Here is a 144179-nt window from a genome sequence, read left to right as displayed (position 1 = left end):
ATAAATTATCAGCAACTGTGTCGTTATAGTTTCGACTCACGCGCACACTTTTGTTTAATTTTGACATATGATAATTATAATATACATACTAATGTATAATGTATATATTGTAAATAAATATATACTATTATTTATATTTGTAGATTACGAAACAACACATCTCTTGATTTATCAATATTAATGAATTCAATTCGCTACGCCGGCCTTTCTTCACGTATACTAGTTAAGTTAAACACTGAGAGTCTTCAGGCGCAGGATCGACGGCTTCACATGCACTAGAACAGGAATCGTGAAGCTGTTAACATAGAATTTGAACCCCAAAGTCTCGAATAATAAATAATGCCTTGTGGCCCAGCCATTAGACAATTTTGTTTGGTTCAAAATTATTTATTGATTATAGATAATTTCTTCTAACCATGTAAGAAAAGTTATTTTTACATGTGACACCAATTAACAAAACTAGTTAACTAATAAATCAGTGGAGACTGAACGCTGACCAATGTTCAGTGACACAGGTTTAGGTGGAAGCAATTTGTCTTACATCGATAGATAGTGATCGCTAACATTCCTTCACAGATCTATTGACCCCCAATCGAAAACCACAAACACGGACACAGTTTTGAACATCGTAAAATTAACGAGTGCAATATTTAAATCGACTAAAATAACAGTCTGGTTAAACTTTTAGAAACACCATGTATCGTAATTAATATTAATGACAGACAATTAAGCAAAGATAACGAAAAAATATACATAAAACATCTATAAGTGTTCATCAAAGCAAAAGTTCGAATTTCAAATCACGTGTTTCCATATATTTTTGTGTGTTCATATATTTTTTTAATTTTATTAAATTGGCGTCAATTTGATTTTGCAAAAATTTGACTATCCCTAACAAAATTAGGAATGCATATGTCTGTATGTTGATACATTTTTTGTTTTTTTATGTCATTTGTATCGTGTTGTTCAACATCCAAAGACTGACGCGACTGGTAAAAGTATTATTAAAGATTGGGAACTGTAAAATGTAATTAATTTTTAACCTCGTTATCTTACTATACACGGATACAACTACTACTTTACTTTACTATAAACAAAACTATGAAATTATGAATTTCAATATATCATGTAAAGTATATAATATAATTTTTTATTTATTAAATAAAATATAAAACATAGAACTACCATGTTTTGTTGTATTTATTTACCTGCCGTTGTATTTTATTTGTATAAGCGTAACACAAATTGTCAACTCCAGTGTATCGGTATAAACTCGTTAGGAGGAACTCTAAAAGTGTTTCTCATGCCGATAAAAGTAGATAACAAGCGAACAAACATCGTGAGTACAATGAATGCGACATACTTCTTCGTGTTCATTCAGCTTTTGTAATCGAGGTGTTAAATTTTTCTCAAGATAAAATCTCAGCCACAGTAAGAAGCTCTTACTGTACTTTTTGTTAGTTATTTTTTACTTTGACGGTACTGACGAGAACAAACATTGTTTTTGAAATACAAATATATTGCTGTATAATTATTTAGGTAAAATTACCTACTGTAAATGATGTATTATTTTCTGTTAAGTAGGCAGATAAATGTGCCACCTAACAGTAAATGGTCAACACCGCGCATAGACATTTGCTCTGTAAAAAATATTTACCATTCCTTACACCAGCAATGCGCCACCTTCCCTGGGAAATAAGATTTTAAAACGTCACATTTTAAAGTATCTACAGCTGCACTGGTTCACTTATTCTTCAAACCAAAACACAACAAAAACAACATTGTTGTCGATTCATAAATTCAAATGGTTTGTAAAGAATACATTAATAAAAAAACATATTTTTCAATACAAGATTATATATCTGTATTTAACTAACATACTTTTATTTAAATGTTGAAAAAGAGTAACTACTTGTCTGTAGAATCCACATTCCGAAGTGGTGGTAGCTTCACTTAATATAGTTTGTGCAATGACGATTTAAAAGCGTTCTTGAATAAAGTGTATTTTGCTTGATTGATAAAATATCTGATGGTACCTACCTAGACGCCCTTACACGAAGCCCATCCATCAAGTGGTAAATGATTTGACCGAAGCAACCTGACAAATAAACTTAGCAAGGTAAATAAAAACTTGTAATAATGATATCATAATGCTTTTTTTTTCAGATTTACATAAAAATACTATCAACATAAAACTTTACTGATGGGCCTGGGCCATAGCTGATGATTCTTTTGAGAAGGAAGGTTGGTGCTTAATTCACTACGCTGCTTTGATCCTGATTGAATACACACGTGGCTAATTTTCGTCATAAGTTTCATCGCGATGTTCTCCTTCACTGTCCATCAAGTGACGATTGAAGATTATACATACAAATTGAGCATATGAAAATTCAAATTCAATGATGACTTCTCTTCAACCATTCACTAAAAAAGTTATAAATCTTTATCAATAATAACACAAAGTTTGCACCCAAATTCAAACGAATGACGCGCTTTTTAATTTTTAGGAGAAGACATAAACTTGACCACATTATAATTTACTCAGTAACATAAATGAAAAAATAACACAATTATAAGGTTTATATATTAGACATATCGAAATACATTTGGAAGAAAATGAATCGAATACGGTATTTTATATTACGTACAATAATAACATAACCATAAATGGAGGAACAGCTGGAACGGAACGCTAATAAAATATTTCTTCAAAACTATATTATTTATTTCTGTAAAGCCATTTCATCCGTACAAATAAATAAATACATCAAAAATTATAATTTATTTTAAACGTTTCGACAAATATGTTATAAATATTGATAACGTACACACATATAATTATTCCATACATTATATAATGTAGGCCGACGCACGAAACAGAGTTATAATTGTATCCAAAAAACTTGTTACACGAGTGATAAAAACAATTTGAATCTTTTTGGAATAAATACGTCAAATAAAGGTCCGTCGGTTAAGTCGGTCTCTCCCGTGCACTGGCGATGGCGCCCGCGGACACGAAGTAATGAGCACTTAAACACACATGAAATGGCTTCCAATATTTCTACATAATGGTTAACGAAATTGTTACATTGACGTTAATGATTGAGCCGAGGAACGTCGCCGGGGATGCAATAATCATTTTCAAATGTAATAAACGTCATTTACGACAAAGTTGAAATATTCGAAGATGTTTATAAACGAAACATTCCATTATATCACGCGGCCGCCTCGCGTGGCAGGCTATGTTTATACTCGTATATTGTAGTAGCATTAGGAAGTGCAGAAATAATATTTTCATTTCCTGTTTGGCAAGCAAGTAAATTTTTGGAGAGCAGTTTTTGCATTGTTCGCACACATCCGTGGGAGCGGCTACCTGGCCCCCGCGGCGCAGTAATTCCTTATAAATCGACATCGAGTGAGATATCCAGAGACGCGGCTCTTTTCCCGCTGCGAGGGGTGCGGGGCGCGGGCGCCGGCGAGCCGGCAACAATGACGCACAATAGTGCACTGATCTAGATTAGTGACGCGTATTGTGTCGCCAAAGGGTTGCGTCCTTTGTGCGCGACACAAACGCTGCGGCCGGGCATAATGCGAATAACCCGCAAACATCTCGATACTGAATTCGCACGGATTCTATGAATTTCTAAAGAAAATAAATATAACTTTTGACAGCGGACCACGCATCGATGCTATCTTTATTTGTCATTTGTAAATTCAACATACAGATATGAAATAACAATAACCCTTCGATTGCAATGTATTTTATATTTTCAATAGAATTGCGGGCCTTTGAATACTGTTTCGAGAACCCTCCGAGACCCGGCGACGTTAGTAATTAATTATCATTTGGTGAACAACCAGTAATCATACTTTTAACTTAATTAGAGGCTAAGACGCGACGTGTAAAGCGTAAAACAGAAATGTACGGGTTGAAATATTCTAATAGTTTCTAATGACTTGATTCTTATTAACACAAGACAACCGACAATTAACAAAGTTTCGTGAAGTCAAAAGATGTTATAATTATCATTTACTTAGAGATCTCTTAGGGGTTTATATTTTTTATGCGAACCCATCGTTTAAAATATTTTAAGGGTAGAGATCTAATAAGTATGATTAAAATAATTCCTTTATGAGTCCACGTGAGCTCTATCATGAAATCCACAGGATACGTTTGAGCTTAAGGAAAACTGAATATTAGAATATAAGCCAATGGTAATGATCATATCATATAGTCCAAGCGGCTTACGACACTCTGGCGGTTGAATTCAAATGCTCCTAAGAATATTAAAAAACGACCTGTCTTCTTAAATTCACTAAAAGAGAAGTCAAAATATTTTATGGATGTGAATGTTAACACTTTTGTCAAACGAGATCACCCACACGGTACACAAAGGGCACCGATGTAAATCTTTACTTTTATACGCCGCTAAAACCGCTCGATTCGTCCCCATAAAATGTAGATATGAACAAAACGCTAAATGCAATAAATTTCTTAAACTTCATCCCAACCATTCATGGTTACAGGGTATCAAAAAAATTCTGTCCTACGTTTGGTAAAAATCCAAGTCTATCGAAAGTTTTTATATGCAACCTGACCGCTGCCATCGTTAATTGTAAGACGTAAACCAAAAAACGGATGAATGGTCCCAGTCGCTGTCTTTTGAGCACCCGAGGGTTGACAAAAATTGAAGCGATTTGTCTTACAAGTTTAGATTTCATCTCAATTTTGAGAAACATTTTTTCGCACCCCCTAATTGTGACACCTTTTTTCGTTTTACTTTTGTAATATTTTTTGTTACACATTTCGAATCATGGTCATCAGATTCTGTAGTTTTATTGCAATCGAGTTGAGAAGATATATGTTTGTATAGATACACACAAATTGACCCCTCCTAAATCAAGGCGATGCCGTTCATCACCGCCGTGACGACTGTTTACTAATGCGCTAAGGGTGTTACTCAGAAATAAGAGCGATCGCTTATACATAAAACCCGAATGGCTTGAAACATCAAAAGCTTTTGTTTTATTTTCGGAAATGTAAATAGCTCTGCGAGCTTTATGGTGTAGTCTGTATCTAATTAGATAATACAATTAAATTAAAAACCCATTCTCACCTTTGGTGGTATAACATCGAGATACGCTTATCACGAATACTTGAAAAGCCTTCGGGATATCCTCGTTCCTTAAGAATACATTAAGGAATTGATAAAATGGTACAAAAAGTAAAAACAGTTTAAATAAAGTGACTTTATCGAATGTACGGAGTGCAATGACGAGCAAAAAACTAGCGGAAGAGGATGGGACCATCCAATATTAGTTTTATATCTGTCAGAAAAAAGCTGACACATGAGAGCGATTGTCGATCGAAATAAGAATAATGGGAACCCTTTAGAATGGAGAATTATTTACGAACCCTTTCGGTAAGTAGAGCACCTGATACGGAAGCCTTTCGCGCATTCCGTGGGAAATTATATTTTCCGTAATTTAGTCACGTTTCGTTTCATTACTATTGAAATAATCTGATTTTTTGCTACAATATTTATAACTCGTCTTTTTTTAAAGTATAAAAGCAATTCTATACCGCGGAATTACTAATATAGCTTGTGTGTGTGTAATGTTATTTGGCAAAGAGTCTGAATCGAACCTACTTACTCATCATTTTGCGATGATGAGTAAGATACCGATTGATGGTAATAAGATACAAATTATTTCTATTTAACTTTAAAATAATCAATCTTTGTTAAGAAAAAAAAGTATTTTTTTTTATTATTTTACATTGACCAAACAAAAATTAAAAATATTTATTTATTATGAATGTTAAAGACTTGCCGTCAGGTGGTCACGACCTGAATAATTCTAGTAACGTATAAAACATGGCTACATATATTTAAATAGAGACTCTATTATTCAAGAAATAAAGATTATTTTCCAATGTATTTCCATATATGGTATCAGATACGCCCGCATAGTAGCGTACAGTGCAGACACGCGTCAACGCATTCTGATAGTACTATCATTACACTTGACTCCTGATGTAACTAACTTACATAGTTTTCTTATTTTAAGTTTTAAATTATTTTAAAACTCAGAGTAACATCATAACGAAATAACAACGACGTATTAATAATAAATAGTGTTTTACTGTTATGATTACAATTATGGCATATTTGTTTCATTGCGTCCAAGCTATTTTTAATAGAAATCCAATTACACATACATGCAAACTTAGCATTATACAGACAAACAAACTACAAAAGATGCGATTTACTGAATTTTCATACTCCTCTACCATGATGGTCAATTTCATAATTTGTAAGCACTATGTACCTATTTATTTAAATACTGGAAAGTGACACGTGGGTCTTAAAAAACAAAGCCGATATACAGTTTACAGAGAATATAATATCCGATACATAATTATGTTACAGGAGAAAGTCTGTAATTTATTTTCTAGAAACAAATGAGTTACTTTCGGGAAGCCAGTATACTTACAGAATCAGGGGCGTAACACCTCAGTTCTCATGTTGGCACATTTGTTGTCAAAACTTCTTTTATTCAATTCGTGTGAGTATAAATCATCACTTAATATCCGCCTGTTTGCTCGGCTGTTTTCCTAAATTAACGATATAAAATCGCCTTTACGACTTAATAAATCAAACCCATCGCAATTGATTTTTTTTATAAATGCATGTCATACAACAAATAACAAATTAAATCACAAATGTTCAAAATATATATTTTTTAAATTTAAAAAAACAAAAGCAGTATTTTAAACTGGAATATCAGATTAACGAGTTATTTGATATTCAAATACATATAAAAGTATGTGTTAAGAGTGTCATAATGGTGGCGTTAGTGTGTTGTATCTTATCGTAACAAACCAGATATGAGAACAAAGTCGGCAATAGTAAATAAACAGTTATACATAATACTTAAATTCCATTAAGCAAGTGCTCATCAAACTTCCATATCATTAAGGCACGAATCTAAATAATAGTTTTGTCACCTCCGTAAGTGCCTAATACGACGGAAGCTATATAGAGCTTAATAATTTGATCGCTGTCATAACAACGGATACAGCCCATTTAAGCTTATTTCGCCTAATTGAATCCTAGAGCATTAAGCCCTCCCTACCTATAATCTCTTTTATGGGAGTCACGCCGACGACTTAAGGATCACGGTCAACTGTCTCTTTAAGCATTATATTTTTTACTTATCAAATGATCCAGGATCGCGTTGTAAGGGTGTGAATTTTAAGTAGTTTTTTATTTACCTGCTAAAGCATGACATTTTTCGTCATATCAGTAATCATAATTGGTAATCATAAATTGTTTTTGAAATATAATTATATTTTTAAATTAAAATTAATTTAATGTGTCTACAATACGTAACACGTTAACCGCAACCAACTGAACCCCCAAGCATTTCTATTAACCCTAATGCTCTGTTTAATAATCTATCACCGACCCCAAATAATGCAGTGTGGAGAATCAATCTCAGGATTCTTCGTATTTCGCGTTACTAAAAAATATATAGTCTATGAATTGTGTATAACAAATTTTACAATTAACTTTCATTTTAGATTTTTAACTCAAACTTATACAGCCCCACTTATAAACGTTTAGCGGGTGTCTTCATTGATTTCGCATTCGAAAAAAAATTACACAACATTGTTTAAGCTCTAAACATAAACAAACCCGTCATAAACATAACAAACATAATATAATTATTTATTCTATATCCTATTGAAATGTTTTTAAATGCTAATCACATATTCTACCGCCAAACAGCAGTACCCAGTATTGTTGTGTTCTGACTTAAAGGTTAACTAAGGCAGTGTAACTACAGGCAAGGTACAAGGTACATCCAATAAAAAAATGTTCACTTTTTCATCACCCCTAAAGTAATTTAACACGATAAGAATTGTATAGGTAACTGGTTATCTGTACAGTGCTCCATGACAGATCGCCGCACCGCTTGATACTGCAAAATACATACTGTAAATAATATTAGCACCAACATGTCATATGAAATATTGCCAGGCGAGTTTTTTTTTATACATGTTCTGTTTTAATGTTTCTCGTGAAATATATGAAAAAGACAATAATTTGAAATATGTCCAGAGACATACAACATTCGCACTGTATAATATATCAATTTTATCGAGCTCCGAAAAAACATTGCAAGATATAAAAAAAAAATCATTATATTTATTCGTTTATTCGCTTGTAGAGAATATTATAATACCGAAAAACGTCGGTACATCAAAGCGTCTTAGTCGTTTTATAAAAATTTAATAACCCACAGAATGGGAAGCCCTCATGTGGTTGAAATTACTTTTACTTTAATAATTTCTAATTTAAAATCTGCTCAAGAACCTCAACGCATTATACTCTTTAGAAATATGACTCAAAACCTCAAGTATCTAAAAAGTGGACGAGGAAGTTGAAAAAAAATGTTGCAAATAGCAATAAGTGTTAGTTATTTGACGTCGTTCGTGCGGAAACGATTCTCAAATTGCACATCACCGGGTATATTCCGATTACCCAACTTGAGAATCTTTCGAGGGTGTGGTTTTTGCTTTTTACGAAATAGTATTTTTTTTTTTTTAATTTTATGTTAATATTTTATATTGTTTTTAAATATCGAATTTCACAAACCATTCATAGTGATGGTCGGTGTAATATAAAACTATGAATTTGCGGTCAAGTAGCCACGCTTACGGTCATACTTGTAATTATAACTTGTTATTGGATTTTGCATCGGCTTCCAGTTTTCGACAGATGTGTAACACCTTTTCTCGTATATTTCCACTTTCTTTGTAATGCATTGTTATATGGGTGCATACTTCTTTTAATAATCGTTCATCTTATCATGTTTCTTGTAATGATAACATTTAAGGGCAATATTTAACATTATAATAAATAATTAAAAATACATTAAATTAATAATTTATACATTCATAATTTTATAAATACAATACGATCATGCAAATGGTTTTACATTTTATCAAAAGTTATATTGGGAACAAGAAAATGTTAATCTTTAAAATCGTGGTAACTTTTTGTAGTTTGACCTCACGCACTATCACACGGGTCCCGCTGGCGGAGGAAGCCGGTATCCGACAATTATTTATACTCGGCTCGGTGCGGCTCTACTTCGACTGTTTTACACTAGCCCTCGGCTGTAGGTAACGATTTCGCACAATGTATTACGATTAATAAAACCGAACAATTGAAAGTAACAAATACGATAATAAAATCGTATGATATATCAATTTTAAAGTATATGTACTTGTCTTCAAATATTTGATCATTTTAACGTAGACATTCTATGAGATCTATGTTGTTTTAATAGATTATATAGTATAATTATACCAAATTATATTATATTATTTATTTTTTTTTAAATAAAAAAGTACCTAACTTGACCACGATACTAATCGGTATGATAAACCATGTCTATATAATTTAATCACTCTATATAATAATTTATAGTTCAACAAACCAGAAAAACACTTTTACAAATATTCAATCGCTAAGACGACATAATATGCAACAAACGTTACTAACCGAAGATAATGCTATAAATCTCTCTGGAGACGAGACGGAGGCCATAAAACATTTGCATAAACGGCGGTGCTTGTCTCGGATTGTCGTTTAATTATATTTATGCGGAACTACCGCGGACATATCAATTTGAAATTGGAACATCGTTCTTTGTATAAATAATAAAGGCAATTCTTTAATTTGTCTATGGCCGCTTATTAAAATAAGACCATAGATAATTAATCATGCATAATATTAGTTTCACTAATCCTTATATTTAAATTTCGATTTATTAGGAGCGAAGAGAAATAATAATTAAAATTTCATAGAAGAAAGAACTCGTTGAAAAGTCGAGGACAAGTCAAGTGTGATCGTCGAACAATAGCGAACAAAGAACTGCAAATACCGTCTCAACTAAGTAGACGATGTTCTAACTATTGCCTTTTATTAATTCTTTAACTGAAATACTCTTAAAATGTTTCGTATCAATACTACAGTAATAATTATTTTTTTATAGATGTTTATAAAAAGACACTTCGATAACAAGCGACTTTATAACTAATGCCTATAACTATAAAAAAATGTTTACTTAAAAATGACAAAAGCGAATTATCAAATACAACAAACAGTGGTTTAAGCGCAGAATTAATCCGTCCGTAGTCAAAGTTTATCGTCTACATTTCGCAAAACTCACGAACGCAACAAAGCTCACGTGCGCCGTGTAATAAGATTACTGACATAAAGCGAAGCGAATTTGATTCAGTTTAACAATTTCCGGAAATCACCCCAAACGATCCGAGCTGCCTTCATAAGTTTTTGTTCGATAACCGACAAACGGGAAGTCGAAGTCGGAGTCGAAGTCGAATGGCAAATAAATCTAAACTCCATTTCACTCGCGGAAACTAATCTTTAGAACTTTATTGAGAATCACGATTTATTGGTTCGATCTGCTCTCGAACGTTAACTTATATTAAATACAAAAACTCGTACTCGATTTCGTTTTTAATAACGATCATTAGTTTGGTTTTCTATCACAATATTAACCATTATCGTAAACTTCAATCTGCGATACCGAACAATCTACATCTATACACACGGTTTTTAAAAATGACAAACATCGCTCCAGTACTGGTCTGTTATTATTATATACATACATACCTACTGATATTTTAATTAACATATTGAATTGTCTGTGAGTAACTGAAGTATGCCGATGGGTATTTTATTATATGGTTTCTTAAACAAGAAATAGATTTATTTATTGAGTTAGTATTTTTATTTAAGTACTGTATCTGTTCAATGTTTTTACTGATTTGTGATTAAGATTTTTTATTTTTAGATTATATCTCCCAGATCTCTCTCTCGATTTCAATCTCGTTATAATCTTATAGTATTAGTTGATGTAATTTTATTTGTTTGTTAGTTTAGCCAAGATGCTCTAACAGATAGAATATGTAATTCTTAAACGAAGACCGCAGTTTTTTAAATTAAAGCAAGTACCACTTTTCATATGTTTTATTACAAAAGAAAAATATCCTTAGGAAATCTGATTATGTATTGTAGACCTTTACCATAATTACAGGGTGCCTTTGTCAAAAACTTTAATATAGTTTTAAAATAAATGAAATACAAGATGATGAATCGCGCGGCGCTGCACGGGAGAGCAATGTGTCGCGAACTCGAGAAGAAAGGATGGTTGTAGATATAATTCGACGCGAACTTCTTTGTCGCTTTATCTGGTTCGTTTTATTCGCACATGTAAATGCATTTAGCTCCCACCTCCTTATCTCGTCGAACACCATTAATCTTGTATAACAATGTCCCGCGGTGTAACCTCGACGACTTAATCAACGATTCTTTGGTGTAATTTCAGCACAATTTCGGCGTCTGCGCTGATAACGCTCGGTATCGGTGCGAAACTATAAAGACAAAAAGATTGTTATCTCGTTTTAATCGAGCCGCTACTGTGGTTCATTTAAAATATCAACGGCTTACTATTTCTTTATTTGGAAACTTATCTTTTTCACGCGAAAGAGATAAACGCATTGTTGTATTTTTTCGATATTCTCAGAAATCAGCTGTTTCGATTAATTATTTATGTTACCGAAACGAATACGCATTTCTCGTTAAGTTCTTACCTTTTAATCAAACACAAGTTCTAAATATTTTAAATAGATTTTTGTATTAAATGGAAAATAATTCGTTTCATAATATTAAATGAATGTTACATTTCTAACACATGGTTGGAAAGCAATTACGCAATCGGAATAAATGATTTATTGTGAGTAGAAAATTTTCATTAAAAAACTTCCGGCGAATTAATATTATATCAATAAACCTTGAGCTTACATTTCATCTGTTTTAATTACCAAATGTTGCCTCGAATCAAACGCGAGGTACACGAAACTAATTAGAACATGTCCGCAACAAACATAACGTGTTACAGTTGCGGTTAGATGTAAACATAAGTTTTAACCGCAGTTTATCTTTAAATTTTATCTCTTCAACGTATATACTTTCACTTTTATATCCATAACTCGTTTCCTCCCCCGACTCCACTCCTGTCTATTTTACCCGGATATAATGCATATATTCATAAATTATACTATATATAAAAAATGTTTTATTTAACTAAAAAAATATATATACTAGTTTTTATTTCCAAGACTCGCTTGTTGGATTGAAGAACCAAGATTTGACCCACAAATTCCGCAATAGGTAGCATAAAATAATAGCTTATAAAATCAAGTCTATCCGTTGTAATGTTACTGTTTGATAATAGAGAAACATATTTGTGAATATTCACCACACTGCAAACGCATTTATTTCAAAATGCAACTACGTTAATTTCTTACCTTTTTTTTTCTTCAAAACGAAGGTGGAGTTCATATTGACGAATCAAAAACCATTCATTGTAAAGTTTACTTGAACAAAATACTTTTACTTTTTACTATATATATTGTAAAAGAATGACAAATGTCATTTCAAACTTTGAAATGCATAATTTATTAAGTAGAGATATATCTCTATTTTTATTTAATTAAAATAAACTAAAGCCAAACTCTACAACAATTGAATTTTTATTTGAACCTTATTGCGTCCAAAATTTATTAAGATGCCATTTACCTGCAGATTTCTGGATTTAATAAAAAATATCATATCAATTAAAAAAATATTTTTATTTGTCACTTAAATAGTTAAAATATTACAATTGTCTATAATATATTATTATTTTCACAGCCTTATTTACATTCTATTTACAAAAACGGAGAGCTCTCTTATAACTCGACGCTCAATGACTAGAAGTACACAGTTATACTACAAGATATCCCCTACTTCTGCTGCCACCACGTAATTGCATCTAGTAACTCATTATCGTCCACAGTAGCTACTTCGGTATAGGGAGCGCCTTGATAGTAATCGTCGGTCGTAGAACAACTCGTAGACACACCAGATGAACACTCTGAGTTAGTAGGGGACGGCACTGAGTCGGAGTATGGCGAGTTCCTTCCGCCAAAAATTCCTTCATCGATTTCACTATGGGGAGACGTTTCCATCACAACTTGACTTTTCTGACTGATATCCAAAGTCGCGTCGCTATCTTCTATCATATTTTCCAGGTACCTTATGTATTCGACGACCATCCGTAATGTGTCTACTTTACTCAGCTTCTTACCGGAGCCCCGGCGAGCTCCACCGGACAGCGCATTAACGATCGCTGCAGGTAATCTTTTTCTTAAAGCGTTGAATCCGTCATTTACTTGCTTCACGCGATTCCTCTCGCGAGCGTTCCTCCTCGCGATGGAGGCTGCCTGCGCTCCAGAGTAATTATTTTTATAGGTGTATTTCTTTGTCATTGTACAATCCATATCTGAACTCTCCTCGGGGTTTGGAGCAATTGGTACAAATTTTGGTAAGTCGTTGTTGTACTGCGACAAGTAGGAGACGCTGTAGTTATTACTTTGAAGCATGGCGTAAGTATGATCACAACAATGGTAAGAGCTTTAACGTTCTCGACTACGAGGTAATGAATGAGGGCGATGGGCTCCTGCGGCTCTTTATATGGCCCACCTGGACAAAAAAATGAATAGGGAACACTCCCACCCCTATCCTTTTTTTGGGTCGGTACCTGGATTATAATATTTTCGAAAAGTGAGCGAGTATCCCGAACTTCGTACACGTGCCGATACGAGCCCGCTGTCCGATATATACACGTACATATTATTTTATCCGTTCGATTACTCACACGCGTTTTAATTAATTAATTATTACCACAGCAAGTAATTTATCTAGTGTGAACTGTGGTCTCATTATAAATTATTCAATTTGATTGTACTAATCTAACATAAAATAGAACAAACAAGTAACCGCTGTCGAATTATGAGTAACGACTCAAAAGATTATTATTTTTAGAGAATTCGAATGACGACTTGTCAAATTAATTACATTTCTAATCTTTTCAGTCAATTATTACTATTTCGATATTTTTAGTTGATTAATTAACTTTTTAACGATATAAAAAATATTTTAACATCAACTTCGTCGTGATTAAAATGAGTTTTGTAGATATCACTTTGAACTTAGTCGTATATTTGAATTTTTGTATTTCAATATTATGATGTAGAAATAAATGTTGATATATATGTTTAATATTAATATAATTTAACTTAATTATTGAATTTAACCGGTCACCATTAAAGTAAGGACACGTGTTTATTAATTGAAATTATTTTTATATCAGCACAACATCTAATTAATTAATTAATTAAATTAAACAGTTCACTATGAATTGTTATATATACACAATCATAACGTCTGACGGGCTTTCCTAGTTAATACAAGATTAAAGAGAAGTTAAAAAAACGCTTGAAGCTAATACTTGTTGACTTCCAGGCAGCATATGTATCATGCATATATATTTAACTGATATAACTCTGAATTTTAAATGCTAGAAAAGAGTAAGTCCTGAGTTTCTTGCTGATTCTTCTCGGTAGAATCTACATTCCGAACCGGTAGCTTCACTTAATATACGTTTGTAAAATGACCATTCAAAGTCCTTGCAAATATCTACTCGAATAAAGTATATTTCGATTTTGATTTTTGCTTTTACGAATAAAACGGATTATTATACTTAATAATTCTACTGAATATGTGCATTTCTTTCTAATAATGTAATGTAAGATTTTCATCGTAAGATTAGACAATTTGAAACTTTAAATAAATTAAAAAAGTAATTTGCCTCTCATTCAAACCTCTTTAAGTCAAGTGCAATGGCTACAATGGTGTACATACAAGAATGGTAAATTTATTACGGTCGCTCAATTCGAAAACGAAACAACATACGTTTTATGGTATTTGTGCGAACGACAAAAACCAAGACCAATGGTAATACCTATTTTACCTTAATATATGTTACGGAACAATTTCGACTCTGAGCGAATACAATTAAGGTGTAAATTTATATTTATCATGAATCACATTAGTTTCTGCGAGCGCCTTGGGCGGCATGCCTTCAGTGAATTTTCTAAAATGGTTACGTTAATTTAGAACTAAGGGCGTCAGTATTTTATATTCTCTTCAATGGCCAAGAGACTGCTATTGTCGCTTTCATTGTGCTGTGAAGAGGAATGTGGGCCAGCCATTGAGACAAGGGAGAATGAATTGTTTAGAAGCCTTCAATCATCCCCATTGACGGAGGCGCTAAACTTGAGTTTAATAGACTTCGTGTCGCCTCAACAAGTAATTCATATTTAATTTTGTTCCATTGATTCTCTTTGGTCTACCTGCTCTCTCTGTGAATTTGAAAAACCTTGTTTTTTATTCATGTATGTGGCTCATTGAATATTTATTCTAATTTATTTTATAAATTGAATATTGTAGTTAAGTTATGTTCCAACCACTAATGTTGATAAATAATTATCATTTATATAAAACAGAAATAATATCACAAAAGCTACAATTGCATAGAATTTATGTTTGTTTCTTAAATGCCAATACACGTGTAAGAAAAATATAAGCATATTATAATAATATGTGTTAGTAGAAATATATACATTGAATATCCTTTGACTGCTTCCTTGATGTAGTGGCTAATTTAAGACTGGGTGAGGCCATGAGGAACCCAGTTTGTATCCCAAAATAATCGAACGAGATAATATAGAAATGATGTCTCCCTAGAGTCTTGTAACTTAACGCATCGAGCTCGTATGAACGCTGGTCGCTACGCCCATCCATCATTTACCTAGTCTCCTTCCTGCAAGTGATTTCGCAAAATATAATAAAATTGTGGGAGTGATACAGTCAAGTACAGAACGCGAACAAAAGCACGACGGGCGTGCGCACAATGCCTTCGTCAAATAACATTTAGCCAGCCCACACCTTAGAAAATCGCAAAATAGAGACATCTCTGCACAAAGACGTATAAAGGAGCAAACGGGACCATCGCCGATAATTACAACCTTTGTAACTTATATACTTAAATGCGATCGTATGACATTCATAACAAAGACCTTTTCAAGCTGGATTGGCAACGCCATGATCGAGCACCATAAATAGATTAAGTAAAAATCGAATCTCTTTTAGAAAATACTGCCAGCTATAAAATCCGCCTCGTCGATCCCTCCTTCAATCGTATTTCAGAACTCCCGCGTCTATAAACACGCTAGAGACATCTGCGATGCTATTCTTACCAATCAATATTGTCTCTTTTAAAGGGAAAAAAATTCTCGAAGTCTATCTTGGGCGTACTTACAATTGCCTCGTTAATAAATGCAAGAGAAACGTGGACACATTCCGCTTTAGCATTGAAATTTAGTGCAGTTGACCGAATACATATCGATTATCGTTTCGAATCTACATATAAGTGGGCTGCGCTCTCGTAATAAACTCATTCGGCGGATTATAGACAAGTACGATCCCCTGACAGTTCCATTACGCGGGCAACGCGTAGCTAATATTTATACACACACGGTCCTTGCAAATACGCCGCTCGGTGGTCTCCGCGTATTGGATACGGCTTTGATCGATAAAGTTGTCGTTTAATTACCGAGCTGGAACTCAAACAGCTTTCAAAGATACCGCACTGTATTCTCGCGAGTGTCCTTAGCAAAGGATTATTGATCTAGGAACTAACAACGTTATTAACGTATGATAATCTGTATTGATCGTAAATCTTGTTTATATTCATTGGAAAAAACCTGCGGATCTGATAAAGCTGTAACGAAGTATTTAATTGTGAGTTTTATAAGTAACTTCTTTTCTTTATAAAGTTCATGCAACATTATGACTAATATATTTCAGTAAAACTATTAAAAATATAATTAGAAAACGAAAAGTGAAAGGGACGAAGGGCGATGGTCTCGTATAAACGTTAATTGCTTTCTTATCTCGTATTTTATTTAATATAATTAGGTTCACTCGGTTGAATATCAAATTATTTCTTACGAACGCATTACTTTTTTCTTCTCGTGTTTATTCAACTTACTGTGTATAAAAAGTGATCGATATAAGATCGGTAACGGACAGACAGATGAAATATCTAATATTATTTAGGGCTGTTTGCATAGTTTGGCACAAGCCACATGAGTAGATCGAAGATGAACACCTTGCCGGCATGTGTGCAATCCTTTCGCATCTGCGGGCGTTGCACTGATTTTTATTTATGAATAATATGACGAATTATGGCCGGCCTTTTATTTGCGCTGCCACCTTTCCGGATGTACTTCGGCGGCGGATGTTTCTATCCAACAATGTTGCCAAGTTTTGCTGAGTAATATTCGAAAATTGAAATGTGAAATGTGAAAGTCAGTGAAAATAAATTTGATAAAGATATAAATACATAGTTAAAATTTTATAATGACATAAACCTTATATAATAACATATCTGTCTAAGAAAGGTACAAAAATCCACTAAGTAAACAAATTCGAACTCGACTTCATCAGCTTACAGTTCTCGCCTACTTTGCAAAAAACTGGCCACTATTAAATTACGAGTACCATTGAATTACCTATCAATCCTCTACGCTTCTATTTAATAATGTATTTAATAGAATTATCCGCATGACAGTGCCCTAAGAATCGCATTGTTGCGCAACATCGGCCCCCTATTGACATTTAAGCTTTTTAGTGGAATCATCCCATTGTGGTCGGCTCCTTGAATTAATGCTTTTTCAACAATGTCGTATAAACGCACGCGACATGATTTTGATGCATGGCTTCTAATGTTTGTAATGAAAACAGATTTTGAATGGGGAACGAAGTGATTGTTACTTTCTTTAGCCAATATCTTAAGAATATTGGGGATAATATTATAATTAATAACGTAAAAAATATATTTATTTACATAAGAATTATTAACATTAATAATAATTCATAAGTAAGACAACTCGCCTTATTGCCTCCATTGGTAACAGGAGGGCTGGTTGGTTTTTGCCTAGAAAATCGGAATTGCGATTCAAGGGAGAAATGCTGCTGGCAGTCTTACCGCCATTCCACACGGTCAAGATTTATACGGTAACTATTTTTCATTCATATTTGCATTTGTTTAAGGACTTAACTTAAAAAAAAACTCTTGCGCAGGAGATATTATAGTACACAAAAGTGTGCGCAAAAGACGACTGGCAAGAGTCAGTCAAAAACAACTTCACATGCTTTCCATATAGGAGTATAAGTATTATCAACTTCCAGGCTGAGTCTACTGAGAAATATTCGTCGGAAAAACCCAAACACTTTTAACTGCCCCGACGCGTGGTTTGAAGTCTCTAACTATCTAACCTCCAACTTATAAGTTACTTGCTGGACAGACAGTCAGTGCCAACATACGTACGTCACAAGTAACGATAATATTGTAAACATAATGTATTGATATTATAAAACAATAAATACAGACGCTGTCAACAATTAACTTATATTACGTACATGAGAAATCATTTGCATAAGAGTCGTTAAAACCTAAAAATGTATTTATTATGCACAGCCTCACAGATTAAATAACACATATTGATTAGCTAATATTATTAAAATGCTGTAACTTAAACAGTATGCCACAGTTGACGCTTATCAAGTCACCACGATCCGCGGCGCGCCCTGCAGCGAAACTCAAACCCATACGCTATTAGAGAAGCCTATAAAATTAAAAGTAAGAACAGGAAATAGACACGACTTCGATAACATGACTTCTGTGAGCGTAACATTACATTATATATGCCGTGAGAACTATTCTGGTTTATGGTACTGAATTAAGACACACACTCACCATGATTCATAGCGCAGGGTTCGTTAAATAGGTATTCAATTTACGAGCGTCGGTACTGAGTAATAAAAAGGGAAAAGAGCAATGTAATAATCTGTAAGAGTCTCACTGTTTTGCAAACAAATCCTTCCATCATGAAAACTCGAAAAACGTTTGGAGATTAATCCACCACGCTTAGTAGAATTTCATCACCACTAAGAACAAGTTTTATTTAAATATACATAATACAATACTAATTAAACACACGAGTGAAGTGAACTGAGTGCTTGTCTTGATTAAAATCCACGAACGCTTAAGATTTACACCTTTTATTCACTGGACTTTCTCGGTGTCTAAGGAGTAAGTGCTTAATAACTTAGCGACTATCCCTTTCGAGTTATTTTGTTCATACAAAACATGAACATAAGTGAAACATAATTTCACAAGAACTATCGTTTTAATGTTTAATTCTGTACTGACTGCACTCGCTGTTTTATGACATTGTAGGCTGTATAAGCCGTTACGTGCTGAGCTTACACCAGCTAACAGTATCCACGGCTCAATTAATATTTTAATGAAATAAGATACGTCGTTTAAGTAACTAATTGGTGAAGGATTCTTATTTAAGAAGCAGCGATCATATTACATCGTTCCCGACTATTATAGCCCCTAAAATGGTTCATTACTTCATTTTTATTGAATTAAATTAATATAAAATGCTTCTATTAGCGTAAAGTTCAACAATTTATATGCATTACGCTAATAACTTTTATGTGATAAGTAATATTAAACTATTAAAATGTTAATCACATTTTATATTTACATAATCCTCATTTTTACGTCGGACACTCGTGTTTACTCAGTAAAAACGTCACAACTTAACGTACTTGAAAAAAACGGATGTATTACAAATATTTAGAAGAGCTCCCAGCCCGTTGAAATCTTTTCGAAACTCCGTTTGATGAAACAATAATATATCAACTCTAGTGACAATATAAGTTGTGTTAACTATTGACTTCACATATTTGTAGCAAATATTTTTTTGTTATTATGTATAGAACATCATAAATGATACCTGATGGGACTAGGAGGTGGGGTTTTGTGCAGGGCTGTCTGAGTGAATACAGCTCACCAATTGACCTTCTATTTCCTCTTTGATTCTACCATCAAACTTTATACTTCAAGCTACTGAGACTACTATCTTATCCAAATAAGAGTACCTGATACAATACATAATTATGTAAATATATTATTACAAGTACGTAGAATATCTTAAATTCAATGATCGGCGGCGCACTGGTGTAAGGTTTGGATTGTGCTTCGAGCAATGGGCGAAGGTCACTACCACTTTTCACGGGTCTTCTATACCTACCACGATATACCAATAGTGAATCATGTACTGGTATAATCTTCAAAAAATTAAATAATTTACAAATTAAATGTACACATTGGTAAGTTTTCAGTTGCATTTAAATGATCACAGATGATGACGTATGATGCGACACGCAAACTGACGAACAAACACACACAGATGCACAAATAACCTTGGAGTAAATGACTTGAAAGCATTCAAGCTTTAACTAAACTATACGATATATAAATCGTTTAGTGTCTCGGGCTTTTAAAGCAAAGATAATAATTTTATGACTTTATTACAATCTACACCCGATTCAGTTTCTAACAAGTTTAGTTTTACAAAACAGCTACTTGCCCGGTGGCCTTAGAATGTATAAATAACATTAATACGAATTAGATACACTAATGATAATTAAAGAAATCTTTATAAGAGTCAACAATAAAAAAGGTAAATTAAATGGAGCCAGTGATTTACCGTGACAATTTATTGCCTATCAGAAGACTCTAAGTCCTATTATAAGACTCTTTAGGGCAACTACACACTAACATGTAGACTCGGCTCTAGATGAGTATAATTATTTTTTGAAGAAATTTCTCCTTTAGAATTGTTATGATTTGAGACTCTGAGTGATAACTGAGTGATGACTGAGTGATGACTGAGTGATGACATGAGAAATTAAGCTAAGTAAAATATAATTATTGAGTTTAACTTTCATCGTGTGTTAATGTAAAGTCAAGCTGTAGTCAAGCCAATAACCTCTCACTCAACCTTAAATTCACAAAACAATATAACAACGTTTAGCAGTACAATAAATAATTAAGTAAGTTTTAATTTTTAATATATTATAAAAAAAAAATTAAATCAACTGCAACCCAGTAGGACAGCTCGAGAAATCACATTGATAATTTAAAGTGAACAATTGTATCATTTTATAATTTAAAATAAATTTTATTTCCTCTCATGTCGTCGGCCTATAGGCTTCAACGGCATGGTACCGCAGGCGGCTCTTTCTCTTGTGATGGTTAAATAACTGATACAAGTAAAATACTGACGCGTTTAAGATATCGCTGACTCTTATATATTTAATCCGCTCACTTTAGAAATAAAATGTATGTATACATAGCTTTAGTGTAATGTTCGTTTTTTGTAACAAATGCATTCAATGTATTAAATGTATCATTGTATAATTATGTCTTTTTAATAAATAAAAGAACGACTCAATAAGAAGGGTGTAAGATCGCGTGACCGAAACGAAAATTACATACATATATATATATATATATATATATATATATATATATATATATATATTTAATAACAATGCAACTATACAACCTCTTTCTCTTTGATACAGTTTAATTTAGCGGTGTGAAAAACAACACATAAATTTACCTTTTGCATCCGAATTCGTCTGCTCTTAAGATCAAGATGCAATTAACACGTCATAAGTTATGGAAGATCTTGTTAACCGTTTAATCTGCGAAACGCATGATCAATGCACTTGAAATCGATAACCATTTATTATTTAGGATTCAATTTTAAATTATGATATTGTACGCTGGTGTGTAGTGGGGTCAAGAATCAAACTTCTTGCTTAAATTATATTTTCTGGTATGAAAAATAATTAAATAAGTTACCAACCGACGTCGACTTAATTAGTCTAGTCGCTTATGAGGCTGCTGATCTCGAGTGTCTAGTTTTAAATCCTTGGTGGGGTCACAATATAAAAATGATGCAAGTTGGTTTTGTGTACATTTGTGCGTTATAACGTCGTAGTACTAGTGTGTAGTTGTGTCAATTTATTATAATGTCAAAAATGTCATGACATTTTGTTCCGTCCAACAAAAAGACAGAGTCATGTGCTTATTCTCAAAGTCAAAGCAGTCTGTCATGGGGCCTCTAATCCATGCGGGGCCAAAGGCCCTGATCATACTTAATTAACATTTTAAATGTATATCCGGACTATTCGTTATAACCATATTGATATTTCAATTAATAATAAATAATAAAATTTTTGCCATAAGTATATTCATGCAATTATTTTCTGTACGAGTCACTTACGTTAGTTATCGAAGATCGATATCTTTTCGACGATCGATTCGAAGTGTTTTGAGAAAACGGTTCCCAGAAATCAGTCAGCAATTTGGTTTCGAGATCGTGCCGGTAAAACCGTAAAAGTAATAATAATAATGACATTTACTTTTTCTAATAATATATTCGATAACTTTACAGCTCCCATGAAAATAGTCATAAATCCAAAGCTAGCATCCTAATTAGAGCGGCCTATTGTGTTACTAACAGCTATGAGAACTAATAACCCGAAGGCACTTGACGAACGCTTTGCAATAAATAAAGAACCATTTGAAGTTCTGTTTATCACTGGAAGTCTTCATCTGGTGTATTTATGTACTGATTTGAAAGACGGCTAACTTGAACAGTTATATGGGCGTTACAAATGTTTACATTACATATCTTTTTAACATGAATTGTAAACTGAATTCATTTATATTTGGTTAACAATCTCGCTTCAGAGCTGATGTGGTCCAGAAGATAAAATCGTCAATTTAATGAAACAACCTGTTGGAATAAAAAAGTTAAACAAGTGCACAGACACTTACTCTGTGGAGATTAACTAATAAAGAAATAATACTAAAAAGTAGGAATACACTAAGAGATTATGAGTGAGCGGTACAAACACATTCAATTTGTTGTTGTGTCTTTTTACAGGCCCGTCTGGATAAGTATCACCTACTTATCAAAAACACTTCCGCCATACATCAGTAATTAGTATTGTTGTGTTTCGTTTTGAAGAATGAGTGAGCCAGTGTCACTAAAAGGGACATAATATCTTAGCTCCTAAGAATCAATGCGCATTGGTGATGTAAGGAATGTTTAATATTTCTTTTAGAGCCGATATTTTTGAGTGGTAGGTACTTACCATCCGGTGGCTCATTTGCCTGCCTAGCTATATCATAAAAAAACATATACGATGTATAAAGGCATAAACCTACTAACCACCATCCGTAGAGCCATAATATATACCAGTGAATGTTTTTAATTCGCTCGAGGCTGTTTGGATAGCAAATGATGCATCCATTTCAACTCAGATTATCTCTGAGATAATTTCCGAAACGAAATTAATACTCTCACTTTGATAAACAAACATATATTTGCATATCTGGATCAAGCTTAGTAGATTTTACTGATAACAATTTTGATAGTTTAAAAAAAATAATTCACAAATTTAGAAAATTTATTAGATATTGACACAGCTTGCGATAAATCATTTAAAATTAGGTTATAAAAAGTTTTATTAATTTTAATTTCAAAGAAATATTGTCAAGTTATGTGTACAATTTAAGTGTAACCTCATAAATATCGTATGTAATCTTTATAAACTTTTTTAACGTATATTTTTTTTTAAAAAAGGATCAAAATGTCTGCAGCGCTCTACATCAAAAATGATTCGCTAAAACAAGCAACCTGTTGGGATAAGTAATAGCTTAATTCTATGTTGCATTCGCTAAGGTGCTTGGTTTCTCGGCTTCTCATTGTGTCGAAACGAGATTCCCTTAACAAATATATGGTATTAACTTCAGACGTTTACAAATAACATATTACAATAGCGTTCTTCAACTTTGTTTGATATTCAAATTTTGTGATTATGCATAGTCATGCTATGTTTTGACGTTTAAATCGTATTCATACAAAAATATTTATAAGTTATATATGTCTAGGTCGCTGAACCGATAAAGGAGATGAAGGAAAAACGATAAACGCCCTTTCGTTTCCGAAACGATCTCAATATTATAAGCTTACCACCAAAGTACACGTGGAAATTGAGTATTTAAACGACATGCTAAAACAGCTCGATACATTTTTGATAAAAAAAAAAAGTTGTTCAATTCAATAAGGTTTATGGTTTTAAGTTTTTTTTTAATTATGTGTCGATATAAAACTAATTAAGTTTACGATATATATTTAATTTACATGTTCTAACTGTACGAGCAATTAGTAGCGTTTATTTATTGTTATGATAGCACGTTAAATATTTCAAATAGTCTAAGCTGAGCTGACACTTCGATTTGAAAGAGTAAGTATTGTGCGTCACAAGTTTCAAGTCTAAGTACTTGCAGCGTATTATATCGTATGACATATATTGAGCCATCTCATCGTTCGGTCACCGACGAACCCATTTATTTCGAAGTTTTGTCCGCGTATTAAAAGCAGTCAAGCGATTAGGAATGCCTGCGTTTGCTTTTTTACAGCGACGTTCTGAACTATTTTCTAATATTACCTCATATATTATGACGAGTTCTTTATCCATATATGATGCTTCTTAAGTAAGATCGTTTAAGGTTAATATGCGTGTGGCCACCCATCTAGCGCCCCACGCCGCGTCCTTGGCCACTGTGACGGATCCCGGGCACGCCCCTCATTTGTTATACAAATTTTATACTACCCTCCGAGCTAAAGCTCAGCAGCGAAAACCTGACGAAGAAACAATGGACCGAAAACGTTCGATTATGCGAGAACTCTGCAATTTTGTTAGTGCACGAAAAAAGTGAATATAAACTTAAATATTATATTTTTAGCGCAACCGCAATGTAGGAAGATCAGATATTGCATTTCAGTACTCGTGATTAACCTCGCGTTGCAAAAAATACATTTCGTACTTAAATATTTAAATGACGCTTCACGTATAATAACTTTAAGGTTTCTTAATTTTTTATATGCCGCCTATATTCCATTTTTTCTATAACAATGATTTATTCTCTTTACAATTATCTGTCGTATCTATTTTATCTGATTCTAGTAGTGTGCGTTCACTATACAAACACGACTTAACCGCGCGCAAGTGTTGATCGTTACTCTGAATCTGAAACAGATTTCGCGATTACGTTCAATAAAACAACTGCTGACGTTTTCCAAATGCAATCTGATGTGAGAGTGAAGAAATTCCATTTAATTCACTGTAACCCGAGGATGCAATTGTACGGAGGCAGTCGAGATTGAGACGGCAGGAATGGATTACTCGGCGGCCGCGGGGTTTTGGGCACTACCTTGATTAAATAAACCTTCAAGTCAACGTCACGCCGCCGGCAGCCGACGTCAGTCTTCGGCATATACCACACCGTCCACACTGATTTTTTTAATTTGAATTCCAAATAACATTACGCTTTCATTCGTAACTGAATACCGCAACACATTTTAATTTATTGTTTTATAAACAACTAGCATTCGCGATTCGAACGTGTGCTTAAGAGGTTTATCGTAAATAATATATATGATAATGGTCCACGCGAAAGCGACTCACTGGCTACGGGTATTAACCGCGATCAGAAATATTGTCTCATTATCTTTGCGCGGGGTAGACGTTAGTTTCCGTGCTTGGCTATTCATATTCATTTCACGAAGAAAGTTATTGGAATAGTTCAGCCGTCGTCCTCGGGGAATACGGGCGTTTCCTCACAATATGTCCGAGCGCCGAACGATTTGTCTTCGCGCAGCAACATCTATTATAAAAGTCCATTCGCGTCTTTCGACATTAACTATTTTTATCAACAAATTGATTTCAAATTTAAAAATATTTAGTAATTATTACTAGCAGTTCATATTACACTATTAACAAATCATAGGAAGTCATGAGATATTATCGCGGGATATAAAAATTAAAGTTATAGGACGTCAGTGGTAATAAAGGAGAATGCACACCAAATATCACGAAACGCGGAGTCGTATATTAAATTATGAGTATTTCGTTTCGTTACGCCCTACATTATGACTTTATAAAAACGATCGACTCTCATTTTTCACGGCGTGATAAAGGGAGATAGTGTGCATGCGGCTTCCCATTAGAATTTAAATCAGTGAATCTATTAACTGCGCAGAGGTCGGCGTGTGATATCGAAACAGAATTAAATCAATTACCACACCATTTCCCTAATCAACATTTAATTTCTATTAGTCGAGATAAACTCCATTGGGTATGCGCTGGGAGCGGTACGCGGAGTGTTGTTGGTAGCCACCTGTGAATCGCGTCTACGCTTTCGAACGCCAATTAGAGTGACATAATACTTTGACGTGATCGAGATGCGTAAAGAAGCGATTAATGTTCTGTATTAAAATCACATCCAAACTATTCTATAAGGCGTATCGTGACGTGAATCTAACGAAACGCTATATCAATATGGTAACCGGAGTTGATACCATATCATTGATGTATAAAGCTATTAATTACTCAAACGTCTAATAATATAAAAAAAAAACGATTTCATTTCACAGTTAAAATATAAAATCAATCATATTTTCTTTACACTTCTGCTCATAATTTTTGCGCAAGAGCTCTAAATCATAAATCACTCATCCAACAAATCTGGTACAATGGCCAGCGAGCCGAGTCTCCCCTGCGTAATAAATTCAAAGGATTGACTTGCGGAGTAGTGAGAACTTGTATATTTGCAGAAGCCGCCATATTACAAGAGTATAAATCTAACCGGAGTGTCGTTGGACAACGCCGAACATGAATGGAACCGCAATATGAGCGATGACCAGGCTTGAAGCGAACCAACCTATACGCATGTCAAGCGCCGACCCGTACAGGACATTTTGACAATCGACAATATGAGAATTGAAATATGGAACTCCCTGACCGGCACGACTTTGAGCAAGATGAATAAGACAATTAACTAATAAAATCCAGAAGCGATCTGAGTTATCGGAACTCAACTGTATTTTGTTAAGATTATGTATAGCGAGTTTCGTTCGTTATCTAATGAATATTTATTGTTATTAGTGGTTTGGAAAACTAATACGTTACTTATGTAAGATGTTGGGTAAAATACTTTTCATAACACAAATAAAGTAAAATGTGTGTTCATAAAAAAACTATAATAATTCATACAAAATCATTTCTTTACATATATTTTTATAAACAAATAAGAAAATCAAGTATCAATATTAATTGTCATTTCTGCGACAAATTACGTGATTAATACTCTTAAGCAATAAAACAAGTAACTATATAAAACTAGGTATAATGTTTATTCTAATAATTATCTGACAAAAGCTTTACATGGTGGTAGGACTTTGTCCCAGTTCTGGAAAGGTACCACCAACTCAACAGATATTCTACCCCCAAACAGTAGTATTGTTGTGTTCAGATTTGAAGGGTGAGTGTAATTACAGGCACGAGCGATATAACATCTTAGTTCCCAAGGTTGGTGACGCATTAGCAATGCAAGGAATGGTTGCAGCGTCTTTGTCTGGCAGTGGTGACCACTTATATCATTCAAAATACTGCTTTTTCTGGGTGCAAAGTAGACTTCACTCAAAACGATAAACAAAAACACATTTTTTTTTATATTTTCGACGCGACACGTTTGTCTAATCCATAAACACATATTTATATGTCTCGGTGTTTCTTGAAATATATGATACATTGAACAGACTGATCACGTTGTGTGAGGATTGTTGAGCATAACGCCCTCTTCTATGTCAACATTTAGTTTAATTCTACCGTGTAACATGTATCCGACATAACTACGACTCTACATTACATAAAATAAATTGATAATATTTATATCTTGACGTTAGGATGACTACATTCAATGTGTTGCCAGTCAGTCGTCCTGGGTGCTTTTTATACACACATACGTTATGTACGGTAGCACAGACGATGTTTTGATTTCTGCTAAGGGCGTCCATCAACTTAAAGAGTCTCAAGAAGCAACTGTATATTTTCTTACGTTGATAAAGATTAATTTCAAATGCCCCTGAATTTATTAAAAGTGAATTTATCATTTTTTGTCGTTTCTTACGGCGAGCTGACGTCAATTTAGCGGCTATAGCGACGGAGTCAAAGCTAAAGAAAAAACACAATAGGATTATGCGGCCTTAATGGTCCTCCGAACATGGGCATTAATCTCGTCATACAATATTGATGTTTTCAAATTTATAGCCGATGCGTAGAGAACTCTCAGACTCGGTATGACTTATTAATGTGTGAAGAGTCACCTTCTCGGCAATTCTCGGATGACATATTTTTATAAATCCACCGGAGATCATTAGAGAAATATTTCGGTTTTCGTTCGCGGAATACAATTGAATGTGTCCGTCAAAAACGTGCCTCATAATTCTGTTATTAAACGAACCGGACGGATCCGTTCCTGATACCGCATAGAGATAATTGATAAAAACTTTTTAGTTCTACATTTATAAAAACACGTTTATTTACTGATAATATTTGCTATAGACGATGCATAAATAACGTTTCAAATTAATGAGGAGAGGTATTTTTTCGTACACTGAAAACTACAAAACCAATATTCATAAAACTTATGCCAGAAAAAGCAGGGCGTATCGGAGAAAGTTTTAGGGTATTTCATTATTAGTAGTGTATTATTTAAGTATCTCGCAACCATAACAAAGTTAGGTTAAGCCGTTAACGTTCCTCTATAACGATGTAAACGAACTCTCTAACACAACAATACAAGTCTGGTTGTTCCTGACACTAGCGAGTTTTATAACATATTCGTCATATCAAAATATATGTTATTCCGGTAGGTTTTATAATATTTGAATTGTATTAAATGCTAAAACTAGGTCGGAATGAAGATTCTACCGAGAAGAACCGACAAAAAACTCAGAAGCTTGGAACATTTGTTATACAAAATTATGTCAATCAAATACAATTAAATTTTTATCATACATCCCGCCTGAAAGTACTAGCTCTACGCTCTACGCTTTTTAGTATCGATATAATCTAATGTTGAGCTTTATATTTTAATGTTTTTTAACGAAGTATCTGAACTTAAGAATTGGCAAAGTTATTTATATTAAAAGGATATTTAAACACTGACGGTGTATGAAATTGTTTATGCTTCTCACAGTGCCTGCGTCTATGACCGAAGGTGACCACTTACCATCGGGAGGTCCATTTGTTCGTCTGTTTTCTTTGTAATAAATATGAAGTCACTGTCTTATTCTTTACTTCATGTTCGTTTATTCGTTTAATCTTTTTTTTTGGATTTCGAACTTTGTTTTAATCCATTATTCGGCGATATGTTTGAAAAAAATAGTACAAAATTGTATGGATTAGCTTGAAATATTTATCACGTCGTTTAACTGATTTTCCAAATAACCCATTAGCACAAACAATTAATTTTGATATAAATCAATTATATTATCATATTTTTATTCCTTTCAACTTATAAATATCTAACTGTATGTATAAATATAATGTATTTCGACGTGACCGAAAAATAAACAAAATAATTAACATTCGTTTTTTAGTTTTCTATTGAAGTCATCATTCGACTCTAATCTTAGTTTCTGCGGACATTTGTTTCCGAGGCACGTACTCCGACCGAGGGAGGTTTAATCTGATCCTCTTACGAATAGAAACCTCCTTCAAAGGGTCTTTAATCGTTCAATAATACAGTCTTGCATGTTTATTGTTATTACATTAGCATGTTGCGCATGCGCACGGGGCCCCCCGCCGGGATTTGTAAATTGTAATTTGTCTAAATAAAATAAGCTAATAAAATTCAACCGATTTGTGATTCGAAATAGATGTTACATTATGAATAGCTTTCAGCCGTGCTCTACATATAAAAGCAATTTGCAATTTAAACCAATTCACTTGTTTCAATGTTAGAGATATACTCGAACGAGTACTTTGCATATTAATCAATTTTACTAAATCAATAAAACTAATCATTTGATATTATTGTTTTTTAAATAAACCGTATAGGTACAAACGTATCACACGCTGGAAGGTATAACTTCACTTTTTTACAAAACATGACCTATGGCGGTATCAGATCGGGGCGTTTCATTATCATCCTCTTTGTTACAATTTAAATCAGTGTTTTGCCTTTAATAAGCGTATTTAGATGATAAGACGTGATGACAGGCCTCGCGGGCGCAGCTCGAGACGCAAATTATGGCAATCTTGACACCTACGAGGTGCTAACTGGGTGCACCCTGCAATTTGCCGAACGTGAAGTGTTACAAGTAACATGCGCTGCCGGCTAACAATCGCCCCCTGATTCCATGCACACTGTATTCACACAAATAAATATATTATTTTACAATTTAGCGCTTTGATTCAATGTCCGAAGATATATGCCAAAGATTTAACCGGAGCTAAATTTTAGAATACGAAATTAAATATCGCTCGAAGCTATCCAAAGTTTTTAGTGGCAAATAAAGATGTTATCGGAGTGATAAGCCGTAAAGCCACCTGATCCGGAGGCTCGACGAGCGCAACCGTGTGTAATACAGTCCGGACGTAGCGATCGTCTACCGCTCGCAAGACAATGGCGGCAACAAAAGGATACGTGCTATCGATTTTGAATTCAGCCCCGCAATCTCGGTGCGGTGTAATCTTGCAAATATTTATTATATGTCAAAACAATATGCCGAAATGGAACGCTTATTGTGGTTTTTACAAATGTGTCTGGTTCGCTTGGAGCGCTCGTTAGCGTGAAGTACGATGCATTGTGGGGGTACAATGGGGGGCGGAGCGGCCCGGGGCAACTGCAGCGCGGGAAAACATGAGCATCACTGCTTCACGGCTAACCAATGACAAGCCGGAAACTTTCCGTGCGAAACAATTGCAACTCTTGCCAGTAGACCGACATTCGAGTTGAGATAATGAATTTATTCAGATAAAATTACACTCGTCACAACGACAACATCGTACGAGTCGTCTTCCAAATTACGTTTGGTATTCCACGAAAAACATGTTAACAATGTTTATAGCGTTCATCGTAAACTCAGCTTTATCCATGCGACGTAAACTGCCAGGAGTTAAACGTTTAATTCGCTTAATAAATATCGCAATTGTTATTAAAGATGCGTCGGAGCCGGATAAAGAAATAATCGTAATCGAAATGTCCCGTTAGGTGAAATGCGAGAAGGGCTCGCTGTACGATACGCCCGCGATATTGCCACATTTTACGACAAAATAACATACTTTAATTATAAAGGAGCGTCGCGAGTAAAAAGGCGGCGGCGACGCACGCGACATCTGTATTAAAATTTTATGGTGTATCAGTTGCACCTGCGGCGAGCAGGAGTCGATCACACGGCATTCGGCTTTTCGGTGTCCGCAAAGAATCTAATTAAATATTAACTGCGCCATCTCTAATCACAGCCTCGGATCTCGTTTAAGTGATCACTACATGGCTAAACGACACAAAGAGTACGGTCAACAATTGTAAATTTGATATATTTAATTTATTGTACGTATGTACGTTTATGTCTTACGGGATGTAGGAATGGTTACTTTAAAAGAAGTAGCTTGCACACATCAGAACGCAAAACAAAAGGACTACATTTTTGAAATCTTTTATGGCATTGGATGGCGGATAAGCAAACGGTGACAGGACACCTGATGGTAAGTGGCCATCACTGCCTGTAGACATTGGTACCACAAAAAATTATAACCATCCTTATATCGCCAATGTGCCGATCTTGGGAACTGAGAGGTTAGGTCTTTAGTACCTGTGGTTGGGTGTGGCATACGGGCTGTTAATACACATCAAAGCACATCCTAATTTGTAATCAATTTAGGATGTTCTTTGATACCAAAATCAAAATATTTTATTCACGTAGGATTTTACAAGCACTTTGGAATCGTCATTTTACAAACTATATTAAATGAAGCCACCATCAGTTCGGAATGCAGATTTTACCGAGCAAACCGGCAAGAATCTCAGTAGTTATTCTTTTTAAACATTTAAAATACAAATGTATGTTAGCCAAATACAATTATATATGTATATAATATATCCTGCCTGGAAGTCAACAAGTATCACCGTCACGCCTTTCTATCATCTATATTCCTGTATTGAACAATATGATTTTTTTATTGGTGTATTTTTTACAAGTGATTTGAATTTATGAATCGGTCAAGTTAAAAATATCTGCGAAATTTTATCATAGAAATATATATATTTAAACAAGCGACTCACCCTGGCTCGGGTGTATGTTATTAATAAAGAATATTATATGATATAAATATAATACATACACTATATCACTCAGGAATAATTCAGTTATCTACCAATAAAACATTTTTAGAATTGGATCGTTAGTTCTGGAGATAACCCTCTACATACAAACAAATTTTACCTCTTTTGAATATTAGTATGGAAGCAAGAATTAATGATTCTTTGTCTGTGTTTACTTGCCTTATATATTGATACCATTCATCAGATTAAATTGACTTTCTACTGTTACAGTTGACGCTTGTATGAAGGTTTCTGGTATTGTACCATCAACATATATCAGTCACCAAGAGCCTAGCATATTACCTACTCATTCTACTATAAAACAACGGCCTCGTTGATCTATAAGCTTATAATACTGCAAATCCTGTATGCCTAATTTCAGTAGTATTGTTAACACTCCCAAGCAACAGAAAGCATCCATAGCGCATTGATTTCATTAAAACAAAACATAAAATTCCAGCAGACTGGCTGCCTACGTAGTATTTTCATGTTATTACTGATTAACGTTGTTTACGCATAGCGTGACGTTTATGTACAACTTCTTTTGTAATTAGGATTGTTGAAACTAAATATTTTACAGGAAAATATAAAAGAAACTAAAGAGCCAATAAAGAATATAATACATTTCATATCCTTTGAAATATATAGATGATACATATCTTGTTTTTGCAATTTAGTTAATGACCCAATATTTTCGTATTATTTTGAACATAATGATTTAACATGGTCGTTATATCCGCAAGTATTTGGAGTGCCGAGTTGTATTCACGATCGCGTTCGTTACGCAGTTACAGGTAGCTTGGACTTGCGCAATTAATACTGTTTAGCTTTGGCCATTATGACCGCTACAAGGTCCATGCTAGTTACCGTCGCTTGTATAAATTATATAAAAATAAGCACATCTAGACAGAGACAAATATATATCACTGATATATAATAGAAAGTGATGGCTATAGTGGCAAAAGCAGGTGTCACGAGACATCTGCTGGCGAGGCACGTGGCTCAACCCTCTAAACCGACCTACGTGAACTTAACTACGTGAAAAAGAGAAATCTTTCGAGATCCTTCAATAACCTTCAGTTAAACGTTGAAATTTAATTTAATTGTATTCGTCTCGCTAATATCATTAGGAAATTAACATTGACGTTGTAATATTTTGTTTGAAACACGAGTTGATGATACCTGGTGATTAATCGCGCACACATACAAACGTATATGTTGTGTACTTAGTAGCATTTAAAAGATATATTTATAATACAAATAGCATTGTAGCCTGTATGAAATCCATAAAAGGAAATCGTTTAATCTAAATAGTAATGTGGACATATGTTTTGTTATTTGCTCTTGCTTATTATTCTTATTCACGCAAAACTAGTCATTCAAATGATTTGAAATTGTATTATAGTACGTAATAGGTTCCGTAACGATGAACTTTGTAGTGTATTTGCACGATGTATTAATATGTTTTGATTCTTTGTGATATAGTTTATTAGTTCAACGACGTTTGAATGAATTGTTAACTCTCGGTTCAGATGCCATCCAAGCGAAAGTTGATACAACGATTTGTATCTAAGATTTGTATATCTTTGAAATATATACAGAAAAATCCATGACAATATATATATTCTTTATATCCATAAAGAATATATACATATACTCTCATGCCCATAACTTGTAACATACTTATCCAAGTATGTTCAGATTATGGGTATGATACTAAATAATAATCTTAGTTCAATTAACTAATCAATGTTTTATATATGTTAATCGTATTCATCGATATAAAATAAATAGCATGTTTATTTAAAGAGATTTTTATTATTAAACGTTGTCGTCAACCCTTTGCATTTGGAGCGGAGGAGCAGTCGTCTGAGAGATAATCAGCGCTTGTAATAAAGACGCGGAGGTGCGGTAGTTGTGGTAACAGAACGGGCGGGTAGATCACTTGCCGCGATACCGATTGTATTATAATACCTGTTTATATATCTTAATATTTAAAACATATCAAGAATCGAAACCCTATTTTCCTCATGTAAGTCGAGATGATATCTGATATGATAAAAACAGCATTCACTCACACACATACGTTTTATCTAGAATTTTTTAAATTAATACATAAGCAGAAGACCTCATGATATATAAGATCACCAACGCACATAGACAAAGAATTATTGACTATTATGACAACCTCCGTGGTCGAGTAGTGTGTACACCGGTTTTCATTTGTACGCCACTCCGAGGTCCCGGGTTCGATTCCCAGACGAGTCGATGTAGAAAAAGTTCATTAGTTTTCTATATTGTCTTGGGTCTGGGTGTTTGTGGTACCGTCGTTACTTCTGATTTTCTATAACACAAGTGCAAGCTACTTACATTGGGATCAGAGTAATGTATGTGATGTCCAATATTTATTTATCAATTTATTTATTGACTATTCCGTTTACCACGTAATACCAATATAGAGACTAAGATTGGGCCTCCTTTGTGTTGGTAATTATACTGGCTCACTCATCCTATAACCCAAAGTATAGCAGAGAGTATTACTACTGTACGGAAGAATTATGGGTTGAGCGGTATCTACAATCTTATACAGATTTAGTTTTTACGAAGAACGACGAGACATTTATATTCTCTTATTAAGTAGTTTGTGGCGCACGATGCTCAATATTTATTTCTTATGAGACTGTAATTGACGGTGTAATTCAACATAATTTCACAATCAATCCTGTGAAGTACAGCTCGTTTGAAGGGAACCTGAAGCCGTGATGTTGAGTCCGTCTTGTTTTATTCATTTCAAAAACCTAAAGCAAATTACCTATTGACTAATGTTATTCAGTACTCATGTAGGTATCTCGTACAAATCAACTTAATGCGAACATTAAGAGTACTTTCTGACAACTCTTAATATATTTTAAAGTATATACTGTCATTGATCTAGTGCTCTCTGCTTTGTAAGAATCCCGCACAATACACACACAGAAGGTGTGCCGCACGAAAAAACAATAGAAGTGATTATTGCCTCGGTAATAATTTTGCCTTTAATTAATATCAAAAGCAACTCAATTGAAGTAGAATCATATAAGTAATACGAATACATGACCCACACAAACAACTTGGGTGGACATATCCACACAAGTCAATCAAAATAACATTTAAACGTGTATCATACTTCAGGGAGATGATTGCTTAAACAAAAATCTAATTATATTACATGCTTAAATAATAATAAAATTATCTTGACTAAACTAAACACTTATTATTTATGAAAAGTAGAATTAATACAATCTGGGAAATAAATATGTTTTGCAATACAACACAACCACACATATACGGGATAAGAGCAATTATAGTTCATTCGAAAATAATAAAAAAAAAAACATAAAGTTTGCAATTAATTTTTTTAACGCCACCCTTTCCCTGTCTGTAATCAGAGACACAAATTTATAAAAGAAAAATGATTAATCATTACGTTTTACTGTACCTAAATATAATACGATACCTTTATGACTTCTATATGTGTTTGTAATGATTGTATGTCGTCGTTTACAGTAAAAAGTAATACGAAAAGTAAAGTTATCATTGCCGTTTATTTTTATAAGGAGTATCTTTAAAGCATCTTAAAAAACTTCAACAACTCGATAACATTACTTAAATATAAATATTCTTCAAATAAGGTATACAAATACTGAAAATTTAAGAAAATTTAATGGTATCGTATTCATAACGACGACTCTCTAGATAAGTAATTTAAATAAATTAACGATGTGCTTAATTACTTAAACTCTAATGAAGATGGCTCAGGCGGAGATAGTTATATTAAAAGTTTAAATTAGTACAGATAGCATTTGATTATCTCGATTGAATTTTATCAAAACGCATCGCGTGTGAAAATCCTCTCAGTAACCCGTCCGAGACGACTACTATTTAATTGAATAAATAAATTCCATGTTCAACAGCTTAGCATTCACGAGGATTGAAGATTTTATATAACGTACTATGCGGCGACAAATAGATCGACTGGTAATAGAATGAATGAACAGTTCTTATAATGCAAGCCTGAGGATTGTTATCATTTGATTTTCAATAAAACACCCGAACCTGTGGCCCCCATAGCGCTATGTTGTCACGACAAAGATCAACTATTTTTGGGCTTGTTTGCTGAACACTTTTAGCTTGTTGTTACAATTGAACTAGAATCGATTTGATCGTTTTTCATTTTCAGGCGCAAAAGATGGCCAAAGTCAAATATGTATTATGAATGCATTTTTAATTAACTTTAAATCTACAACAATGTTGTTAGTAAAAACTGATTTTAAGATGTTTAGTGCTTCCAAATTGAATAAAGAAATTGAGATATTTTTTTCAAAAATATTAGGTGAATCTAGAATTCACCTAATGTATCCACTCGCTTATGTATCCACTGACCCTCAAAGGAGAAAACCTCATGGGGAAAAAGTTTTAACGCTCTTCTTTAGAAAAATATGAAGCCCTTGCTCTTTACGGACTTAATCCTTTAATTTTACTCACTTAAATAAAAATACTCTGAACGCCTGACTATATTATTATAGCAAATGTATTTTAAGATAGGAGTGCATAATAAATTATAAAGGCGTAAAATATGAATAAAATAAACAGAATAATCAGTATACATTTAAACAGAGATGAAGATAAAAGTGAAAAGATAAAAATAAGATAGTCACCCACCGATACGATCAGTCAGGAGTAATCAAAACCAGTTTTCACTTTTGTTCCTATTCCCCACATCATGTTTAAAGTGAGCAGGCAATATATCTATCAAGTTTTGTTACCACAACTCTTCTGTCTATTTTGAGAAGGTGTTTATAACGAATTCCTCTATAGGGAATACCATAAATCCAAGAATAGCCAGGAAATAAATTCCAAACTATTGTTTAAAAAAATATTGAATATTGAAACATATGATGTAGGTACAGTTAACCTAATTTAGGATTTAGTTGATATGTAGAGAACATCATTATATTATGTAAATTGTTAAAAACAAAATTAATGTATATTATAATATTTATTTTTTATCTGTAGAGTAATGTTTTTAAAATGACGTAATAACGGACGAATAGAAAGTTACAAAGACGTCGTACGCGAATGCCTTTTTTAAATTTCGAATATAAAATGCGCGCTGAATATAGAGCGCAAAGAAAAAGTGGCAACATTAAAAATAGTCAAATGTCTTCTCTAAACTCCTAAATCTAAACGTGTAATCGCTCGCTATGTTGTAATAACACGGTGAAATTTTCATATTGAGAATTGAGGTCTTTCCGGTAGGCCTTTACGCATTGAGAAATACCTACGTTCACTTTAATCAAATGGAAAATTCAACACATATTATAATAATTAAATAATTTATGTGCACTGTCAAGGTCAATATTTATATTTTATTATAATAATTATTATAATTATAAATATTTGGTTGATAAACATACAACATTTATTTAAATGATAATTACATATATATTATTGATTTAATAAAAAATCATATACATTTTTTAATTTCAGGAACTAAGAATGTCTATATTCACATAAAATATCATTTTGTTTAAAAATTCACGTAGGCCAAAGTACGAATAACCAGAAACGATTATAAAAGCCCTGCGGCTCAAATTTCGTAGGCAGTAGTTCTAACCTTCGGGTTTTTTTTTACTATTGAATATTATCGGTATATTAAATCAAATAGTCACAAGTATCAAATTAGCATTCCGCTATACACACACCGCGTGGTTCCTCTACAGCTGGGCACGCGACAGATAGGTTCAAGACTGGATGCATCGACAGGTTTCCTATAGCGGACTGGGTTTGAAGTAAGAATGCGTTGAAAACTAAAAATAAGAATCCTTTAGGTCGACATTCATCACCATATTACTCGTTCATGTTTTGTCTCATAGGAATTGCTAATGGTGTAATGGTTTTTTCTAATTTTGCATCCTTTTTTGCATTGCAATGCATTAGTCTTTGCTTATTTGCTTACGAGTAAAATGACCATTAACATATCATCGTCTCAAACCAGAATGAATAACGATAAAATATCTACTTTGTTAATAAACTTTAACGTAACTTGGTTCGTAAAACGTTCAACGGTTCATTTAGATCAAATAATGTAACATAAATGTATTTATCAGGAAACAACGACCCCAATAAAAACATCGCCATGATGTTTGCTATACAATTGATGCAGGCGGAGTCCTACAGTTTACAAGTTCTACAATATTTAATATTGTCCCTCCCGTTAAGTCAAGTTAGTATTTAAGTCAGACCAGAGAAATGACTCAATGCCACCTAGAATGCATGAATCCTAACCGAAGATTGAAGATTCAAACGCGGGCAAGCACCGGTAAATTATCATCTGAGCTATTTGTGCTTATACATGTTTCGGATAAATATCTGCTACATTATATAGGCCACACAGAATCTCCACGAACCCGCATTGAAGTATCGTGATGCAATAAGCTGAAAACTTTCTACTCATGAGGAGAGATCTTTGCCCAGTAGTGGGACATAGATTGTTTAACTACACATTATTATTCTCTAAGTTAATTAATAATTTGAACAGAAGCCGATTCTCTAACTAGAATCACTTAATATTATTTTTTATTCCTTTGGAACGAAAATACCATGCAGCATAACAGGCCACCTCGATATCATATAGGTAAGAAATAAATTTATCAGTATTTAAAATACTCGCTATGAAATCACGATAACGTTGTTGATCTGTAACCAAATAAATTATACGAATCAATCAGCCGCTAATCCGTTTTCTATTTGCCTCGTACATACCGATACTTGGTCGAAAGAATATTGAAGCCAAAAATTATGTAATACGTTTCAAAATAACGTTCATAAGAGTTTATAATTCCAAGACAGAGACAAAGCTACGAGTATAAGTGAGACAGTGACAATTCGAGATCTTTTGTTTATATTATACAAATAATCTAATCAATGAGCATCGAACCCAAACGATCTATCCGCGTACTATTAATACGTTACTGCTCACCATACGGCCTTTTCACTGTAGTGTTTGTCTGTATTATTCTATATTCGTTTGCTACTAAATTTTACAATCGATAAAATTGTATAAGTATCAACCGACCTTTTTTTTCTTCATGTCAATCGTATTGTGATTAATCTATTTGAATGTTTGTATCAGAAATTGTCCCTGGTTAGGTCATGGTAATGAACAATTAGGATCTCAAACGTATACATAAATACTGCAGCAAAGTTCATCGAAATTGGATGCACGGCGTGCTCCGTGGGTCTCTTCGCATGATCACCATAACACGAGAAAGGAGAACTTATTTATATTTTTTACTGTTTTATAAATATATGTTACAGTATAGTTTATGTTTATTAGTATTGTAAATATATTCACAGACAATTTTAACTTTGATTGCAACGCATCCTCCAGCATTCGTGGTTAATGTAATAAAAAAAAACCAGTAAGAAATATTGTTATTTCGTGTATAAATTATGAAGAAAAAAATATCTCAAACAGCACACAATTACACTTGTAATGGAACTTTATTAGCCTAGACTGTTTTACAAAAACTACAGCAATTTCAGATCGTGGAATTCGATTTACCATTTTAAAGGATAACACATTCAATTTGTAGTTTTATTATCACATTTTATTGAGCGAGTCATTCAGTACGATCGAAGAATTTGCTCGTATTTGTACTTCCATGCGTATTTACACTGTTTTATTAACTCCGTTAACAATGGTTAAGACGGTGACGCGCCGTAAATGGCGAAAGTGAATACAGAAATCGATTTTTATTGGACATTCTCGCTATATCACACGGTTCGGACGGCCTTGGCATAGGAACTGTTATCCAGACTCGTAGCGAAGTTACGACCGAGACTGGTGCTTGCCTTTGACATTGATTGATGTCATTTTTAGAGTTTCAATCTGCAGTGTTTATTTAATACCGAAATTAAGTTTAAAATAAAATATTTATTTACAGTATATTGAATTGTGTAACCACTCTCTAACGCTCTACCGCCAATGGGAATTATACCATTATTTGGAGTCATGTATCTTTTACCTGAAATTACACCGACTCATTCATACTTCAAACCAAATAACAACAATACTAGCATTGTTTGGTATTAGAGGAAATAACAAGTGGGTGATACTTACTCCGGCGATCTAGTACAAAGTCCTCCCACCAACCACCAAGTATATTATAAAGCTATATTTCAAAATTAGGAGTTTATCTCTTAATTGAACCTTATTAAATTGTATATTACAGCACAGACAAGCGATCTATCTACGCTTACTGTTAATCCTTCCTCCCACACGAACACATTAATATTAATTAACGAGATGATTCACAATTAGTTATTGTTAATCATCTGTATGAGATGCTATTGCTAACTCATAAACCTTTTGGATATCTTCCTTGATTCGTTTGAGAGGCGTCCGGACCGTCTATTTTCGTTCCGACAAAGTTAACATATTATGTTATAGCTTTATCTTGTAAATATTCAGCATATTAGCAAATTTTCTGAAAGTATAAACTGTATATAGACGAAATAAAAGTTCCATCAGTCGATGTTTTTTTTTCATGAAAAAATTAAACCACATAATGTCCCGCTGATTTTCATTGTTTTAGGCAGTTAAAGTAATTTTTTTGTCACAATCGCAGTTGATATTTCAGTGTTACGGAAATTACTTTTACAATTTAAATATAAATTCCAAATTACGTATTTTAAATATTTAAAATTATTCGCATATCTAGAAGTAAATAATTATTATTACATTATTTATGTTAAGTAATCGTTACATAAAAGTTAAGTTAATAATGAATAAATAGTTAAAAAAAAATAACAGTTTTATTAGTACGTCAATACAAATGAAATGAATTCAAACTCAAACAATTTGAAACACACGGGCTAAGTACTGCTAGACTAGACTAGTTTATTTTAGTAATTTTCACAGTCTTATGTCATATGGAATGTCGTTATGGAGTAATGCAGCAGATACTGTAATTATATTTATTCTGTAGAAGAGCTATCCGAACTATTTACAATATTAGCCCTAGGACATTATTACGCGAAAAATTTAAAGAAATAGGTGTATTGACAGCCGCTTCACAATATATTTAAGACAGTATAGTATTTATACAGAAGAATATACAAAAATACGGTGCGGTGTAGAGAATACTTTTGCAATTGCAATTGCATACGCATATATAATAAATTACCGGAAAATATAATCAATTTACCATTTAAAAATTTTATTAAGACTAAATTAATTTATAAATCTTATTATTTAAAAAATATCCTGGCTATTTAGGCTCGGATCTATCACAGGACTTATTGAACACTAATTGTGAATAACAGCATTGTAAATCTGTTTATTTGAAAAGAGTAACTATCCGAGTTCTTGACGTTTCTTCTCGCTGGAGGCTACTTTCCGAAACGGTGGTAATATTTAAATATTGAGAATTTAAAAACGTTTAATTGACAAATTTATTTGAATAAAATACATTTGATTTGATTTGAAGGGCGTACTCTGGATTTTTCATTAGGTCAGGTAATTTTTTTTTTTGACTAATTAAAATAGGTAGTCTGGCCGTCTAACTGGTCACCAGCGACCAGAGGGATTTGCCTCGTAAGAAATATTAACCATCCTTACATCACCAATGCGCCACTAAACTTGGAAACGACGATGTTATGACATTGGTTCTCTCACACTTATTGTTGCTTGGCGCTAGAATATGTGATGAATGAATAATTCCTAGCCTATAATCCATGAAGACGGGCTTGTACACAGCCCTAATACCAAGTAAAACCAAGTAGAATTCGTGGACATTGATTATTGGATGCATAACAAACTCAGGAAGAACTAGTGACAAATATATGCTTAACTTAAATTAAAATTATTATATTATGTTCCTAATTTATTTCGCGTTCAGTTATGATTAAACATCCTGAGAAAACACGCATCTTCGGATAAAATTCACAGGTGATATAAATAGCAGAACAGCGTGGGTGTATCAGCTCCAAATCTGTAGATTGGGAGAGGAGAAAAGGAGATATTGAAGATATCACTATTGATATAATTTTGCAATTATTTAATGTAACATCAACCGCTACGAACGGTAGCTATTGTTATAATTCCCTATATTAATAATTATCCCAAACAAAGAACGTTATAAAATTTATTACACGGCCGTAATTACAAGGTGCATGAAAACAATTAGTAGTACGGCTGAAACCAATTACAGAAACAACTTTAAGGTGGAGCGAGCGTCTGATTGCTTGCGAATTAAGAATAAATTCGACGTATTGGTTTAATTATTCAAAATAATAACGGTATGTGTGCCGCAAACGGCGCAGTTAATGGTCCTTGACTTCTGAATTAAAAATATTTTAACAGTTCCCAAAACAAGATGCACTCGTTTCCAAGTTTTTTTCGGAATAAGCCACAATCGCATGATCGCTATTTTTAAACCTTACTTTTACTTTTTTAAGATAAGATATGCAGCACGTGTACCGAACCAGTTAATAACGTTAATAAATAAAAAAATTATCAATGAACGTTCGAAAATCCATTCTGGAAATGTCATTGAATTTTAAACGGAGATCTCACAAGATACAGTTTTTACACGAACGCATGGCCTTTGAACATGATATTCGATTTCCCTAATTAGATCTTTGGTTCTTATATTAAAACATTTAACAATGCGATACATCGGGATTGGCACCATATCTTCGTCATTCACCCATTGTCACTCAGGGGAATATTTTTTACCCGTCATAGCGGTTATTTCAATTTCAAATAAGCGTCAACATTGTTCTTGAGCGATGGTATGTTTATGTGATCAAGTGAGGACGAAAACCGTAGAGGTTGCAGTCGAAAGCCAGCTAATTGGACCGCGGTCATTTCAAGACTTCGTCGAACTTTAGTTTTTAGGGTTCCTCGAAATAGTAGTACGGAACTTGAGTAAAATATTTTTGTACATTGGGAAATTGTTCTTTCGAAAAAAAAATATATTTGTGTTAACGTCGAAGCTAATTACTAATTTAAAATATCAGCTAAATTAAATGAAACAAATAGTTTTTAAGTCATTTTTTTATTTTATTTATTAAAAACATATACACGACACTATTGATTCGCAAAGAGAGTGATAATTTTTTTTATCATGATAAGATAAAAAATGCTCGGAAAGGGTGTTGATTGACAATTGTTTTCTTGTAGAGAACACAGTATTGTTTGTGCTGCGGTCCGTAATCGAGTATTAAATCAGCGAGCACAAAACACGAATTGTCGATATTTAGAAAGCAGATGTCGTTCCTAATGAGCGGCCAATGTTAGAAATGTCTGAATAACAGGTGGTATCGGCGTCATATTACATTACACGAACCCCGAGCACGTGCTTTAAAAACCATATACGCGTTATATATATAATCTTCTTGTGTATAAGAAGTACAACATTGTATCTGTCTAAGCATTTAAGCAAGAAATTATTAAATTACGCAATGAGAAATTTGAATAATTAAATACAGTGACGTAAACAATGTAAGTACCCAAGCCGAAGGTGAAAATCGAAATGAAATATATAGTAGAACATGGAAAAAACTTGACGATGAAATGGTGTATTTGTATATTCATGTTTTGAATTATATAATAACTAGTACCTACAGTAAGATTTCTTTCTTAAACACACGCTTGACAACTACTCGAAATGAAAATTAGAACTATCAGTAATTCCTTGAAAACAAGCAAAGTTAAGAACCAATAAAAAATGTTTGTATGACCACTATTTTGAGATATTAAAGTGATTGAGAGACGAGATAATTTTAAGCGAAATTAAAAGTAACAGCCTAGAAATGTCCCACTGCTGAGCAAAAGCCTTGACTCCTTAAGCAGAAGGCTTGGAACGTATTCCATCACACCGCTCCAATGAAGATTGATGGATATACATATCTCATCCAACTCATCCACACGATGTTTTCTCCTAATTAGAGACGAATTATTAGCACAAATGCAGCACATGAAATTGACCTTGACGGATTTGATTGCTCGTGGTTGTGACCACTGGTCCAATTTGGTCCAATTTTATTTATATTCTAAACTAATAAATACATATATGTTTATTTGCAGGAGTGTAAAGCACCCTATTCTATAAACAGAAAATGTATTGAGCGAGTGTCATCCAAGCCCCAACGAACGGCGCCGTTCAGTAATATGGTTATTAATTAAACTAGTTGAACTTAGACGACATTTACATAAGTAATTGTTATTTAAGATAAATTGCCGTATCATAATCATAATCTCTGCATTATTTAATGAACATGTAAACAGTATAATCACGCAAATTGAGTTATCAACCGCAATCCTTCATGTTACTTCTGTTATCAACGTTTCGCAGTAAATACCGCGGTGTGAATTAGTTAAATCAGTGTCTGTAACACGTGAGATTATCTCGGAGCAATTCCGTTTCTCAAACCACTAAAATTACTTCCTCGCTCTCATGTATCAAAGAGAAACATGTGAGCAGGATAATTTTGCTTTCTCTAGAGTACGTTTTGTATAGAAATCGCTCGTAGATTAGCATGAGGTAAATTATTGACTTAAATATTCTCGTCTGTTTCCAGTTGATGAAATAAACCGGTATTTAAAACCTACGCGGGCTTATGTATTAAACTGTATCACACATTGCACAATTATTGACATTCTAAGATTTATAAGGATTAAACGAAACTGACGTTTTTTTAATGTTATATGTTGGCAGACGTGCAAATTGGCCAAGTCGTCTACACCGCCCATATACATTGGCTCTGTAAGAAATATTGACCATTTCTTACATCGCCAATGCGCCACCAACCTTGGTAACTAAGACGTTATGCCTCTTGTATTTGTAGTTAGACTGGCTAATTCACCCTTCAAACCAGGACACAAAAATACTAAATATTGCTGTTTGTTGCGGAAGAATATATATTGAGTGGGTTGTATCTACACCGGCTTGCACTCAGCCCTAACACCAAGTAGTCAACTGTCTGTTTAAAAATATCTAAAATTTTTAATTAATCTTAAATATAAATTATGATATACATCCTCTTCTTCTATAAATAAAAGTTAACAAAATTATACCGTCAGATAGATATTATTTGCCGCAGATCCAAAGGTCCCGGATTCAATCTAGGTTCAGCCGAAAAAAATTAGCTGCCATTTCTAGCCTATGCTAATACCCTGGAGCGGATCTCGCTCTGGTCGTGTCGGGTTGCTGCGTTTGCTCACATACTTTTGCAACATATTATCTGCGATGATGCAGTAGACCGAAATCCGGTCAGGACTTCCATTCAATAAACACGAACACGGCAAAAAGTTATATATGTTGCAAGTTATTTACGTTCATCATCAAAGTTTCCCGCAAAAAATACCTCAAAGTGCCTTCTCTCTAATAATGTTCTCGCAATATCCGATATATCAGCTGTCCGACGCACGCGCGGTCGAAACTGCGATAATTTCCATGTACTTTTAACGCGAATAATGTTTGCGACTACAAAATAACAACGATTAGTGCAAACATCGCGTTGTGACAGCTGCTTTATCAGAACCAACTTTACGAAATCGTGAAACAGGTTGCTGAGCGCGGCTTTCATCGACTTTCGGCATCGGCAAACAAAACTCAGTTGTTTCACGGTTATCTTAATGCATTCTTAATAAACTCTTATGAAGCTTTTATAAGCTTCAATTAAATACTGCATTATACACACTGCAGATTCTACGATTATGATTTAACCAACGAGAAATTTCTTAACTGCTAACGTTTATTAATAAGCTTACGGAATATTTGTATTTAACTAAATAAATATATCTTTTATTTTTGTATAAGTTGGCGGACGAGCATATGGGCCACCTGATGGTAAGTAGTCACCACCACCTAAAGACAATAACCGTGTAAGAAATATGAACCATTCCTTACATCGCCAATTCGCCACCAACCTTGGGAACTAAGTTGTTATATCCCTGCCTGTAGTTACACTGACTCACTCACCCTTCAAACCACACAACAATGATGAGTACTGTAGTTTGGTGGTAGAATATCTGATGAGTGGGTGGTACCTACCCACACGGGTTTGCACAAAGCCCTACCGCCAAGTAAATTAAAAAAACAAGTTTATGAACATCAACAAACAATACTCTAAGTTTTTTATCTAGTGTATATCTTTTGTTGTACAATAATCCTTAGTTTAATGTATCAGTAAGTATAATAACATAATTATCATTGAAATTATGTTTAATTTTATGAAATATCGTCAACAAAACCTGTAATCGTATCGGAGATTATAAAACGCCCTCACCCGCAATGCATCAACTTTAACAAATTATTGGAATCAATATGGATTGTAAATTATGAGTGGATACGTGAATTATGATCGACAGCTCAGCGACGACCTGTTGTACACTTGTCGTCTCTTTCTAACTTTAATATCAGTTAGATAAGCTTGAAAGTGACGGAACATCATTTAAATCGAAATTCACTCTCATAAACAAAGGTTACGTTGACAGTTTTAATGACCACTATTATATATACATACAATATACTGTAACCGGTATGTCCCTACATAATTCATAAAGGGAGCCCATGGAGAAAATACAGTCAGTCATATGCGTAACGTGAAAAAGTATAATTATATTTTTGTACGATATAATAGTCCCAGCTTACAGTTTTTGTAATTATTTACGCAAAGATATAAATAAATAATTATATATAGTATTCAAACCACGTAAGGAGTAAAATAAACATTGACAGTGAGTCGAAGCGACATCATTTGTCGAAATCTCGAATAATCTATGATATTCATCATGGATTTGCGTAAAAATACCGTTGTGAATGAAACGGCGAAATTGCCATCGGAGCTTAGTAAGTAAAATTAATGTGGATACGAGTAGTGATATGAAATATTGCTGTATTGTACCTCAAGATATATTAATCAAGAACTGTCTGTAGTGCATAATATAGCAGAGCTATAAGCAGATCGTATGGCAAATGTAAATCTAGGTTTAATTATTTATTTACATATACAGTTTATAACAACTACACTTCTCTTTGTAATATATGAAGAGCTGAACTAACAAAATATTGGGACAGTATTTTTATTTATTCAAAATTAAAGAAATCGTTATTTCCATATCAAATTATGTATAATTTTAATAGGTAATATATAAAGCCTCCTTTGAAGCACAAAGTGCCTGTAGTAGGAGACTTTGCTCTTAATACTAACATGTTAGAACACAGAAGAAAAACAAATATAAATAATTGTAAATTATTAATAAAACGCCAAAATAAATATTAACTACAGAATTGTAATAACTACACGTGACATGCTTAATTTATAGATAAACCAATTAATCCTGCATGAAATCATATTGGTGTGTTTTAAGACATTTGTGTTTGTGTGCGCGTATGTTATGTGTATGTGATTTAGCATGTGCTTTCGAACGCGTGTGTGTTTATATGAATCAATCATTGAGTGTGTTATTGATCAATAGCTGTGTGTGTACATTTCAAGAGTGTTCAGAATCTTCACAAAATTTTAAAGTTCTAATACACGTTATTACAGATTTTTATACAGACGTGATTTTGTTTATTATATACTTGTACTTGTTTATATACTTTATAATACATTTGTGTGTACAAAGTACAATCCCCTTTTACTAGTGGGAAAAGGGGATTGTACGGTGAAACCTTTATTGAATGGTATAGGTGACAAACGGGCAGGAGGCTCACCTGATGGAAAGTGACTACCACTGCCCATGGACAGATACAACGAGGGATTTGTAGGTGCGTTGCCGGCCTTTAAGAAGTATGTACGCTTTTTTCTTGTAGGTTCCCGTAATCACTTCGGAGAAAATAGCCGAAAGGTGCCCAGAACAATTTGCACAGATCACTAAGCGTTACGAGATTTCATCCTAATGGGAATTGCTAGATTTTTAAAATAAAAATTTAAAATAAAAGTTTTTTAATTTATTTTACTTTTTAATTAATTTTAATTTTTTATACATAATTTTTTTTAAACATGTTATTATAATAAAAAAATACCTGTGTACTTCATTTTCCCACAGTTACACATATTTAAACATTTCATTAGCGAGTGAGTGACAGTGTATATTAATGATATGTAACCGAGTGTGAAGAACGTTATGATTTCAGTTATATATATTAAAAACTCATTCCTTACTAGTACAACATGATACTTTTCCACTTTTGACGTTAAAACTGGTAACACGGCTTTTAATTCGATTAATTGCATTTGCCGACGCCTATAAGGCTATGTTCACAAGTGTCTATATAAATAATTTATTTATATAGACATACTTTTATCACACTCTCTGTTTCTGTATGTTGATATTTGTTTATCGTTATTATATTCTTGTTATTAGCTAATTATTAAAAAAAAATCTTGTGCTCTTTGCTTACACAAGTAAAGAAATTAAGTTTTTAGTAGACGATGTAGTTGATTTATTCGGCGCGTGCGAATGATCGTCTGAGTTAGGTTTTGCATTGACCTCAGTCATAATAAAACAGTTCTTATCTTACAGAGCAATAATAAATAATTCCGAAGTGATGTAATTTATTATTAATGTATTAAAACTGTCGAACAATTTATGTTAATAAAATAGAACTATTTCAATGACAAACGTAATCAAATATACAATTTGTAATTTTTGGTAATGTTGTATTTAACGTCTAGCATTTGATTAAATTATACGAATGCCCGGGATAGCTTTTATCAAAACTCATGTTGGTTGTATGTACAAAATATCGGCGATCAATTAAAATGACAAACTAATCTTTTTTCATAGCAAAAAGTTATAAACTTTCAGTAATAGTTATTAACGAATACATGAAGTCTATTTTCAAATAATTAAACGTAGATAGAGAGATGCCTCTGACATTGCGCGCTGGTGAGATTCCGATTGCTTCTTAAAATAGTAGTAATGCTCGACAATACGATATCCTGGGTTCTAATACGAGGCCGGATCACTGAAAACTGTTAAGAGATTAGTTATAGTTAAACAGAGCTCGGAAATTAAAGTGGAAAAACAGTTATTAGAAGATTACTAACTCCTCAATTACTTTCAATTACCTTAGTGATTAATTTGGTACACCCAGGTGGTATATTCTAAATACAAATCATATATTCTCCCTCCAAACAGGAAAATTTAGTATTTCTGTGTTCTGAATTGACATAAAAATCTCAATTCCCAGAGTTGATGTTGCTCTGGGGATATTATTAATGATTAATAACTTCCAATACCACACACGTAAATGTGTTGTGGTGATTTGCTACGCCGCCTAATATTTTTCGTTCCTGCTGTTCGATTGCCAAGCACAAGGTCATGCGAGTTACAAAATGGATAATCTTTACGTGCTTATGTACTATTATATCTCTGATGCAGATGGTTGGTCCTTGAGGTTATCCACCGTGAACAAAATTCGGTTAGTAGGACATTAATATCAACGTTATGTCCACATGACCCACACAATTAGGTAATGATTAAAAAATACAGTACCCGACTATTGCGTTGTCAATACACAATTTAATTAATTTTCTTAATGAAATTGATCATTAAATATTAACCAATGAGTTTGGATTGTCTTTTTACAAATGTATCTTGCAAACACGAGACGCGTCACATTGTTAGATATTTTAACACGAAATAACATATATCACCTCCTTTGTAATAAACTAATCGGTGTTATATATTATGTTAACAGTATAATGTACTGTCTTCGTATTTCAAGTCATGCGATAAATCCTGGCCATTAAAAACTTATCGCAAGGTTTGTTGAAACGTACAACCTTGCATAAAATACTGATTAATATGAATTGTATAAAATTCACACCTGCATTGAGCAATCAACAAATCTATACGCGATTTCTCATCGGCTTTGCATTATTCTAGTTTTAAATTGTCTTTGTTTACAAGTTAATATTTTATTTCCTATACCAAAATAATGTTAAGTGGACAGTAGTGGGCCGCTGTGAAATTTTCCACCGGTGGAATCGCAAGCCTTACTCATAACAGGAAAAGATGCCTTGACTAGATAGATATAAATGTTACATAATGATTGATCTGTCCTATTTACCCGTCCAAAATGGAAAAACGTTCTTTCCAAGTTTATAATGTTGTCATACCGCCTGCTTGGTTAGGTCTAGTGTCTAGGTTATAAAGCTGAAGATCACGAGCTACTGGGGTCAATCCTTGAGACGAGCTGATGATATTGTATGTATTTTTTTGTTACTAAATTTTACTAACCTAATGACCCTAAAATATCCGTTCAGTACCCTTCATACCTTATTCAATTATATTAATTCATAAAGTATAATCAACTTTATGTATCTAAAATCTATATACAAAAAAATTCAGACATCTAGTCTAAATATTTATTAAATATATCAACAGCAAAATACTCCGCCGTCTTAATATTATAATTATTTAAAGTATGTCGAAAACGTTAAAATGTAACCACAGAAAGCATACACGGCGGTCACAAAATCAAAACAAAATTCTTTATTTCAACTTTCGAAAACATACCAGTTTTAAGACATAACATAAGTTATAAATCATAACAGCGCTTTAACTTGACCTTGAACTCAAAAGCCATTCATACCTCCAACTTGAGACACAATTGTAACATTTATAACTAAGTTACGGGCGATAAACACATAATCTAAGTTATGAAACTATAAATGGTTGTGTTTATTTTATTAAATAACCATTTTATCCCTCAAACTGCCGTCATTACGAATTATTATAAAATATTTGTTAGGCTACTTGATGGAATTTTAAACTAATATATATTATTAAGGAATAGTTGTCTATATTTGGTTTGAAACGAAGTTGTTATCGTAATATTAACAGCACGTATTGTGAAATAGTAACACTGAATCATTATATTTTATTTAATCATAATAGGAATGTGGATCGGGTTCAGTTGATGGTAAGTGGTCACCACAACTCATAGACATTGACGCCGTTATTAATATTAACCATTCCTATGGTGGTTAAGATTGCCTGATCGTGGTCTCATATTCGTACAGACTTCTGTGTACTTTTAAAATAATGTCTTGGCTAGCTTTCTTTGATATTAATCTTTTTAGTCAATATCGATCAAGTCGTCAACATATTTGTTTCATTTCAAAATGACCTTTTCATATTATTTAAATAACCTAATTTTATTTAAAATAAAAGGTACTGTTACGTGATCATCGCCAATTTTACACCTCTGTAATATCTGATTGGTTTGTTTAGAAATATTCTTAATTTCCTCGGATAATCGTCAGAACACTTATAGATATATCAATATACAATAGTATTGCTTTACAATTTTATTTACAAAAGACCACATTGCAATATTATTTTAAAGTTTTAAATGAATCTCGAATATAACGAGAGATATTTTGAAACAATTTCTTACATAATATTATTCATATGTAAACTAAAACGAGTTGTATTTTTTTTACAAAATTTTAAAAACATTTTCTATTTTTTTTTTTTTTAATACAAAGTAACCTACTTATTGCAATAAAATGTTCGGCCGCAACACCATCCATAAATTAATTCAAATTTGATTTCCTGCTTTCTTAATACATTATTACTTTCAAATCAAAATCAAAAAATATATTATGCCGATATCGAAATATTTTACGACACGCGGAAGTAAATTGGATGTGACAAAATTTATTAGAGCCAAGACATAATGTTGCGCAATGATTAGATTAACTTGGATAATTATTGATTTTTTTTTTATAATTCAATGAGAATTAATTACAGGTAATACATTTATCTATATCAATATATACATTTGTATTATTGATAGTTTAAAATCAGTAGATAGCATCTAGACGGCCCACGTATGTTCTATGACAAGTTCAAACCTAGACAAGCGTTCATGAGTGTTGGCTTAATTTGTATTTATAATATATCTTCATCTTAATAAGTTAAGCGATGAAAACCTGGATAGTTCGGCTTTAATTCTACCACATGTAATCAACAATATTTTGAAATAAGCTCCAAGTCGAGTTATATATTAATTTATTAGAACCACATACTAACATGTTTCTTGTATGTTGTAACATTTAACAGAAACATTCGTAGGTAAAAAAGATGCACATTATTTTACTTACAATTATGACACAACTTATATTATGCAAAATATAAGTTGTGTCATAATTTCACATGGATGAATATGTATATTATATATATGTAATTTGATATTACTTTTGCTTTATGTTGTTTTATAATTATTCGCAAATATTTATTTAGATGGATATTAAACAAGTGCTGGCCCAACATTAACCCCTGCGGTACTCCTGGTGAAATACTATGATATGTTTGAGACACATAGCTCTTATTACATTTAAAAAAAAGTCAATCAAACATGAATAAATCTATAACAAGAGTAGAGAGAGAGAGAGAGAGAGAGAGAAGAAGAAAGAAAGAGAAGAAATTTATTCCTAGTCAATCATATAGTACTAAATATATTACTAGCAAACTCACCAACTTATTTCGTAGCGCGACATAATCATGTCAACGCTTAATATATTTTTTAAGTGAGTGTTTGAAACATACATCACATACATAATACTGTCTTAAAACAAGTTACTTTCAATCAAATGTAAGAACATTGATAAATTCTATTTAATAGACCGTATGTTAAAACAACAACACATTCGAAATTTAAAAATGAATAAAATATATAACAGGAAGTGAATGCATGACCATAAATAATTACCAATCACGAGATAAGAAACAAAACCATAATTCATCAAATAAAACACTTAACAGATTGCACGTGGAAGTAACCTTGGCACCACTTTAACATAAACTCTAACATATAATACCTTCTGGCACATATCCTTATGTTTAAGACATTAATTTCACAGTGTGCCAGATTATGTGTCTCCCTTTGTCACGTGGAAGCAATCACTCTTATGTGATAGACCCTTTATAGCATATTTTATATTTAAAATGTTATTTATATTAGCATTCTACGAGAACAGAATTTTTTTTACCCATGTTTAAGAATAAAGCGTATAAAATGTGGAAACCTGCTGTCATAGTATGGGCATGTTATGCGGAGGAATGAGGACCATCTTGCGAGGAAGGTCTTGAGCATGGACGTGGATGAAAGTAACGATGGGTGGTTTGAGTTTAAGACGATATGGCTGGAAAGAATGTTACTTGTGAGATGACATCAGAAAGAGAAGAAGACATGTTGCGCCGACCCCAAATAAAATTAGGTTAAGGGCAGAAGAACGATGATGTTTAAGAATATAGCCCACACGGAGATGTATATGTGTGATATAAATACATTATATTAAATAATATTACAACATTCATAGTTTACGTTCATACAGCCAAAGTCAAAGCATGTCAATCTTAAATCAATTCAGTTCTTAGATTAATGGCTTCTAGTTCTGTCAACCAGGCACATATTATTTCGCCAATGTTACGTAGGAATGTCAATCTTAAAAACCAAAAATGCGTTTTGGCGTTTCCTTGTGTTTTTATAGTAATAACGACAAGGTTTCGACCAGCTAAGCTCCATTTTTCTTTCCTTCATATTTTTTAAATAGTTCGAAAATAATAACATAATATAAGTAGTTATAAATTCATTTAAGCAATTTAGTAGATTATTTCCTCTCTTACCTGTCTTACCAAAAATAAAATGTATGTCAAGTACTGCATTTCTAAACAATGAAACAAATAATGACATACACTTCTATGATGTTGAATATAATGTTAAACTCTCATCCTCGCATCGATTTCCTCGTGCCTGAGACTCGAGCTGTCCTTCTCAATCTTGACGATGGTATAACTTCTGATCTACTTTTTTCTACGTACAGCATCGTAGAAGGATCTTTTGTATGTTGCTAAGATTCGCTGAAGGCAAAGTTAACAACATATATATCAGTGTTCGAAAATGTTATAATAGTTTTAATGAATTTATCACGATTAATCGATATTTTGGTAAATAATGGATTGTTATTATACATAAAGACAAGGCAAACGAGGTTTCATGGGTAAATCGGTATTGTTTATGGAGATATCATTAAATGGTATTATTCCAATTTAAAATATTAAGAATATATGAATTTTTATTTAACAGCGACAAACGGTGGCTATCACTGGTAAATTTTGTATTGAAAAAAATTATATCATATTTAAATTATGATAATTTTACACAAAATTATAATATTTTATGAGATTCGATATACATCGCATTAGAATAATATTCCTGCTTAAAACAAAAAATTACCATAAATTAAAAATATTTTTATTTATCACTTTTCGAATGTTTTCGGTTATATTTATGAGATATACAATTTAGACAAAAGCTTTTCTTGTTGGTAGTACTTTGTACAATCGCGCCTCCAACCAAACAGCAATTAAATACTTAGTTTGTCGTGTTCCGACTTCCGGTTTCAAGGGTAAGTGAAACAGTCTAACTAACAAACACAATAGACACATAACACATTCGTGGCTCATTGATGATGTAAGGGATGATTAATATTTTATAAAGAACTATTATCTTTTGCGGCGGTGGTAACCACTTACCATCAGATGCAATTACCAATATACCTGTGACATTGATTGATATTTGAAAAAATGTTTCTAAGAAAAAAAAATTTACCATTACACCGGCAAAATACTTTGCCAATACATTACAAAAAAAAAATTATACATCCAGAACGTAAAAGGCAAAATAAACTAATGAAATGCGGTTGTATGTTTACCTTTGGAGGTAATTATGGCCAGAATACTTACTACTTTATCTGTATCGTAAAATCTAGTACAGTAACTGCCTCGCGGGTCTAGTGGCGAGCTTGCAAGGTTGCAGATCATAAGGTCTCAGTATCGCATCGCGTCGTAAACATTAAAACTATTTGATATTTTTTTACAAAACCAAACTCATTCCGCACACTCACGCTTCAAACTTGAACCCAAAAATACTAAGTACCTACTTCTGTTTGGTGGTAGAATACCTGATACCACCCACTCGTATCTATCCAGGCAGGCTTACACAAATCCCTACCACCGAGAAACTTTAATGAACTTTCTATAATCTCTATGGTACGTGGTCCATGAATCTCATGTAATTTATATAATTGTATAATATAGCTGATCATACAGTTTAAGCTCGTATGCTTCATCGATATACTTTCGCTCTAATTTTTTAACTTAAGGTCGGAAGAATTGTACAACTTTGACGTTTGGAGGTTAAATACCACGCAAAAAATTCTGAGTCCATTCGCCTAATAGAGAAAGCAATTATAACATTTAATTTGACTATTTCAACACTGACTGTCACGATTTGTAAATTATATTACTATTTTTTATAATCATTAATCCTGCCATTTAATTCGCTAAATATTTAAATTACAGTCTACGACCAGTTCACTCAAATTCCTTATGTATGTTTTATATCAAAATATACACCAGCTAACCGTATGAAAACAATAAAAAGGGTCAAAAACAGGTACAATATTAATAGCTAAACAAATACAAGCACTTACATCACACGCACATCATAATATTTGTGTCAATCCGCGACTATCGACTTATGTCTTAAGTAAAAGAGTACTTTATTTTTTCTTTGATTTTTTAATAACATGATGCGTCTTGAATTCAATAAATATATATTTGATAAAGTAATAAAGTAGACAATTAAATTAAGCGAGCAATTAGCATTCATTGATTTTCATGCAGGATGTATCGATTTAATTGAATATGATTAATGAAAAAGATTAACTACTGAGTTGATTATTTTTAAAACAACATACAGTCATAACTCATTAGGGTAACATTGTGTTTAATATATCTTGTAATTCAAATATTTAAGAGTACTTTTTTTTAAACAATGGTATTTAATAAAAACTACAATAACTAATATGAATAAAATGTCATAAGTATTTTAGTTCAAAAATTTCATTCATCAATGTTAATAAAAAAAGCACAAAGAAAACTGTGTGTGGGTCAAAACGTACGATAAACTCGTGTACGTAGCGCCCGCACGTGATACATTACCACAGACCTACAAACGATAACATTTTATAATTCAACGCAATATTATTATATAATGAAGCAAAATAATATAACCCACTCGAGTAACTTCATTATTTCACTATTCAAATCAAAATCATTTTAATTTATTTTTTTATTATTTGTTACGTCATATCAAATTTTAAAACTTAATTTACAGAAAACTTAAACATTGATCGCTTAATTCGATTATATTAAATGTTTTCAATGTGTGTATATTCTATAAAATGTCAAATTCGATATTTTAATTGAGATGAAATTGCTCATTAAAATAAGACTTGAATAATAAAAAATATTTTTTTGAAATAGTCAAAATATATCCGCTGTCGCAGCTAGTTTTTGAATGCTAATAGTCGCCGTCTGTTGCGTAAGTTTTCAACTCTGCGCTCATTCCCTCGACAGTTTAATCGTTGGAAGGAGAAGATGGAGGCACGTTTTAAATAGTAGGGGTGAGTTGATATATTTCAGTGTATACCCAACAGCCAAGACAACTGGCTTGTCCGGCACCAGCGCGAATTGTACGTACAGCCGTAAACATTGCCTTACCGAATGTTTGCTTCATAAGTATACATCATAAGACGGAAACACTTGATTTCACATCATATTTATAGCTTCGGCCAAATAATTGCCGGAATTTGATATCACCGATTTGATTTATTTACTAAAAAAGCGGGAAAAAATCAAGTACCTTGCTAACATAATAGTAATCGCAGTTATCGTTTAGTCAAAGTGTTCAGTGCTATTTATGTCAATACAATTTGGGATACTGATTTTCAATTCGAAAATATTTAACGCAGTGATTTCATTTATATTTAGTTTTATTATATAAAAACTAATAATCCTTTTCTATTTCAGACTATTCAAGATGGTGATAAGGATCCTATTAATCTCTGGCCTCATAGCCGTCGCTTCAGCGGCGGTGAAGCTCCAAGAGATGTACTCGTGGAACGTGTTGGATTGGAACTACCCTGACCAATACTCGAAGCAGCAAGCTCTTCAAACTGGGGGCCTCATCCCGCAGAACGCTCTCCCCGTCGGTATTGAGCGGTGGAGAAATAAGCTGTTCGTCAGCGTTCCCAGGTGGCAACCCGGTAAGTTTAGATGAGCTCATTACTTGGTACAGAAAAGGGAATTAACAACAAAAAATACATAAACAACTTAATTTGTATTTTATATGTATTGTACATAATAAGGAAAATTCAAATTTTTACGTCAATTCATTTTTAATAATAAAGTCGAAATAACCCATTATTTTAATGAGCTTCCCTATACCTACGAGTTATGTAAATTACATAATTAATGATCGACGTCGATTAATATCAATATAAAAACATAGTAATTTATTTCAAACAGATTTAGTGTTGGTATAATTACAAATTTGATCGATCGAATGTGGTTGTTTATTTAAAAATACTGCCATATAATAATTATGCCACAAACTCATCATCGATCAACGTATAATTAATGTTAGGAATTAAAAAATATAATTCGAAATATCTAAAATCAAAACAAACCAAATCTAGATAAAGTTTCGCCATCATAAAATCAAAATAAAAACTAACTACTGTTTTATCTAGTAATTAAACTCAAGGTCAGAAAGGTAATTTTGGTTTGACATGAGATATATAGGGCGCATGAAATACTAAATTAGTATAAACGTTTCGCAGAAAAACTAATAGGTAACCTACGATCAGAAAAGTAGTGTAGTGTCGAGTATCAGATTGCTTTTTTTTTACTATACTGTGTGTGTATATTTGTAATCTATTTTTTATAGAAAGTGTATGAGTTATCGTTACCTTTTATAAAGTCGTCGCACATAGTTTTTAATTTTCGTCACGGAATGTTCTCTTCAGGTAAAATTCCAAAAAATGTAATTATTTCTTTGATATGGTGAAATAGGCTTTACTTTTTCGAGGTCAATAGAACATTCATTGTGTAAATAATTCAGCTAAAACAACGCCTGTTCGGATCAATATTAAAATTATTGAATAACATTATAATAATTATCGAACAATATAACGTGGTTGTTACGATAAGCAAACATTTATATTAACGTATTTATGAAACTATTTCAAAAACAAGTGAAACATGACCGACGGGGACCAGTCGTTACTTGTCAAATTTGAAACTACTACCATTGCCTCAGTGAGTGTGATAGATAAATGATTTTATGCTTAATCATAAATAGTACAGTCGTTACAACATAGACTGCAAAACAACCACATTATATACATATAACTCCAACGCGTTCCAGATAATTTGAATATTTAAATGATTATGTTACGCGGGTTAAATAGACAGTTATGTTAATAAAAAAATTAAATCGTCGAATTGTTAAGGTCATATTTATTAGCTTATGTAACTAAATTCAACGCTATAATATTTTTTTGGATTTCGAAACTATGAAATTGCGTTTTTGGTTATGTATTTTATGAGGTTAAAATTATGTTTAAAAAATAACATTCGTTTACAATAGAACGTATTTACGGCACGCCTGTATAGCTTTTCTTAACAACTATTTAAATTATCAAATTAATTTACATAGTATGAATATATTTTAATATTCAGTTAATGTAAATACTCCTTATCGTTTAATTTATATACTTAACTATTGATCGAGTGCCTTAATGAAATTTCTAGATAGACTTTAAGATAGGGTTGTAATAGGCATTATATTGAATAGGTGTTGCATTATTCGTTGATTTTCATTATTAATTTAACACATATATTGTACACTTGAACAGTTTTTAATACAATTTAAATAGTGAAAATGAGTATGAACCGATTTCCTTTCAGGATCCTCTCGGTAGTCTACCTTCCGAACTCGTAGCAACTTTGTGTCGATTCAAAATTACTCATAAGAACCCACTTGATTAGAGTTTACTTTGATTTCATTTATTATTGTATTTTGAGTGTAAAACATTTGACTACATGAGATAAACGTAAAAGCTTACAAATAATTTTAAATATCACAAATTTAAATGGCGTCAAGAAAGAGGAATCTCAGGTTAAAAACAAATGTTAATGTCGAAAAATTATAGAAACGTCGGTTTATGTGCTGAGTCCAAGAGAACGAATCCGTGTCATAATATCGTAATAAATCTCGGGGAGTTTTATCAGCATTTGTAGGTATCACTAACCGCATATTAGCTTTCACGGTAATTGTACAAATTAACTCGGTATGCTGCAAGTTGTCAACTTAATTATTAAAATTGTAATCTAAGTGATCTTTGTTACATGATAATAATATAAGTTTTTATTTTTATTATGAATAGTATAGTTAATAATAGTATAGTTATTAATAATAATATAATAAAGGTTTACCCGCAGACACTAAAGCTTATGGAACATCAGACAAATGTTTTAATTGTATTATTATAGGCATCTTAATTACGAAATTGCGTGATGTTTGGTTACGCCCTGTTGATTTCATAATCACTGTTGCAATAGATCCGCGTTTTATTATACATACACGCCGCTTAACAATAACTATTGAAAAAAAAGTATAATGATAAAATATTATAATTTATTTTCATAATATTAGTGTCAATAGCGCTACGTTTAACGGACGGTCCGTTTTATTACGATTGTCATAGATTCGAGGCTCATTCTAATGTCCACTCCTAGTTGATATTCCATATAAACTCCGATTCTGCTTTTATTTGACAAAAAAAAAACGGAGTAAAAGAGAATTAAGATTAATCGGAAGTGATAAAAAATATGGAACCTTCTTTAATTAAAAAAATAGCGTTCAGTAACTTGGAATAGCAACGATCCGACATAGCTTGAGTTCATAGTCATGCGTGCAAGGTTAAAGGGTAGGCATGTGTAAAATCAGTTTTGAACACCGTTGCTAACTTAACCTTGCTACAAATTAAGGTAACGATTTTATATACTTAAACTAGTTGAACCTGCGCCTTTACCCGCGCGAAATTTATAAAACACAAACTTCCAACCTTGTTTACCTCCTTAAGGGTGGAGATTCGTAAAGTCCGTTCTTAGCGGATGCCTACACCCTATAAGGAAGGTTCCTGCTAAATTTGTATTGAGATTTCGTGATGAATCAGCAAATGGTATTTCGCTTTTTTACGTATAGACCTTATTACATCCTAAAAACATTACTAACTGAACTTACAAAATATTAAAGAATTTATATTATGCTCATAATTCTTATCGTTAATTGCTTTTTTGATCTAGTTAATAAAACTTCTGGTCCCAAGAACCTTGCTTCACGGCCTTGGCACAACCAATTAAAAGGATTTTTGTCAGGAAACTCTTAACACCTATAGCTTTAAAATTTGAGTCTAGTATAGTATCTCATTCCCGTGTATCAAAATGCATGTAAAACGGATCATTCGGCACCTGGTCTGGTTGTGTAGGACTGTCGGACTATGAATTTGGCCAAGTCTTCCACGTGACCGGTATTGATGATTGGCAGCCGTACGCAAATGTTTTCTAGGCACACGGCTTTGACATTGATTTTTATATATGCGATATGTATTCGCCCCCGTGAACAATATTACTTAGGATATCAAACTTATCATGATAGTTATAGCATTCCAGTAAACATGAATACATTTCTTTCTTATTTCAAGCGCACTTATCTTCGTAAGTACGGACAATAAAAGCGAAGGTTGACTCTAATCCGGCGTTACTTTATATGTTTACTGTGTTTATTGCTACGAGTCGGTCGTGTAGAACATTACAATCCGCTTTAACTACTAAACAGTGAGGTTACTTATGTGTTGGTTTTAGGTAATACTAACGGTAAACGAAAGTTGGAATTGAACCGGAGACTTACAAATTCAAAACACAACGTCATCAAAAATCTTGTCACGTTTTGTCTATTTTTACAAATTTGGTTTAACTGTGACCAGGTTGTGAAAAGTTAATATTACAATCACTTTGATAAATACACTTTTAATCAGATTCTTGACTTAGTGACTTGACTTAGTTCTTAAGTGTATAAATATTAATTGTTGGATAAAACATTTTAATTATTTTTATAATTGGCAACACCAACGAACGAAAAAGGTTTCTTGTCAAGACATCCTTTGAAGTCAGGACGTCGATAGTATTGTGATATATGGATATAAGCAATTGAAGTAATTATGAAACTAACACTTCAAGTGAAACATGTAACCACGCCCGCAAAAAAGTTGATTTACAACATTTTCAACTGCGTTACTCAAATACAATTACAATGGCGATATAACCTGAATACTTCATTGATTATCGACTTGCACTAATATAAATATACTTTAATTTATTCTAATCACGAATTGTTAATTTTGAAATAGATATCGGTAATTATATCGCAATGCAAACTCGAAATAAATATTCAATTCAATTCTTAGTTTAAGGGCTTTTAGTTGTGCCGACAGGGCACAGGTTATTTCGCCAATGTCACGTACGATGGAGACGACACGAAAGAGATTGATTGGTAAATTATGAAGACTAGCATAGTAGAAGCAATTTCCTTGTTAATCCTTAACCTAGAACAACATAAACATTAAGGGTTAATAACTCGAAATATAATTTTCAATTCGTCCTTTGACTTTGACATTCGATTAAATATTTTTGAGTGAGGTCAGGCAAGCCTTTAATGTCGCATACAATACAAAATACAAAAATAAAACGTTTCGAAAACTCGTCCGGTAATGTGTTGCAAGTACAAAAATATATTATCAAAAATGTTGATTTCGTTTAAACGGTGTACGAATCAATTGTAACTTCTCTATAAAGACTTGTATCGCATTCCGGGTTTTCGTATTTTTAATTCCAAGTAAGATTCCAATTTAACAAGAATTTAAAATATGTAAATATAATCATTCGAAAATTCCTTTTCAAATTTTATGAATCATTTTTTTTTAATTATATAAATTTATTGAGAGGGTAATTCAGACTTCAGTGATATTGTGATTGGTGAGGACTTACTTGAGACACATTTCAAACAGAATCACTTCTAGTCAATATAATTATAAACCAATATGGTAATAATGGGCCCTAGAACGTATTTCTAGGTCGTCCCTCTCGCAATCTACAATAACTAGACAGCTCAGACTCAAAACAAATATTATATTTTGTTGGAACTGACTACCAATTTTCTATTTCCGAGCTGCTACTGAGACCTGCTTGGCGGAAAATCCTGATAACTTTTACTATTTTTGCGACCTTGATTCCGAAGTCGAAACAAGACGTCCTTCAATAGTAAACCCGAAATTATAAACCGCCGCTACTACTTACTATAGGCTAATACCTACTACGGCTATGCAAAGCTATGTCAATGCCTTTCTTTAAATCATTTCAATGATCGTCCCACGCTCTGACGTTACCTGACAGACAGTCGCTCGGCCGTGTTACAAACATTACTTAAGCCTCGCCATAAGGCCTTATAAGTAAACCTGGGCAATTAACTGCGCCAAAATAAGATGCAAGTAACGTATAACATAATAATGAAAATTAAGACTAGCGATAGATGATTTTAGACATTGGCATTGCGTCCTTATATTACCTACATTCTGCCAGCAAGTTACCAACTATTGGGATGGGTGGATCGTTCATTCTTACGGTACCATGCTGAATTCAGAAATCGTGTAAACCATTGTTGTAAATATAATTTTAAAAAAAAGTTCGTTTGTTTGCAAAAACCTACGATACGATTTGGAAGGACACCTTGGGAATGACATGATTGCTTCCAGGCTATATTTTATATAAAACGCTAGGTTATTTTCTTCGGTTCTTAATTTAACCAAGATTTCAAGTTTCAACTTGAAATCTGTACAACTTGTATAGCTTATCGTGTAATATTTGCGATTAAGAAATTGTATGTATATTAAAGTGGTTTCAAACATTAACATATTATAGAGCTCATTACACGGTCAATTCAAAATTGCTTTGGTAATTTTAAATGCAATAGTTACTTCATCCATGCAAGCCACATAAAAAAATTATCTAAAGTGTACTAATATTAAAAAATAACTACAATAGATCCTGGTCATTCATCACAATGAAAAAGGTTTAAAATTTTTAATGAAAGAGTTTTTTTCGCAAATAAATAATCTGAATTTAATTATCATTTAAATTTAAATGTTATTTCCACTCTAAAATAGTTACTTTTCAAGTATCATAAATATCCCACTACTGGGTAAGGCTGGGTAATTTAATTCGCAGCTTTTCCCACCACGCGGCACCACTGCAACGTATACGCAGACATATTTGAATTTTATCCAAAAACAACACAAGTGTCAGTATATGAACCAGAGGCCTTCGGTTAAGATCCAGATATTCTAGCCACTGAGCTACCTATGCTCATTTACTTACAAAGTATTGTATTTAAATTTAACATGAAACCTGTACGCATTCGTAGTTGCGTAGTACTTCAACGAATCAAAGATTGGCCTTAAGCCGAATGTTACATATCTACTGCTAGTAGAGCAATAAATTAAAATCATTGATAGGTTTCATAACTTTAATATTATGTTATAAAAAATGATTATCTTATCTGTACTGCTTACAGCATCATCTTCTAATAGTGAAAGTCTAAACCGAAGACGTAACTGTTAATTGGCTTGAAAATTTTCTTTTCTTGTTTACTTAGTAATATAACAAATTACATACACAAACAAATAAAAAGACTAAGTATAAGAGTCGTACCAATCCCTTGAAAGAATTTAAATCAGAACACAAACACACAATCGTACAGACTACATAAAAATCTAAATTATAATAAACAGCAAAAATCGGATACATGATCTACACTTTCAAACAAATAAATAAAGTCTTTGCTAATTCATTAAAAATTACTGCTTTGCTGATCTACTGGCTACTTCGAGGGTCAGATCTCGGGTCGCGCAATTCAAGTTAAGTTGTATCGAAGTTAGTCTGGTGAGGATGTTATACTCGCGAGCCTCTGAGTCGCACACCGGATGTTCCGGTCACGTAGAATTGTCTTCCTATCGAATTATAAGAATAAGGGAATAAGTCCATCTGTACATAGTTAAAATAAGTCAGCACAATAATATTTGAAAAAATAATCTTATTATTTTAAACAGTGTCGTTATTTATTGAAATATTTAAACTTTTCATAAAGTTAATAGTTCAATAATTTATCATTAAATAACATTATAATATAACTGTAATAAAGATTTATAAACAACTGTTATGTAAAGTGAAAAGTTTACTCCAAGGCCTATTTTAAAGGTTTAATGAGTGGAAAATTTTAAAGTTATGATAATGCATGAATACATAAATTAATTTGAGGCAAACCTTAAAGCGATTATCTTACGCGGACACCGTTATGTAATAACTCATTACGACCTGATGGAACTTGAGCAATTCTTGCTACTAGTGTTTATTTATTATATATATACAATTAGTCCCCGCCCGCGTCTTCGCCGCATTTGAGCACACGTCAGGTGTTGGGTACCCTGTGTCCTTCCCTGTACTCCCGACATGAGGATGCAAAATTTCATGATAATCTTGATACTTGAAAGCGTAACAAACAAAGTCACTTTCGCCTTTACAATAATAGATATTATTTAGGATACCATTTTCTGAAATATCACAATGTTAGTACTCGGCTCAATCAAACGCGACATCAGACAGACACGTCCTTAATATTCATACATATTTTATATATATATATTATATTTGCTAAAACTTTTAATGATGTATTCCAAAAATTTATAGATTTATCCTTAATCGAAATACTTTGGAAACCTTTACTATCTCATAAGGATAAATATGAATTTATGTTTAGAACATCTAATTTAAAATATATTTTAAAGTTACAATTGTAATGTTATTTGAAGATAATATTTTCGTGACTAAAGTATGTGAACGACGCCTCGGACACGGCTCATTAAAAATAAATCTGGTCTAGTTTATTTACAATTACTGACCACGTTCAATGTCAAATTAAGACACAAATAAAAACGAGTTTATTTATAAGATATTATTTTCGGAGAAAATAAAGCTTTTATTTAGTATTTTATAGGCTTTTACATAAATGGTGTAATGATTTCAACATATGAGATATGTACATCGTAGGTTAAGTCCTCAAATTTAACTTCGACTTCATTAAATAGAATAGAATCAAAATCAAAATAAACTTTATTTAAAAACGCTCTTAAAAAAATACCGAATTGCCAGGCGGTAAACGTGTAATAAAAATAAACGATTAAATTTATATATTTTATCTATGTAATACGTCATGTACAATAATATCGCCATTTATTAAAAAAAAAGATTAGCATGAGCTTCGAATTAATGATTTGTGAAACAGTTGTGTCATCACTCAGTCATCATAACATGTCTTGGATAACTCGCATGTCAACAACATACCAACGTTCCAATGTGTACCTGTTGTATAATACCTACTGCTTATAATGTATGAATTAAATTCTATAAATCCGTTAAATGTACATTAAAATTGTGAATAAGATGTAATTATTACGTTTAGGGATTGGGCGAGTATTGGTACCCATATAATTGAGTAAAGTTTTAATTAAGGATTCAATACTAATTTGGTTTTGACAATTAATGTCTCAGCGTCACATAACTCAATCATTTGTTTATGTCTGCCACTGCAGCTGGTGATCATATTGATATGTTCTCGACTAATTTATAACACTTTAACTTTTTTTTTCATATGACACGGTACCTTTTGAATCACATATTGATACTTACGTATTACAATATTTTTTTTAATTGAAAATAAACAACTGCTTGTAAATAATTTATATGATCATTAACGTAGTACTTAATCACTAACATCGCTGAGTAATTTTTTTTTTAAATTTAAGCCTATTTCGCTCTAAACTGGTTTTTAATTTATGGCTTCACTCGCGTAATTAGCAATACAAACTATTGACGTTATTATTTGCTACTATTGGACAATATTAAGGCTCGTGTCGGCATAACATTTTAATTATATAAACTAGAAAGGCCCATAAAGGAAATGGTTACAGAATTTGTTGTCGATGCAACTCAATAAATAGAATATTGTGGATAACAATTTGAACAAATACTACTGAGTTTTAATTTGTTTACATAATTAATCCTGAGCTCGCGGGTGAAGAGAAATATCATGAAGAAGCAGATGTATGCTACACACTTGTATTCAGCCTCGGATGCATCCATGTTGAAAACATGTTCCAAACTTTCTCCTTAACATGAAAGATATCCTTTTACCTGTGGTCGTTATTATCTTACTATGATTATATACGTTTGGTTATTTCTATTAATTAAATATTCTCAATACTATCTCTCTATAGCTTAAAATGAAAATTCATCATCATTAATATCCTAAAAAATATAATAATCATTTAACAATTGTCTTTTTTTGTTTTAGGTATTCCTGCTACTTTGAACTACATTCCTTTAGATGCTCCCTATGAACCATCACCAAAGCTGACTCCATACCCAAGTTTCAAAGGCAACGAACTAGGCAACTGTGAGAGCGGTCTGACTACAGTTTACAGAGTCAAAGCTGATAAATGCGACCGACTCTGGGTTTTGGATGTTGGCACTTACGGATACGGTAAATACAACTGTTCTTGTTTAATATAAATACTAAGCAGCTGTAGATGCATTTAGACTTAGCTTATGTATATGAGAAACGAACATGTAATTATCATTTAAAATAAACTTCAGCAGATAGTAGTTCAGGATTTATTGACTTTATAATGTTTTTATTTTTTATTTCAGATCCTAACGTGACCAATGTCTGTCCTTATTCCTTAAACGTATACGACTTGAACACTGACCAGCGCATCAGGCGATACGTTTTCAGACCTGAGGACATTGTTTCAACAACTTTCATCGCAAATATAGCTTTAGACGAGGGTCACACCTGCGATGACACTTTTGCCTATTTCTCTGACGAGCTCGGCTATGGCCTTATCGCTTATTCTTGGGAACAAAACAAGTCATGGAGATTCAGCCACAGCTACTTCATGCCTGATCCTCTTGTCGGAGATTTCAACATTGCCGGCCTTAACTTCCAGTGGGGCGCTGAAGGTATATTTGGTATAACCACATCTCCAATGGGTGCTGATGGTTTTAGAACACTTTACTTCAGCCCTCTATCCAGTTACACAGAGTTCGCCGTTTCCACTCGAATTTTAAGAGACGAATCTAAAGTAACCGGTTCATACCGCGACTTTAAGGTCGTCGGTTCCCGCGGACGTGACACACATACCACTGCTAAGGTAATGGACAGTACTGGTGTCCAACTTTATAGCTTAATCGATCAAAATGCTATTGGATGCTGGAACTCGGCCTTCACTTTAAATCCACAAAATACTGCCGTCGCTGATAAGGACGACGTCGGTCTCGTGTTCCCTAGTGATGTGAAAATCGATGAGGAAAGAAATGTTTGGGTAATTTCAGACAGGATGCCCGTATTTTTAGAATCAGAATTAAATTATGGTGATATCAACTTCAGAATCTATGTTGCGCCATTAGACAAGCTAATTGAAGGAACTGTTTGTGAACCTCAAGTGCCGAAGACATTTCCAAACTTCGCTCCGCAAACACCTTTATACAATCCACGCCTAGAAACAATTTCTCAAATTCCACCACAAATTTTCTTGCCCTCTACATCTCAGAGGGGCTCAAAAACTTCTTTCAGCACCTTACCTTCCCAAAACGTAATTCCAAAAGTATCGAATTCATTGATATTTTCTAAGCAACCTTCTCAACCGTATTTCATCTCATCATCGCAGTCAGGTATTGCAAACAAAAACCCATGGTGGCTGAAAGATTACCAGCTATAAAATTTAGGTATTTCTCAATGGAAGAGAAAATCTCCTGAATATACATAACAATAAATATTATCTCGTAAAATGTAATATTTTTTATCAAAGAAAGACATTGTTTAAGGTGTGGTACATACGCTATAATCATCGATAGCTTTTATGTATCATTTTTTGTATTTTTACATAAGTTTTGTATAAGTGTTGTAAATCGAACTTATCTTATTTATATTTAGCGCGATGCATGTCAGTTTTGTATCGAAGTTTGTTGTTGTATGAGTTGATGTATTTAGTAAAATTGTGTGTCCTAAAGTATAAAATAAATGAGTTAAATGTGTTTTCTGGTGCGTTATTTATAAACTATATACCTAATATTTAAATGTTGCTTATGATACCTTCTGCTATAGTGCAGTCATCAGTCATGTTTAAAGCCATATGTCAATAGCGCAATGGTTCACGGGCGATGTAAAAGTCACAGGATCAAACCTTACCTCTTGGGCTATTGTCATCTCCACTCCTAACACAAGAGATCAGCTTAAAAGGAGGGGCCAATAGGAATATTAGTAATTCCATAATTAATTTGGGGCATTGCTAGAATTCTTTAAAAAATGACAATAATATATCATTAGAAATTTTCATTGACATTTCGAATAGCTTGATTTTGAAAAAAAAAGTGCTTGCAAGAGTTCGTCTTAATCGTAAATTCACGTCGCTGCGATATCGGGTATAACGCAGGATTCGAACCACCAAATGACAGGCCGTGCACATAAAAGTGAGACGATTACACCGTACGAAGCTTGGTCAAACTCAAAGTCAGAATATTTATCAGTATTACATTCACATATGGAATATAAAAAAAATCGATCCCAACGTAAACTCTTTAGGGTTTTTTTATACAATTGTTATTTACAGAGGAATTATTCATATTTTTAGTAGAAAAAAACAAGGAACGATCGTTTCATTCCGAAGGTACGTTATGAGTTATAAAGTTAGTAGTTTTACAATATCCTTTAATACACGAACGTTCCTAAATGAGGAACTACACTTATTATATATATAAATATATAAGTCGACCGATCTTTGTTGGTTTACAGATAATTATAATATGTATAGTGTCTACAGAATGAAATACAACGCTAATGTCACATTACATATTACTGTTCTTAAATAATGATTCAGCGACGCAGAATTGAGGAATCTCGTTGTTTAAAAAAATTCAAAGACATTTGCCACATCCCGATCAGAAGCATTAGGTTAATTGTCACTAGTTAAACTGTTTACTTTTATACATATGAAAAAGAGTTATTAGGACGATTCTGTAAAAGAAAAACACATTCAATTTATATGAGAAAGCTGAAAGGCTGTGTGTTATTGTAAGCAAGGATACGAAAGGAACGTACGTAACACAAAATAATTTCATGTTATCAGAAATGAGTAAGAGTTGAATTTAGGTTAATAGAAAAAAGAGAAATAAAATAATAATGAACAGAGCACAAAATGACTGATTAAAGATATAGATTGATGACCATGAAAAGATTCTGCGCCGAAATTTTATTTGAGTTTATTTATATTGATAGTATCTCAAAATAAGGTTCCTTTTTGCAAGGGCAAGGCAATGTGTTTTTATTCATCGACAATACGTGCATTATCGAGAAAACAGTAACAACACGAAAATCTAGACACCAATATAATAACCAAAAAAATTAAAAACCTCAATTATATTAAATTTGAATAAAATCAAAACCGACTTCATCACGTGGTAGGGTAATTTGGACCTCTTGCACCCTGGGCTAAGGACTTGCACCGTCAATTTTGAATTTTTAAGAGTAAACGGTCTCAAACAAAAATGAATTAATCAAATCTAGCAAAAATACATTACGATTAATGAAATGGTACCTAATTGAAAAGTAAGTATCAAATATTTACACACGATAACAATGCCTTGGACGCGTTCTCTGCAATTAAATGAGTGACCCCAATAATTACACTCCAAAAGTATTTTTACCGAGATATTATATATTTTACAATTGACGCCTGAGGGTACGATTAAAAATTGTTACTAAAAATATATTTTTACATCACATCAGCAAGGTCTGGGCCTGCCCTTATTACTTGTGTTAAAATAATTACGTAAAAAAGTATTTTCAATACATTTTACGATTCATATTAAAACTAATTTATATTGTATCAGCGACAAAATGAGTGAGATTATTCCATTTTGACCATGATTAATTAATTATTTATAATTTAATTTAAATTTTTAACCATTTTAACTTAGAGGATATTGACGTTAAAACGGTGTGTTGTTAGTTGTGTAAATTTTAATAATTTTTTTTTAGCTTAATGCTGGATTTTTTTCCAGCCACATTTGGCGATTACAACCTGGACTGTCTCACTGCGTACCTATTAAATTGTTCATGACATTTTATAATTATATTTAATTTTTTTTTTTGTATTGATTCAAAAATGGAATGAAAAATTTCTCGAATATTTATATTTTTTGTTGGACTCGGTTGATATTATGAAATCTGTTAATTTTAAAGTATTCATATCATCATCCTCCTGGCCTTATCCCAATTTTACTTAGGGTCGGCGCAGCGTGTCTTCTTCGTCCATACTTCGTCGTTCACACAATCCATCCATCGTTTCTTGGGTCGTGCCCTACCGTATACGAGTGGATTTTCTGAACCACGTGAAAAATGACCTTGAGATTTCCTCTGGTCGGTTGTCTTCTTCGTTTGTAGCTACTATCAATTACGATGTATTTCATCAAAGCTATATAAACAATTGAACTCCGAAATAATGACCTTGTATTTGTATAAATCTAATGTTTCGTTAACGAAGCAAATAGAACTAAAAGTATGAATTAAATAAAGCGAAAACACGAGTTAAATTAAACAGCCGATTAATAAAACACAAAAGATAACAAGTGTCATTTACGTACTCACACAAAGTTGAATATCGTACGAAGAGCATAACGTTAACGTGACAATACGACACAGATAATAATTAATACAAATAACCTCTTAAAAATAAAGTATTTTCCCGTTGTCGTATTATCTCCGGCGGTACAGTCGGCGAAGAAAGGCTCCGCACGCCGTGATTCGCTTATCAGTTTATCAAATAAAGACTTCGATATTAACTTAAGGCTTACCCACAATTGCGATTATAACGATTGGCCTCGAGAGCGTGGACTGAACGTCATTTATTTTCAAGTAAATCTTTATACAATAAAGCAGTATTTACTGTTTACCGTTTCCTTGTAAAATTTCGAAGTATCCGTTTATATTAAGACAAACACAATTATAAAGCGAAATATTGTTTGGAAATGTGTACATTAATTAGTTTCTTTGGAGTGTGAAATTCAGAAATAGTCCTCAAAATGAACACCGAAATTAAGAAACAAGAAGAATACGACCCGTTTGAACACAGGATAGTTGAAAAACCAAGTTCGTGAGTATTATTGTGAACTGTTAATTAATTTACACCTACAGCAAATGTTGTATTGAATAAATAAAAAAAAAAAAATTTTAGAGATCTGAGGGCAACAGCAAATATAATAAAAGCTTCTTTGGGATCCGGGCTTCTTGCTGGTCCATTGGCGTTTTCCAACTCTGGATGGGGATTGGGACTTGTTGGGACTCTCTTGATCGGCATAATATGTGGACACTGCGTTCATATACTCGTAAGTACACGATCATATATTTATATAACAGAACCGATCAAATATCCCAATTTCACACTAAGTTCATTTTAAAGTTTTTTTTTTTCATAAGTCTTACATCTTTTAGAGGCATTTTATTGTTATGTCTTGTGAAATAGAAAACAAAATATTACAAAAATTAACAGTTTTATTAGAAAAATGATTAAAATAATAAGTTCTTATTGAATTTTAAATATGTAAAGGTCAAGACATCTCGAGGTTGCTGTAAGATAGAACGCAAACCACTTCTCGGGTACGCAGAAACGTGCAAGTCTGCATTTCAGAATGGTCCGAAATGTGTCCGACCCTACGCCACTGCTGCCAGGTAAGTTCATTACATATATCATACAGTATATTGTTTTAATTTTCTCTTAAAGTTTACTATTATATCTTATATTTATATTCAAATCAACCATCTACCTTTGAAATATATATGTGTATACCATGTGTTTCATTAATATATCAATATAGTGGTATTCTTGTTAAACGCAGAAGTGTCAAAGGATCAATCACCTTAGCATATAATTTTATAAAAAAAAATCTTATATTAATAAAGATTCATTGCTATTCCTAAAAATCTTACGACACTTAAGTTACTTGAGAGTCCTTCGATGAACTATATTTAAAAATAAATATTTTATTAGAGTGAATCTCTTTCAAGTGCTTGTTTGGAGTTTACTTAAATGTTATTTAATTTCATATTCTCATTGCAGTATTTTTGCGGAATTTGCGTTGGTCTGCACTTACGTGGGCGTTTGCTGCATCTATACTGTTCTGATATCCGACTCCATTAAACAGGTATGTTCATAAATGTATACTTTCTAAAATATGACTAACGACAAATACTGAAATTCTTAATTCTTTTAGTTTTTCAAATACATTACTTACAAAGACGATTTTTGTTTATTTATGAACGCTCGGATTTTTGTTATTGGACTATTCAAAAACAGGATTTCGTATGAATTAAAACGTATAGTCTGTGCCTTGTTTCTGTAAATATTTATAATCATATTACATGGGCAAAACATTGTTATCATTAAAATAAGATGACGTTACATGACTTTGATCCGTGATCATTACTTACCGGTTTACACCGAGTTTTGCAAAATTCAAACAAAAATAATAATAATTAACGTTATTCACAATAAACAATTAATAAAAATATTTGTTCATTATATTTTTAATTTTGTATTTATAATCTGTATTTATTTAGTAAAATAATAATCTGTATATACAACTGTCCTCAATATAATGGTAATCCTTATTATTATAAAACAAAATGTTTACGTATTATTATTTTTTCCAGCTCGTTGACAGATATGTGCCGGGTGTCAACCTCTCCGTGGAATATTATTGCTTGATTACATTAGTCCCTTTGTGCTTGCTCAGTCAAGTAAAATACCTGAAATGGTTAGCAATTTTCTCGTTACTAGCCAACTTATTCCTAATTCTTACGTATTTCATTTGCTTATATTATATATTTGGAAGTGAGATAAACTTATCGGACAAGAGAGTGGTCGGCGACCCGTCAAGAATTCCAGCATTTATATCGTAAGTAGCAATTATACTGTCAATCAAATTTATCGTTCTGATACTTTTAACGAGAGTTTTGGATTTAATTTTGAGACTTTATTTAAAGCGCATATTATAAATAATATAAATTAATGTTTTGCAAGAATAACAAATATAATATACATAACTAAAAAAATATATATACCTAAAACGAACACTCGTTTCGTACAAATAAATAATCGCATGTTAAGTTTTAGCGTTATACCGACCGTTGACTTTGCCATTTTCGAATCGGATGTCATAGACATTCTTAGAATACTCGACATCATTAGTAACTACGTTCGTTTTTTTACACATTACTGTCTCTTACTGTTAAGCGAACTGTATTTATAGTTAAAATAATCTTACTTATAAATATTTAAATAATGCTAATTTCAAAACTTGTAACTTCAATTTATATATTTAATACTAATATTATACAGAGGTAATTTTTTTATAATTTTCGAGGAAAACTAATGCTAATACTATGTTAATAAATCCGATCGATACGGAATTTTCGTCTTGTATATTATTTTAGTTTATAGTTTGAGAGGGACATAGGTTATATTTAATTTAAATACGATGCATATTTTTTTTTTAAATAATCTGATTTTGAATACATCTAATCATATTACGATTGCCAGCGTAGTCGGTCCTGGTTCTAAAGATAAAGCTAAGTCCAGCTGTTAAAACTATACCACGGTAAAATTATATATATTATAATAAAAATAATTTAACCACGGTAACCTATTATATTAAAAAAAAGGATAAAAACATCTGTAAGTGTACTTTTGCACACATTTATTATTATTAAATATTTATTTATTATTCTTCGTAAAGGCTTAATTACCGCCATAATGTTTTGCTCTTGGAAAAAGCCAAGGTATTGCACCACACAACCTTCTATTTACAATTTACATTAAAAAAAATTATTTAAAAATTACTATTATTTTTAATATATTTACAATAAACCTCGTTGCATAATCAGATGTCAGAGTTATTTAAAGTCAATGAATACAGTTATAAATAAAACTTTTAGTATACGCATAAATAGTCTAATAAAAAAAATCTAAGTAAATTTGTTTCACTAAACAAAATAAAGGAAAATAATATTAATATAAGGCACTTCTACATAACTTAATATCGGATATAAGAAGATCGGCCACTCTTTAGACAACAAAGAAAAAAAAAACAATATTATATAGTTAAAGTTATATTTTATTATAGAAGCAAAACCATATACGATTAATTGTCATGGCTATCAGTTTATCGGTTGAACGTTATAGAAATTGATATGGTGCAACGCCCTCTAGTAGCGAGTTACATCAATGTAAATATTATAAAATCCTCCATGAACAATTACATAATTATTATGTATGTTAGCTGAACTTTCAAAGTGATTAGAGCTGATGGTCAAAGTGTAGAAGTCTTATAATCTCTAACTGATGCACTAACATCCATACTTGTAAATATAGATAGGTATTATTGTACCAACATTACGCCTTAATACTTAGCCCTTGTATTTCTCAAACAGAACAGTCATCTTCGCAATGGAGGGCATCGGGGTAGTGATGCCTGTCGAGAACGCTATGAAGAAACCCCAGCACTTCCTCGGTTGCCCGAGCGTGCTCGTCGTGGCGATGTCAGCTATCGTCTTCTTTTACAGCACTCTCGGTGTGTTCGGATACCTACGATATGGATCAGTGTTGCGGGGATCGATCACTCTGAACCTTCCTATTGATGATGTGTGAGTTCGTAATTTTAGAAATAAATACCATTACATACTTACACGTCCCATGTGAAGACTCTCAACTGAGTCTTCGACTTAATTTGAGGTTGAAAATGTGAGGCACATAAAAATATAATTAACACTTCTATCCTTGGCACTTCTGGTACCAATACATCCACTTCAAATTACTACACTTCTTGTGTCTTACACGTGACACGTACAATAGATACTATATGAAAATTTGGATACCTTATACATAAATTTAATCGATTCTTATTCTTACAAAGAAGATATCTTAACCGCTAATGTTAAAAATGTAAGCATTCCTGAGAGAGAAACCTGATGGAATTGGCATTCAAGCATAAAAATTATTATTTTACCGAATAATATAGAAGCTATCTGCCATTGGTCCTCGAGTTTAAAACTATATAATTTAAAATGATACTCCAAATACGATTTTCTTACAACTCCCTTGTCACGTGCATGTTATCAATCGATCCGACTCGAGTGATTGAATTGAAATTAACGACGAAATTATAGTATATTATATATAATAACCTCAGTACATAGGTTAAATGGTTTTAATCTCGTTTTTAAAAGCCTAAAAACTCATTAACAATAGCACTTGTGTGTAATTATAAACAATACCGGTTTAATCGAGGAAGTGATCGCTTGTTTACATTGTAAAAATCTATTGCTGTCGTATTCTAAGTGTTTGGATTGATACAAATCACTTGAGGCTAATAGAGATTCCTTAAGAATATTATCATACTCGGCCAATAATAAAATAACACTACTAGTCTACTATCTTAAGGTAGCACTTGACAACCGAAGAAGTCAATAGATTGTATTGAAAATTACAATTTATAATAATATTACGAAATAAACAGTTGTTATTACAAATGAAATGTAATTCTGTATTTTGTTTTCAGGCCTGCGATATGTGCTAAAGTGTTTATAGCCTTATCAATTTTCTTTACTTACCCTCTGCAGTTTTACGTGGTATTTGATATAGTTAAGAAATATACAGATGGTTATATTAAGGACCAGTACCGCACTGTAACCGAATTCTCGGCGAGAACTGCGGGCGTTTGTTTCTGCGGTGAGTTACAATGATCTTTCTGATATATGAGCTTATTTATTATTATAGAATATTTGAAGAGTTGGTTGTAGCAAATAATAACATGGTAAATATATTTTTTTTAGTCGGAATTGGCGTGGCTTTGCCTCTTTTAGAACAAATTATAAATATCGTCGGTGCCTGCTTCTATTCCATCCTCGGCCTGATAATCCCAGGGATCGTAGAGACGGTGTTCAGGTGGGAAAACCTGGGAAAGTTTAAATGGGTGCTTTGGAAAAACATACTTATTGTGCTGTTCGGCTTGGGCAGTCTCATATCTGGCTGTACCGTTACGATTATGGACATTATAACAATACTGCACCAAAAGACCGGCTGAGAGTCTGCTGGAAGAATCTCGACATGTTTATCGTTAATACTGTAGTGTAAATTTGTTAATTTTATATATTTTCATAAATTATTAAATTTTTTATTAAGAGTTTAAAATTATTTTATTCCACTACATGAGTACTTTCGCATTGAAAAACCTTTAAAAAAATGTATTTTATAAAAGAAACTTTATTTATATAAACAGATTATTCTGGATAAATTACAAATATATATTAATTAAATATCGTAAATATAAGTCAGAAGCCAATAATCTGCAACTATACCACAACTCTTAAGTTTGGTGATCTTTATCCAACTCAATAAATGTGCTACAAATTTAACTTTTTTAAATATCAAAAATAGAGATATAGGTATACAATAAATTAAAGATCAAGCATATTTATTGGAAATGTCCGAGACGACTAGTATCTGTATTTTTTTCTGTGACTGCTCAAATTGTTCTGCGCTTTTTTTTACAATATACCATAAATATGAACTTGTCAGCACTTCTCTCGCTGACGGTACCGCTTCAACACAAACAAGTTTAATCGCATCGTTGTTACAAAGTGTCTATTTGGCGAGTAATATAATTAAAAGTAACTAAGTCATATTGTGATTTTGTTTATTATGCGTTTTAGCACTTATCTATTTCTTATCAACGAGTTAAATACTGAGATTATGTTCGTGAAACATTTGCATTCAGATAAAGCTCGTTACGATCAACCGGCGGTATTCCTTCTTCAGATAAAAGAACAATAGTGTATTATATTTACAATGTAACATATTTTTGGAGTGACGTGACTTAATTGAATTATGGAGTATTGAGGAAGCTATCTGTTATACTCATGAATCTAAAATAGAACACTTAACGATAAAATCGGAGTTGTCGTTTATTTGTATCGAAAGTGTTGATGGAAATCTATTGCTTACTCAAATGGAGGCTAATACAAAGGAATCCGAAGCGCAGGGCTACAATCCCTTTGAACATCGGCAAGTTAAGAAGCCAAATTCGTAAGTACAGTTTCACCTTATTCGAAGTATCTATATAAATATAGGTTGATACGAGTGTAACAGTTCTCGATTTTGAAATGTCCATTGAGCAAAAAATTCAAACAAAAAAACATACTTATCCAAACCCGTGCAAATAGCATAAACCTATATATGTAGTTATAAACTAGAGATCCTTGAGAACCTCCTCCCTTCTCCTCCTCCTTTCTGATTACTTTACAAACACTCTGAAATACAAATATTATTAAAATAAATATTTCCCAGTGCTTGCTATATATTTCGAATATCCTTTTCAGTTTTATCAGATCGTTAGCTAATTTACTAAAAGCATCTCTGGGATCCGGCATCCTCGCTGTGCCGCTGGCATTTAAAAACTCAGGATGGGGTGTAGGGATTGTTGGGACTGTTATAATAGCATTCATATGTGGACACTGCGTTTATATATTTGTGAGTATAAAAGCTATTAATATATTATATTTATATTTGAACTTGTTATAAATTTGTATTGTAACTCGTTCAAATTTTGTACTTAAACGTAGTAGATAGTGGTGACTACAATCAAAAATCAATTTATAGTTATTCATTCATTAGAAATGAAAATTTTAGAAACAAAAGATTATTTAAATTTTCATCAGTATTAGACAAATTATTATTGAAGTATATTTAAATTAACAGCACTAAAAGAGATATTTATTAGTGCTATATTTAGTTATATCATTATTTAATAAAAGTTGTATCAAGTGACTCTTGATTAGAAAAATCAATATTTTACAGGTTCAAGTTTCTAGGAATTGTTGTAGAGCTGTCCGGAAACCCCTTCTGAACTACGCAGAAACATGCAAAGTAGCCTTTGCTATCGGACCCAAGAAACTGAGGCCTCTGTCTTCGGCCGCCGGGTGAGCTTACAATAAAACTTTACGTCGAAACGTATACGTTTATGCTTAAACTCCCCGCTAAACCTTTTATCTCTTTCTCTCTAGAGCCTTCGCGGAATTTTCTTTAGTTCTCACTTATATTGGAGTGTGCTGCATATTCACAGTGTTGATAGCTGATTCAATAAAACAGGTTTGTATGGATGTTTCTTCAAAAGGTTCTGTGTGATTTTACTTAATGGTTGTGTTAGAAGATCCCTTTTTAAGGTATAAGCACTTTATACTTAGTTATCTTTAGATTTTTCCTACGTTATTTATTTCTAGTAGTGTTCAATGAAAAGCCTAACAAGTTTCAAAATAAATTATATTTGGGAAATTTTAACCCATCGAATAATTGAATTTACTAAAAAATTTAACGTCTCCAATAATTTAAAGTCTATGAATGTTCCAGCTCTTCGACCAATACGTGCCAGGGTACATGTTGTCAGTGCAGTATTACTGCCTGATATTAATGGTCCCGCTCTGTCTAATGGTACAGATACGATATTTGAAATGGCTGGCTCCCCTCTCTTTGATGGCCAACATTTTACTTGTAGCAACATTTGGAATTTGCATCTACTATGTATTCAAAGATGAAATTACGATATCGGACAAACGAGTGGTTGGATACGCGTCTCGATTCCCCGCATTTCTTTCGTAAGTACCGTTGGCAAAACGCATAATAATAAGACGATAATCACTAACAAGGTTGATCAAACATAAGTTATAAACAAAATAACTTCCATTTGTAAAATACTAGTTGCCATCCGCGGCTGGCGTTCTCGTTTTCGGTGTTAGTTCATGAAAAAGTATGCGTCGTTGGAGTTCGAGCTTTCTACGCAGCAAATTTTACAGACCAACAGAAAAAATTACTTTCATATTTATAATATTAGTATACTGTATAGTTGCCTCATTTTATTTCGCAATATATATTTGACTAACGACCCACCCTGGCTTCGCGCAGGTGCAATGCTTATACAAAATATACAACAGTATGTCAGTCATTAGACAATACAAACCGCTACCGCTAACCGCCGGCTTTAAATCTGTAAAATCTTCAAAAATATTTATTTAAATTACGTGCTGTACAAGGCGATATTGATCTATATTAAATGCACAATGTATTTAAGGTACTTAATTGGATAAGGACTAATACTGTATTGCTTAAAATCACTTCGAAAATAAACCATTATTTCTCGTAAAAAGTAACGGAAAAAATGATTATTGTTGGTTATCCCTAAGAGATAAACATATAACAACGCAGACTTTTTTGAAGACCTTTTTAAGGTCTACAATACTGTAGTACATTATTTTGATCTATCTTGTTCAGCCAGCGTTTGCAATGTAAGCGCAAAAAAATGTGTTTATTTACGACATAACTTTGGAAACCTCTAAAATTATCTGTGTTTCTTTACTATGTTGTGCATGTATTATGCATTTAAACCTGCCTCTTGTATTAATCTATCTATTAAACCGCATCAAAATCCGTTTCAAGATCAAAGCATACACAGATAGACGACGGTAAGCGACTTTGTTTTATACTATGAAATTATTAAATAAATATTCCGCATTTTAATCTTGCATTTGGTGTAAGAAAATATAAAAAAGCCGGTATTCATATAACCTAGTTGAATGAAATTTGTTTATGATAAGAATAATTTAAAAAATTGTTAATTGTGCCCAATAAAATTTCACAGTATCGCCGACAAGAGATTAAGGTAGCTCTAGTGTAGTAAAAATATATCCAAAAATTATAAAATATAAAGAGCCTTTAATTTTTTTTTATCTCTATTTTAGTATTTATTTATATTCTATCTAATTTACACATAATTAAAAAATACTATAAGCCCATTGCGATAAAAGTGTACCATATGGACCAATGCTAATAAATACTAAACTCTTTTGGGAAATGGATTTGGGCTAGCTTTCCACTAATCTTAGAACACAAGGTAATTGATTAAAAGTTAGCAATATGAAATCAAACCACGTACATATTAATAGATAAAATTTCCTTCCGACTCCTTAAATCATGAAGAAACTTTTGAGCAAAACGCTAACTTATCACACGTGCTCAAACTAAATTTCAGGCGTGTTAATTCATTCTAGGCGATATTCGTTTATAAATAAATATAATTGGTATTTAAACTAACACCAGAATACCCAATATAAAAACGAAATATTCTGGTGTTTTGTTTATCACACAAATTACAAATGGAAATATGTACATCGAAGGCCATCCAGCATAATTTAAATTGCCAAGCAATATTGTTTGGTAACTTACCAAACAATATCGAATGTAATCTAATTATTGTTTCTAGAGTGACTGCTCTAGAAATTAAATATAAAAATTGTTTGAAGCACCTAGATATTATTATGAATTACATATTTACCAATATTAACAAACCATAATCCTTTTTTACTATGGAAAACCTTTGTAAAAGATAATAGCTAGAACCGGAATTTTAGCCACTGCGGAGGGCGCCTTTGGCCACTGAATCGTTTTAATATAACACATTTCCGATCCCTCCGCTTTGCCGTGATCTTATGAAATCGAAACTAAGTACTTAATTATTAATTTGATATTCAATTAGTATTTTTCCTAAGACGTCATTAGTCAGTGGAAAGCATATAACAACCGGTTCTGAGAGGTTTTTATTAATCAGTTAATTATACAAGATTTCATTTTAATTTTAGTACCCAATTTATGTCCGCAAATGATTTTTGCTTCTCTTTATAATTAAATGGCAGCTTAAATCAAATATGTTTGAAAGCGTCAATCAAATATTGTAGTTTTAATCATAAAACAATTTTATTAATATAAAAAATAATATAGTATTTGTTTTACACATGATCTTTATGCCATTATATGTGTTACTGATATATATGTTGATTAGCTAAATCCCAAGCCCATAAAAAAATTGCACTTATACGTTTAATCACGAAATTTTTTATAATTTTAATGAGAATACTTAAAAATCACGAGTTGTTTACGATGACGTGACGCTGTAAACGGCCGATGGTGTTTAGAGGAGCCCACAGCCTCCGATCGTTATCAGCGTCATTTATGATTCCCTTTGTAGCATTTATTTGGAATCCTAATTACATTTAAAATAATGGCAGATGTTTATACCCGGCCTGACTAACGAAAATACTTTTTTACGTTTTACTGGTAGATGCGCTTCAAAAAAACATTAAAACTTTATTATTCAATAATTTTCAGAACTGTAATATTTGCTATGGAAGGAATCGGTGTGGTAATGCCAGTGGAAAATAATATGAAAAAACCAGAACAATTCCTCGGGTGTCGAGGTGTTCTGGTGATAGCCATGACTTTCATAATGCTACTGTATGGTGTTCTGGGGTTGTTTGGATATTTTAGATACGGCGACGACTTGCAGGGTTCTATTACATTGAACCTGCCCATGAATGACTGGTACGTATTGCATTAGCATTAGCAGCCCGTAAATGTCCCACTGCTGGGATAAAGGCCTCCTCTCCCTTTGAGGAGAAGGTTTGGAGCATATTCCACCACGCTGCTCAAATGCGGGTTGGCGGAATACACATGTGGCAGAATTTCGTTGAAATTAGACACATGCAAGTTTCCTCACGATGTTTTCCTTCACCGCCGAGCACGAGATGAATTATAAACACAAATTAAGCACATGAAATTTCAGTGGTGCCTGCCTGGGTTTGAACCCGAAATCATCGGTTAAGATGCACGCGTTCTAACCACTGGGCCTTCTCGGCTCGCTACGTATTGACTGTGTCGCATTTAAAATAAATTTATTAATAATAATAGAATTTCGATTCGTTAACTTCCAAACAGGACGTATACATTAAAATATATTTCATTTGAGAACAAGGGTAACTACTGAGTTTCGTGGCATACTTCTTAGAAGAATCTATATTTCGAAGAGATAGTTGCTTACATTCAACTAAGCCTCGGACAATTCGATAATTCTTATAGTTTCTATAAGAATTTTCGAATTACTACGTGAATAAGGAATACCTGTTATAATTTTAACTAAGATTAGGAGGTTAATAATGTTATAAAAGTAGTCTAGCCTAGAATTACTCATAATTAATTAATCGTTTAGAACATTGTCTGCTCATAAAGCAATTGTCAAAAAATAGTGACCCTTTGAAAACAATGAAGTTACTAAAACATATGTCAACAGCGTGTCAAAGAGGTTCTCACCAGGGCCTTCCATTGTTGCTTATTACTGTGATAGTATTGATAAAGTCACACTTATAAATACCATGCACTCTTATTATTTTCAAGACTGACCTAGCATAGGAAGCATGTGAATCTTGAAAGTTATAATCAAATATATCATTTCATTTACTCACCGACAACGAACAGCCCACATGATGGAATAAGCTTCAAATATTCAATCCTTTCAAAAACGGAACTAAAATCATTATCTAAACATTATTTATTCAAGTAGGCTCGTACATGACATTTTAAATCGTCAGGTAAGAGTATTGAATTAAATATAAATAAAATAAAAAAAACTTCATTGAAAAAAAACACAATGCTTACATAATAGATTAACATATGACACTATTAACCTTCTTAAACTTAACTTAAACTATTACAATGTTTTCCATTGGTTGAGGTGCATTATGGTTTTAGCAATTTTAAAATTTTGATTATCTTTGGACCCCACACTAGGAGACCTGTATCGTGGGGCCCGAAGAAATGCAAAGAAAACTTTGTTTTTTACAGGCCAGCAATTTGTGGAAAGATTTTTATAGCCATATCGATTTTGTTCACGTATCCTTTACACTTCTACGTTGTAACAGATGTGCTCACGAAATATGCCGAACCGATTATTAAAGAAAAGTATAGAAATTTAGCACAAGTTATTGGGAGAATAGCAATTGTATGTCTCTGCGGTAAGTTATATCATAAGGTACCCTACATTATTCATTTAAAATAAGACTTCCTCAAATTTATCAAGAACCCCGCATCCGGATTCAGTTTTAACTAGTTAGAGTTATGGTTATAGTCACGTAATTATTCATCACTATTATAATTAGGTATTTATGTACCGAATTAGGTAATCTAATATAATTATAATCATATAATTTATATTCACATTTGTACATTTTTTATATTATTTACTTATTTTTTTAGTTAGGTAGTTAACAAAGTTTAATGTGAACACACAAATTCACCAATTTAAAAAGAAATAGTTAAATGCACAGGCTTTCTTTCAGGTGGTATCGGCATAGCATTGCCAATGTTAGAACAAATCATTAACATCGTGGGCGCTCTCTTTTACTCCATACTGGGTCTTATTATTCCTGGAATTATAGAGACCGTCAATCGATGGGAACACCTTGGCAAATATAATTGGATCCTGTGGAAGAATATTCTTATTGTATTATTTGGCTTTTGCAGTCTGATATCTGGTCTCACAGTAACGATACTCGATATCATTGAAAATCTCAATAAGAAAAATGAATAAAATGCTTATTCTCTACTTTTTGTATTTATTCGTTTTAATAAAACACTTTACAAATGAAATTGATGTAGTTCTCAACTCATGAGGCAGACATAAACCTTAAGCTGTTGGGACTTTTCAAAGAAACAAAAATGTATTAAAATGAGGGAAAATATCCACAAATTAGTAATTATTATATTAGCTTTGATGTGGTCCAATGATTAGAATACTTCAATTTTAACTAAATATTGCGAGTTCAATCCCGGGCAAATACTCAGGTATTTCTATATACTCAGGAAAAATCAGGTTTTTCATCAATTTGTATTGGAGCTTTCTTCTCAAATAGAAAAAAAGGTTTTAAGGAGCTTTAGAGGGACATTTTGGGGCTGTTACTACTTCTACTTACTAAGAATTAATATCATATCGAAGTAACTATTGGAGCAGGCGTCGTGGACATTGACAGACGTAAATCAATCAACGATATTCATGAAATCAGGCGTCAAAATGATAAATATTATGATTTTCTCAAAATAGAAGTTGTATGTGTTGACAAGGATTGTTTATGAGTGTCTTATTACGATCAGAGCAGACGCTAACGATAAGCTACACGAACTTGTTACAAATTTTATTTAATTATTATTATTATGAAAAACTTAACAATACCAATATTTTATTCATACGTTTGATCGAATGAAAATAAAATTCTATAAAAAATATAATATGGCCAAGTGATTATTCAAAATCAAAACCAACAATACTTTAATGAAATAACATTTAAAAAGTCGTTTACGAGATTAAATTAAAAATAAGGTGAACTGGTTTGGAATATTTATACATGAAGCCGAAAACAAATGTAAGAATCTCAGTTAATAGTCTTTTTTTATTAAATAAATTACATAATGTATATAACAAACGGGAATTTAAATATACAGAAAGTTCAAAACAATCTTGTTATCAATAAAGCGTTGTTATATTTTTTAATTTATATGTATGTACCTAAATAGTGTTCACGTGTCCGCATTGATCGGTGTCCGTAGTCATTCAGAGGCGGTTCCCATAATATCAATTATAGTGAGTGATTGAGCCAAGTGCGCAGTATCGTACTGATATATATTATATAATTGGGATCGCAGCCATCAAGTTTGGCGTGCCCATTCAGCAATAAGTATTCAAAATTTTGGAGGTTCGTTCGAAATCTTGACTTCACGAATCATGTTAAACACGCATTTACATAATACACCGTACAACAGTTATTTAAACTAAATATAAATAGGTACCTAAAGCAAATAGTCTCAATAAGTTTATTTTATGGAGAAAAATATCCTAATAATACGACAGTCAAAAATGTTTGCAAATAATTGTATTAATAGCAAAAGAAGTAGAAAAGTCAAAACACACACTCAAGGACATTAATATAACAGATTTATACAATAATATTAGTAATTGAATCAGAAAAACTTAGGTATATTTCCATAACAAAAAAAACACATACTCGCAGCTTGACTAAAGCTTCCTCGCCGATCTGAAAAGATTTGGACCTTATCACGCCGTTCCGACGCGGAGGGGGGGACATGTTGCAGATTTTAATCTAATATATTATTCCCCTGCATACATAGAGGTTTCTATGTTTTGTCACCATCGAACACGAGCTGAATTATTTTAGACACAAATTGTGCAAGTAGAAAATCTGTGGTGCTTGCCCGGGTTTGAAGCAGCAATTTTTGATTAAGATTCACGTGTCTCACTACTAGGCTATCTGGGCTATATGATGAAAATGCTATGAAAGAGCGATAATTTATAAACTACCAATGCGCCGTTACTACAACGAGTCCTGTGGCCAGTGGTTGTTTGGGAGGCATCGCTTTATATCTATCTTATCTTCTGTGTATCTGTTTATAATTGGTAAAAATAAGGTATTGTTGCTGTAACATTTTCTGACTACCGACAAATAAAGCTCATATAATATAGTATTGTATGTAAGAAGATATTATAAGAGACGCTTGAGGGAGGACGGTGATTTACAGTCCTATTTTTCCTATTGACCAGATCAGTTCTACTTCATCAATTTCACGAAATAAATAAACTGAAGTAGAGAATCTCCTTGTACACTATAGTATTTATTCGCTTACATTGTACAAATTAACATTGTCTTTATATTTGTTCAGTAATATAAAAATATATTAAAAGTAGAAAGAACAGAAACGCGTCGACATCTCAGTAATCCTTGACCCGTTTAACAATGTAATGTGTTGGTGAAAATTTTCGAATCGCTCACGTGGGCGAGTGTTACAAAGTAAATACTTTATATCCGGCGCCAGCTAATTATTGAAACTAAATTTATTTACCAACATTACATTAATTGTTTAATCTCAATTAAAAACTTCTTTAACACTATTAAAGTAAGCTTATCGTACCCGCTCGTTTACCCAGCCGTTTGGTTAATATGTATGTAATGTTTAATATTAAATACAAATCTCCTTTAATAACCTAATATATACACTATAATATTTGAGTAATCATCATAAATTGGTGTACAAATATTTTATTAAAACACAACTAATCATTCACTCAATGATTCAAGTCATAAAATTTTCAAAATCAACAAAAACTGCATTCAAACGAGATAGTAACGAGAACGCTTTGTGATTCAGAAATCAACACTAGATCGCATCGATGGGACAGATTGCCAAAAACCGTATCTATAATCAGTGCATATAATATATTTATAAACATTATTGCAACCTAGACGCTTGCCCGATTCGTGGGACCATTAGAAGCGCCGGCGCAGTGCGCACACTCGGAAACACGTCGTACGCGTGAACGGTTGTAGTAAATAAAACTCACGTAAACAAATAACGCTCACCTATATTTGACACACAAACTTGGACAATTTGGTGGATATGGCGAACAGCTATAACATGAAGGAGTTCAGCTCCACGTAAGTACCAACGTTCCAATATCTCTCGCTATTCCGTTATTCATAAAATACGAGTACGTCTCTTATATAGAATTATTACAGCATTTATTTTAAAAGTGATTTTTCTACGATACAGTGAATTAAGATAACACAGATATACTGAGAATAAGAATGTGCTTCATAAAACCGGTTTCCCTGCAGTTTTTTTCGTACGCCTTAGACACAATTAAATATATCCCCATTTCATGAAGTACAGGACTAATTATATAAAGAAAAGTCCTGGAATTAGCTCAAACATCTGCCTCCTACTCTTCAAAGAGCAGGAGGCCTCAGTCCGTCCGTGGGACAGACCCAGGCTGTTACTTTACTTCACCGTTAGTGTTACTTTTATTTTAGAACACAAACATCCTTTATTTTATATTATATTTCCTGTATGTAATATATTCAATAATTTTAGAGGATGATTATAATTATAAGCACTTTAAGGAAAATTTTATGTGACATTTACCATGTCATACTTAATAAAAGAGATTGTTTTTCTTTGGCTATATTTAATAAAGAATTTGAATAAGTCCTATGCGTTTTGCCTAACGCTAAACTTGAAAATGCTTTTTTCGGTGGATTAATACGAGATTGTGAATCCTCCCTCCCCCTTACTCGGCTGGTTAAACAAGTTATGTATTCGATATAATAATATGAATAAAATAATAGTATGAATATATACAAAGGCTTCCACGCTCCCATGACGTGATATGAAACGCGCACCATTATGTTATGTCACTTGCTTAACTACAAATCTTCCTGTATACAATTCTGATGTTTTAACTGAAAGTGGACGCAAACCTGCCAAATATTTTAAGCGATATCGGTGGTAGTCACAAAGATAGTCGACCGTGAGAGACGAACTCGTAAAGTATAAACAATGTAAGCGTTGTATTGTCTTGTAATACAAATTAAATCATGTACAGATAATTATGGCTTTACTCCAAATTATATGCGATGTATATATTATATGACTAAAATATTATGACTTCCTCAATCTAATTATAAAGTCATTGTTTATATACATGACATAAACCTATGTTCGGCTTACTCTGATGGTGGTCAGTTTGGTTTTACTTAATATTTATATTCAAAGATCATTTTCTAAACTCATATATAACCGGGTCTTTGCAGCTAATTACCGTTCACGTTTGAAACGATTACATATACTAGTAACCTGCTGGATAAAATAAGTACCATAGGAAATTATAGTTATCGAGGCGTGTGTGTTCTTGTCCATTAATATTAGAGTATCAATTCTGGTTCTTTTCATATCTCGGTAGCAAATCTAATATATTTTAAAATTTGTTATCTTGTTTTGCAACCGGATCTTTAGCTCAGTCACAAAATATATCTTATACATACATACCTATACAATATAGTTAAAACGCGAGATCTATTTAACAAACCCATGTGCCACCGCACCATACCGTGCCCCGCTATTGCCTAGGCTGAGTTCTCCTCAGGGGAAAAGAGAGCAATCTTAAACACTACTCTCAAATGCTACTGCACTGCAGCTCGAGGTCATCAGTCATTGCAACGACCTTTAGGCATGCTCTATATTTTGAACTTAGGAGTCGGGGGGTGTGTTACAAGGCCTCCGCAACACTTTCATCTTCTCCGCCAAACGGAATCAATCTCTTCCCGATCCATCTCCTTCTGGATGTCTGATGCCTTTTTCACAGAGAGCTTATGGCCCAGACCTACCTCTCCGCGTTCGATAAATAATGTCGATGTTCGATGTAACGGTTAAAATTATAGGCTTGGACACTTGTCTCCGGCCCGCACAAACTCAGTGGAGTTCACCTCAGAATGTGTTAGGATACCACAGAGATGAAGTTGATAAAATTAATTTGGTAAAATAAATTGTTAATATATTATCAGGGACTTAATAATAGATTTTTGAAAGGCATTGAAATAATATGGATAATAATGCGTAAACATACGCATTACGTCTTACAAATAGAATTTACCGCGCTATGAATGTAAACATTACACATTACTTACAATAAGCTTCACATTAATATAATTGTGGAAGGCAGAAATTCTATCTTAAGTCCGTAAGAATCCCCTTCCGTTATAGATCTCATGAACGAGGCAAAGTTTGGAGAATACTGCTCCAGTACTGTTTTATAATGATTATGATTAGTTCCTGATTTTATTCTGATCCAATTTCGAATTCACAGGTTCCTTGTGTCATGAGAATAGAAAAACGAGACGGCAACGATTGAGTTTCGATTCAATTGCGATAAAGTGATAATTTCTTCGTTGAATTAGTAACCTCGTTGTATATGTAAAGCATGTCAAGTCAGAGATGCCCGAATTTGAATGCGTGATCTTTTTTTAAGATCCATACGTTCTAGCCACCTGTTTATTTTTTTAAATAATAATTTATGTATATTACAAGATTTATATATTTATGATTAAATTAAATAATAATAAATATTACTAAATCATATTTTAAGCTTAACGAAAATTTTGAGGTTTTTCTTTACATTCAAACTACTTTATCATCAGTGTGTTTCTAAAGAGAGACGGCGGAACGTCCCCGTCATAAAATTATCCACACGATATGCTAAGAATTGCTTATGTAAAAACTTGTATATTTCCTGCTCACCTTCAAAAACTCAATCTACACAAAAGATTCGTAACCTCCATTGAACTCTATTTCTAAGTAGGAACCATCTACTTGTATTTTATAAGGCTGATGAAAATATATTATACCTAGGATAGCCGTAAAGGTAAAATTAAACATTGTCTACCTATAATCAAATGTCAATATGATATCAAACAAAAGTAATGTACCATAAAGTCATCATATGACTTAGCACAATACTAATCCTTATAATCTCTCTGAAGAGTCGTTTAATGGCCTTTACTATGTTTATTGTCTAAATCATACAATGGCTTTTATCTTAAAAGTACTTGAGATTTATACATTTTGAAATGTATAATTACACATTATTTACTAAGCATTTCATATATATATTTTCATAGATAGATATTTTTTCTGTGTTAGGCTAGCTGGACATCTAGAAAAGTAATAATTATACACCTCAAGCTCATTCTGTTATGGTACCCGTTCTGTATAAAATAACCGCTCCTCTACTTTCTTATAAGCATTTTTAAACTAAACCTACGTGCCATGGGTTCAGAATGTAGATTCTACTGAAAAAAAAAAACGAACATAACCTCAGTAGTTACTGCTGTCCATTAATTTACGAAGGCATATTGATTAAATTCAATTAAATTAAAATTAATCTTGAATGACAATCAACGAATACTCACTGCGTGCCTTTTTATCATCTATATAGTTTTTTAACGAGTGATCAGTACGTTTATATATATAATATAAATCACGTTTTCTGCGAACTGCACAATAAAATATAACATTTTGCCTAATGTTTCAAACACCCGAGCGTGCATTGCGGACATCACAGCCGCCTGTATCTAATTTTGAATATTTGTTTTGTTATCAATTTTCATCATCATCGTCCTCCGCTCTAATTTAGATTAATTATCTTTATAGAACAAACCTTTAAGTTTGGAATTGAATAATACATTTATATTAAATTGAACACGTGCCCTTGAAATTAACTATTTTTTGTTTGGGTTAAATTCGACCAAATTTTTGTTCACATCCTTGACATGGTACCATTCGATTGGTACAATTTCTATAAGGTACCTTCCCCGTATATTTGGTACTAAAAATGATTATGACTACATTTGGGATGATCTTATTAATGCATATTATAGATGCCTTTAATGTTTTGGCATAAATAAAATACCTAACGTTGTAGACAAAGAGATACATAAAATAACAGCGGCTGTTTATTTAAAATATTGTGGTTACATAACCTCAAACAACGATTATCTCACGGTTAATATACTATTGATGTTGGCGTTATGTAAGTCGCTACGTTTAACATACCAGTTTCTTATTTATAGGTTAGCCGGATTTCACGCGTTTATAACTAAATAATCTGTGAATTGAAGATTAACCTCTAGCTTGGCTCGACAAAAAAAACAGGACACAGTTTAAAATAGTTTGTGGTGCCGACCGAGTTGTTATTTGTTCTACCGACAAATAGCCATCTTTTGTATCGCATGAATCCATTTTGGATTGAAGAATGGCAAATCCAATGTAATTGCCGGCATGTAGCATAGCATTTTAGTTTATATATGCCATTCGCTACCCTTACGCCAACTACAGAGCTGGCGGCACAATATGGCTATATCATTGGCTGCACATTTAATGATTCATGTTTCTTACAATTCCAGAGTCTACTAGAAGTAGTCATCACTAATTTACGGTTAGCTTAATTTTTCATCTGACTCCCTAAAAAAATTTTTTTTCAATTTTGTCTGGAATAAATCGGAACCTACAACTGCTGGAATCTCAATCATCATTGAATAAGACATTCACGTGGCTTACTATTATACTAACTATACTGATTGAAATCCAGAATACTTAATCTTGTTTTTGAAAAATATTTTTATCCTATACATTATTTCCTTCTGGCTACAAGATAAGATAATTATACTTTATTGTACACCGAAACAAAAAAAATACAAGAAGCAACACAACAAAATAGAAAACACGGCACAAAAGGCGGTCTTATCGCTAAAAGAGCGATCTCTTCCAGACAACCTTTGGATATAGGACATTGAATACTCTAAGAAAGGGGTTCGGAGGTGTACACCTTTTAAATCATATATACACAAACATAACGTATCTACATAACATACATACATACGATTAATACATGCTATATTAGTATAGTATGTCAATATTATTTTGAATGTATTTTATTTATAAAGGAACACTTATCTCGCTTACAGTCTGACGACTAATCGTAGTATGAGTCACACTGATCACAGATTTAGCAGGAAATAATCAACCTTTATTAATTTCATTCGAACGTATACGCCATAAGTATATTATGTACAAGCAATTGTATATGATCAATACACATATATCATTGATCGAGGAGAGTTAACTGCTGGGTTTTTTTGCTGGACATTCTCGGTATAATTTACATTCCGACACGGTTAGTTTACCTATATGATTTTTTTTTTGTAATATGTAGTTTCAACAAATTTTATTTAGATAGTGATAAAGTCTAGTGCTGCGGTTTCACTAAAGATCAACACTTTACTCAATATAGACCGTTTATTATTTGTGGTACATTGAGTAAATTTACAACTACAAAAATAAAAATAAGTATTTTTTTTTTAATATGTTGCATTGTAAAGATAATATGTGGATGGTGCCATTGTGAGACAAGAACCCGCAATTTCATTTATATTTCAAAACAACTACCCATTACAGTATAAGTTTTTACCTAAGCGATTTGTTAAGATAGTATGATTTAATTTGGGAAATATGTCAAATTGTTTATAGTCAAGTTAAACGTTAACATAAACTTAAAATCGATAATCTCATAATTGTATTAAACATGAAAATAGGTTTTGAAAAAAGCCTGTTGTAATAGTCTAGTATCACAGTAAGGATGTGAAGTAAATTTATGAGTAACGATGTTATGTTACAGAGCAGTCATCACAGAAAATGGCGTGTTCCCGTCTACAATATCTATCAGCACAATTAACACGAAATGTAAAGAAGATGAAATGGAAAAGGAATACGACCCCTTTCAAAGCAGGGAACTTGAACATCCTAATTCGTAAGTCTTAACAGATTTTTTATCTAACTTATTAAAATTCCCAAATTAAAAAAAGTAGCTATTCAGCTTCTGCAGTGGTGACGTCAACATAAATATAACGTTCTAAATTGTTATTAAGCAATATGTTCCACAAATGTATACAATTAATTGTATATTTTATTCTATGTTAATAATCACCGTTTATTTTCAGAGACGTGCGGTCATTTGCAAATCTTTTAAAATCGTCTCTGGGATCAGGTATCCTTGCGATGCCTGCTGCATTTAAAAACGCTGGAACAATCGTCGGCATATTCGGCACCATTATCTTGGGATACATCTGCACTCACTGCGTATATTTGTTGGTAATTTAACTCTATCTACACTTCTTTGCAATGAGTTATTTACATGTGACATATTATTTAGTATCTAAATTATCTCTCTATTGGTTTTTGTACTTTTAAATAAAGAAATATAGAGCTTTTTACCGATTCTGTTCGAGAAAATTCATATTCCGACTTGACATTAGGTTTATATTTTGAAGAGGGTACATTAATAAATTATTTGATATAATAAACATTCCTAGCGCAGCGTAAAGGTGTACATTTAATTTAATTTAAAAATAATAGTTTTAAGGTTATTCCAGGTTAAGACTTCACAAGATGTATGTAGAGTGTCAAAAGTCCCATCACTCGGTTACGCTGAAACCGTTGAAGCGGTGTTCGCCACCGGCCCACGCTCCTTACGGAAATTATCTAGATTTATGAGGTGAGAAAATATATTTGTTTAGGAATAGGATTTTATGTATAGGAAGGATACCGGAGTAGGTACCTAAGCATAATTTATTCTAACATCAAACTACAGTAAACAAAGTAATAAAAACTTTGTTTCGGAATAAAATCTTGTATATATAATACGGATATTTGGCGATTTATTAATGGCGATGTAAACGCGAAGTGGTTTATATAACTTTTCCTTAAAGTGCCAGTATCTGTTGACGAGAAAGGAAAACGACTTAATATCAGTTGGCTCATCTGATCGTTTATCGTCTTAAAATAGATTTAACTATTAGCATAATTTTATAAAAATGATAAACATCAAGTATATTTTTCATTTTGTTAAATATATTTAGGCTAATCAGTAAATTATTAAAAAGTAATTAAACGCACATGTACCTATACTCTACGCCAACCTTAACAGGAAAAAGCCAAATAAACAAAATTTAACAGCAAATTGATGCGATATCATATCGAGAGCGAGAGCTTGATTAATCTATGATATTCACTATGGATTTGCGAAAAAATTGCGATTTGAACGTCGGTGAATTTGTTATCGGAATTTTGGAAGTAAAATTAAAGTAGTAGTTAAGTGTCATAGTGTTGTATGTATGTATGTTGTAAACTCTCAAGTAGTTCACAATATAGCTGAGTTATTAGCAAATCGCATGAAATATAAAAATCTAAGGTTTGTTTATCATTTTTTCCTATTTCCATTGGAATATATGCATGGCTAATGGCTATATATCACTTTTCATGCTATTCAGATTATCAATAGTAGTATATAACAGTAGTTGAGGGACTCGAGACGAATACTAGTATTTTAAATATTAATTATTGTTTCTTGTGACGAGAAGAATTTAAAATGATATTTATAGATTGGAGTCGATGTCTCCTTGAGAAATTATTCATCGTGAAACAAAAAGTCTTAGCAATCATCAATGCGGTAGAAATTGTGTGTCAATGTCGTATTAATTTAAATTAATAATCGTTTCGGGCTTACAATATAATATTAAACCTTAGGTTTTTAGGAACTTTATTAGTACATATAAAACCAATATAAAATAACGGTTCTCAATCTTTAATTAATAGAAATTAAGTAAAAAATTAAAGGCTAAATTTTCCTTTATGTGAGTAGGTAAATGTATTAAAATATTTTATGAAATCAATACAGGTATATCTACACTTTTGTTTTATATAAAGACTTAACAGTCTAGCACTCAATCCAAAAACTAACTTTGGGTTTAAAATCTGAAATCCTCTACAATCACAAATAGCAAAGACTTCGAATAACATACCTACGAGTATAACCATTAGACAAAAAATGAATCGAATTGATAAAATGCATTGAAGTTGTCTTCCAAAACTAAGATTATTATCAGAAAAACGATAATTGTTACAGAATAAAATTAGTTAATGATTAAAACCTCAAATAACATAAATCTCGTAAATATTTTTCAGGATATTTATAGATTGGGCGATGGCACTCACGATTCTTGGCGCCTGTGCAGTGTATGTCATCCTGCTCGTGGAATCCGTGGAGCAGGTATTTTGGACAGCTGTCAACAACTCTATCAGTTTGTTATTACGATGTCATTTGACTTGTTTCTCAACATATTGAAAAATATTAGCTCAATATTCAAGTTTCATTGCATTATTTGGTCCAAGTACAATTCTCTTTTAATACAACGCTATTGAAAATGTTTATTTATTGATTTTATTTAGCCGAGCTTTTATACTTAAAGATTGCGGGTTCAAGCCCAGGCACGCACCAATTTATTTTAAATTGCTTAATTTTTATTTAAAATTATTCTTCAAACCTTCTCCTCAACGGAAAGGAGACTAGATCGCAGCAGTTGGCTCCATTAAAAAGGCGTTACTTAATCCCACACTACAACTTAAGCGTCACCCAATACGACAAGCTGTAGGCGAGTACTTATCACGTGAAGTAACACGATACGGATAAAGTACGAGACAATAACTTTGAGGAACTAACTAACATGTTTTCTTTTTCAGATCGTCAATCACTTTTATGAAAAAAACAAACTCAATACGACTTTGTACTGCTTAATGTTTCTGGCTCCGATACTTGTATTTACTCAAATTAAGAATTTGAAGTATATAGCGCCATTTTCTGGATTCGCCAACATCTTACTAGTCCTTACGTTCCTCATCTGCTTGTACTACATTTGCAATGAGTTCCCCAGTTTTGATTCAAGGCCGATGGCAGTACCGGTCGGCAGGTTGCCACTATTTATCGGGTAAGGGAATTTTTATCGATATAATCATCATTCAGTTTCTCTACTTCCACCTCTTCCGACAAGGAAAGTTTCAGCACGCTATTTTTCTTCAATGCTAAGTTAAGCTTATGAAAACCCCTGTGGTACTGGCAGTAATTTGAACCTATTTATACTCAATTAAAATCCCCTTGAGATGATCATCTCTGACAACGTTCTATATCTAAATACTTTATTTTATTGTTGGTATCGCTTGGGCACACCCAGACAGGCATATGACATAACATCTCAGTTCCCAAGTTTGATGTCGTGTTGATGATATGTGGAATGACAAATATTTTTTACAGTACCAATGTGCACTGCACAAAGACATGACATACCATCAGGTGGCTGATTGGCCAATCCGCCTAACAATATGACATTTAAAAATATTTAAAATGATACTGAGTGAGTCTGAATTGTTTCAGTACAGTTATATTCGCAATGGAAGGAATCGGCGTCGTCCTACCCGTGGAGAACACCATGGCTAAGCCCCAACACTTCCTGGGCTGTCCCGGAGTATTGAATATTACGATGACGATCGTAGTCCTTTTATACATGGTCATGGGCATTTTGGGATACTTGAAATACGGTGATATTGCTGAAGGAAGTATCACATTAAACTTACCCACGGCGGAAATGCAAGTATACTTAAATAATAATACCATATGCTTACATAATATCTTCTTATTTAAGCACAAAATTTTACAAATAAGAATATCACCCAAAGACTAATGTGCAGCACTAAATTGCTAGTGATTTTTTCCAAACAATCTTTGGTTCCGGACATTGAAAAGTAGTTTGGTCGCCTGCACATCAATACAGCATACAAAGCGTATTGTACATTATTATTCTGGATTCTACGGTGCTATGGTTGATTGGCATTAAGAGTGAAACACGTGACTCGGACTTTTTACAGCGCCAGTGTCAGTGTGAGGAGCATTTTGTACAAGGATAGCAATTTGCGCGTCTACCTTTTTAAAACCAATAAATAAACATTATATGTATAAATCATATACTCGACTCATAACAATGATTCACCAAATAAAATTCATATTTAACTAATTTTCAGACCAGCGCTGATGGCTAAGGTTTTCATAGTCCTCGCGATATTCTTCACATATATTCTACAGTTTTACGTTCCGATGGAAATAGTTTGGCGCAACACGAAGGAACGTGTTCCGCGCAAATACCACAACATTGCGCAGTCCATCATGAGAGCTTTCTTCGCGATACTCACTGGTAATCATTACGAGCCTGAACTATATTAATTTAATTATTATCAGCTGTGGCCTCAGCTTTATAAAGGCTAAAGCAATGAGCCAGTGTAGGTTGAAATTTTCTCTCGCCCGCTTAGCAACCTCCCATGTCCACGCCTCATCCTGGACCACCACACAAATACATATCAAAATAAATAAATTTATTTATCTTATTATTATATAAAATGAATTCTAGAATTCGTTTAAGTTGTTATATTTGTTATGTCACTGGACAAGGTCCATTGCTACACGATTTAAAGTATCCATTTTGTTGTAACTCGTTATATATAAATGAGTGTTTCAACCATTTTTAACCATACGCTATTGCCCATATCGTTGACTTTTCGTTAAGATTTATATACTTTAATCGTATCATTGCTAAAAAAAAATTGCTAAAACGTTAAACTAAATTAACATTGCGTAAGTGTGCCGCTAGGCTTAGGCATTCCTCCTCAAGAAAAAGTACCAATGGTTGGATGCATATGTGATAAAATGTTATCCAACAGTTGCATAATACTTATATATAACAGTACACCTTGTATAAAGATTTATTAAATTTATTCACATTGTATTTATTTTCAGTGATAGCTGCAGCCTCATTACCAAAATTAGAGCAAGTGATCGGTCTAGAGGGAGCTTTCTTCTATTCTTTCCTTGGACTAATCGCTCCTTCTGTAATGGACCTTATCTTTTGCTGGGACAGAGGTCTAGGCAGGTTTAAATATATTCTTATTAAGGACACCATACTTATCATCTTTGGAACGTTTGTCCTCGTGACTGGAGTTATGCAAAGTATCAGAGAAATTATCAGGACTAACTAGTGACGGCGGAAGTGTTTATAATTAACGTAGTGACTTGTAGCGTACTTAATTTATAAAATGTTTGTACATAATTGGACAATAAATAGTTTTATTGCATATTTTGCGTATTCATTTCCTGTATATATAAACATTATAAAACGAATGCGTTTGAAAGCTGTATAGGATGTGATGACCAAAATTGCTATACAATTTACGGGTGTGGAAGATATTACTGGGGTAATACTTATAGCGTAACATTAAGATAACATCTACAGCCTCTTCTAACACCATGAAAGATCCGAAATATGGAAATTTTTACTATTATATTTTCGACTCTTACTATTAGATGAAATTAATATATTCAGTTGCAAAATTTTACATACATAACATGCGAAATAAAAGCATATAAAGAGGTTGAAATTAATCATCATCAACATGTTCCATAATTAATATATTGAAAAATAATAGGTCATGTACATTCGTTTTATATATTAAATATATGTAGTATAAATTTATGCCATTTAAAACAAGTTCCAAGTCATAAATTCGATTAATTAAAAAATAATAACGCGGTTCTTATTCTCATTATAGATATTATAAAGTCAATGTGATAAAATCATAAAACCATAATTTGTCTAACCTTGATGATGGCTGTATTGTATTATACGTTCGTCTCCTCTAAATTGTAATAATAAAAAAAAAAATCAAAAAATATAGTTGACGTATGTACCTATGCCGCGTATTTTTAAAATGTTGTTTGTAAAGTTGTTTTTATTAAAACATATGTTATTTTTACTAGTTTAACAATAAATACAATTTCGATAATACTTATTTTGTATCTTTTAATTGTAAAATATAACAGCAACTAATAATGTATATTATAAGGAGTAGAAAAACGTGACTTCAAAAATAAATTTATCTACCTATAGCTCTGTATCGTAATATTCTATTCTGAGAACGATTGTAGCTTTTTCTCATTTCAGAAAGATCATCTCTTCCAACACAGTACCTATTCATTATAGACGCCAATTCTAAAAAAAATACACTCAGTAATCTTATGCAATAACAAACGCGTAAAATATGTAAGTTTTTCCGTATGTTTGCACGACTTCAACCAAAACCTGTTATAGTTTAGAATTTAATATTGCAAAACAGTTTATTATAAAAAATACTATAAATAAATAAAGTAAATATGGGTGATAGAGTGAATCCAAAAATCGTAAGTTGTTTTCTGATATTACCGTCTAACATTTGAGGTTATATTATAGCTAGTATGATTATAGTTTGACTACTACTATATAAAACGATTCTTTATCCTTATCATTTTATTTTCGTATCTGATAAACTAAGTATTTACTAAAGTATGCCTCTTAATATTTTATTATTCAATGGTTACTATTTGAATCAACAAAATGAGTTTGGTTAGTTGAGATCATTTTTTATATTTTACTCTGCAATTGTGTCGTGTTTTATTTAAGTAACACATTTTGACGTAACGTGAGACCTCTATTAGCTTGTGCTCGTAGAGATAACTAAGTTCAAGGAGCAATTTAATTTCCACACAGTGGAAATGCTTAGTAGCATAATTTACGATTCAACTTATGTATAATCTAACTCACCCGTGTACTGACGTGTTTTTTGGTTGTATTGTAAAAACATGAATAACTTAGAAGCAGCACTTTCACAATCCTTCGAGAAAATACCAGTATGTAATTGTGTATATGTTTAGGGGTGGAAAAAAGTTTGTGATGGTGCTTGCTTAGTGTAAAACTGAATATACATTAAGAATCGGTATATTGTATTATGTGATATAGAAGTGTCGTAATATTTTGTTAAATTGCTTCAGTTCAGTGTATTACATTACATATTACAGAGTCAACTCCTTATTCAAATATATAATCAGTATCCATTAATGTATTGAGCACCTCCGACATACACTTAAGTATAACATTTAACTTTCAGGTATTTCCAATAATTGTTGGAGTCGGTTCTGTTGTTGTAATAGCAACAGTTGTAGCTCATTGTGTTTGGGGTAAAAAATCCAAGCCCACTAAAAGTAAAAAACTTGTGGCTCTAGTGGACCCTAATGTCAAATATCCATTACCTCTTATTGAACGGGAAGTCATCAGTCATGACACAAGACGGTTTCGGTTTGGACTACCTACTCCAGAACATGTTCTCGGCAAGTATTTTGTGTTTAATACATAATTTCTTAAATCAGTTTTTCTTGTTTTATAAAAATTACTAATAATTATGATGACGATGAGATTGTTAAATATTTTTTTCTTTAAATAAACCAAGAGACTTAATTATATAAAGCATTAAATTACATAAATGAGTCTCTGTAAGTGACATATACATTAGCCTATCTTTGATGACTTTGCATGTTAAAAAGATATTTGTGTGACTTATTTAGAGAACTGATCTGACATAAGTCTTGAAAGCTAATCTTGTCACTGATAAATGATAATCAGTGATATTTCTGCCAAACAAATTGTATATATAGTTAATTTTACATTTTTCCTTATCACTGCAAACTTATGAAAGTAACACTATTAATAAAAATTACAAATGGTTTTATTATGTACATAATTTGAATTTCAAATGGCCCCTCTTAAACTTAAAAGAAGTCATCCCCTTGAGTGTGGTAGTATTGTGGTAGTGCAAAACTTTTAGACTTGCCAGATGTTTACATTAAATAACTTGTTTTTGTCTGTTTTACCAATAAAGTATAACACCCTGTAAAAATCTTCCTGCTGAGGTAAGATTTGGATATTAATCCACTAAGCAGCTTCAAGACAGTTTGTTCAATATACATGGTAAAATTTCAACGACCACATGCATACAATATTGTTATATACTACAACTACATTTATGTGATATGCATTTTATTTGGTTCTATTCAATTGTATTTCAACTCGCTATCTTAATTGCAGGATTGCCGATAGGCCAACACATTCATTTGTCAGTTAAGATAGAGGATGACCTCATTATCAGAGCGTACACTCCAGTATCCAGCGATGAAGAGAAAGGTTATGTTGATTTGGTTGTCAAGGTAAATATCATATCGATTGCATTTAACATATTCCATCAATAATTACATTTTCCTTTTTAATATTATAAAATGTTTCATTATCTTATGTAAAAAAGTAGTATAATAAGTATGCAAATGATTAAATTAGTTTAAGTAATTCAGTAAGTTTATCATTCCTTGCAAAATTTGCATAATATATTTAAATTGGTCCGGAGCATTGGAAACAAAGAGATAATACATAGAAAGCATTATATATTACTAACAATATATAAATTGTAATAATATTATTTAAACAATTATAAATAAATAAATAAATATTGGACAACATCACATACATTACTTTGATCCCAACATATGTAGCTAAAGCACTTGCGTTATGGAAAACCAGACGTAACGACGGTACCACAAACACCCAGACCCAAGGCAACATAGAAAACTAATTAAATTTTTTCTACATCGACTCGGCCGGGAATCGAACCCGGGACCTCGGAGTGGCGTGCCCATGAAAACCGGTGGACACGCTACTCGACCACGGAGTATTAAATTTGATTCTATATAAATATGTATTATTCAATACATATCTAGTTAAATAGTTTAATGGGAGTGACGTATATTTAGTCATCTAAAAGACCGTTTCAACCCGCCAGTAGCCGGAGGACTGCGGACACGTCACGCAGAGATCATCTCGTTGCAGGTTTACTTCAAGAATGTTCACCCCAAGTTCCCCGATGGCGGTAAAATGTCTCAGCACCTGGAGAACATGAAGCTCGGAGACACGATAGACGTGCGGGGCCCGTCGGGCCGCCTGCAGTACGCGGGGAGCGGAGCCTTCCTCATCAAGAAGCTCAGGAAAGACCCGCCCGTCACGATTGCCACGAAGAAGTTAAACATGATTGCAGGTGAGTTCTCTCTGCGAGCTCTCTAAGGACTCCAAAAATAAAAAAAATTAAAACCGCGAGCACTAGCGATATGACACATTTTTCGAGGTCGCTGACGCATTTTCCATTCAAGGAGGGGGTGATATTTCTTATATCCGATGGAATATTTGCTAGACCACCTGGATAAGTTACAAAAATAAAATGTCTTCAATTTTATGTTAATAACAAATAATTAGTAGTCGCCCAATATAATAATCGTTATGGTATGCCATGTCTAGTGAAAATACTGTCTGGGGCTGCACCGGATATCAGCACCCCCGTCAGTACAGACCCTCAGCCTGGCGAAACGGTCGAGTCGACTGCACCGACTCTGTCCTATGTATTCGACTCGTACCCGTGATTGTACGCTGATCGGTTTCCAAGTGTTATATTATTTCAAAATGTACATGAAATCATACCGAGGGCATTTTTAGCCAAACGTCGTAATGCGCTCGCACCGAGACGAGCCCGGGCCTCCTGCACGTCCTGTGCTCTCGAATGTCTTGTCAGCGCTTAGCCCTTTCTGATCCGTGATATAATGTCATAACTATAATATCTAGTAATAGTTTATTTCTATCTAAGTGAATTGAATTAAAATAAAGTAACATTAATCGGTCACGAATTTCGCGCGTCACTGAGCCGCTTCGATCGGTTGCGCGTTGATAATCATTTAAAATATCTTTAATTCGCGCTCCAAGTACCTGAACCAGAGGCCTGAGCTGTTTAATTATTTTACTTTATTTCCTGAATGCGGTAAGCGATATCCCAAAAACAAGGAAAATGTACAGCTGCGTACTCATTTCTCGTAGTCTGAGTCCGTCCTAAAACGGCTAACGCTCCATTTCGATCAAATTTGAAGCTTCTGCATGGAAAGAGCACCTAGAACTTTCTCCCAATACCTCATACCGACACTATTGTTTTTCTTGATTTATAAATATTTATATTTCGATTCCTTTAACAAAATGTAATATAACCAATACTACTGAGGACTATTCGTACAGGAGTAGGTACTTAGCAATTCCAGAGACGACACCAAACGTCCATATTCCTAATGCCCTTAAAAATTAATTTCATCACTAGCGATCATTTAGTTCCCAGATCCTCTTGCTGTTATTAATCCTGAATTCATGTCTGGCTGACAAAAGTTAGAAGCGTGTTCGTTGTATGTATGTACGTCACAGTTACTTGAATAATCCTTTATATTTCGACCGATTATCGAATTTCACGCAATCAAACCCGCCGCCGAGATGTTAATTAGAGATAATTTAATCGTTGTCGTGTATATGCGTATTATGTGTCTCGATATTCAATTATATAACAACTACATATCTAATTACTAACATTTATTAATCAAATTCCTCCGATAACTTACTATCTCACAACATACATTATCGTAAAATGATAAATAATTGTCATGTAATTCTAGGTCGAAGGTGTTTGAATAATTACCGTGCGGTTCCTATTAATGTTTAACGAATATTTTTGTACATTTAGTACACTTCTATATAATTTGGTTCCGGTATCGTACGGCCTCGAACCCGATCGACTATACGATTCTATAACGTCCGGCACATCTGATTCCGATTTTCTAGTCCCTTGTTTGCAATAGTGTAGCGACTCTTTCCGAATATCAGAATTGGCAAAATACTAACACTGGAACTATTTTGAAATGAAAATTAGGCGAACCAAAAATGCACGATTGCGTACCAGTGCAGCCGGACAGACGGACACGCGGATGTGGGGCCGATCACTCGTTGCTCGCTGCAATCATAGAACAGATTTTCTTTACTATAAATAATAGTTATTATGGTAGTCGAGGAGCGAAACTGCTGCGGTTGTCTTGTGAAGCTGACATATATCCTTGCCATATGGCGGTATTGTCATTGTCATCCAAGCGTACTCACGTCACGTGCAAACATCGTTATCTTTATAACTTGTCTACCATTGCCTGACTTTTTTTGTACAAGCAAACCCTGTTGTATTTAGACGGTATACAATGTTTTTTTTTAAACACGCCCAGATATTTTCGATAATGATATGTTCTAGCTATCTCGTAACGCTCGATTCTCTGTAATGGTACTATCGGTGGGCCTCATGATTACAAACAACTAAATGAAATGTTACACAACGAGGGAACATTACTTTAATTACATTCATTATCCCCATCGGCTGGCACCTCAACCGCATGCGATAGTAGGATGCCAACATACCAGTAAAAACCTAAGGATTTGCGTAATATTCTACCAAATCATTTATCCTGTATTGTCATTACATGGTATAGAACAAAGTCGCTTACCACTGCATATGAATGTGTATGCTTAGACCTTTAAAATTACACAACAGATTTTGGTGCGGTATTTCCTAATAGATAGATTGATTCAAGAGGAAGGTTTATTTGTATAATACATGCACAATATAGTAGAGGAATACTGATAATGTTAGAGGTTTCTAAAGTGATGTCGTAAATAAACACATTTTTTGCGTTTATATTGCAAACGCTGGCTGAATCCTACGAGATAGATCAAAATAATATACTAAAGTATTGTACACCTTAAAAAGGTCTTCAAAAAAGTCCGCGATGGTATATGTCGATCTCTTAGGGATAACGCACAATAACCATTTTTTATCCGTTACTTTTTACGAGAAATGATGGCTTATGTTCCAAGCGATTTTAAGCATTGCAGCATTAATCCTTATCCAATTAAGTGCCTAAAGTACATTGTGCATTTAATATAGATCAATATCCCCCTTTTACAGCTCGTAATTTAAATGAATATTTTCGAGGATATTACAGATTTAAAACGCAGGGACACAGCGGTTTGTATTGTCTTATGACAAAATAGCTGTGAACGTTGTAAGATATTCTGTAGTATATTTAGGTCAACAGTGCACCCGTGCGAAGCCGGGGCGGATCGCTAGTTATCTAATAAATATATAATAACAAGCGACTGATGATGACGTCATTTCTCATAACTTCACAAGAAACCTTCAAAAGGATAGTTACCTTTGTTACCTAGTTTACTTTGAGCTTCAAAATGATGCAATCTAACAAAGTTTCGAAACATTTGAACGGCTGCGTTGCATACCGGAGCTGCTCGTTCAGTCACTTGTAATTGTATTACCTATTAATAGACGTTACGGCCAAGGCGAACGTTCCACCGGCACAGCGATGAGATAAATAAAGCTCCGTGATCACCCCGTTAGGCGACTAGACCAGCTCTAAATAAACGCGCGTCAGGTGCTAACGACCTCCGTAAAGGTGCGGCGCGACGTTCGCAGGTGGGACGGGCATCACGCCGATGCTGCAGCTCGTGCGACACATCTGCTCCGACGCCAGCGATCGCACCGAGATGAGGCTCCTGTTCGCGAACCAGACCGAGCAGGACATCCTGCTCAGAGACGAGCTGGAGAAGTATCAGAGGGAGCACCCCGAGCAGTTCAAGCTCTGGTACACGATCGACAGGGCCGACGAAGGTACGCGCTGCGGTACTCTCGTGACGTCACCGCGCTCGCGAGGCTAGCTCGTGCACAAATGCGCCTCTCGCGAACACGCGAGCGTTGTGACGTCACGATTGTATTTCATTTGATTCGAAATAAGTTTATAGGAGTTCAGAGATTTATTTATGTTTTATAAATAATATAAATTAAAAACAGTAGCGATTAGTATTTGTAATAATATTCCATATCAATGTCCAGGTTGGAAGTACAGCACTGGCTTCATCAACGACGACATGATCGAGAGCCACCTGTTCCCCCCCGGCGATGACGTCATCGTGCTGATGTGCGGGCCTCCCCCCATGATCAACTTCGCGTGTGTCCCGGCCCTGGAGAAGCTCGGCTACGCGGAGAACCTTCGCTTTGCGTACTAGTTGTCGGACTATATCTAATTTGTTGCACAATAAATACGTTTAAGTGCCTTCGATTGATATAGAGGCTACACGGGCGGTAGTTTTTAAGCAATAAATGTTGTATAACTTTCTTGAAAGTGTTTTACTGAAAACCCATGTCGCCATCGTCACCGACTAGTCTTTTAAATTCAGCCGGCAGTTTGCCCAGAGAACATTATAAATAATTATTTGTTTTCATTCGATTGCAATTAAAAATAACGTATTGAAGTAAGAAAATGAATATATTTACATTAATTTTCTTAAAAATCCCTGAATGAAATTAAATATTTCATTAATCGAAGCACGAATCACGAGTAGTCTTGCTTAAGTCGAAATATATAAATTATTTTGGATCTACATACATATTTGGAGCCGAGTGGGCGGCGCTCGCAAACGAATCTGCACAATGCTCCACACGTCGCGCAATGTTTAGCCAACTCGATATAATAATAAAATAATATCATAAGCTAATAGTAGCTACCGATTATATTATATATAACCAAAGATCAAAACGAATAAATCATCGCTGATGTTTTATCGAGATCATCTCATGATGAAGAAAAAATGTAAGTTAATATGGTGACTGAAATTCAATCAGCAATCAGCTTTTGTCGTAACCGCTCAATGTCATGGCAATATGCCTCTACAGCTCCGTCATCTATTGATGAATTTTACTTTTTTATAACATACTAATCGTCGCCTGCGGCTACGCTTGCGTCTTAGGGGGTCGGTTGTCACGTGTTAGGCAAAAAGTAGCCGATGCCCTTCCTTGGAGTTCAAGTTCGTTTCACACCGAATTTCATCAAATCGGTTCATTGGTATGGCAGTGAAAGAGTGACAGACAAACAGACAGAGTTACTTACACATTTATAACATTAGTATAGATATAAGCCGAGCTGCCAATGGTACCCCTTGTGGTGAGTGGTTACCAACGACCGAGATTGCATCGAGATTGCGCCATCAACCTAGAAAACTGAGATGTGCCTTTAATTGAACTGACTCACTCACCCTTTAAACCCGAATATACAATACTACGTATGACGATAGAATAGCCCAGCTCAGCCCAGGCTCTAAACCAAATGTGTCATCTCTTGTAATAATAATAACAATTTTAATAATGACAAGTTGCAGTTTCTTCATAAGATTTACGAAACAAAGACTTGTAGGTATTTCAACGAATTGCTGTATGGTACCTAAATAATCTGAACAAAACCCTTAATTAAAATAACATCATTCTGAAAGAGAAATAACCGTTGTTGACACCTGAACTTCACAATGAAGTCAGTGAAATCATAACCCGTCTCGTTGGGTATAAACCCAAATATATGCGTATAAAATAGTAAAACCCAATTTTGAAATTGAATCTGTAATAATCAAAACACCATTTATAGCATTTACTAATTGAAATAAAAAATAAAGCAAAGCATTGTAATTTAAAATGGATTATCTGATGTGGATTAACTTGGGTGCTTTATTCGTTAAATTATACAAGTCGGGAGCCTTGATTGCCTCATTTTGAGTATTGTCAAAATGTCAAAGCGATATAGCTATACTATAAGAATAAACTCAAAACTCACTCCAGATAACGAGTATAAACTGTAATACGTAACTAAAATAATGTATACTGTAACTAAATGGCCTGTAAGCACTGTAAGTCGGTTGTCAACATTCAACGAATTACAAACGAAGTGAATTATTATAGAATCGCACTGTAGGCGGCAATAGTACATTTTCAGTTAATATACTTTTAAGAAAAAAACCATAACCACGTTCATTTATTATATTTTAATTTAACTCTGTACATACAAATTGTACTGTACCAGTAACAGTATCATAAAAACCAATTCTGAATTAGTCGCGCTCATACAAACATTGGCGGAACACAAAGAACCTATTTTTGAAATAATGGTTATACCGACAACTTTTTAGTTTCATTTTGTATACAGTTTAATAGTAAGTCGTAGTAACAATAAGTGGTCTATATCGCGTTACGTCCCTTGAGAATTAATTTTCTGCTGAATATATAGGTCCACCGGAAGCGGACCGTTCACTCTACGACCATGGCTTACCATTTGGAAAAGCTATCCGCTGATATACTTGACGAAGATTTTGCAAATATTTTTAAACCGATCCATCTTCTACAAACGATTGTCGGTAACCTTAAGGTGAAAATTGAACACGGCTTCGTCACGCCTCCTTCGAAGTGGTACAATTTGTATTCAATATTTATATTGACGGTAGATATGTTATTTCAATTATTTCTAACCACCGAATGTGAAAGTACACAATACTTGTTTATTGATGATTTATATTTAAAATCGTTTAACATGTTTATCCACGTTTGTGATTACTTACTGTTCTTATATCAAAGATTCATCGTCGACAGTGAGTCGCTATGTGAATTATACGTCAAACTTCAGAAAGTAGATCGTGATCTGAATACGAAGGAATACAATAACAGCGTTATATCATGGTTGAGCTTCACTAGTTCGGTAGCAATAACGGTGATTTTCTTTTGTTTTACCGCCATTCATAATATTTACTTTATCAAAGGATTCTGCTTGTTTGCTACTTTTATTGGGTTTTCAAGTGTCATCACTATTATTGATATAACGTTGAGTTTATTAATATTATATTATATAGAAATTCGCGTAGATTACATTAAAAAAGAATTAGAGAAAATTAAACGTTTCGTTGAAAGCAAATCCAGATTACATACTACTATTCAACGAGCCCGATTAGACGAAACGATCGACGTCGGTCTAGAAACGAAACTGAACAGCATGGTGCTGGGGACGCACGATATCTTGACAGTAATGGCAGATTTTACTGACTTATTTCAAATGAAGGTAACGTACCAGACAATTTACGCGATGATCTTAAATGACATACAAATTATATTTAAATGATAATTCTTCTTTGCAGATATTGTATTTCACGTTCTTAGTGTTACTGTGGGTGCTGATGTTGATAGAAATGTCAATTATTTTGCTTAGATACCAAGCCGTTTTTTCATACATGGTAATTCGTAATTAATTTCATAAAATTATTCATAAATCATAAATGATTTTGATGCTCAGTCAATTTTATTACAAAAAAATCTTTTTAGAATATTTACTCCAAAATTATTTATCGAATAATGTAAAAATTCAAATAATCGATTTTGTGTAACTATTTTATCTATTGCAGATGATAACGAACACTGAGTCTTATTTCGTGGTCATACAACTCTCTTTTGATTACACCCTAATATACTTCTTACTGTGCATATTTACCGAATTGATCACATCAAAATTAGAACAGTCGAGAAAGCTGTGCCTCGACATCGTACATTCGTCTGAAGGTTCGTATTTTATTTACACTTATTAAGAAGTATTTTTAAAACAAAAGGTAAGTGCTACTTTACTTAACTGCAAAATAACAAGCATCCTTACAGAAACAGTTAAACGGAACCTTTTATACAATTTAAAGGTAATAAAATATAGATAAAGACGATTCCGATGGCAGGAGAATTATCCAAATGTGTTTATTCAACATTGGAAGAAACACAACGTATTGTAAAAGTATCGTTTTGTTTTGTCATTGTCTATTCAGCTTGTTATGTCATGTTGTGTTATGTGGAACTGGGTTTCTTACCCGCTTAAACAACTGCGATGGATATAGCGAAACTAATCAAAGCTCGGATGTCGACGGAATATCAAATTTCACCGCTTGTAAAAATCTATGAATATCGTTTTGGTACGTCAAAGCATTCAAAGTATGATAACATTAAACTCACGAAATGTTCACCCTATCTCTCTTTAATTTTACAGAAACCCTGTCTGAGAGAAAGAGATGAAACGAATGTTTAACCGATTTCGGTGTCATATTCGTTTCATCTCTTTCTTACATATCGTACAATGTAAAGCTAAACAAAGAGAGGGCGACATCTGAAATCGGATGTCAACACTGACATTTAATCCAAATATCCGCTACACACCCGATGTCTCAGAATTAGAATATCGCCCATGCCTAATTTACATGAATCGGAATCTTGTAGATAAATCGAATTGTCGTCTCCGCCGTGCAGGACAGGCCTTTGTCTCATTCCGCTCCGCCGCCTTCGACTTCTGGACCATCATGGTCTCGCCGAAATAGGCTACCCTCCACGCCGATTCCCTGCAAAGCATCGTCGGTACGATTGCTCGCAGGGAGAGGTCTTATCAACCTCGTGGACACACGCCTCCATGTAGGGCGGAGTCCCGGTTCGCACCAAAGTGATGGTTCACACCAATTTAACCATTACCGGTCATTGCCCTCGTAAGTCTAAGAGGTGACTCGTCGCTTTCGTCTCACCCAGGCCAGGAGCTAGCCACTAAACCAAGGCGGTTTGTATAAAGATATACTCTTAAATCATAAACAATAATACCATCTACTAATGAGCATAAACAAATAATATCAGAGTGAAGTCACATACAATATATGATAACATTTTCGTATGTCAAATCAACTAATTGACTCGAAGTGACTCACGTATTAACCAACTTTAATCAAGTTGATGGAACCTTTTAATAGGTAATGCCTTTAATACGTTATGGCGCAGGTTATGAATTAAAAAGCAATTATTTATGTAGCTCTTGTGTTAATTAAGTGCTTACTGCATTTAGAAACAAACCTACTTATGTATAGGTAAGTTCTGTTCTGTCAGCTCAATCGATAGGCAGAAGAAATTTGTTTCATTTTAGGTGAAATCAAGCGAAACGCGAAACGTATGTTGTTGTTATTGGATGTGAAAAACGACATATCTTTATATGATATCTACACGCTGAACGCGCGCCTCCTCGTGCGCATCCTCGGCGTCGTAACCACGTACACGATCATTATTCTGCAGTTTTATGTATAATTACACGTAGAGTAAGTATTTATTTTATTTTACTACAAACTTTAATGTACAAGACTAACCAATTGGAACGAAACGTCGCTAGGTTGCAACTGATAAAAGTGAGCTGGGCTAAGGCCTCCTCTTCTTTATAGGCAAAAGTTCGAGTTAATTCCACTGCGCTGCTCCAATGCGGTCATCCGACACCTGCAGGTTTCCTTACGGTTTCTCTTTGAACTTTTAATTATAAACACAAATGAAGCACACAAGAACTCAGTGGTCTGTGCCCACTGAGTTTTTATGTGCTGCAACCACTGAGTCACCTCAGCTCTCATAGGTACAAGTGTAATTACACAATTAGGTACTTGGGAAGTGGTAACCAAGTTTATCTATATTACTTACACCATGAGGACTAAGAAGTTATGGATCGCTTACAACTAAAAAATTATCCACACCTGGTATAAATCTCTGTCATCTAGGAAATCACATTAAGGTTTTCGTCTGTTACACCAAAACTCAGTTTTCAATAAAAGTATGCAGAAAACACAGAATACTTCTAAAATTTTCTTTTAATTACAGAATCTTCATCACATAGAACCATCACTAACGGAACATCTAACCCGCACTAAATGCAAACACAGCTACTTCAGTACCATTAAAGAATAAACATTAAATATTAATAATGAAGTCATCGGAATATCTGTCCAGCGACATGTTGGACGAGAGCCTCCTGAAGTCGTTTGCTCCATTTCGCGTGGTACAAATGATTCTGGGGTCGTGCAGGGTCGACGCTAAGTACCGATTCGTAACTTCCCCGACGACATTACAGAGAGCCTACTCCGTTATCTGTTTATTAATAGTACTGATTTTTTATTCAACTATTCTCGCTAGTTACTTTCCGAGATACGTAGCATTCCCTCATATATACTATATTAATTTTGTTTCACTTTTCCTTCACTACTCAACGTTCGCATGTAACGTTATTCACGTCCGCTTCGTGAACAATGATTCAAACGTTAAATTTTACATTAAAATGCAAGAAATCGATCGTAAGTTGAAAGTCGATAATAACAAAATATTTAACAACATCTTATTCAAAACCAACGTTGTGTCCGTCGCTGCCGCCGCACTCGTCTCGCTGCTGCTCTACGCGTCGGCCGTGTCCGAAGACGCGCTCGTAACCGTGAGCTTCGCGGGCCCGCTCGTCGCGCAGATGACGAGCACGTTCGAATGGCTCAACTGCGCGAACCTTTTGATATATTTCTACATTCGCATTCGCTACATCAATGCCATCATTACAAATCATTTGAGAGGCACGGCGGATTTACCGGCCGAAAAATATACAAAAAGTATATTCCCTACGATGAAAACGTTGCGTTGCTTGGCCTCAAAGACGCATGATTTTAAATTTAGCGATACCGACGTATATTTGAAGGATATATTTGAGGAGTTGCTTAGATTTCAATCGCTTTACCGGTTCCAGGTAAGAACTGACTATTATTATTATTACTTAGCAGATAGATAATCTATTTTCGGAATGACATATGTTTTTTTATTTTACAGATTTTTTTATTCTGTTTCAAATTTTTTACTGCAACACTTTTGACATTCGAATTTATACTACTGGGATTGCAACACGACGTAAGTATGTAATTAAAATAAAACAAAAAAAAATCGCGTCTAACTGTGATTTTAAATAATTACAGAAGCTCGTTACGTTTAATGAATTTACAAAAACTCGAAAAATTCTATGTGTATACGAAACCTTAAAATATCTTAAGAAATTGCTTAAATTTCTACCAAGCAAAAATTAAAAGTAATAAGTAATTTTAGAAATTGAATCGCAAATAAAATATTAGGTTTTCTAGCAATAACCAAGCATCAGTCCCATCACATAATTGTGTAAGAGCGCGACGGGCGAGCATCGCTATCTTCAATTCTTCGGCGCGCTTTATTTATTCCATTACACGATACACTCAAGAAGAAGTTTCACTTTACTGGCACTTTCCATTTTAGAAAGAAGGAAGAATAGGGGGGTTTTTGGGGCTTTAAATGAAACAAACGCGGAAATTGGTGGCATCAGAGGTTGACAAAATGTCTATTACCTGCTTTCAAAAATTCGATGGAATATCCCTTTGAGTACAGCAAAGCAGGCACCACAAACTTCTTGAAGTTCATATTATATTAACTTTCAATCCGTGACAATCAATGATATACCGTGATTATTTTTGCTTCTTTGTACCCCTGAACTTCACATGCTATTCTTGTAATATTTCTTTCAGATTATAAAACACTTTGAATTTATAGTTTTACCGACAGTGACCGCAATTGACTTAATCATAATTGTTGTCATATGCGTTCGATGCGAGGCATTCTACAGAGAAATTAAGACCACGAAATATCTTTGCATCACAGTTCTGTCCCTGATCTACAGTGGTAAGAACCGTAAAACTTTCATATGTTATACCAAACGTTATAGTTGTATACAACTAGAACGATAAAATAATATTATCATAATCAACGAGGACACGACATATACCTATTGTTCCAATAATAAGTCTCCTGTTCCTCTTCATGCGCATATTTAAACTCATCTTATTTTTTAAATAATATGCTTAATGTATTCAAATTTAATGAAAAAAATTAGGTAAAAAGCTTTCATTGATAAAATTAATGATTCCATATTTCCAGGGCCGCTGAGACGAAAAGCTATTAAAATGTTAAAGATGATCAAAGAGAGACCGCCGCAGTTTTCAGTTTACGACATGTGGCGAATGGATGCAGCTACTATGATTAAAATGATTAATTTGGTCACTACTCTCATGGTTACATTACTGCAATTCGCTCTTCTGTAAATCTTGTAAAGTGAATTGTCTAAGTTCAAGGTCATGTCACTACCACTAAAGAAAATTTATTTTATTCAATGTTTTAACAAAAAAAACACCTGTTCTATGTGTGGAAAATTAAAATATAAAAGATAATTAAAATAATTGTTTATTATTCTTTAGAAAGTGTACTTGAACTAGACTTGCTCTAGGAACATTTCCAAATTCAGGGAACTCGTAGAGGCCATTAGGCCAGTTCTCAAAGAGTGGGTCGACCTGACGCAGCTCCTGACCGACCACGGCTGTTTCGGCAAATACCTGTGCAAGGTGGTCGGCAGAGAGCCGTCGGTGATGGGCCACCACTTTGGTGATGGCGCTGTGGACACGGAAGAGCACACGCGCGCAGAGTGTCCAGCTTAAGCGCTGCCTTGCGCAGCCCTGTCCTGCGTTTGAAGGGCATATCTCGCTTCCGGCCTTAGTCCGAAAGATGGTCGCGAGTGCAGAGGCGTGGGCGGTATTACTTCAGTGAAGCCGTAATGTCCGCAAAGGATGAGGCGGAGCGGCAGCGGGAGGGCGACACCAATTATCTCCCGCTGCGTCGACGGCGCCGCGACTATCTATTTTATTTTATTTATTTTTTTTATTTTTATTTAATAAGTACAATATACATATTAATTGATGGTTTACACAACATCCAAAAAAAGAAAATCAACTTCTGATATGTACATCGATTACAAGTGTACATAACATTCACAGTGTATGGTGTCAACATGTAAAATAAAGTTTAAATTAAGTTGAAACTAAAATATATTATACAATTTTAAAAAAGATTATTGGCCTATGCTATCGTCGTTTACAAACACAATAACTACATATTATAAAAGAAAAACAAAAAACAAGGAATTTAACGCACTATTTAGCTGACAAGAAGTAATCCATGAGCTTTTTTTAAAAAGTAATGAAGCTATCATGAAAGATGTCAATGCCATGTATAACTTTTGTGAATTCATTATGTTTAGCACATATGCGCACTATCGGAGCCAGTTTTCCAAGATGAGTTTTCGTGATAGGAGTATGGAATATTTTTGTTAAGTAACTTCGGGGATGTTTGCGAGGAACAGTAAGAGATATTCGATGTAAATAATCGCAGCACTTAACCTTGTTGTGTATAATTTTATGCAAAAAACATTGATCGAGAATATCCCGCCTATTGCGAAGAGACATTAATTTTTATTCAGCTAGTCGCTGATTGTATGGCTGTCTGTGTGAGAAACCGCTGGCTTGGAAGGCCAAATGTCGAGTAAATGCACGTTGTACTCCTTCGACGCGTTGAGAGTTAGAGCTGTAAAAAGGATTCCAAATGACGCTGGCGAATTCAAGATGGCTTCTTACGAAAGCGTTATATAGAAGAATTTTAGTCCTGGAAGAAAATCCCTTAGTATTGCGTTTAATGAATCCCAAGAACTTTGCAGCTTTGTCAACAATATTGTTTATGTGTGATTTGAAATTTAATTTTTTGTCAATAGTAACTCCTAAGTCTCTTATCTCAGTTAACTCCTTTAAGGTCACATTATCAATAAAATAACTGGAGACAAGCGGTTTTATCTTCCTCGTGTATTTTATATGAAAGCTCTTGTTAGCATTAAGAGCCATACTATTGACTTCACACCAGTTCGAAATATTATTAAGGTCATCCTGTATTAACTGAATGTGATCAACTGATTTTACTGTTTTGTAAATTTTTAAGTCATCTGCAAATAACGAGCACGAACAATTATTTATAACCTTAGTGATGTCATTAATAAAAGCTAAAAACAACAGTGGTCCCAAATGGGATCCTTGGGGAACGCCGGATTGGGCCAAATATAACCTAGATTCGAAGCCATTTACAACAACCGTCTGAGATCTCCGCTCAAGATAAGATTTAATCCAATTAGTTAGAGTGGATCCTATACCATACTGCGAGAGTTTGTTAACAAGTTGACGATGATCAACTTTGTCGAAAGCACTACTAAAGTCAGTATAGATAGTGTCAACTTGTTGTCCCTTGTCAACCTCCGATAGCAGATCAGATGTGAAAATGGATAGATTCGTTTGCACAGAAAAGCCATTTCTGAATCCATGTTGAGAGCTAGTAAGAAAATTATCAAGGTGTTTGGCTAACAAGGGATACACAAGACTTTCGAATAATTTGGAAAAGCAAGACAAAATGGATATAGGACGGTAATTTATAATATCCATGCGGTCACCTTTCTTGAAAACTGGCACGATTCGCGCTTTTTTCCATTCTTCGGGGAATACACCTTCATCAATGGAACGATTGAATATAAACATCAATGGAAGTGCCAATCCTAAGCCACAGCGCTTAACAAAAATGGGAGGAAGGCCATCTGGTCCAGCTCCCTTTTGGGGATTCAATGTTTTGATTCGCTTAATAATATCCGATTCGAGAAATTTAAATTTATTTAACTGTGAAATGTTGCAATTTTGTAGCAGGTTCACAGGCGTGAAGTTTTTCGTTTCAGTATAGATAGATGAAAAATGATTAGCAAAAAGATTAGCTATTTCAGTCCCGGTGCTTGCTACGTCACTGCCCAGTCTCATAGATGCTGGTAGAGAAGATTCGTTTTTCTTTTTCCGTTTAAAATATTTCCAAAAAGCTTGTGGGTTTTTTGAAATATTATATTCTGTATTGTGCTTAAACTCGTTTAGACACGAATGAAAAAGTTTATGACAGCGACTGCGAACAATTTGAAACTCTAGTTCATCCCTAGGATTTTTGTATATACTAAGTTTCTTACGTAGTTTCTCTTTTTCCGAAAGTATTTTAATTAAGTTCTGTTTGAACCAAGCTGGATATTTAACAGAAGTAGGCTTATGTTTAGGCACAGATTGTTCGATAATATCGAACAGACTGGTGTAAAATATCTTAACCATGGCATTGACATTTTCGCAATTTGAAAATTTATCTAACCAGTTTACATTTTTTATTCTTTTACTTATAAGATTAAAATCAGCTTTAAAATAATTGTAGTCAGTACGACCTTTGGACCGAAGGTACAAAATGTTAGAAGAGTCTATATTTATTAACAGACATGGATGGTATGAGTCAAGTTTGCTCAGCAGATCGGGGGGCTTTGTAACTGTTACACTACTTAAATTACTTATTACCAAGTCCAAAAGTCTATCGTCACAGTTACTTATATTATTATATTGGTATAAATTATTAACAGACATAAAATCAACCAACGAATATCCGAGAGTATTGTTGTAATTAGATGGTGTCATGTAGGAACTGTGATCTCCGGCTCTCCATTCGATAAAACCCAAATTGAAATCTCCTATCACAACCACGTCATTAACGTTGTTAATTACATCGTCTACATTTTCCAGAAACTTATTTAGAGATTCAGTTTATTCATTCATCAAAATCAAAATATACTTTATTCAAGGAGGCTTTTACAAGCACTTTTGAAACGTCATTTAACAAACTATTTAAAGTAAAGCTACCGGTTCGCAATGTAGATTCTACCGGGAAGAACCGGCAAGAAACTCAGTAGTCACTCTTTTTCAATATCCAAAAATACAATCATGTTAGTTAAATACAATTATACTAACTTTGTATATACAGGATGACTGGTTAATTACTATCAATATTTAAGGAGAATACTCGGTACATGATTCTCATTCGAATTATGTAAAAAAAATAGGTACTTAATTTTTGACCAAATTTCCGTATAAATAAATAAAGTGTGGACACGTTCCCAGCCTTGCCGGCGGCGCGTGCGGCGGCGTGCTGATACAACACCACGCCGCCGCACGCGTGTGTCGCTACCCCCAACCCCCGCCCCGTGGCTAATTAGTCGGGCGAGCGCCGCCGTAAGGTCTGTACGTCCGTCTTCCCGCGCGCGCGCCTAGCGATCGATCTTACGCATATACCTAATCTGTCGTGTGTGCGTGTGACCCGTTATTACTTATTAGTAATTAAGTATGGCTTATCAATACACAAATGCAGAATACTTGGACATGGTTCGTGCGTATGCGCGTGCAAATGATAGCTTGCCGGGCGCAATCAATTTGTACCGGGAGATGTTCCCCTATCGTCGAGTACCTACGGCCAGCGTCATCTTAAACGCTAATCAAAGATTACGAGACTTCGGACAGTTCCGTGTTCCAACACATGCCCAAGGACGAGGTGGAGCAGCATACCCTGTCTTCCTACAAGAAGACATTCTCGAGTATTTTGAGAACAACCCAGTAAGCACGTACTCGAAAGGCTGCTAGAAGATTTGGTGTATCTCAGTGGACTGTGTGGAATCTACTTCACAAAGAAGGGCTACACCCTTATCATTTTCGACCTATTCAAGAACTCAGTGCCAACGATCATGAGCCACGAATAAATTTTTGTCGGTGGTTTTTGCAAAACACTGACAAAAACATATTGTTCACGGACGAAGCTACGTTTACTAAGTTAGGTATTTTTAACGTACACAATGAACATTGGTGGAGTCATTTCAATCCATACGTTACGCGACACGACGCTTATCAACACAGGTTTAGTGTTAACGTGTGGGCTGGTGTTTTAAATAACTGTTTGTTAGGGCCGTATTTCATCGAAGGAAGACTCAATGCTGTGTCATACTTAGACATTTTAAACAGTGCGGTGAATGACATGCTCGATGATGTACCACTGAGCAATCTCCAAAACTTATTTTATCAACACGACGGAGCACCCGCGCACTATCAGACGCAGGTACGTGAGTACTTAAACAATACGTTTGGAGATCGCTGGATAGGGCGCGGAGGGCCTGTGCCATGGCCAGCTCGCTCTCCAGATCTCACTCCACTGGACTTCTATTTATGGGGGGAGGTAAAACGTCTTGTGTATGCTACAGAGTATGTCAATAGAGAGTAGTTGAAATTAAAAATCACTAGTGCTTTCGAAACTATTAAAAGTGACCCATTCGTATTAAATCGTGTGAAAGACAATATGCGTAAACGTGCCGAACTGTGTATCACACGAGAAGGAGCTCACTTTGAACATTTGTTAAGGTTAGTGTAGTTATGTAGGTAAATAGGTAGTTTAATGATTGACAATTGTTGTAAATAAGTATGAGTAGTCATATATGATCGTCAAATATCACGTCCTCAAGTATCGATAGTAATTCACCAGTCACCCTGTATAATACTAACTTTGTATATTGATAATTGCAAAAACATAATTCATATATTCATGAATAATATAACAAGCAATAACAATTACACTATATCACAAATTTATATCGTACCGTAAATTTAATGTTAGCAACAACTTGCTGGTCCAGGATCAAAGTGAAAAGTAAAGTCAAAGTAAAGTGTTCTCTACAAATCACGTGACTCACAATATTGAACAGAAAAGTCAAAATACCCTCTTATTTAATATCAATGTTATCAATACAATTCAAAACTAACCTCAATTAAATTATTATTACTACAGAAATGATTAAAACATACAGTATATAGTGTAAGCCTTGCTTGTAACGTCTAATTATTAATTTATTTCTTAATCTGACACGCTCATAAAACATTGGCGAGAATCAGGGAACGTTAAATTTTTCAATATTCATGGTACACACAACTTTGCAGTTTTTTTTGTGTATATAGTTTAAAAGTAATTAGTAGGACAACCAAATGATCTATATTACGTCCCTTGAGTACTCATTTTCTACTGAATATATAATGCAGTTTTTGTACATCGGTACTTTGTTAACGTCCGCCTGAAGCGGGCAGTTCACTCGCCAGCCATGGCTTACCATTTAGAAAAACTATCCGCTGATATACTTGACGAAGATTTTGCAAATATTTTTAAACCGATACATGTTCTACAAGCGATTGTCGGTAACCTTAATGTGAAAATTGAACACGGCTTCATCACGCCTCCTTCGAAGTGGTACAATTTGTATTCAATATTTATTTTGACGGTAGATATGTTATCTCAATTATTTCTAACCACCGAATGTGAATGCACAAAATACTTGTTTATTGATGATATATATTTCAAATCGTTTAACATGTTTATCCACGTTTGTGATTACTTATTGTTCTTATATCAAAGAATTACCGTCGACAGTGAGTTACTATGTGAATTATACGTGAAGCTTCAGAAAATAGATCGTGATCTGAATACGAAGGAATACAATAACAGCGTTGTATGGAGGCTCAGTTTCATTTTAACGGTAGCAATTTTGGTATTATTTGTTAGTTTTACCGCCGCTCATAATACTTACTTGATCAAAGGATTCTGTCCGTTTGCTGTTTTTGTTGGATTTTCAAGTCTCATTACTATTATTGATATAACGTTGAGTTTATTAATATTATTTTATATACAAATTCGCGTAGATTACATTAAAAAAGAATTAGAGAAAATTAAACGTTTCGTTGAAAGCAAATCCAGATTACATACGATTCAACGAGCCCGATTAGTCGAAACGATCGACGTCGGTCTAAAAACGAAACTGAACAGCATGGTGCTGGGGACGCACCATATCTTGACAGTAATGGCAGATTTTACTGACTTATTTCAAATGAAGGTAACGTACCAGACAATTTACGCGATGATCTTAAATGACATACAAATTATATTTAAATGATAATTCTTCTTTACAGATATTGTATTTCACGTTCTTAGTGTTACTGTGGGTGCTGTTGTTGATAGAACTGTCAATTATTTTGCTTAAATACCAAACCGTTTTTTCATACATGGTAATTCGTAATTACTTCCATAAACTGATTTTAATGCACATTAAACTTTATGTTCTAAAATGTTTTGTTCGAATAATGTTAAATTACAAAAGATCGATTTTGTACAACTATTGTATCTGTTGCAGATGATAACGAACTCTGAGACTTACTTCGTACTCATGCAACTCTCTTTTAATTACTCCGTAATATACTTCTTACTGTGCATATTTACCGAATTGATCACATCAAAATTAGAACAGTCGAGAAAGCTGTGCCTCGCCATCGTACATTCGTCTGAAGGTTCGTATTTTATTTACACTTATTAAGAAGTATTTTTAAAATAAAAGGTAAGTGCCCCTTTACTTAACTGCAAAATAACAAGCATCATTACAGAAACAGTTAAACAGAACCTTTTATACAACTTAAAGGTAATAAAATATAGATAAAGACGATTCCGATGGCAGGAAAATTATCCAAACCTTTTTCTTCAACATTGGAAGAAACACAACGTGTTTTAAAAGTATCTTTGTGTTTTTTCCTCGTCTATTCAACTTGTTATATCATGTTGTGTTATGCGAAACCGGTTTATGTGAGTTACTTACCCACTAAAATAACTGCGATGCCAGTAGGACAGACCCTTTCTGCGCTCTACCATCGCCTGCTGGACCATCACGGTCTCACCAAAGGACTCTATTTCCTTCCACGCCGATTGCCTGCGAAGCATCGCCGTCACAATTTGCTCACAGGGAGTGGTTTAAAACAACCTCCATGGCGTGTAGAGCGGTGTCCCGGTCCGCTCCGCAACGTCGTCGCTTCGAGTCAGATCTTACACTTGAATTGGCCAATTCAACCGTTACCGGTCTTTACGCGTGTAAGTCGAAGTTAACTCATCACTTTCGTCTCAACCAAGCCAGGAGCTAGCTACTTAACCAACAAGGCGGTTTGTATAATGATATACACTTAAAACATGAATAATGATACCATCTACTAATGGTGATATAACCAAATATTATCAGGGTAAAGTCACAGTCACAAATTATATCATCATCATTACATAAGTATAAAATAAAGTCGCTTACCGCTGTCTGTCCCTGTGTATGCTTAGATCTTTAAAATTACACAACGGATTTTTATGCGCTTTTTTAAGAAATAGATGCTTCAAGAGGATGGTTTATATGTATAATACATTCACAATATAGTAGAAAAACACTGTACTACAAAATAATGTACTACATTATTGTACACCTTAAAAATGTCTTCAAAAAAGTCCGGGATGGCATATGTCTAAAACCCACAATAACCATTTTTTTATCCGTTACTTTTTACGAGAAATGATAGCTTATTTTCCAAGCGATTTTAAGCAATACAGTTTTAATCCTTATCCAATTAAGTACCTTAAATACATTGTGCATTTAATATAAAGGGTTTTCCATTAAGGGCGCTTGATCTTTGAAATGCAAAAAAAAATACATGTAGGAGAGATATTTGCGAATTTTTTTTTTTATTTGGAAGGTCTATCGACCCCATTATGTATGGAATATGACATCATTCAAATGACTGCCACGGCTTCGGTTGGTGGCGCGCACACGAAAGGTCCAATTTTCGATGACTCTGGCGCACAAATCGGGCTGTATTTGATCGATGGCGTGGCGTATGTTGACTTTGAGGGCATCGGTGGTTTGCGGCTTGTTGGCATAGACCTGCGACTTAAGAAAACCCCACAAGAAAAAGTCCAGCGGGGTCAAATCGCACGATCTCGGTGGCCAGTTCACGTCGCCTCCGCGCGAGATGACCATGTCCAGAAATTGCTCGTGCAGAACTTCCATCCTAGCGTGTGCTGTGTGGCACGTAGCGCCGTCCTGTTGAAACCACATGTTGTCCAGATCCATATTCTCGATTTCAGGCCAAAAGAAGTTGGTTATCATCGACCGGTATCGCTCACCATTGACGGTGACGGCCACACCATTATCGTTTTCGAAAAAATACGGACCAATCACGCCTCCGGCCCAAAATCCGCACCAAACAGTCACTTTCTGCGGGTGCATTGCCACTTGGTGAACCACGTGTGGATTGGTCTCGTCCCAAATACGGTAATTTTGCTTGTTGACATAGCCATTCACCCAAAAATGCGCCTCGTCGCTGAAGATGATTTTTTTGCCAAAATCGGCGTCAACTTCCAACTGCTCTAATGTCCAGTCAGCGAACACACGGCACTGTCTATGGTCATTAACCTTGAGCTCTTGGGTCAGCTGGATCTTGTACGGGTGCAGGCTCAAGTCACAACGCAAAATTCGGCAAGTTGTCGTCTGCGAAAGGCCGAGTTCCTGTGCGCGACGCGGAATTGACTGCCGCGGGTTTTCGAGGACACTGTCGCGCACAGCGGCGATATTCTCGGCAGATCTCGCGTTACGTTGACGCACGGGAACCGGCTGATTGTTAACTGACCCGGTTGACTCGAATTTGTCCACCAATCGACGGATAGTCGACTCGGCAGGACGATCATCGCGACCGTAAAACGGGCGAAGTGCGCGGAACGTTGCTCGAACTGAAGACCCATTTTCATAAAACAATTTTATGATTTGCACGTGCTGCTCGACACTGTAACCTGCCATGGTGGTTTGCCACGGAATGAATATAACACACTGCATTTGATAGCTGTCACTCAAACAACATGGCCGCAATCAGCTGTCAAAGTGCAAGCGTCCCTATTGGAAAACCCCTTATATCAATATGGCCCTGTACAACACGTAATTTAAATAAATATTTTCGAAGATATTACAGATTTAAAACGCAGAGTCGTAGCGGTTTGTATTGTCTAATGATAAAAAAGCTGTAAATGTTATAAGACATTCAGTAGTATATTTAGTCAGCATTGCACCCGTGCGAAGCCGGGTCGTTTCGCTAGTACAATATATGATAACATTTTAGAATGTCAAATCACCTAATTGACTCGAAGTGTTGACTCGAAGTGACTCATGTATTATCCAACTTTAGTCAAGTTGATATAACCTTTTAAAAGGATATTTAATTCATAACCTGCGCCATATAGGATGGCGCAGGTTGTGAATTAAATGCATTTACATTAAAAAGCAGTTATGTATGTAGCTCTTGCATTCATTAAGTGCTTACTTCATTTAGAAACATACCTATTTATGTATAGGTAAGTTCTGTTTTGTCAGCTCAATCGATAGGCTTAGAGTGCAAACATGATCCCGCTTTTACATGAAAATAAAATTGTTTCATGTTAGGTGAAATCAAGCGAAACACGAAACGTATGTTGTTGTTATTGGATGTAAAAAACGACATATCTTTATATGATATCTACACGCTGAACGCGCGCCTCCTCGTGCGCATCCTCGGCGTCGTAACCACGTACACGATCATTATTCTGCAGTTTTATGTATAATTACACGTAGAGTAAGTATTTATCTTATTTTACTACAAACTTTAATGTACAAGACTAACCAATTGGAACGAAACGTCGCTAGGTCGGTACCCGTGCAACTGATAAAAGTTAGCTGGGCTAAGGCCTCCTCTTCTTTATAGGCAAAAGTTCGAGTTAATTCCACTGCGCTGCTCCAATGCGGTCATCCGACACCCGCAGGTTTCCTTACGGTTTTCTTTTTCAACTTTTAATAATAAACACAAATGAAGCACACAAGAACTCAGTGGTCTGTGCCCACTGAGTTCTTATGTGCTGCAACCACTGAGTCACCTCAGCTCTCATAGGTACAAGTGTAATTACACAATTAGGTACTTGGGAAGTGGTAACCAATATTTTCATTACTTCAGCGTCAAAGACGCCTGGTTTTAAATTCAGACACACCGAAGTGTATTTGAGGAGTTGCTTAGATTTCAATCGCTTTACCGGTTCCAGGCAAGAACTGACTATTATTATTATTACTTAGCAGATAGATAATCTATTTTCGAATTGACATATGTTTTTTTATGTTTCAGATTTTTATAGTCTGTTTTTATATTTGTTTAGTATCACACTTTTGGAATTCGAATTTATACTACTGGGATTGCAGCACAACGTAAGTATGTACCTACCTAGACAGTGCAGTTCGCTATCGCCGGTAGACGTGTTGTTAAGCTGTGCGTTGAATTTGATTTTTAAAAAGTGGTTCAGTTAGAATTACTAAGATAAGACTACTACTAGTGAGTAGATATTTACATTACGTATGTGGGTAAAAGCGAAGTTCCAAATAAATACATAAAAATACCGGTAATATAAACAAAAAATAATAATAATAAAATACTGTTGCAAGATTATTCAAAGTTACTTAAAGTGTCGTGCTGCAGGATCAATAAACTTTGAACGGAATCCAATAACCCGTCACATCAGTCACCAAGTATAAAGTGGACAATAGTACACTTATTTTCGCCAAGAGTCACGAGATCCGAATAGCGATTTGCACATACCGCTGGATTGCTCAATTCACATACATTGGCAAGACACCGAAACCCGGCATCACGATACTCAATTGCTTGGTGCGACTCAATGTATGTATATTATTTATTTTTCTCTTTAATTTTATTATAAGACAAGGAAATGTTCAGGCTGTATTAAAACCACAAAAGATGCGAACTGCATAAACTGTTCCAATATAGCGTTTCTGAACATATAACTGCATTGTCAGCCAAATGAAATATATGGAATTGCCCAGATTCTTGTGCTTCACACAGAAAGAGGGGTGATAATAGCTCCACCCCGATATGAAGAGAGCATTACCTGGGCTATTGCTTTACATGAAACGCAGAGATCACTTCACATGAAAACACGAAATTCATCAAATGACCAACAGTTACACATTTATATTACGGCTATATGTACCCGTTATAGAAACCTCTGTAACAATTTACCCAGAGGCACTACCTGGTGGTGATAGTCGGTGGAGATATCTCGTTGCCGAACGCGATAGCCGCCATGCTAAGCAGCGAGAGGTGCTAGAAAGACATGACCATGTCATGACGTCGCAGTCGACGTTGATGTCGCAGATGGAGGTTGCGCAGCGGGCGCGTGAGGAGAGTGCTCCGCTGACTCGCTCCGCGTCGGCTCTATGCGTATATTCTCCCCCCACTGAAAGATTCGCCGGAAGAAGAGGGGTTCTCTGTACCTCGGGAACCTCTCTAACTTGGACGTTTTAATTGGATATTCTTTTTGAGTTTTTATTTTATACTATTTTCTTATATTTTCATTGGCTAAATTTTATTTCATGTTTTGTATACACATGTACTCGTTACTTTTTTCAATAAATTATTCTATTACACGATACACTCGAGAAGAATTTCACTTTACTGGCACTCTCCTAAACATTACTAAGAGGATTAAATTTAGGTTAAAGTTTGTACCTGAGTTCGCCATTTTAGAAAAAAGGAAAAATGATGGGGATTTAAATAAAACAAACGCGGAAATTGGTGGCATCAGAGGTTAACAAAATGTCTATTACCTGCTTAAGAAAATTTGATGGAATATCCCTTTGGGTACACGTCGAGTTTAAGTACACATAATTTTACCCAAAATAAAGCAGGCACCACAAACTTCTTGAAGTTCATATTATATTGACTTTCAATCCGTGTCAATTAATGATATACCGTGATTATTTTTGCTTCTTTGTACCCCTGAACTTCACGTGCTATTCTTGTAATATTTCTTTCAGATTATAAAACGCTTTGAATTTATAATTTTACCGACAGTGACCGCAATTGACTTAATCATAATTGTTGTCATATGCGTTCGATGCGAGGCATTCTACAGAGAAATTAAGACCACGAAATATCTTTGCATCACAGTTCTGTCCCTGATCTACAGTGGTAAGAACTGTAAAACTTTCATATGTTATACCAAACGTTATAGTTGTATACAACTAGAACGATAAAATAATATTATCATAATCAACGAGGACACGACATATACCTATTGTTCCAATAATAAGTCTCCTGTTCCTCTTCATGCGCATTTTTAAACTCATCTTAATATTTAAATAATATGCTTAATGTATTCAAATTTAATGAAAAAAATTAAGTAAATAGCTTTCATTGATAAAATTAATGATTCCATATTTCCAGGGCCGCTGAGACGAAAAGCTATTAAAATGTTAAAGATGATCAAAGAGAGACCGCCGCAGTTTTCAGTTTACGACATGTGGCGAATGGATGCAGCTACTATGATTAAAATGATTAATTTGGTCACTACTCTCATGGTTACATTACTGCAATTCGCTCTTCTGTAAATGTTGTAAAGTGAATTGTCTAAGTTCAAGGTCATGTCACTACCACTAAAGAAAATTTATTTTATTCGATGTTTGAACTAAAAAAAACACCTGTTCTATGTGTGGAAAATTAAAATATAAAAGATAATTAAAATAATTGTTTATTATTCTAAAATTTCAGCCATTTAGTTCATCATATCAGTCGTGGAGGGTAGAGTTGAAGCGGTCTCTATTATCTTTAGAAAGTGTGCTTGAACTAGAGTTGCTTTAGGAACATTTCCAAATGTCAATTTCAATCAATTTTTTTTTAGAGTAAGACAGAATTAAATAGAGAATGATATCTGCTTTACACCATCATTCCGGGTACTTAATGAAATATCAGACATCTTTCGGTGGACACTTGCTACTGATACTCATTGAAGAGTTTGTCTCAACTCTACCGTCCATACAATTTAAATGTAATATTAGCTATAAACTCATCATCCTCATGAGTTCATCTCGTGATAAAGTAAAACCTAAGTAAATCTGTATTTGTTAATGAAATTCAACCAGCAAGCTATTACTGATTTCTATAACGAGGGTTTCTTAAATCAAAGTTATATTAAAGAGCATCGATTGCGTCGTCATAATTTTAGTAAAGAGTTTGACTTTTCATAACGTGTTCGGGTACATGTCCCTAGCTTACTTGTAGTTCTGTAATAAAATTACTCGGATCGGCATGAATTTATTTAAAAATGTGTCGGTATATAAACTCATTAATACAACAACTTAAACTAGAATTAACCTCTAAAATTATTACACTACATATTTGCAATTTGTTCTTCCGAAGAAAACGGTGTCATTTCTCGTATTAAAAACGAATACAATATGATTATATGATAAAAATTAATAAACAGCCACTTAAAATTTAAACAATAAAGTTGAAATTATCTTAGAAATTTAATTACAAACAAAATATTAGGTTTTTCTACCAGCTATAAAGACGTAGAGTCTTATACATACGATATTATCGTATGATTTTTTTATATATGATGACAAACAAGCAGGAGGCTCACCTGATGGAAGTGACTACCACCGCCCATGGACATCTGCAACACCGGGGGCCTTGCAGATGCGTTGCCGGCCTTTAAGGAAGGAGTACGTTCTTTTCTTGAAGGTTCCCTAGTCGTATCGGTTCGGAAAAACCGTCGGCGAAAGCTGGTTCTACAGAGTGATTGTGCGAGACAGAAAATGTCTTAAAAACCGCGTTGTTGTGGATTTTCTGGCATATAGGTGGTGCAGGTGAAACTTAGAATTTTGACGAGATGTCCAAAGGTGAAATTCAGTAGCTGGGATTAATCCGAACAATTCCTCGAAACATCGGTAGAAGATGCTGAGTGATCCAACATCTTTACGCAAAGCCAAAGGATCAAGCAGATCGGAAAGCGCTTGATCGTCGATAATTCGAGCTGCTCTACGTTGGATACGGTCAAATGGAAGGAGCTGGTACTGGGGAGCACCCGTCCAAGGTGAGAGCAGTACTACATGTGAGGCCGAATTAGCGCCTTGTATAGTCTTAGACCATGGGCCGACGTGAAATACTGTCTTGCCTTGCTGAGCACACCGAGCTTTTTTGATATCAATTTGGCTTTACCTTCTAATTGACCGATTAACTGAACGAGGCTTGAAATATCGACGCCAAGTATTCGGATACTAGCTGTGGCAGCTAACGGAATGTTCTCAAATCGTGGAGATACAACAAATGGTGTTTGTTTAGCAGTTAACGCGCAAACTTGCGTCTTTTTGGGGTTGAAAAAGACTTTAGGTATAGATTTTAGGTAGAAGATTTTAGGTATAGATCAAAACTCAAGCATGGAGTTTTGATCTATACCTAAAATCAGTCAGTTTACCGCAAGATCTAATTAAAATGTAATAAAATTACAAAACTCGTACAAAATAAAACTCAAAAATGTAAATATGTATGTACCGTAAGGCTATGAAGTCGATAATGCGCTAAATATAAAAAAATATTAATCGTGATGAAATAGTTATCTCTCTCTTAGACTCCTGAAATCATGACAAATGCAACTTGGAGAAGGAGCAGAGTGCTCCAGTGAGGCACACCAAAAAACTGGTGCGAATAGAAAGACCGCTCAACATCTTAACAATGACGAACTCTATTATATAAGAATTGCACCTGATCCGCGCTGACGTCAGTGGAGCCATAGAGAAGACCCGTGGTTCCGAGCCGACTCCGCTATGAGACCTCCGAGCTCTTAGGAACAAGAGAAACAAGAAAGAAAAAGAGAAATCCGGGAGGCACAGAAGAATATTAAAGGGTTACTGAAGGCCGAGACCATCCCTACTATCTCCAATGGTCAGAAATGGAAGAGACTAGAAGCGGGGATATACCTACATCGGTACCCTGGGAAACCAGCTAGATGTGTTGAGGAAGGTTAGGGAGACCAAAACCTTCCTAGCCGACTGCCGAAGCGCCACTGACCAGGGAGACGCTGGTTAGAATTGAATATGGCCTGACAGACCTCCAACAAAAATCGATACAATTTCAATTCAATCACGACACCAACCCAAGCAAAAGATCCTCAAATAACAATAAGTCAAAAGCCGCCTTACCTGCGAGACCCTCCATGGAGACATAACTGAATTCCAGGAGAGAAAGCTGACCCTAGCAACGATAAAAAACGGGTAACGGAGCTTAGCGAAAAACCTGTAACGGGCCCTCTTACTTTCGCCGAAGCTGTAGCATTACCAAAACCCCCACATACACCAAACCATACGTTGATCATCTCGAAAGACCCGAAGGAGAGCAGCGAAAACGTAATGGTAAAATTTAGAGCAACCCATAAAAACGACAGGAGCAAGGAAGTGCAGTGCGAAGGCCAGGCATCAGAAAGTAGTATTAAGGTGTGCACCAAACCAAGAGTTGGATCCAGACAAACACGAAGCTACATCTCGTTTGAGTGCGTGACGAAATGCAGCTATGTATATGAAATCCCAAAATAAATACCTTCTGCACGGCATTTTTAAGGCACAGCAAAAAATTTGCGTTACGCTATAAAAAGCGAGCTCGGAGCACGAAGCTCCTCGAGTTGTCCTTAGAAGTGTGAATACGATTTAACTCCCGACGAACCCCAGGGAAGATCTGCTGATGTTTAGTCCGAAAATTTAAAACCGCCACAAACAAAAATTAAAAAACTACGTAAAAAGAAGGCACGGGCAACTGCGATAACGTGGATGTTGTTAAAAAAATAAAAAACCAAATGTACGCGTATAAAATAGTTTAACCCAATTTTAAAATTGAATCTGTTATAATCAAAACACCAATTATAGCACTTACGAAATTAAATTTAAAACTATTATAATTTTAAAATGGCTTATCAGATATGGATTAACATAATAGCTGTTAAAATTGTTAAGCTATACAAGTTGGGGGCCTTCGAGTGTTACCTCATTTTGAGATTTATCAAAACATTTATACAAATGTTACAAACGACATTTCCAAGTGAAACATAGCGTTAGCGCCTCATCTGAATCACCCGCGATGCCATCGGTTGCGCAACGGGGGGCGGCCGCAGTGGAGTTTCAAGAAGAGCAGACGCAGCATAACGTATGTCACTGGACACTCATCGCGCTACCGTATGATTCCATCACTTTTGACCACCGGAGACCAATCGACACATGTATTTTTAAATGAATTATTTTATTGACATCTTTATTAATTAAATATTTTGATTTTAATCCTCTCGTCGTAGCCTTATTAATTAGCGCAGTCGGTAAGATACTCACGGTCGCTCATGGGCTAGATTATTTCCAAAATCTTGAACTTTAATCATTGTCAGTTCAGTTTGTCATTACGGCGAGATGCAGGAGCCATATCCTGAAGTAGAGTACCTAGAACTCGTCATTTTGGAACTTTTATCTTGGAAATATTAGCCTTTTGAAATAACCAATGTGCATACCACCACTCGCAACGATTATTCAATTACATTACCTTGTTTTTGAGAGTTTCAGGAACAACATGATATCAACTTGTAAATTTATATATTTCACGACTTTTTAATGGCTTAATTGAGCTCCTAAATAAATGGGAAGCGAACATAGATTTAGTGAGCCCCTTTCCTTGACCAATAAAATCAAACATAAAATTAAAACTACAGATGAAATACGTGTTTTTATTAAAATCTATAGATATCCTTTCATTCATAACAAGAACAAATTTCAAAAATGTTACATCGGAAAATAAAGCTCCTGCTTTCGCCAGCGGTTTTACCGCACCAATACTTGGAAACCTTCAAAAAAAGAGCCTACACCTTTCTTAAAACCGGTAACGCATCTGCAAGCACCCCGGTGTTGCAAATGTCCATGGGCGATGGCAGTCACTCCATCAGTTGGGCCTCCTGCCCCTTCTGCTATCTATACCATAAAAAAACACAAGATCTCGCTAGCGGTTTCTACCAGATCAAAATGGACCCTGCTGACAAACGTAAAACAGGTTTTAACCTCATGGATGATCTGTCTCGCTATTTGAAAAATAAGATATGTCTGTTTTATCTGGACAACATCATTGTATTAAGTACCCCTCTTCAGGAGCATTTGGATAACTTAAAACAGGCATGACAGAGACTGCAAGACTCAAGATCTTAGGACAGATAAAACCGAATCCAGACAAGATCATAGCTTTCCAGAAATTCCCTATTCTAAAGACTCAAACAAAAAATAAAGCGTTTCTTCGGCTTAAAGGTAACTACCGTAAACGTATTCCTGATTTCACCCGCACAACTGAACACATGACTCTCTGCTTAAAAAAGGGTTCAAAAATAAATCTTAACGATGCTGAATATGAAAAATATTTCGAGGAAAATAAAACCCTTCTGATCAAGGACCCGCTACTGTAGTATCCAGATTTCTTTAAAGATTTTATCCTTAGAACCGACGCTTCTAACTTTATTGCAAGGGACTTTCGGTTCACTCAAGCCGATAGCCTACGCATCTAGAACCTTAAATTATGATGAGATTAACTATAGCACCGTGGATAAAGAATTTCTTGCCACCGTATGGACAACTAAATACTTTCACCTATACCTGTTCGGTTGTAAATTTGAAAAACGTAATCCTAACACAGACACGTTCTCTCGTGTGGAATGATTGCTAACACTTCACTTAAAACTCCTCCCGAAGCAGAGCCTCTACTATTATAGCTAGCATAAACTTAAACCGCTGATTCTGCTACCTTAACCGCGCACAGCAGTAAGGAAAATCCAATTCTTGAGGTCCCAATTACCGATGAGCCCCTCAATAGCCAAAAAATAGTTTTAACCATTTGAAATCAAACTGTTCTATTGTATCTAAGCCAATCGAACCCCATACCCAGACTTTTATTTAACTCTCTCTATCTGGAGGAAGTTCTTGTAAATTCATTAAAGAAGTATGTCAACCCTCAGGTTAAATCTGGAATCATTATCCATCCTCATCTCAGCCATGAACCTCACTCGCACTAACTAATCACCATGGTATAACAGTGTAGCCTTATCCCATAAATTCTAGTGGCCTAAAATAAAAGATTACATACCTAACCAAATTCATACGCTCCTGCAGCATTTGCCGACAGGCCAAGTATGATCGTAGCCCGTTTCACCCGTACATACTTCTCGAATGTAGGAGAGTAAGTCGGTTGGCAACATTCAAGAGAGATATACGAAGTTAATTCTTACAGAGTGGCACTGCAGGCGTCAATGGTATATTTTCAATAAATATACTCTCAAGAGAAGAGAAACAATAACCACAATTTTTTTATTATATTTCATAATTTAAATCTGTACATACAAAATGGTGATGTGTCAGTTTAAGAATCATAAAAATCATTCAACTTCTGAATAAGTCGCGCTCATAAAAGATTGTCGAGAATCAGGGAACGTTAAATTTTTCAATATTCATGGTACACACAACTTTGCAGTTTTTTTTGTGTATATAGTTTAAAAGTAATTAGTAGGACAAGCAAATGATCTATATTACGTCCCTTGAGTACTCATTTTCTACTGAATATATAATGCAGTTTTTGTAGATCGGTACTTTGTTAACGTCCGCCTGAAGCGGACAGGCAGTTCACTCGCCAGCCATGGCTTACCATTTAGAAAAACTATCCGCTGATATACTTGACGACGATTTTGCAAATATTTTTAAACCGATACATCTTCTACAAGCGATTGTCGGTAACCTTAATGTGAAAATTGAACACGGCTTCGTCACGCCTCCTTCGAAGTGGTACAATTTGTATTCAATATTTATTTTGACGGTAGATATGTTATCTCAATTATTTCTAACCACCGAATGTGAATGCACAAAATACTTGTTTATTGATGATATATATTTCAAATCGTTTAACATGTTTATCCACGTTTGTGATTACTTATTGTTCTTATATCAAAGAATTACCGTCGACAGTGAGTTACTATGTGAATTATACGTGAAGCTTCAGAAAATAGATCGTGATCTGAATACGAAGGAATACAATAACAGCGTTGTATGGGCGCTCAGTTTGATTTCTTCGGTAGCAATATCAGTATTATTTGTTTGTTATACCGTTATTCATAATACTTACTTGATCAAAGGATTCTGTCCGTTTGCTGTTTTTGTTGGGTTTTCGAGTCTTATTACTATTATTGATATAACGTTGAGTTTATTAATATTATTTTATATACAAATTCGCGTAGATTACATTAAAAAAGAATTAGAGAAAATTAAACGTTTCGTTGAAAGCAAATCCAGAATACATACGATTCAACGAGCCCGATTAGACGAAACGATCGACGTCGGTCTAGAAACGAAACTGAACAGCTTGGTTCTGGGGACGCACGATATCTTGACAGTAATGGCAGATTTTACTGAATTATTTCAAATGAAGGTAACGTACCAGACAATTTACGCGATGATCTTAAATGACATACAAATTATATTTAAATGATAATTCTTTTTTGCAGATATTGTATTTGACGTTCTTAGTGTTACTGTGGGTGCTGATGTTGATAGAATTATCAATTATTTTGCTTAAATACCAAGCCGTTTTTTCATACATGGTAATTCGTAATTAATTCCATAAAATTAACTAATTTTAATGCTCAGTCAATTTTATAGCAAAAAATATTTTAAGAATATTTACTCCGATATTATTTTTGCTCGAATAATGTAAAAAATCAAATAATCGATTTTGTGTAACTATTTTATCTATTGCAGATGATAACGAACACTGAGTCTTATTTCGTACTCATGCAACTCTCATTTGATTATACCCTAATATACTTCTTACTGTGCATATTTACCGAATTGATCACATCAAAATTAGAACAGTCGAGAAAGCTGTGCCTCGCCATCGTACATTCGTCTGAAGGTTCGTATTTTATTTACACTTATTGAAAAGTATTATTTAAAATAAAAGGTAAGTGCCACTTTACTTAGCTGCAAAATAACGAGCATCCTTACAGAAACTCTTATAAAGAACCTTTAATACAATTTAAGGGTAGTAAAATATAGATAAAGCGAATTCCAATGGCAGGAGAATATTACCCAAACACTTTTTTCAAATTTTTGAAGAAAGAGAACGTGTTTGAAAAGTGTCGTTCTGTTTGTGCTCGTTTATTCAGCTTGTTATGTCGTGTTGTGTTCGGTGAAACCGGGATATGAGGGTTTCTTACCCACCAGGGCTAGGCGCGCACTATCAATTTGCAAATGCTTTGCGACATAAAATCGCGCCGCAGTATTGTAACATTGAGTTTTCAATTCTATTGAGCGAACTTAGCTACAAAGTCGCCGCAGCGTCGAAAAATCTGTAGCAAGTTACAATTTGTTTACGGCGCGGCGGTAGATCGGTTTGTTGTGATACATTAGTTTATCTTCGACTGCGCGCACTACGACGATTCGCAGGCAATTTTCGTTATAATTATTTATCTTGTATTTTTGGAGCAACGATGACTACATTGAGTATTGATCGTAATGATCAGGATGATGATTTTAATGTTGAAATACTTATTGCTGAAGTTGAGAAAAAAACCAGTTTTATAGGACAATACTTTAAAAGAATACAGCCATAGAAACATCAAATTGCATTTATGGGTAGAAGTTTGCCAAAATTGGTTTCGAAGATGGGGTGAAATGAAAGACAATCAACAAAGAGATAAAGGTAAGTAAAACTATTTTTTTTTGTTACTTTCAATATATAATGTATGCAAGAGATGGTATCGATAGCACGGTGTAATATTCGCCATTTATTACATAATATACCAAATACCATTAAAATGTACATTATTTTAATCGGCGTGCTCGAGTTAGCTTCATCTCCAACTAGCAGAAACGGCATATTTTGGCCATTTTCATCGTATGGCAATTTTTCAGCCGCAGGAATATTTTATTAATTATTTATAAGTTTTTGTCCAAAACTTGAATTTTTCAAAACACCGGAGTCACTATTTGCGCCATCGGCTCCGATATATACAACAATAAAACTGTACTCCGCATCACATACTGCTAGTAAAATCTTTGCTTAGAATCAACGCCATCGCAATTTTTTATTCTCACTAATTTTCTGTCAATAGCCCCAACGCAGTTCAGAAAATTTGTTTTTGTAAGGAAGTTTTTAGCAATCTTTTTCCACTCTCCTTCATTTCTTTCAGCAGGCATTTAAATTGGTTGTAAGCAACTAAATAACTGTTTGCTCGTTTCTGTGACTATTTCTCTAATTGTTATATGGCCCAATAATTATTCAAAATTTAGAGAATAAAAACTATTTGCAGTAGCAAGATACCTGTAAAAACTAAATTCTATAATATATACTATAGTGTATAATGTTATATTATAATATGTTATACGTGAAGAAGTGCAGAATAAATGGAGAAATTTAAAGGATAGATTTAAAAAAGAGTTGGCATTCTAGAGAAATGTGCAGTCAGGACAAGCAGCTAAAAAAAAGGAAAATACTATTATTTCGATAATTTACATTTGTTTGATTTGGTTGTTCCATAAATCATCAACCAAAATTAGCAACATTGAAGCACAAAATTATCTTCAAGTCCCTGAATACACCGACGAAATTCAAAATACATTGTTTTCCCTCATTGAATTTCTTAGCTACGAGGACAGGCAATCCTGCTCCACTATCAAATTCTGCAAATCCAGTAACAAATCCTAATGTCGGTCATCGCACGATTCAAAAGAATAAAGCTCAAACTTTTGAAAAACTGTTAATTAATATTTTAAAAGAAAAGTATTCTGTAGCAGACGTAGATTAAGACAATTTTTTTCGCACTTTTGTTAATAATGATAATGAAGTAATTAAATGACGAGCAAAAATTATTTGAAAAAACTGAAATTTTGCGAGTAATGAGACAGGCGAAGAGTTAAGAGTACTCATCTCCTATGTTTACGTACAAACCTGCAGTGCCTCTGTGCACGTACACCTAATTGCATTCTTATTTGCTGCTACGAAATACACTACCCGGAAGTAATACATATATGTCGACACCAATTCTGTCACTATTACCAACACCGTCGACATCGGCATCTTCAAGACAATCGTTTTATCCTACAACTCCGACTTCACTGTCATCGGCACCATCAACATCGACGCTGTACGAAGATATACAGATTGCAACAGAGACCACAAATTATGTTCATAACTATTATACAGTTCGACCAATCCATAGATGAAAATTCGGATATATATGATGTGGCAAATTTGTAGTACTTTAGTAAGTTTAAAGTCACTGAAAGAGACTCTTCGTCTCTTATTTTAAAAGTTCATAGAAACATTCTTTCGTCATTCTAAAATATTTAATGATCGTGATTATACCGAAAAGTTTTCGGTATAATCACGATCATTAAATATTTTACAGAATTGTCCCTTGTATAAACGTCAATTGACAAGAGGATGTACCCAGGATCTTTTATTCTTTTTCACAACCTCTAATTACAAGAGCAGAAATACAAACTGCTTCTATGAAATCCATTTTAAAAATGATTTTTTATGCGTTATTAGGTCGTAGTGCGCGCCTGCTTATTTTTTTATTATATTTGCCGGTGTTTTTCACCGCGCAACAAAAACTTGTAGTGCGCGCCTGCTCTAAAACAACTGCGATGGCTATCGTTTGCATGTATCGGAAAGACTGCGGATTCGTGTAGATAGAACGGATTGTCGCTTCCGAAGAGCAGGATCCATCGCGTGTAGGGCGATGTCCCCGTCCACACCGCATCTTCGTCGCTTCGGATCCCATCTACACTTATATTGGCCAATTCAACCGTTACCGGTCTTTACCCGTGTAAGTCGGAGGTGACTCGTCGCCAGGAACTAGCCACTAAACCAACGAGGCGGTTTGTATGAAGATATACTCATAAAACATAAACAATGATACCATCTACTAATGATAATAAACAAATATTATCAAAGTAGTATTAGGGTAAAGTCACAGTTAAAAGTTATGTATAATATAGGATAACATTTTAAAAAGTCAAATCACCTAATTGACTGGAAGTTACTCACATATGCCTTTAATGCTCTATGGCCCCGGTTATAAATTAAAAAGCAGTTATATATGTAGCTCTTGTATTAAATAAGTGTTTTACTTCATTTAGAAACACACCTATTCATGCATAGGTAAGTTCTGTTCTGTCAGCTCAATCAGCGATAGGCTTAGAGTGTAAACATGATCCCGCTTTTACATGAAAATAAAATTGTTTCATTTTAGGTGAATTCAAGCGAAACGCGAAACGTATGTTGTTGTTATTGGATGTGAAAAATGACATATCTTTATATGATATCTACACGCTGAACGCGCGCCTCCTCGTGCGCACCCTCGGCGTCGTAACCACGTACACGATCATTATTCTGCAGTTTTATGTATAATTACACATAGAGTAAGTATTTGTCTTATTTTGACCTAGCTTCTAAATTTCTCACTAAATTAGGACATACAAATTTTATATAAGCATCTCTAATTAATCAAAATATTAAATTCAAATCATTGACTTCCCGGCAGGATATATATTATTATAAGTTTTGTTAGTTTAATACTTAAATGTATTTAACTAACAAAACTTTGTCTTTTAAATATTGCAATCAAAGTAATTACCTAGTTTCTTGTCGGTTCACGGTGTACTAATTGTAGAGACTTCAGTTTTTTATGTTATCTCTCTTTTTGGTGTGATGTAATAAAGCAGTTAATCAGACACAAAAGTAAATGCAAACATCTGGGCTTACGCTGGCAAAGTGTGTCATAAAAATCAAAGCCTATAAAAATTTTACAAACTCAACGTATCCAAATAGTGGAAAGAGCTATTTTCAAGAGTAGATTCCGAAAACTTATGCCAGTAGAAATGTCCCAAGACGCTGGACTAACATTGCCAGAAGAGCTGCAAAGATCTATGTTAGAATGTCTTGATAGATTTTACGAAGAACTAGAGCATCGTTACAGAGCAATGGTTGACATTCTCATAACATTTGGTGTTGTTCAGCATAAAACTCTGCTTCCGTCAACAGAAGTATTTCTTGGTATTGTTTTTTTTTAGTTTCAAATCTTACAAAAATCTATGATGAACTTTGTGGACATTATTGTGGAGTTTTTACGACTGAGGCGCCACTTGGAAACCACCAACAATTCTCCTCAAAAAGCGGTCCAATATATCCTGGAGCTTCTGAAATTTATTGTTAAAAAAAATGTAATTCTATTCTGAGTCTGTTCCAAGTCTAGCGCTATGTCTAAAATATTTTTTAACTATTTGTCTTTCGGTGGCTTCTTGTTAAAGAACAATCTTACTTAAGATCTACAATGAGCCAAACACGATTTATCAGTCGTCATCAGTCCATATTGTACATTGAAAAGGACAGAAAATAAAATTTTGATAATGTCATCGAATATTTAAGCACAATAAATTCACGTAAGCATGTTTAGTATTTGTCGTTTTATTTTGCGGAAACTCAATAGAGAGGCGCCCCGGGTGCCAACGCACACTACGCCGCCACTGAAGAACCGTAAAACTTTTCTATGTTTATAGTAAATTTTCTAGCGCACGGTTTTCGTTAAAAACAAACCTTATAATTGTATACAACTAGAACGCTAAAATAATATTATCATAATCAACGAGGACACGACATAACAATAGGTATTGTTCCAATAATAAGTCTCCTGTTCCTCTTCATGTGCATTTTTAAACTCATCTTATTTTTTAAATAATATGCTTAATGTATTCAAATTTAATGAAAAAAATTAACTAAAAAGCTTTCATTGATAAAATTAATGATTCCATATTTCCAGGGCCGCTGAGACGAAAAGCTATTAAAATGTTAAAGATGATCAAAGAGAGACCGCCGCAGTTTTCAGTTTACGACATGTGGCGAATGGATGCAGCTACTATGATTAAAATGATTAATTTGGTCACTACTCTCATGGTTACATTACTGCAATTCGCTCTTGTGTTCTATGTGTGGAAAAATAAAAAAAATAAATTAAAATAATTGTTTATTATATTTAAATTTCAGTCATTTAGTTCATCATAATATCTGTTATGGAGGGTAGAGTAGGTATAATATTAATTCCATTTAAACAAAGAGTATTCTCATTTAATGCTATTGTTAATATTTCATAAATTCCAATTAACTATGGAGAACGTTTCCTATCTTACTGAAATATATCATTATTATGTAATACAAATAGATGCTCTTTAAAAAAGCTGACCCAATTCAATTATCAGCCTGTGTCAAATCATACCATTTCTATACATACACATATAAATAAACATTGTTATTTACTAAATTATTATAATGGACGGAATATTACATTTTATCACTCACACTTGGAACTTAATTACTATAGTTGTTGCTAGAATGTTAGTGATATGTATTCATTCATTTTACAAAGCAGAATAATACTTAGTAGTTTCTTAAAAAACTATTGCCTTTTAAGAACTACTAAGTATGAATGTATTCATTAACCTCTTAAAATCTCTTCTAAAATATCATAAAAAGTTATTATGTCATTTTTACAAAAAGTTCTAACAAATTATACAAAAATCTGTATTCTTATGCAACACGGACACTATATTATTCATATAAAAGGTTTATGGGTACTCGATTGTAATCAAATATTTTACAATCTCCATGATTAAAAGTATTCAATAACATAAAATCAGATCCTACACAGTATTCCATTATCGTTCCAGTCTAGCAACTATGAGTAGTTAGCTTTGAACAGCATGAATGAATATCAAAACAGTGCTCTTTTTAACAACACAAATACACTTGTCAAGGCTAACAGTGCCATTGAATGGGATTTAACCGACGCATCGTTACAACGGTGATCAAGGAAACAGAAACACCATATTGTCTCGTCATACCAATCTCTGAAAAATAGAAAAATTACATTTAATAAATATTTTTTTAATAAGCCGATATAGTATTACAGAGGAATGATTGTTGCTTACATGAAGGATGTTTAGTATCATTTAAGAGTTATAACTATGTGCAGAATGTTTACTATAAGATATAATAAGAAACAATTTATGAATCAGATGAATGTTGTAAGTGTAAAGGTAACTTTGTTTATTTGTTACCTCATCACAACTAAAACAAACTTAATGTAATTTGACACAGAGAGCCTGTACCCAACTTTAGCTGTTGTATTAGGAGCTACTACTAATAGTTGGCCAAGTGTTAAAATTCATGTGTAAACCAAAATAAAAGACATTCTAAAATGTCGCCGGCCAACTGGATTTGTACTAGTGATTTCCCAAAAGTAAATTTTGGAAGGTAAATAAACAATTCTATGGTAATCAAGGATAAAATTCTACTCATATTACCTTTTAATGTCCAATTCCTTTACAGTATTGTTAACAAAGTTTGCTAAATTTACATCTTTTGCTGCTTGTCGGCAACCCTCATATGTGTCAGCCGGTATGTCAGTTCTAAACGCTTTGAAATTACTCAAGCAGTCCCTTGTAATTATTTCCTTAGCTGAGGAACAACATACATGTTTTGATAGTTTTTAGGTGGGGAAATTAAAGCTAAATAGAATAAATTCTCTCATGACTGAACAGGGGTAATATAATTTCAACAAGTTTATTTTATACAATTAAATACCAAACTATACCTCCTTTTCTTTCAATAAGTTTCACACAAACATCTTCAGCGTCCGGGCAAGGATTGCCCAAATAACCAACTCCACGCCAATCAAATGGTTCTGTACAACCTGGTGTAGCTGTAGTGCATTGATAACACCAAATTGCAAAACCTGAAAAAAAATGAACATGAAGCACTGGGCAAATTTTATGAATAACTTTATAGTGTGAAACAGTTTAACAGATAAAGAAATAGAGTAATCTATTCCTTATATATTATATTTTTAGAATAAAAAGTTATATGGCAAATATCTAATTATTATTCATTCATAATCATCTTGCCCTCTTACAAAGTCTTTGGCAAAGCCACACCCTCGTACAATATACGCGAGCTTTGTAACTTACAACTACTTACTTCCACTCAAACTTGATATCAAAGCTAGTACAGTTAATAATACTCGCATTTTTGAAAGTTCTTTATAACATATAAGTTGACTGACTACACGGAATAATAAAACTTTAAACGTTATTTTGTATTTGATCACCGGTCATAAAATGTTCACTCTTTGAATTTTGTCATACAACAAAGTTGGATTAACTTCAACTGTCAACATGCAATGTTAATTTTATTTTTGATTACTTGTCATTTTCAAATTCAACGACACTGTCAATGTGCATAATGTCTACTCTACACTATCGGCTATGATTATTGAAAAAAAACTAAACATACCTTAAGATTTAATACCCGTTCGGTTAATATAAAATTAGTGTTATTTAATAAAACAATTGTGTTGATTGTTTAAAATTTTTACATTGTAAAGATATATTTATTTTCTATAATATCATTTATATATTCTTCAACTGTTTCGTTAGACTTGTGTCAATCATGTAAGGTCGCACTTTAACTCTCAGGTTGAGTTGAATTGCCATACTATTGGACATTATATGCAGAAAAAGAAAATGAACCCTCAAAAATTCCTCCCATTTCTTTAAAGTAATGATAGATTTTCATATTATCTCGTAATTACTTAGACTTTTTTAAAAGAAGTGATAAACATGTTTCAATACGATCAAAATCAATGTATCTTTGCTAGGTCAAATATTTATTTATTTAATAAAACCGCAGTGTCTCTTACATTTACCATATAAACCGACAGCAAAATTTACTATTATAAATAATATACTTCTTTGATTCTACATTTGGAGTCGGTGGTTGCTTTACTTTATTAAATGTCTATAAGATAAACATACTTTACAACAAAACTTACAGAATACCTGGATGGTTTTGCTAAAAAAACACCTAATTTATAACAAAATCAAAGTCTAACTAAATATCTTATTTCTCTGTCTGTAGAGTTATAAGGGTCTATATAGTATATTACGCAGAATAATCCAGATGAACTATTAGGTACTTTATGAAAATGCCCAAACTCGGCTGCTATAACATTTTATAAATTAAGATAAGAAACATTATGTTTTTGATTTAAAAAATTTAATACTGATACGAAATCAAAAAGAAACACAAAAAGTGAAATAATAATTTCATTTTTTATAACGTTTGAATCGCTTATTTTAAGTCTATGCCTCTTCTCTGTCAGCATTTTCTTCTGGAGGATTCAAAGACGCCATAAGCATTATCAAGTCGTCTTTATTGAGATCTATACACATGGTACCAACTACGTCTTCGATTCCAATTGTGCCGTCGTTACTTATGTCTACTTCTTTTATAAGATTATCTAACTGTTTTTGTGGCATTTTGTGACCCTGTTTCGCTAACAGTTCTTTTAAATATTCCCTGTCTATTGATCCTGTTCTACCTGGGTCCAATACCTGCAAAGAAGAACGAAGTTCGTCTTCGATAGGAAAGTCTCTTTGCCTCAGAGTAACCATTTTCAGAAATTGATCATAATTGATATGGCCCTGAGGATGTGAGGGTTTCACACAAAATGCAATTAGTTCTTGCAATTGTTCAGGGGTATAAGTCATGAGCAAAAGAGATTTTAACATATAAACAAGTTCTTTTTCTGTTATATATCCATCGAGATCAGTATAAGCAGGTGTATAGTTCTGATATAACTCCCAAAGTTGTTCTACTTCTGCTATTTGGTCTGGTCTTAAATCGAATTGAGGCTTTAGCATTTCTTTAGACTCACTAAAGTCAAGTGGGGCTGCTGGATCTGGTGGCGGCTCTTCAACGTACCCTTCCTCCTCTTCATCGACTTCTTCAGTCGTTTCTGGAGGTTTTTGCTCGTCTGTTTTCTCTTGCTCATCTAATTGTTCCTCTACATTTTTTTCTTCCTCTATTTCCTCAATGCTTATCTCTTCACCGTGCTCTTCATGCAAAGTTTTGTCTTTCTGTTTTTGTTCTTCATCATCGAGTTCTTCGTCGTCAAGATGTTCAACTTGTTCTTCTTCTAAATTCTCTTCAGCTTTGCTCGTAATATTTTCATCACTTTGTTTTTCTTCTTCTGAAACCTTTGCTTCATTATTTTCGTTCAGTTCATCGTTGTTACCAATTTTGGAATTACTTCCATCCATGGTTAATATGGCACTTGCTCAATTTGACACAATTAATATCACAACTATCTTTACGTCATACCAAAAATTTATCCTCACATCTAGGCTTGCTAAGCTTTGATCTAAGTATGACTGTTAGATTTTCCGTAATTTTATCATATAGACTAAGACTACTCAGAGATATTAAATCAAGTATTTCTATAAAATCTTGTAAAAGTTCATTACGAACGTTATCTATAAAATCAAACATTGGAATAAATAAAAAGAAAATCTGACAAAAAAATATTGACAGGTCTAACTCGCGACTATAATTCATATTGTTTTAATACTTTTTAAATGTTGCAATAGTCATAAATCCTTCAATCGAGATAAATACGTATCCACATATTATTATATACAAGTATTGATATCTCAAGATTTTTTCGATTATATAAATAGCGACCCTGCCTCTATAAATAATCCTAATTGACTTAGAAAAATGAAATAAATAAGATTTTTTTTACTTTTAATTCATATAATCAAATACTAACAAACCCGTCTTTATTCGAATACAATAAGGGTCCATCTTTTAGATTGAAGAACAAACATAAAATGAAAAAAAAGAAAAAGTTTTCGGTTAGGAAATTAGGAAGTTTCGAGTTTTCTCTATAATAATATGCGTATATACTATACATATAAGCCTTCTTCTCGAATCGCACTGTTTATTGATAAAAACTGCATTGAAATCCGTTGCATAATTTAAAAGATCCAAGCGTAGAGATGACGGAAAGCGATTTTATCTTATACTGTGTTCGGATTTCATTTTTAAAATATTAATCTTTATAACAATAATGTGAATAAATATTGAATTTGAAGATAATCCGATTTGAAATATAAGAACTTCTGAATATTGTTCTCAGCGCTCAGTGATTGATTAATTGACAGACCGATCAGAAATCGATCAAAGTTCCACTTGACACGCTGACAGTTCGCGACTGTTCTACATTACATACATATTAAGAGAAATTAAAAATTAAGAATCTATATGATTACTGTAATTAATTTAAAAAAATACATGTGGTTATCCAAGAAAATGGCTTTCAACTGAACTCAACAAAAACAAAAATAATGACAAAAAGTAAAAAAAAATCCCATAAGCGTCGACAACGCTCTGGAAGATTTTGAAGAATCGCTATATCTAGGCAAGCTTATATCTTTCAAACGATCTAGACACCGAGATGAACTGACCAGACGTGTGGATATGGCCTTAGAACAAATCGAATCTAAAAGAAGTTCTTACGTCAAAGATTCCTGCAAGACTGAAGAAAAAAGTCCTAGATTCGTTCTCAATTCAACAGACATACCAGTAATAAGATTCAAACCAGCCAAAGAGCCATGGAGCGGAGCACTCTGAATATAAAATTGAAAATAAAATACAAATGTATATGTGAGAAACACAACTAAAGTTATAGATGCTCTACAACACTAAAAAACTGATATGAACACGGGCTGGACAAAAAAGATACTCGGACAGAGCCATCAAGAAAGAGAAAAAGAGGTAGACCACCGGTCGAGTTTTTTGGCGAGTCACCTC

General features: G+C 33.7%; 10 protein-coding genes across 14 annotated transcripts; 7 read left to right on the top strand and 3 right to left on the bottom strand.

Annotated features, from left to right (window-relative positions):
* Positions 1-12883: 12883 nt before the first annotated feature.
* LOC125077918 (achaete-scute complex protein T3-like) lies at positions 12884-13522 on the bottom strand. The gene has a single exon (XM_047690032.1). The coding sequence runs from the start codon at positions 13520-13522 to the stop codon at positions 12884-12886; it is 639 nt and encodes a 212-aa protein (XP_047545988.1).
* A 43084-nt stretch (positions 13523-56606) lies between these two features.
* Positions 56607-68258, top strand: LOC125077638 (protein yellow). 2 transcript variants are annotated; one of them, XM_047689622.1, is made up of 4 exons: positions 56607-56700; positions 57107-57342; positions 66606-66794; positions 66962-68258. In XM_047689622.1, the coding sequence occupies exons 2-4, from the start codon at positions 57117-57119 to the stop codon at positions 68029-68031; spliced, it is 1485 nt and encodes a 494-aa protein (XP_047545578.1). In that variant the 5' UTR covers positions 56607-56700; positions 57107-57116; the 3' UTR covers positions 68032-68258. The 2 variants fall into 2 exon arrangements, with proteins under 2 accessions (XP_047545578.1, XP_047545579.1); XM_047689623.1 differs by lacking the exon at positions 56607-56700 and adding an exon at positions 56734-56769.
* Positions 68259-71033: 2775 nt separating this feature from the next.
* Positions 71034-76551, top strand: LOC125077631 (proton-coupled amino acid transporter-like protein pathetic). Its single transcript, XM_047689612.1, has 8 exons — positions 71034-71463; positions 71545-71695; positions 71917-72038; positions 72427-72511; positions 73020-73264; positions 74799-75011; positions 75926-76095; positions 76200-76551. Exons 1-8 carry the CDS (start codon positions 71393-71395, stop codon positions 76448-76450), a joined length of 1308 nt encoding a protein of 435 aa, XP_047545568.1. The 5' UTR covers positions 71034-71392; the 3' UTR covers positions 76451-76551.
* Positions 76552-77153: 602 nt separating this feature from the next.
* On the top strand, positions 77154-83854 carry LOC125077678 (proton-coupled amino acid transporter-like protein pathetic). The gene is made up of 8 exons (XM_047689680.1): positions 77154-77451; positions 77745-77895; positions 78223-78344; positions 78429-78513; positions 78772-79016; positions 81580-81792; positions 83089-83258; positions 83583-83854. The coding sequence occupies exons 1-8, from the start codon at positions 77375-77377 to the stop codon at positions 83831-83833; spliced, it is 1314 nt and encodes a 437-aa protein (XP_047545636.1). The 5' UTR covers positions 77154-77374; the 3' UTR covers positions 83834-83854.
* Positions 83855-86572: 2718 nt separating this feature from the next.
* Positions 86573-97656, top strand: LOC125077718 (proton-coupled amino acid transporter-like protein pathetic). 2 transcript variants are annotated; one of them, XM_047689725.1, is made up of 9 exons: positions 86573-86747; positions 92321-92452; positions 92643-92793; positions 93075-93196; positions 94666-94750; positions 95221-95465; positions 95909-96121; positions 96553-96722; positions 97322-97656. In XM_047689725.1, exons 1-9 carry the CDS (start codon positions 86710-86712, stop codon positions 97558-97560), a joined length of 1395 nt encoding a protein of 464 aa, XP_047545681.1. In that variant the 5' UTR covers positions 86573-86709; the 3' UTR covers positions 97561-97656. The 2 variants fall into 2 exon arrangements, with proteins under 2 accessions (XP_047545681.1, XP_047545682.1); XM_047689726.1 differs by having other exon boundaries at positions 86587-86747; positions 92326-92452.
* Positions 97657-98621: 965 nt separating this feature from the next.
* On the top strand, positions 98622-105469 carry LOC125077818 (NADH-cytochrome b5 reductase 2). Of its 3 annotated transcripts, none has more exons than XM_047689892.1 (6): positions 98622-98758; positions 99502-99721; positions 100476-100594; positions 101268-101472; positions 104770-104964; positions 105187-105469. In XM_047689892.1, the coding sequence occupies exons 1-6, from the start codon at positions 98732-98734 to the stop codon at positions 105357-105359; spliced, it is 939 nt and encodes a 312-aa protein (XP_047545848.1). In that variant the 5' UTR covers positions 98622-98731; the 3' UTR covers positions 105360-105469. The 3 variants fall into 3 exon arrangements, with proteins under 3 accessions (XP_047545848.1, XP_047545849.1, XP_047545847.1); XM_047689893.1 differs by lacking the exon at positions 98622-98758 and adding an exon at positions 98937-98960; XM_047689891.1 differs by lacking the exon at positions 98622-98758 and adding an exon at positions 99068-99244.
* Positions 105470-110917: 5448 nt separating this feature from the next.
* On the top strand, positions 110918-113090 carry LOC125077894. Its single transcript, XM_047690006.1, has 4 exons — positions 110918-111718; positions 111799-111876; positions 112518-112671; positions 112927-113090. The coding sequence occupies exons 1-4, from the start codon at positions 110918-110920 to the stop codon at positions 113088-113090; spliced, it is 1197 nt and encodes a 398-aa protein (XP_047545962.1).
* Positions 113091-122451: 9361 nt separating this feature from the next.
* LOC125077950 lies at positions 122452-126016 on the top strand. Its single transcript, XM_047690085.1, has 4 exons — positions 122452-122518; positions 123738-123817; positions 125444-125597; positions 125853-126016. Exons 1-4 carry the CDS (start codon positions 122452-122454, stop codon positions 126014-126016), a joined length of 465 nt encoding a protein of 154 aa, XP_047546041.1.
* Positions 126017-138516: 12500 nt separating this feature from the next.
* On the bottom strand, positions 138517-140689 carry LOC125077701. Its single transcript, XM_047689706.1, has 4 exons — positions 140505-140689; positions 140122-140262; positions 139832-139985; positions 138517-139375 (listed from the first exon to the last, which is right to left on the bottom strand). Exons 1-4 carry the CDS (start codon positions 140551-140553, stop codon positions 139240-139242), a joined length of 480 nt encoding a protein of 159 aa, XP_047545662.1. The 5' UTR covers positions 140554-140689; the 3' UTR covers positions 138517-139239.
* Positions 140690-141662: 973 nt separating this feature from the next.
* LOC125077840 (chemotaxis regulatory protein ChePep-like) lies at positions 141663-142822 on the bottom strand. The gene has a single exon (XM_047689927.1). It carries the CDS (start codon positions 142625-142627, stop codon positions 141668-141670), a length of 960 nt encoding a protein of 319 aa, XP_047545883.1. The 5' UTR covers positions 142628-142822; the 3' UTR covers positions 141663-141667.
* Between the last annotated feature and the right edge of the window lie 1357 nt (positions 142823-144179).

This window comes from Vanessa atalanta, chromosome 4 (assembly GCF_905147765.1).
Source record: "Vanessa atalanta chromosome 4, ilVanAtal1.2, whole genome shotgun sequence".
NCBI classification, from domain to species: Eukaryota; Metazoa; Arthropoda; class Insecta; order Lepidoptera; family Nymphalidae; genus Vanessa; species Vanessa atalanta.
This window is presented reverse-complemented; position numbering and strand designations above follow the sequence as displayed.

Bases quoted from the DNA above. Each gene is read 5' to 3' on its own strand.
- LOC125077918 (XM_047690032.1), bottom strand. From the start codon at position 13,522: ATGCTTCAAAGTAATAACTACAGCGTCTCCTACTTGTCGCAGTACAAC.
- LOC125077638 (XM_047689622.1), top strand. From the start codon at position 57,117: ATGGTGATAAGGATCCTATTAATCTCTGGCCTCATAGCCGTCGCTTCA. The intron at 57,343-66,605 runs GTAAGTTTAGAT...TTTTTGTTTTAG, and splicing joins CGTTCCCAGGTGGCAACCCG to GTATTCCTGCTACTTTGAAC. The intron at 66,795-66,961 runs GTAAATACAACT...TTTTTATTTCAG, and splicing joins TGTTGGCACTTACGGATACG to ATCCTAACGTGACCAATGTC.
- LOC125077631 (XM_047689612.1), top strand. From the start codon at position 71,393: ATGAACACCGAAATTAAGAAACAAGAAGAATACGACCCGTTTGAACAC. The intron at 72,039-72,426 runs GTAAGTTCATTA...TTCTCATTGCAG, and splicing joins CCCTACGCCACTGCTGCCAG to TATTTTTGCGGAATTTGCGT. The intron at 76,096-76,199 runs GTGAGTTACAAT...TATTTTTTTTAG, and splicing joins TGCGGGCGTTTGTTTCTGCG to TCGGAATTGGCGTGGCTTTG.
- LOC125077678 (XM_047689680.1), top strand. From the start codon at position 77,375: ATGGAGGCTAATACAAAGGAATCCGAAGCGCAGGGCTACAATCCCTTT. The intron at 78,514-78,771 runs GTTTGTATGGAT...TGAATGTTCCAG, and splicing joins TAGCTGATTCAATAAAACAG to CTCTTCGACCAATACGTGCC. The intron at 81,793-83,088 runs GTACGTATTGCA...TGTTTTTTACAG, and splicing joins AACCTGCCCATGAATGACTG to GCCAGCAATTTGTGGAAAGA.
- LOC125077718 (XM_047689725.1), top strand. From the start codon at position 86,710: ATGGCGAACAGCTATAACATGAAGGAGTTCAGCTCCAC. The intron at 94,751-95,220 runs GTATTTTGGACA...TTTCTTTTTCAG, and splicing joins TCGTGGAATCCGTGGAGCAG to ATCGTCAATCACTTTTATGA. The intron at 95,466-95,908 runs GTAAGGGAATTT...GAATTGTTTCAG, and splicing joins AGGTTGCCACTATTTATCGG to TACAGTTATATTCGCAATGG.
- LOC125077818 (XM_047689891.1), top strand. From the start codon at position 99,197: ATGAATAACTTAGAAGCAGCACTTTCACAATCCTTCGAGAAAATACCA. The intron at 99,245-99,501 runs GTATGTAATTGT...TTTAACTTTCAG, and splicing joins AATCCTTCGAGAAAATACCA to GTATTTCCAATAATTGTTGG. The intron at 101,473-104,769 runs GTGAGTTCTCTC...CGACGTTCGCAG, and splicing joins GAAGTTAAACATGATTGCAG to GTGGGACGGGCATCACGCCG.
- LOC125077894 (XM_047690006.1), top strand. From the start codon at position 110,918: ATGAAGTCATCGGAATATCTGTCCAGCGACATGTTGGACGAGAGCCTC. The intron at 111,719-111,798 runs GTAAGAACTGAC...TTTATTTTACAG, and splicing joins AATCGCTTTACCGGTTCCAG to ATTTTTTTATTCTGTTTCAA. The intron at 111,877-112,517 runs GTAAGTATGTAA...TATTTCTTTCAG, and splicing joins TACTGGGATTGCAACACGAC to ATTATAAAACACTTTGAATT.
- LOC125077950 (XM_047690085.1), top strand. From the start codon at position 122,452: ATGGCCGCAATCAGCTGTCAAAGTGCAAGCGTCCCTATTGGAAAACCC. The intron at 123,818-125,443 runs GTAAGTATGTAC...TATTTCTTTCAG, and splicing joins TACTGGGATTGCAGCACAAC to ATTATAAAACGCTTTGAATT. The intron at 125,598-125,852 runs GTAAGAACTGTA...CCATATTTCCAG, and splicing joins TCTGTCCCTGATCTACAGTG to GGCCGCTGAGACGAAAAGCT.
- LOC125077701 (XM_047689706.1), bottom strand. From the start codon at position 140,553: ATGCGAGTATTATTAACTGTACTAGCTTTGATATCAAGTTTGAGTGGA. The intron at 140,263-140,504 runs GTAAGTAGTTGT...ATTTTTTTTCAG, and splicing joins GATATCAAGTTTGAGTGGAA to GTTTTGCAATTTGGTGTTAT. The intron at 139,376-139,831 runs GTAATATGAGTA...TCTATTTTTCAG, and splicing joins AAGGAATTGGACATTAAAAG to AGATTGGTATGACGAGACAA.
- LOC125077840 (XM_047689927.1), bottom strand. From the start codon at position 142,627: ATGGATGGAAGTAATTCCAAAATTGGTAACAACGATGAACTGAACGAA.